A 133060-nucleotide genomic window follows, 5' to 3' on the forward strand; every position below is an offset into this window, starting at 1 on the left:
ACATGCCTGTCAATAATGCTAGCATATGAAAAAAAAAAATTGCAGTGATAGCTTCTTTGTTTCACATCTCTAATGCTCCATCAGTAAAAATTAAAGATAGATTTGTCTGAAATAAGTTACAATTTAGAATGCCTTTTCCTATTCTACATTAAGGGACTCATCTTCAAAGCAATTTGCACAAATCCCATTAACAGCAATAACAGAATTTGTGTGAGTAACTCCCCAAACGCCACTTTGAACATTAAGCCCTTTACTTAATTCAATATCAGATTAAAAACGATCTAAGAAAATGCAAAGACTTGATATTCTGCTTTGTGATTCACAATGGACTGGAGAATCTCACACAGAGACATGCACACACACATAGACACAGCAGCTTAACAATTGTAAATGGAAACAGAAAGATGTTTCTTATTAAAGAAATTAAAGCAAAGAAGAAGAAAATGGAAAGAAGATGAAGAAGAAGAAAAACAACAACAAAAACTTCCCCTAAACAATTCTAAGATGCCCATGCAATAACAACTCCATTCCCAGAAGAGACATAAAACTTTGAAACATGTTTCTAAACATGTTGTATTGGGTTTCAGAGGAATCACAGCAGAAAACAGCTTTCTCTAACATTGGGTGCTTCATTCAGCAGACTGCAGTTAAATTTCCAGCCTCTTCTCCCCTTTTTATGCCTTTCCTTTTTCTCTTATTTCATTTCTCCTGGTCTCCCTTTTCAGACACCAGGCAGCCAAGCTGGCTCCTTCTACAGTCAAAGGAAAGAGTGCTTTCTGTAAATGTGGACCAGATCCTTCCAGCACATTCACATCCCAGGGTTTGGTGATTGATGCATCTGCGCCCCTTGGAGAGGACCTTCTTTGAGACTTGTGATCTGTGGGCACAATCTTCCATCCTTCTCACTGCCAACAAATATTTGGGTCTGAGCCAATCCCTTTCTGGCCTGCCCTCCCACAGCCATGGTGACCTCTTAGATAAATTCAGATTTCACCTGGAAATGCCATGACCAAGGTACCATCCCATCTGCTCTCTTGGGGATACTGTTCCTAGACACCTGAAGGGGCAGGAGGGACTTCTATTGGCTTTTGAGGTGCATTGGAGACCCTTGAGCTAAGGGAATGAGGAAAAGCCTTCCTGTTTTTGCACTTCCCTGTTGTTTGATAGGCAGGAACATCCTTGGCTGCCTTAGTTATTAATCTGCTGAGAGAAAACAACAGGAATTTCAAATGGAAAAGGGCATACAAATGCATTTCAGGTGCTCTGCTGGAAGATAATGTCATTATTTTATTTATTACTTGTAATAACATAGGCTGACAAAATGAAGTTAGCTCTACAGCACTAGCTGTTGTAGATATTGGGCAAGCACAGAGCAAAATGAGGAATTCTCCCAAATAAAATGATAGCTTAGGACTAACTCAGCCTGCAGTAGGTCCTCTGATGGTGTCCAGATTCCCAACTCTTCTCTCCTTTTGTGCTTGTCTCTAATCTCATAACAGAGCGTGAAAACAAGGTGTAAAACATCTGGCACTCATGAACAAGGGGCATCGAGTGATAGTAGTTGTGGCAGTGCTGTGCTCAGACCCTCCTTGGCTAGGTAAATTCCAGCTGTGGAGGCTCTAAAAAAAAAAGCTGTGTTGGTAAAACACAACTACTGCCAGCAATATGTCCACCAGCTCTGCAGAGCTCACAGATTTCTTGTGAAAACTCAAGCTTAAAGATTAACAGTTCAGATATTCAAGGGTCATTCCAGATATGAACTAAAACGTAACTTTTGCATGCAACCTGTGAGTGATGATTGCATCTTGACGTGATCTCCCCTGGCACACTCTTCCCTAGAGATATCTGTGATCTCACCCTACACAGGTGAAAGCAAGATTCCTGACTTCTGCAAGGTCTCCAGGTCTCAGTGATAAATCGGTGAAAGTGGTAGCAACACTTTCAGCCCCCTGAGAAGGTCCTCACCTATTGCTAGGTCTCTTATGAGGGACTGCAAATCTCCTTGGCAGGGAACATCTCCTGAGTGCTCTGTGTGTGTGTTTGCAGGTGTCTGAGGGAGGTTTACGGAGACAGGCTGTGAGTTCTGTATATCCATCTGATACACTTGGAAAGATTCACATTGAAAGATACACATTGGGCTCTTGGACATGTGGACATATTTCACCCCTCCAATAGCAGCAGCAAACCTCAGACTAAGCACACATAACCACTGGTTGATCTGGTTTCACTTAGTTATGTCAATCAGCTGGAAAAATCCACAGAAATGGGGGGGGCTGTTGTGAGGGTAATGCCAGCAAGAGGACCAGAGTGTGGTCCTTCACTCTTGTTTCAGGGGAAGAGGAGTTGTACAAGAGAGCAATCTGCACGTAAACAACAGGGCTATAACTTCCTATCTACAATAGCCCCAATAAAATAGAGCTGTTATCACTTTGCATGTGAGCAAGAGCCATATGCCCACTGAGAGAGAAAAAAAATTAAATTGGGGAAAATCAATGGTGCCTACACATCCATACAAATCTATAGAAAGCTTCACCTCCTCATAGGAGTAAAGGTAGAAGAATCATTTGTGCCCTTATGTTTTGTAGTGAGTGGAGACAAGGTCCCTGGTGTTGGATTTGGACCTGCTTGCTTTCTTCATTTCTTCTACTTCTCTCTTTTTGCTGTGTGCAGACCCCACTTTTACATGAAAAACTTACAGTGATTTCTAAGCAGATTTTGGGGAGTTTATATACGGTAGTAAAAAGTTTCTATTAATTTACAAGCTTTGTTTGGTGTAGTACCAACAGAAACTAAAAGATTGCTGTCAATCTTTGGCTGAGTCAGGGGAGTGGTTGATGTCTTCTCCTGGGAATAAGGGGCCATTTCCTTGGTGATCCCACCTAGGATTATCAAGATCTATCAACTCTTTCAGAAACTAACAACCCTTTCTAGCACCCTAGCTACTGGGGACAGTCCACAGAATGAGTCTGTATTGTCATGACTGGCAGGAATGCACACTCAAGCATTCCCACCCCATGTCCATGACAGATATTGAAATCCCTAAAAGAGGCATAGCAGAGTGTCCAGTTGATTCAGAAGCACTTGAGACTAACAGCTGATCAAGTCCATCTACCTTTAGGCATGGCTGGGCGAACCCTTCTATATGAACCTGCCCTTGCAGCTTCACCTCTGATCTGCTTCAGCCAGCATGGCCATGAGCAGCAGGCCATTGAATTGGCTGGAGGAAAGATGGGAGCTCTACCTTACAATGCTTTATTTCAAGAGATGACTTGTCGAGACAAAAGCACAATGATGGCAGCAGTAAATATTACAGGAGAGTTGCCCTCACTACCATTTTCCATTGTAGTGTACATATGTGCTCTATTTCCGCAGCTAATAATTTAAGATGGAAATTGTTATTGCAGTTGCTTACTTTAAATTTAATCAGTCTTAACTGTGATTTTTCTGCTTTTACTTTTATTAATTGCTACATTAATCTCTAGTCTTATTCAGCTTTGGAGATGCTTAAAAAGACGATGGCCGTTCAATGGCAAGATCAGCACTGCAGTTGTGACTGGGAATATTGCACTTCATCATCCAAATGCCATCACTTTTGTGGTGTTCGTTTTTTTTATTATTATTATTTTATGTTGTAGAAGTGCTGGGGAATCTCATGTTGCTGGAGGTCATATTTTGACACCCATCCAGAGGTCAAGTTAAACAAATGCCAGATAGGAATAAGATTTGTCTAATTGGTCTTGCCTTGTGAAGGGGAAGCAGTCAAGCTGACACCTCAAGGTGTCTTGCAGCACTATTTCCTCTAGTTTTAAGATTTCATGACTTATTAGAGAAGACAGTGTAATTACATTTTCAGCTGAGATGCAGTTATAAAATCAACTTATGGTAATTGAGTACAGACACTGCAGCAAGAGGTGTATCACTCTTAGGTAAATATCATAGCAGTAGAAGGAGTGAGAATCATCATTAAATTTCACTGAAGGGTGTGAATCTTGAAATTAAAAATTATACCAATACTAACAACAGAAGCACTAAAAGCAACAATATGGTTAATAATAATTATTTGTCTTGAAAGCCTATCTAAACTCATAGGGATGAAAAGGAATTACATTTTCTTGTTGCTCTTTCACTTTAAAGAAAATAAATATGGTGTTTCCTCAGAGATGAAAATCCAACTTTTTATTTTTCTAGTTTCTTTTTTTTTTTTTTATGGGGGAGGTAACTACATGTGGATGTTTATACTGCTGCTTAAATGAGTTCTTGATTGTGCCCACCACAAATCAGACAAAGTATCTAGAAATCTTTCCCATATTAATCGTGTATGAAAAACTGCAACACTAAAAATGGAGGTTGGTCTTCAAAATCTTGGCCTGTGATGTCAGAAGCAAGGCTGGTAGATGTTTTTCCCCTGATGAAACCACACATGATAATGGTATTTCATGTGTTGGAAATTAGTTTCAAGGAACTCAGTTGGAATTTATTGCCAGTGTTTTACTAAAATCACTTTGCCTAACATTTTTCAAAAATTAGCTGTTTTGCAGAGCTCTGAGCATGTCTTCCCTAAGACAGGGCAGAAATTTAAAAACCAGCGTCTGACCCTTGCATTACTTTTAAATGACTATGTAACAAGCTGCAGGGAGATACATGGATTTATTTTCACCTCTGTAATCTGAAGAATATCATAAAACATTCAAGATTTTGCTCTTTTAGTTTTATGTCATCATCTGACTTAGCTCAGAATTATTTCCTTGGATAAATCCTTCCCATTCTCTACATCAACTTCCAGTGGTCTAGCAAGCTATATGTCTAAACTCATCACTGTCCACTGGACTGATACTTTATTTTTAAGGCTATTTGGACAGGTCACTTCTCTCTCTGCAGTGTTGTACTTCCCAAAGCATGGACTGTGACTGCAGCATCATAATGAGTTACACAAAAGAATTTTAATTTCAAGACTTTGTTGACATCATAAAAATATTTTTCACATGGTTTTACCACATGATGATTTTGTAAATCATCTGAAATTAGCTTGCCCATGGTGGTATTTTTGCCTGAAAAAGAATAGCTAGTCTTGATGAACTAAGAGAAACAGCAGACTATGCAAGGAGCAATTGTGTTTCTTCCCTTTTGCTGTATCCACGGGAGACATCTGAATGGGATTGTCTGAGCAAGAACAAAACGAGGGTTATGCAAGTCGTTAGCTATTTCTGCAGACTCCATGCACACAGCAATGTGAAATGGAAACCTGTGATACAAGACTTTCTCTTGCAAAGTATGCCACAATCTCTGCAGCCCACCCTTTTGATCCAACAAATATCTCTTTCCCACCACTGCAGAATGGCTGCTCCCACTTTTAATGACTCCTGTAGGGCTTGGGAACTTGTGTTTACTGCATTTCTGCCCCATGGGCTGTGGCCCTGCTGTAATTCTTGCCCCACCACCATCATTCCTTGCCTGTTGCTCAGTTTATTATGTTAATTCTTGTCTTCCACCCTTCTCCCTGTCCCTTGCCTAGAAGGTCCTCAGATAAAGGCTGCTCTTGTGTCACCTCACCAACTCACTACTTTCCTTGTTTCATGTTCTCCAACACTGCTACTGCGGAGAATTGCAGGTACATAAAGCCAGACTCTACAAACTGAGGCTTGGCAGCTGTGGAATGTTGAAATAGGGAGGATGCATTGGACCATTGTGTAAACCAGCTACTAGCTGAGTTCATCCTAAATGACGAGTCCACCTTTTCTAATGTCCTCCAAAGGCACTGACAAAAGACACCTCCTTAGGCAACTCTGCTTGGCCAACCTAAGCCTCACTGCAGGTGCTTCTCTCTAGAGACCAAAAAGGGAGCCTCTAGATCTGCCTCTGTGTCTAACACTGCAAGGAACAAATCCAGACTGTCCCATCCTGGAAGGTGCATGAAGTCACTCAAAACAGAGCTACGTTTGTGTTAGCAGCAAAGCCAAGAGATGGCTTTCTCACCTTACCCTCACAGGAGAAGCAAATATATCAAAGCACAACCCTTACTGTCCAGTCAAACAAAAAACTAGCACCCTGAAGAGAAATGTGATTTATTGTTACTTTATTAACAACATAGCTTACAATTGCTTCAAGTAAAAAGGGGATTTCATTTTTGAATAAAAATTAAAATATAACTCTGAATATAGATTTTCACTTATTTACATGAAAACATATATACAGAATAGAATCTTACAGCAAACTAACAACATGCCCTTTGCCCTGTGAACTTTAAAAAGTAAAAACACCAGCATTGATTGATTTATATGTATATATATACACATACATATATACACACATATATATACATATATATATACACACACACATATCTTTGTAACACACCAAAGGGATTATATACACAGTTTTGAATCAAATCTTCAGTACAAACTGGAATGCAAAACAATTCAAAGATTTCCAACGTGCATCACCACAAATGGACCATAACTGCTGGTTGTTGAGCTAATTTATGTTGTTCTGTAAGAGACAGGAGGGTCTGAGTGTTTGCCTTGTCTCACCCTGGCACATGAGAAGCCTTGAAAAAGAAGCCTTGACTCCTTTCAAAGTCTGCACTTGAGATCTTTCACCTCATTTGGACCATACCACAGCGGATGCTTGGCTGTACTTGATATCCCTGTCTGTGTCCATGGAATTGTCAGGACATAGTTTCACCAGGGGAATGTTTTCTAGCAAGCAGGCCCCTGAAGGTGAAGGCTGCTGAAGTAACTGCACATGGTGGCACACCCTGACCTGGTTTGGCTGAATGGGGACTGGGAAACATGGCGCACACACCTATAAGCAGACATAATGACCATAAAATCTAGTGACGCTAGAGCAGCAATAAGCAGGTTGGGTGACTTGGGAATGCTAATTTTTGTCCTGTCACATCATAACACACAACAGAGTGTTTTGTAGACCAACAACCTGAACTCAGGGCACTAACACCTATTTCTATGGAAGAAAGCCCAAGTTTTAGCCCCTGACATTTCATTTGGACATCTGAAAGGTGCAAGAGGAGGTTCTTTAGCCCCAAACCCAAGAAATGTACAGGAGCTAGGTACAAGGAAGAAAGAATGATCTTCCCTACTACCCAGCAAGGAGCCTAAACCACCTGGGCTAAATCCCAGCAAAACAAAATACAAACCTGCCAGCATACTAGCTGTGCATGCATTGCCAGCTTCTCTCCTTCATCTCACCTGGCCCCTGCAAAGGCTCAAAGAGTCTTTATTGTGAACAAGATAGAGAAGCCTTCAGGAATGATGCTGATGGACCATAGCTGCCCTTTCCTCCTTGGAGAGATCATTCTCCATATCCAAGATATTTCAAGCCCAGAACTCCAACCTTCCTCTTCTTTCCTGAAACCCTCCCCACTATCTTTGGTAGGTATTGAGGCCAGGAATATTTGTGGGTAGATTGTCACACAGCAATTGTCCTTCTTCATTAAGCAGGACACGCATCTCACTTGAACTAACTGCTAGTCCACAAATACTTCCCCACTCATACTAGATATAAATGTATTCTGCTGGCATGCTGTGCCATGGGCCATTACAGAGGTGGGAGTCTTAAATCAGCAACATGAAAGCTTTTTCAGGGTAAGAATTCACATGAAAGACTAAAATAATAAAAAGGGCATGCGTACTTAAAACTATGACCCAGTATGTTTTTGTGCAGTTCATATATATTCATATTCTCTCAGCAAGAGAATTCCAGTGCATGGCACCAAATCATTACAAAACCACTCTTCTCCTGCAGGACAGCTGACATTTAAAGGACTACTGGGCTGTAAAATTCTCATCTTTGATGACTGGCTCATATTCTAAATGCAGCCATTAAGATCATTTGCACTTGTTGCCGGAGTATCATACCAAATAATAGATGAGAACATTAAATGCTTCTGCTCCTTTCTTTGGAGTTCATGAGTACCTAAGGACATGAGCCTTCCCTCGTTAAGTCTGGCAGATTGCAGCTGAATATCCACCTGCTGGGAGAAGGAGGATTTTAAATTTTGTTTTAATTAACTGCACACTTTTTGACTTTTAAGTGAAAGAATTTGGTGAAGGCCTAGTCCCATAGCCCATGTGTGAGGGCCCTTTAACTAACCTCGGTCACTTCTGGATCAAATCCTGAGTAACAGATTCCCTTAATCATAGGTCAGCTGATACGACAAAAAGTATTATCAAGGGAAAAAAAATGCATGCAATCACGTTTTTAAAGAGCTTTTACATGTATGTACATATATATATACACTGTACTAAAGTTTTCCAAAACTCACATGACTGGGGGGAAGGGAATTTATTTGTTGAGTATATCTGAATTAAAGAAATGTGTAGTCACAAGAAAAAAAAAGAAAAGAATATAAAATCCTAATGTTTAATATGTTGCTGATTACAGAAATTATTTCTTGAAAAAGGGAATCAGCTTTGTAATTCCAAGCAATGGAAAGTACAGCATGACGTATCTTAGCACCAAAATGGAGCCCTTGAGACTATATTTATCCACATATAATAAAGCTGGTTTTAATGGTGTTCAGTTGCAGCATGTTCTTCTCTTTTGGCACTTGAATTTTGAAATGGGAGGAACAGTCTGAGCTGCATCAATTTTCCAGACACTCTATACCAGAAAAGCAAAAAGCATTTGAAATACCTTGAGTGTCTAAAACACTGCAGTTACACAGCAGCTCCATCACAATCAATTTTATGCCCTGAAAAGACCAGAGCAGGCTTTTCAGGTGACCAGTCATTGATTATGGTGGCCCAATGGTTCTGGCTGGCCTTCAAAGAGCTGAGACAGCGTTTGCTTCAGACAACACCTGTGGACTGCAGAAGATTGCAGTTTAAAGCCAAGGAATGGTGATGTTCCAGTTTAAGGCAAATTAGCTGCTTATCCAGAGTGAAATCTTAATGGGCTTTATGTATCCAACTTACCGAGAAACTCTGTAAATCCTACCCAACATTCAAATACCTCTGTCAGTATAGATGAGGCCATCTCAGCAAGGACATACATCTGCTAGATGCTTCACTAAGGACAGGGTGTGTAGGCATTGCCCTGATCTTAGTGGTTACCACAGTATTTCTAGGAGGTTTTCTGCACCTTGCAGGATCAAACTCTCAAGAGCTAGTGCATATGGTTAACACGGTGGAGCTGGAGACCCTGAAATCCTTCTCAGAGCTGAGGCCAACATGCCTCTGAGAGGTAGAAATAGCCAGGGTTCGGTCACCCTGGCATTGAGGAAAGAACAGGGAGTGTGTATGGGAGCTGTCTTTTTAATTTGGAAAGGGAAGAAGAACCAAAGAGAACATTTTTTTGGGGGGTGGGAGAGGTGCAGGAAGGAGGCAGGACAACCAGCTGGAAATCACGGGCATTTTCATTAAGCTACCCTTTTAATTCAATGTCAGAGACCAGTGCTTTGGGCCTGAAGACTAGGAGCTGGTTGAATTCTGTAAGGTAAGTGCTGATGGGGTTGGGAAGGGAGCAGGGACCTGCCCTGGGACCTGTTCAGCCTGATTCAGCTCAAGCTGAAAAGAAGCCAGGTGGAGATGGGCAGGTGCCATGTGCTCCGCAATCCCTTACTTGTGCTCCAGAGCACACAGCTCTAAAAATGTCCATCCTCAGTCCTATGTGCCTGAAGAGAGGCCAACAACAGGTGCCTGCACACCCTTTCTGTGCGAGAAAAGCAGTCTGTGTGAACGTGCTGAAGGTCAGCATCCAACAGCCCAAAAGCAACTGCATGGTTGCTCCTCAGCCCTTGGTAATGGTCTTGGATAATCACGAATTCAGCATTGTACAGTGGTGGCCTTTTTAAACTGCTAACGCAATAAACTTCTGCCCTGGGTACCGAATTCAGAACAGGGTGGGAGAAGACATGGCTTCACCAATGTTACTGGTGTACTTATGAAGTTTCACCAGCTCTGCATTTGACCCAGAACCTATGCAGGACCAAAAAAAACCTTCCAGTGGTTTATACTTCTACATAGCTTCTACACAGCAAGTAGAAGTATTATTTTAGCCTAATAAGAATGCATTTCAAACATCTTTTTTGAAGTACATTACTCCAAAGCCTTGCTAATTTTCAGGAATTGAAGCGCAGGCAAGAATAGGCAGTTCTCTCTGATCTCTTCAGAGATTAGAGTTTCAAGTGGCGATATGAGTGTACTGCCCAATTAAAGTATGCCAAGCCCATTTACCCCTCTAGTTTAAGAAATTGTCTAAGAGGTTCAGCTCCAGCTTCTCTAGAAGGCAATCAGTGCAACAGACAACAGTAACCCAATCCTCTTTTTCTTTTCATCTTGTAGACTAAAAAACAATAATAATAATATTAAACCATTCACCACACATTTGATGCAAGGTAATTTTAGGCTAATTTCAGGTTATCATCTTCTGCTAAAGAACAGAGAGAGATAAATGAGAGGACACTGGAGAACATTAAATTCAAAGACAAATAGTAAGGATAGAGAAACCTGAGGAAATAAAAGAGCCAGTGCGAGCTAAAAGTAAACTCTTTTTTTGTCTATTTGTTTAATAGGTGAGTTTTAAATATGGTTTAACTTCCCTGAACAATCAGTAAAGACTCCCATGTGGTGGGCTCAATGCTCCACCCATCCCCAGCTTGGCCAACACCCTGGCTGGGTGTTCCTAGAGTCTGTGGCTGTCTGCTCCCTGACCAAGCCTCTAGGAGTAGTTAGCTGCCATAGGAATATCTACAGTTACAGGGTTGATGGAGAAAGCACTGAACATTTTTTCAATGTATCCTAGCAAGTATTACATGTCTCTGACAAATCCCAGCAGCCAGAAACTCCAAGGAACATCAGAGTAGCAAAGGATGCTCAGAAGAAGGTGGATGTGCTAAGCAAAGGATCAGTGCAAGGATGCTGCTTAGTGAAGTCATTCTCCTTCCCTTCCTTGAAACGTCCTCGTACACTTGCTCTTCTGACAGCAGTCTTTTGGGAGCCATCCCCTGCAGGCAGATGTTGTACCAGCTGTGGGAGGGAGCTGGCTGAAGCAAGGTGGAGCTGGGAAAAGCACCCTCTCTTTTTGTTTTTCGTTGTTGTTGTTGTTTGTTTGTTTTTATTTTTCCCAGCTCTACTCTTTTTGCTGGGCAGAATCCCTTTCTTTTCAGAGATGAAATGAGGTGACATTTTTAGGGGATCTTTAGAGGAATCCAAAGTAGCAGGAAATCCAGTCTAAAGCCAAGTTTTTTAATGTCTGCAACAGTCCAGAATCCTATTCCTGGATTTCTGAGAAACAAAAGGAAACCATTTGGCACAGAGGTGACTACTTCTTTTCCCTTCATTTGGTTAAAACTTGAACAAGATCTTCAGTGCAAGACAACAGCTGACAGCAGGTCCAGTCCTGATGCCCCAAGTAAGAAAATCTTCGGTGATGCCCCAGGAGCTTGCAGAATCTGGCCCAGTCTGCAGTGGTTGCACCCATCACATTCTTCAGTGGCAAATCAGGAAACTCCCTGAAAAACGGACTAGAAAGTCTCCATGGATGCATGTCAAAGAGTCAATACTTGTTGCCTAATACATACTCCAGATCAGATTTGGATGTTGTCCAGAATGTTTATTTCCAAGGCTTTCCACCTTTAATCCAAAGAATCTAAGGTGGAAATTGATGAAGGAGAAGGCAGCTACGATAGCCTGGTGTTGGCCAGGAGGTTTTTCTGAGCACATGGTGGTCCGTAGGATTTTCTGATCCAAGTTTGTTGTCAACATATGGTAACTGCTGGAGGTGGGGGCCATAAGCACTGCTTTCAGATTTAGGGCTAGAAATGGCATTTCTTTTTGAAGAGGTCTTAGCAAAGTGTCTCTGGCATTACAGCATTGTCATATCACTATTAAATGTCAAGGGTGAGTTCACTGAGGCCAGGGAACTATGGTCTGTTTGTGATCTGTGAATAAGAGTCTGCTGAAATCAGTGGTTTCCTATGAAATCAGGCTAAAACTCAGCACAAACCATCCAATTCACTTTCTGATGGATGGATTCAATTTTATTGCACCTTAAAGTCAGATCAAAATTCAGACTTGGTCTGAAGAATCAGTTTGGCTCTTGCTTTTGGAAGAATTTTATGCCAATGTGATGCCACTGACCTCTTCTGAATTACAGAAAAATCAGGCTCAACATGTGGGACTCAGAGGGTCATATATCCCTGTAAAGTAAATTGAAAATACTTATCCTATATATATATACAACTAAGGCAAACCCTCTCTGGTGCACACCCTACTTGGCACAAAGCAAGCCCCCAGTTTCACTGGCCAGGGTGCCATTGGGACAATCTGGGGGCTGTCTACAGGCTGGTGACAGAGGGTGCAATGGGCCGGATCCTCAGCTGTTTTTTTACCTGAAAATACTGCAGCCTGAAAACACTGATGATTTTTATTCACACCTATCAACCAGATTCAGGAAAGTGCAAGTGAAATCAGCACTTTCTCAACAGTCTCACCATTAAATCAGAACCCCCCCTCTTTTTTATTCACACCATGGGCTCCAAAGCCAGGCCTTTGAAGTGACTTGAATTAAATCCAGTTAAAACTGGATGGGCTTGACTGTGAAGGGTATCATGCATGGTCCTTTACAAGAATGCAGTACTGTACAGATCCCATCACTGAGACTTTCAGCTTCTTGTACACAGCCAGCGTGGCTCAGAAAGCACTACTGTGCTTTAGGTCTTGGTGCAGCCCTGTCAATTCACTGCAGCTTTGTCTGATACCATACAGAAACCATGGGTTGAGTCCTTCTTTATAAATCGCTCCGGTATAACAAATAGTGTACGACTGGTAGAACACTTCATCCTTTTGTACGACTGGAGAGGGGGTCAAAAAAAGCCCAATGATCACTAAGATCAATTTGAAGTAAAGCCCAGGTCTTGTTACAGATGTTCACTTCCATTTCAATATGAAAGAAGTGTGTCAGAGTTGGAAAAAAGCATTGTTCATGTCCAGAAATTGATCTACACAAACCATCATCAGCTGAAAATGTCCAACCATTCTCCTTGGGAATGTGTCTGCCATCAGTAGGTTTGCTTTAAAGAATGACAAACAGTCTGATCCAAGCTGGCCTGGCACCACAGCGTAATGGATTGGCGAGGCTCACAAGGAGAGATGCCAGCAATCTTTCAGTGTGCTTTACTACAAGTACTGAAAAAATAGTTCAATTTGTTGCTAGTTTTTCGTTGTGTTATTTGTTCCCCCATAGATTAATTCCCAGTGCTTCCAATTCCATGTGTTTTTGGAAAAGAAAAGAGAGAGGGGATGAAAAACTTGAACAAGTCACAATGCTAAAAAAGAGAGGGAACAAGAAGGGGAGCAGAAAGAAATGGAGAAGTGCAGTCAGTTGGCATATTGTGCATAGAAAGCAACTTTTACTCGCTCAATCTGGTGACACAGTTTGATGGCTGGACCAAGCTTCAGCTCCATGCACTCTTGCACCGTGGGCAGTGTCAACAACAGGAGGGCTTGGCCATCGATGTCCTGGGGAGGAAAAACACAGTGATAACAGTTTTGTTTATAGATTCTTGAAGGCAGAAAGCAAGACCAGATATGGAGAAGCAAGAAGAGAAGTTTACCCCAAAAATTAAAGACAGTTTTGTCCTCTGCCCTTTTCTCCCACTTTGATGCAACCCATCTCCTTTTTCTGAGGTACCTGATGCTTTGTTTTGAAGTAGTGTATTCAGAGGTTCTCACCTCATCCACCTTTTGGGAAAAGCCTCCCAACTGTGAGAATGCTGGATCACCTTCTAAAGAGGGGACCACAGAGATCAGGTACGTCCCATTCCATGGCTAAGCAACTGAGGCAAGGAGAAGGCTGCAGAGAGTACACCAGGAAACACAGCAGGGAGCTGAATGGACGAACTGTAGTCAGTCCCAGTATCAAGCCAGACCTTTCTTTCCTCTTTTTTGGCACACAGTTTGCTTAGCACAGGTTTATGTCTGCCTTAGTCCATGTTGTGTCCCCTGGTGCACCCAAGATCTGCCTTGTTCTTCATCAGCTGCTGAACAACCAAGAAGAGCTCTTGCAGTCTCTGATATCACAAAATCACAGGGTGGTGAAGGGTCCTCCAGAGGTCACCTCCTTCCCTCAGATGTATTTATGCTCCAAACTCTCTGAACTAGCACCCCAGACGAAAGACATTTTATGAGGGATTTCTGTTGGCTTTATGATCCTCCTTTTAATTACGTGCTCAAGTCCTCTTTACTCTTTAATGGACTGAGAAGCAGACCAGTGGGCTACAAAACTGTTTTTTACCCCCTACGGAGGATCAGAATGTAAGTGCAGAAAAAGCACAGTAACTCCCAGGCAACATAAACTCCCCAGGACAGCCCTTATTAGGTAGTGTTAAACACAAGGAGGATTTGGACACCTTAAACACTGCTTTGATCAGGACTGTCCCGTTTTTCAGGTTCTTCCTACGGTGAAGCTTGATGCTATGGCTTGATGGTATGGCAAATAACAAGGCAAAGCTCCAGTCATCTGTGTTTGATTAAAGTTCCTATAAAATTCTCTTGCACAGGAGGGACAGGGTTGGCTTTCAAGCCCTGGAGTTATTCCAGGCTGATTAACAAATGGTTGGAGCAAGCTGCAGTGCAACGACTACAGCATTGTGCTATAGGAGTGTTTCAGCCTTGCTCTACACTCACACTTCAGTTTCCCCCAGCCAAAGCTGCTGTACTTTGGCACAGAGCTATTCACAGTGAAAAATCAGAGATAGTTCGACATGCAGTGGGCCATACCACTGGGTGCCATTGGCTATGGACTAATTAACTGCACTTGCTTCTTTCTAAATATGATTTCCTAGAGCTGCCCTTTACTTTCAGCAGTTGCTGTTACTCATTAGCCAAGGAATGGCTGTTTCTATATAAATTTTACATGTTCACACTAACTTGAGATGAAGGGCATTGGCTTCTACTCCTGTAAACTTACCTCCTTAACGGGAGGTGTTTGGCATCTCCTGGAATTGGGTCACCCAAGGGCCTGCTTGACTGCCAGATCTTCAAAAAGATGTAGATGGGAAGTTGGTGCCTACATACTTGGAGCACCTAGGGGTTTGTGCCAAAATCAGCTAATTTGGGGTTCAATTGTCAGTTTTCTGCTTCCCTGGCCAATATTTTAAGACAGGGAGCAACCATGTAGCCAAGAGAAACAGCTGTATATGTACCAAATAACTACTATCTGTTGATACTCTAAGGTGTCTGTGCTGTGCTGGGATTGTGCTGTTGACCTTGGCATGGACCACAGAACAACAAACAAGAAAGAACCAAACTTCTAGATTTTGCCAAGGTCTCAGTTTGGGGGCTTTCTGTTCCCTCTGAGTATCTGACAAGGCTCTGACTTGAATTTCCAAGGGTAGCCATGCCTCATCAGACACTTTGCTACAGCTTGGTCTCAGGGGATCTGAAGCCTACTCATACACTCTTCATGGAAGCCACAGGCCCAATATGTGCTGCCTTTTTTTTTTTTTTTTTTTTTTTTTTAATGTGAATAAACACCACAGTCACAAAGAGAAGAGTTACATGAAGACTTCTACCTGCTCCTGAAATATTTTGGCAAGGGGTGCACAGTCAGTCAGTTTAATAAACCTCACAACATCAGTCACAGTCCACTCCAATGGATTACTGTCCAGGACAAGCTTCTCTTCCTCTTCATGCTTAATTTCCTAAGAAAAAACAAAAGCTCTCATAAAGAAAACTACCTGGTGTGGAAAACCATGCTGCTGCTGAGTGGAGATGCCCTCCTCAGATGAGAAAGGCTTGGCACTGAAGGTCAATTTATAGAATCAAAGAATCATAGATTCATTAAGGTTAGAAAAGACCCCCAAGATCATCTCGTCTTTAGGGAAGACATTAGGGAAAACATTAAGGAAAACACGTCATTACTTGGGAGCTTGCAGGCACACTCACTTCCTTGACTTGCGTGCACTTCTCCGCCTCACCGAAGGAGAGGGGCTGGGGTTTGCGGCTCCGCCGAGCCCTCTCCGTAGGAGGAGGTCTGTCCGACTCGGTGCTGCTCCGCAAGGTAACCGCTCGCCGGGGCCTGGTGGAAGGCACCTCAGCGGAGGAGGTATCAGTCTGGTCATCACGGAGCTCGGAGCTCGTTTCCTCGCTCCCTGTCTCATCCTCCATTGCATCTGGCTCGTCATCTTCACTCTCCTGCACAAGGACCATCAGAGAAATGGTAGCAAGCCTCGGACACGAATACAGCAGCAGCTCAAAAGGCACCACATCAAACTGCACACCCATGTCCATGGCAGTCCACAGCAACATTTATTTTAACCAAATTATCTCATTTTCATTACAGTGCTACGTAGATTAACCCTCAATTTAGATTTGTCACAAAATGTAAAAAATACCCAGTGAACAAGTTCTTTTTTTTTGTATGTTTCTAACAAAAGGGCAATGGTAATAACCCATCTGGCATGAAACGTTCAGCAGATTCCTGGAAGTTTTGTCAGACAGAGCTTGCAGACACACACCAACTGATGGGAAGTGTGTATTTTGAATATTATATATACCTAAGTTGCCCAAATGACTTTGACAGCCGAGCTCTGATCATGCATCCAAGGCTTATGCACAGGTCTTAAGTGAAAGAAAATTTAGACCAAATTAGTTATATTGGTTGAAAGGCCAAAAAACTTGGGTAATGGTTGATTTCATCTTAAAATGGGTTTATTTCAATCTAAATTCCTTTGAAGCAGTATAATTTAAGGAAATGAGGCTGAACCACACCTAAATGAGGACTAAGTCATGAAGATGCAAGCAATCAAGTGATAGTGGATAAGAAGTTGCTCCCCTCCAGCTGAAGTGGAGGGAATTTAACTAAATTGGTGGAGGAAATTTAACTAAATGAATTTTCTTTTGGGTTGCATGAAGCAGCTGCAATTGATAGCAGAAATCTTCAAAATGTCCCAGTACAACCAGTCCAGTCTTAGAAGCAGAGAGTGGTAAAGAGGAATTCAAAATGGGAAACAGAAGTGGGGGGAGGTTGCTGATAAGTCCCTCAAAAATGAGATGCAAAAGTGCGTGGGGGGAGAGCAATGAGAGAAATTTGCTGATATATCCCAGTGCAATGCGTACCTCTCCAGAGCCTGCAGCATTCACATCAACAGCTGATGACCTCCTTTTCTTCTGCACAAAGATGGATTTCCGCCTTTTTCTGCGTCTGGCTGGCTTGACATGACCACTTTTCATGTTGTTATTTTCCCCAATTGGCGGCTTAATGATTTTTTTCCTCTTCCCATAATAATAAGCTGGAGAAATTAAAGCAAAATTCTCACTGAAAACTTTAAACCACCAAAAGAAGGGAACTTCAGCTTGCTTTTTGCTACTGATTTGGTATTACACTCTAGGTGCACTTTTATGAGGAACTTTAAAATGCCTTGATTTGGAAAAAAATCCAGTGTATACATAAGATGTCATTGTGGTCCAGCACAAAGTGTTACAGCTTTTATGTATGCACTTTTATTGGTGATGAGTTCAGAATTTAACCCCACGCTATGTACTTAGAGAAAGTTTCCACTAAGCTGAGCAGCAATTTTAAGCAAGTAAGCCAACATGTTTCATTCTTGATCTAATGCCCTTCTGCATGAGTTAACAGCCTTAGACACATTTTCAGCTGCTAATAGTTTCAGCAGAGGGTAGAGAGAGCCAGCTATCCTGAATTATGTATGTTGGTTCAATGCACAAAGGAATGTGTTTTGTTTCTGTTTTCTAACTCTGAGTATTTCTTGGCCCAAGCTGAAATTAAGGATGTGAAAATCCCCTGGCTTTACATCAGGGGCTTGGTTCATCTCCTTTTTTAGATGCCCTACATCATCCTCTGGGGCTGACAAGCAGGGTATCCTTGGACATGTAAAATGGTACTTGGCACCCACGTCAAAGTTTGTAACTGCACCGAGCTTTTCACAAGATCAATGGAATTTAGGGCACCATTCATCTGGCCAAATAGAAACATCAGCTCTAGGATAAGATAAGCACAGATGTAGATACCCCAGCTCTATCCCTCCAGCTCTCCATTCACTACCAATGGGAGCTAGGAGTCCATCAGGTGTAAAATTCTATAGAAACCCATACTCAGTGATATGAATCTCTCCGAGCCTGCTTCTTCTTCAACCCTGGCACTGAACAGAAGCAAATCAGTTCAAATCAATCATACTGGTTCATTGCAACTTCTGTGATAGAAGGACCCACTTCCACTTTCCTCACCTGTTTAAGACCCAGTTATATCAGTAACACCGACCAGTAATAACAGTAACACTGACAACAATGATGCAGCAGTTTAAATCTCAGCTGGCCACTGCAGGCTCCTTTTATGTGCTCCTTAAATTAACTTTGCATACAAAGAAAAGTCAATACTTCCAAGGAGCAGTGAGTTTCCAAGAGATATATTAGGATGGGGTGAGATGGACTGTTTTCTGGCAATGCCTGTTTCTCTGCACAGAATACTAAGGGAGCACATAGTGGTCAGGATTAAATAACTACTCAACCTACATGAGATGAATCCTACTCATTATTAATGCATTACCCAACTCACGTTCACTCATGTTCTAGCTCACACAGTACCCCACTGCTCTGATACCTGGCTAGCAACAAGTCCTGCAGCCAATACTCACTGTACTTGGTTTTAGTATGAATGGAGCAGTTCTCTGGGCAGACTTCAGCCACTAGCACAGGGCTGAATAAATTGGGGCAGCACTCCAACTTTGCACAGACTCTTCTGCAGAAATCCGCCACCTGATCCGACGTTCGCACAATCTTAACAGTCGCCCTGTACGTCTTCCCTCTGTATCTAGAAAAGAGTTCAAGATGACCCCGTGTTACCAATCAAGCTTTGATGCTACAGACCAGATGCTGCCCTCTTGTAGGGGGACACAGTCCTTAATGGTTTTTGGGAGAGTGTGTCTCTTGGGAGGGCAGGAATAAAAGGTCTGCTTGGTTAAGTGACTCCATTTCAGGCAGACTTGAAGGAAAGGTAGGGTGAAACGATCCTGGAAGCTGAGCTGTGGCATGGTTTTGGTCTAGAAAAGCATACAAGTACAAACTGGATATACCTGGACATACAGCAGAAGACAGAATAAGCTTCCAACCGACTTGGTGCAGATATTATACAGGATAATACACTAATACCATGAGCTGACACAAAGTTTTGGAGAGAGGGGTGTAGTCTCTTCTTATATATTGACCTGTGATGAAAATCCTACACACCTTGCAGAACTTTCTGGTCACCACCCTGTACTGGCAATGGGCTCTGTAAGCCCTCACTACACCTCTGGTCTCCTCCACTGCCTTCCTTGTTGAGGCAGCTCCCACATCACGTGCCAGCTCACAACATGTCCACCGTTTGATCACACAAACTAAGGTCACTTGCATTGTAGAAGTATTCGGGTGAATACTGGATTGTCTGCCATATGGAGACCAGATGACTTCACTGCTATGAGAACTGGGCAGTCCAAAGCCCAAGGAACTCATCGGGAGTCTCTGGAGTGGTTTAACGGGGTTCCAGGAACAGGCCCTTAAAACAGCGATTCCTACAGGGAATGCTTAGAGCAGAAATCCTCAATGAAAGGTTTGTCTTAAATTTGTTAACCATGTGCTACTAAAACATTTATTTCAGTGTTTTATATGAAGTGTTTCTGAGCGATAAGTGAAAGAAAGATACAGTTACATCCCTGCTGTAATACGTTGTAGACGTGAACTCTGAAAAACCAATTATCCTCATAATTTATTAAACAGCAGCACCAAGCTATTGTAAACAGTGAGATAAGGTTTTTAAAACATCTTTTACGCATCCTGAGGAATGCAACACAAGAGACAATCATGCAAGCGCCTGGTGCTAAGGCATTATAAATGTGCTTTAGAGGAGAGAAAAGTGACACACAAAAGAAAGGGAGGGTGAGACAGTGAAAGAGAGATTACTGGATTGGAAGCAAAGACGAAGATAGAGTCATCAGGAAAAATGAGACAAAGCATTTGTGAGTACATTACAACCCATAGGTCACTAGCAGGGAGGCAGCTCCTGATAGTCAGATATGGAAGAGGAAGAGAAACAAAGGAGACGTGGCTGGAGAGTTAAAATACACAGCACGCACCTAGACTCAATTCCCTCCCTCTGAAGATTTTACTGAATTTCACAAAACAACTGAGAAACCAACTCTTGCTGCTCTACCACCCAAAAGTTCTTTCTGGAAACACTGAGATATGGGAAGAGGGTTTCATCTCATGGTATGTGAAGTCCCATAGAGGGGATACCCAAATGAAACTCAGGTCTGAGAACATCCCAATCTGACCATTCTCATGTCACAAAAGACTTGATCCAAACTATCACCTCAACCCAAAACTCTTCCAGAACCTATAGGAGCAGCTCTGCAAGGCACCAGACTCCCAGACACTCTATTTGGTGTCCCCAAACTACCCCAGGTTATGGAGACAGTCCTGGAGCCATTCACTCTCCTTATTTAATTAGCCAACCCTTTGTGCACCCTGACAGACCTTGGCAGACATATGAGATAAACTGGAAAAAGTGCTTCTTCTAGACAGACAGCACTGTTATTCCGGCTCCCCTATGAAATAGCTGTGCAGGCTGGCTGGCTAAAAGGGGTTTGGCAAAACCTAATATGAAAAGAACAAATTCTACAGGCATTAAAATATATCTACTTATATATGTTTTATATTTCTTTTCAATGTGTTTGAAAAGACTCCTGCCCTTATTACTTCTCCAGAAGCCATTAAGTTTAATGACGGCCTAGATCGTTAGGTCAGTAAATCTGTGACAGGCTGAAGAATTTCATTGTGCTACCTTCACCTGAACCTCAACAACTTTGCTCGGACTAAAGCACCACTTCCAGAAAAGCACCAGACTCCCCTTTAAGGTCTTCATGCTGGAAGAAACCTGGCAGCAGGAAAACCTGTACCTATAAATCTATGCCTCGTTTTATTTATGGGTATGTGTGGATCTAACTTACATTTATTTGTCCTTGTTCTGACTTTCACCACAAGGATGAAAAGACTGCATCTGGTTTTGTTTCCCTGCAAAAGCATTGTAATCAGATTGCCTCTTGATCTTCTTTCTTACAAGCTAAGAAAGCTGCCTGATGGGTATTATTCAAGGATGGCTGACTTCTTCTAACTGCGTACTTCCTATTGTGTTTGGCTACCCAGAAAGGACCCATTGTACATTGTAAAGTGCCTGGTGAAAGAAAAAGATGAAATTATGAAAAGGAACAACTGACTGATTTCACAGTTCGGTCTGAATGCAACACACATAGCAATTAACAGACTGGATGGCAAAATGTAGATCAACACAACTGCACCAATGAGTCTCAACAACCCAAGGTGTTAGTACTGGCCACAGTATTATTTTTTACATGATTTTGGCCTTGGCAGCACCTCTTTCAACTATAAACCAGATTCTACTAATATTTTCCATATTTCTCACACTGCAGATTTCTAACACAAACACCACCAAATGTAATTTGAGCTTGTCTAGGACAGCCATGTGGAAATAACTCTTTTGGATATAATCAGAAAAACCTTTTCCATTAGCATCATTCAAAAACTTACCTACTACTGATATTCCTATTGATGCTTTCAAACAAGGACTCCTATCTTCTTAACCACTTTTAAGTAGTAAGTAACCTGCATGCATAGCATGGCAGCACTGGAGACAGCAAACAGCTGTGTCAAGCTTAATATTTTTAGTTTGCTTGGAAATAACTGTTACTTTAAAAATAATTTTTCAGCTCAAGTCAAAGTAATTTTACTTTACTCTCCCTTTCTTTCTGCCCTCAGATCCCAAAATGTGGAGAAACCCTTCTGGCTGAAACAACTTCCAGGAAAAAATATACTCAGGATCTTTGCTGATTCATGAGCAACAATATTGAGCTAATAGCACTTTGCTGGCAGTATCATTCTTCTTTTGGAACCAGACATTCATGAGAATAAAATGTCTTCTAGGAGCTCCAGCTGGGGTCCATTGTGCAATGGTGTGAAAAGGATTGTGATGAAGATACATCAAAGTGCAAGAGCTTTGAGATTACCCTCATTTTCAAAGGTTTTATCACAAGGATATAGCTAACAGTTCTGACAACCTTTGAGACTATTTTGAATAACTCAGTGTCTAAAAGTCTCCACCTCTTTTCGAGGATCAAAAATTCCTATCCGTTCTTTTGCAAGAAATTTCCAGTTTCTTTTCCAAGCTCAAAGTCCACCAAACATATGAAATCTCCTGCAAACACCTCCTGCAAACACCAGCCACCCACAGCAGACAGCCAAAGTCTCTCTGCATTGGCTTTACCAGAAGCAATTTACCAGTCCAGCAGTACAAAACACCCACTTTACTGTTTGATTCAAACCCTTCCTGTATGGGCCCTTGCAAGTGCCAAAAAAACAAACAAACAAGCAAACAAAAACACCTAAAAACCCTAAAGTTTTCATCAAAACCTTCATACCTTTAAAGCTACTCAGTCCACCATGAATACCAAGGATTTTGCAAATACTCTTAATCTGGGTAAAATCAACAAAATCATGGTAGTTTACAGTGGTAATTACACTAATTCACTCTTGCAGTGCCTCAAAAAATAGGTGGCAGAGCTGTTGCAGAAGATAAATCACATCACATGAGCTGTAGATTTGTACTGACATTCAAGGACTGCCATTAATAACTGTTTGCCACCTGGACTTGGCACCACTCCACAGCTTGACTCTAAATATATTATGGGAGACTGTGACGAAAGCCTTGTTAAAGTCAATACAAATAACTTCCACTGGTTTTCCCCCAGCCACCAAAGCAGTCATCTCATCACATCAGGCAGAATTTGTCCTTTGTAAGTCAAATGCTGAGTCCTCCCAGCCACCTTCTGGTCCTGCATGTTCTTGGAAATAGCCTTCAGGAGGCTTTGCCTAATAACCTTTCCAGAGACTGAGGTTATGCTGACCAGCCTGTCGTTACTTGGATTCTCCTTCTTGTCCTTCTTGAGGTGCCATCTGATGTTTGTCTTGATCAAGTGAACTTTCAAATATGACAGAGAGTGGCTTTGCAATGACATTAGCTTGTTCCCTCAAGCAGAGCTGGATGCATCCCATCTGTTTGCATGCACTTGCATACATCCACTTTGCTTATGTCATCTCTAAGTTCTCTTCCATCAACCATGGGCAATGCTTCACTTCCTCAAACAGGGCTAGGGACATGGAAGGCCTGAGAGCAACCCTTGCCAGCTGTTGAGGCAAAAAGCAAGCCAAAGAATACATCAAACACCTCAACACAATCTATCGCAAATGAAAGAAAGTCTTGTAAAGCAGCCACAGTGAAAAGACGGTGATTTGGGGTTAATATTCCTAGAATTCAGCTGCTGGATTTGCAGGTCTCAGAACTTCATTTTTCAAGCAGTCCAGGACTACACATCTTTCATATTTTGGTTAACCGGGCTTCCAACAAGACACCAGATAATGCTCTGCACGTAACGGTACTGTTAATGCACAAAGTCCTGCAAACATGGGTAAGTCCAATCAACCCCACTTATAGCTGTTAGAAATGAAAGCCTTTGTATGTAAGATTGGGAAGCCAAATCTAGATGTAGGCACTGAAATTAAAGCATCAAAATCAGAAGGGCTGAATGCCCACAGCTTTGTCTATTCCTCATAGGAATTCAGGGGATTGGGCCTGACATTTCTAACTCATCATCACCAATAAATCAGGTTTGACTATTTCCACAGAGAGCCAGCAGTGCTGTTGGGAAGTGAATGCCATCACGCACTGCAGACACATCTCTTTGGACAATCTAAATTGTTTAACTTCTTTGCAAAGCTAGCGTAATTGATTTTGCACTGGTCACTCTTGACAGCAGTGTAAACTAAACGCAGGTTGCCCAAAGACTGAGCTAATGCATTCATGGCAGTGAATGATTTGGCATTTGGGCCAGTGGGAAAAAAAAAGAAAAAAAAAAAAAAAAACACGCCACCTTCTCACCATCTTCCTCCCTCCCCTTTGCTCTACCCTACCACAACCATCACTGCAAACAAACAACAACATTGTCAAGATCTAAGGAGTTGTCAGCTCGCATCAGAAGGAAGGCGGTGACACAACATGTCACATTACAGCGCTGGCGCTCCAGCTGGCTGTGGAGCTGTCATCATTAGCAGCAAGATGCCACTGGGAGCTGGCATAGCTGGAACTCGATGTAGACAGGCGTTTGCTTGTTACAGGTCTCTGTTTAAGATTCCGGAGCACAACAGACTGTCATACCTGATGTAGCATGGCATGTGCTGTTTGCATGTCTCAGGGTAGCTGATTTCATAAGCATGTTTCTTTTTCTGCTTCTGCACAAGCAGATGTAATTAAAACCCCAGTAGGCTAGATGAAACAGCTCAAGTAAACCCAGGAAGGGAAAAAAAAAATCCTAGGGTAGTCAGATAGGGCACATCTACCCTTTGTCACCCACCAAGAAGTACTCAAGGTAGCTGCAGGCAAGCTGGTACGACCCGTCAGCACCACTCTATGCTCCAGCCCCAGAAACCAGACAGCTGCAGCCATGTGGTTCTCTCCAGCACCATTAGCTCCATCTCCTAAGGAGCCAGAGGACAACACCATACTGAATGAGAATATATTTCTATGCTTCGAGTCACTCCAAGACTTGCTGTCCTAGCTCTGAGACTGTAAAGATCCATCCTGTGGCTTGATAAAGTTGAAAGATGAAAATTGTTTGACTTGCTGAAGAGCTGAGCTTGCTGCTTCCTAGGGTAGCCATCATACAGGAACACACAGCCTGTGACTGTCTGGCCAACACTGCATATAAAACCTTGGCATACTTTTATCTGGCAGGCAATACAGATAAAAGATATATCCCAGCACCTGGCTGCCCTGCTAAATATGTAGGACAAGGAAAAAGACAAAAGCACAAATGGGTGGAAGTGCCACAGAAGAAAGTACAGGGGATGGAGGTGGTCCTTACAATACACCTAGTACATCAGGTAGCAGTGAGGGAGGGTAAGTGCAATAAGGATTGCAGCAGCCTTAAGAAGTACATACTACTGCTGTTGAACCAGACAGATATTCATACTCAAATGAGAATTCCCAACAAGCTTCTATTCTGAACACTGCTAATAGGAAAACTGCCCACAAGCTTGAGTCTTTGCAGGATCGAACAGAAAAACGGAGCATTACAACTTGATTTCACACTGCTAAGTACCTTTTAGAGTGCATTATCTGTCGTTTGCTAGTACAAGGTGTGGGAGCCCAGAATCAATGAAGTCATCGCCCATGACCTGGTTTTATTTTTAATGAAAATCTGCATGCACAAGGATGACTTTTGGATTCCCATCCACAAAATTTCATTTGATAAACACAAAAGCATGACTTTCCACATGGCTGAGAGAAGCAAATTAAAATAGGATTTTCTGGTAGCTTCTCAATTCTAATTGCAATCCTCCTTTCCAGTTTCAGATTGTGCGGGATAAAAGGTTCTCAATTCTCACCCTCAATCAGAGCACACAAGAGCTTTCTGCAGTATCGGCATGGCCAAAGATCAAATACAACAGCAATCAATAATTCCATATTTGACAGCAAATCATTGTAAATAACCAAAAGAAAACTGCTTTTATTTGAAAAGGAGTAACAGAGTTCAGCATAAAGGGTGAAATTCACTGCATTTAATGTCGGTACTCAAAAAGTCACAGCAATCAAGCTGGTCAGAAAGAGAGAGCTATCTACAAAGAACTATTTGTTGACCTTTGTCTTAAAATGGGAAGAATTGCTTTTTGGGAGGGATCTGGAGAGAGCATTGGTGATTGTCTCCTCTTTTAGAAGAATAATGGTTCTTGAGACACGTCGTAAGTACAGTGCCCATATATAAAGATATAAATGGTACATTTTAAAGATGGAAGGAAAAACAGAGTATTTTTTAGATACCAAGATTTCTTAAATATTGTTTAGATTTAGATAGAATTGATTCTAGAAAGGCATTAAAACATAATCTGAATCCCACATCTGCTAGTATTTTGTCCTAACCACCCTCCTATTTAAAAACATATCCCTGCTATATTGCTTACACTTTTTAGTGCCATTGATTCTTGCCAGGTTTTTCTGTATTAGAGTGACAGGCTCTATATTAAAATCAGCAATACTGCTACATTTAGAAAGCCAGGAATTGAATGAAATCAATAATAGCCAAGCTTATTGGAGCACCTTATCATAAAACTCAAGACTTCAGTGAATGAAGATGGCATATTTCTTCAAAATCTGGATAGCTGCTTGGAGAAAGACAATAGAAATGTACCATTCAGGTGAACATTTCACTTCTTAAGTTGCTACAGAACTAGGCAGGTAGCTCAGTGAAGCAAAATGATAATTAAAAAAGCAAAACTCTCACAATACAGAAAATCTCCTGCTCTTTTTTTTTTTCTTTTCCCCAAGCCAGTACAATTTCTGAAGCCTTCTATATAAGGGAGCACACACTGAAGACTTACTTTGCTTTGAGTGTTTCCTCTTGGAAATTCCACTGAGGGTCTTCCACTAGCTGCAGCTCTCGTAAAACACTCCCTGGCTTGTAAGCTGCATTGATCACCATGCTCAGAACCTATTGAGACATAAAACCAACAACACTGATGGATTTAAAAGCAATCCTTGACCACGCTCCCTGGTGCTATATAAGCAGGAGAAGCTTACAGATGCCAATTTATGTTCAAGGATGCACAAGATAAGTGTTAGATGCAATGAGAAGATGTCCCAGATTGAATCTATGTGCCAAGCACGTTGTGGATGACACTTCGGTATGGTACCATGATTGCATTAAATGCTGCTGGCCAACCCCAAAGATCTCCCATTAAATGAACGCCAGTGTTATTCCTTGAGACAGCCCCCCTCACCCAAAGCAGGTTCCATTTCCTGCATCCACAGTGGCTCAATTTATTAAAAAATGAAAACATCTCTGACGGCTCAGCCAGGGCCAAAGTCACGTGGGGGTTACACACCGAACACTAGATGGGAAACTCACGTACTTAAGGTTGGCAGTACACTTAAGCATCTGAGTGCTGCACGCCTTGACGGTATTAACGGAATATTAATGAAGTCTACACAAAAAGAGTTTGCAGGAGGAGTGCCTGAAACCCAGTATGTGTCCACTCTGTACAATAAAACGCATGTGCCAATCCATTTAATCCACAGTGTTTGAGAATAAAAATAATTCCTACTATTCACTCAGAGGATCCAAGCCTTAATAGCCTACACTTGGCCTAAGGAGATAAATACAAGAAAAACAAATCTCTTAATAGCACCAGATCATGTGTTTGAACACTCTGCATTGTATGCCCATGAATGACTCCACAATGAATCTGGATTGGTTTTGATATAAATTAGCTCTTTACCTAATGCCTGCTCTTAATTCTTCAGGGCTCTTAAATGATTTCAGTATGATAAGCATTAAGTTTCCCTAGCACCCATGAACATGCATCATATGGTTTTCATGAAAAACTGACCAGGTCATATTGCAAAGAGCAACGACTTTATGTTAACATTTTTTTCTTCTTTTCCTTTTGTATGCGTTTCTTTAATAAGCCAGCAATCTAATGATTTTCTGGCATTTGGAAAACCTTGAAGGGTGGATAATTTTCAGGCAAGGGCTTTAATTCATGTTGCATAGTACCGTGTAAAACAGAAGTGGTTTGAGTAGCCTGTCTAGATTATTCAATAGAAGCAAAATTTAATTTATCGTTGGTCCCCTGGATAAACAACCGGAACCAGTCTTCAAAAAGATGTAATTAGAGACACTTAAAGCAATGCCTACTAACAGGACCCAATGCCTTATGCAGCTCTGATCACCTGCACATCTCAAAGAGTGCTATGAGCACACTCATCTCACACAAGGGGAAACTAAAATACAGATTTACCCACAGTTCTCCATCTGGTTCCTAGCTTGTCACATAACCTGAGATTCCCAAGGCTTTGATTCCCAAGAAAACAAAAGAAAGCTTCTGAGCAACTCCATCTAGTTGCTCATTCACAACTTTTCTCATCTGCTACTCACCATACAGATGCAGCACTGGTATCTGAAACAGGGAGACCCAATGCAGGAAAGCCAAAACTGGGTTTTCAAATAAACACCAAGTATATGGGTGGCTCCCATGCTCATTCACAACTCATGTGTTCCCCTCCTGCAAATCCAGGGGGTTATTTACCACCTCATCAGGTGTCTGCTGGGGACGGTCTCCTTCAGCACGCTTTGACTCCCCTGTTTGCTGGTGAAAGAGCCAGGAGCAGAAAGCAGGGGGTTCTTCCACACCAATTCCCATAAACAGTGCTGCCTTGATCCTTTATCAGTGCAGTGGTGTTTGTATGAGTTGTCAAAACAGTTAGGAAGTGAGCAAGAAAAGAAAATCCCCCCCCTGCAAATAACTGTTTGGCACTGCCTGAGCATCACCCTGGACACCTAATCAACTCCAGCCCTGCAAAGAAACCACAATGCCAGTACTTCTCTCAAAGGTCACTTGTCATTCATCAGGACTCTTGCTAAACTTCTAAACACAGTTTTTAAATGAGTGTTTTGTAATAGGAGTCATTTCCCTTTAACAGAATATTTTTTTATTATTATTTTTTTAAAAAAGCATTAGCTGTTACTCTTCTTGTATCTCAAATTTAAGTCACTGGGTCTGGCATTTTACAGTGCAGCAGGAGTCCATTACCATGTTAAATATGTTACCTTCTAACAACACTCTCTCTTAATATTACACACTGCTAAACACTAGGAAAAAAAATATTACTTTTTTTCTTGCACAAAAATTAACTGGGATTAAAGGAAAAATGGTGAAGAAACCTATACCATTTTCCAGCTTTCTCTGGAGATGGAAAGTACCTTCACTCACGTCATCAGAGATCAGTGGGATTTGCAAATTTCACATCACTCGACCCCTCTTCATTGATGATCTCAATCCTGGATGAAGCTTTCTCAGGAAGTATCACTTAATGAGGTTATATCACAAAATAGCACTATGCCCCTTCTCTTCAAGAGCCCTACGACCAGCATCCTTCTGAGAAGAAATTCAACTTCCCTCCTCTAGTCCAGGGGGTAGCATTCAAGTGGTGACATGCTTACAACAGACTATGTCATTTCAAAAATACAGATGGCCAGATCCTAAGTTAGAGAATCTGCTATAGATGGGTTGAAATCCATGGAGCAGTCTTGAGGGCAACATAAGTGAACCCTCTTGTATAAATGCAGTTTGTATCTTTCTAGACTATAAAAGATTTTTGCTATCCCAACACAATGTCTTATAACTAACGATAACACCATCAACATGACTCAATCATACACCTAAGGCTCAGTACAAGCTATGTAATTTTCCGAGCACCATGATTTAATTATGCAAATTTCTCCTAAGAACTCATGCTGTGCTGAAAAAAAATAAATAAAAAAATCAAATTGCAGAATGTAATAGGATTCTTTCACAAATGCTGGCTCATTTTTCCAGTTTGCATCAGTGGCAAACACTAAGTCATGCTACCTTTAAGTCCATTTTCATCTAAATAGAAAAAGAGTAAAGTGTCTTAAAAATAGTAATAGCAGTAAGCAATGAGGCTAATTAATCTTTACAGCGTATTTCCTTAAGATATGGTGGGTTATAGATCATCCAGAGTCTTAAAAAAGACATTTCATTATGTTTTACAATGTTGCTGTGGTAAGTTGCTGGCACAGATAGAAGAACAGTTTGGTATTTTTAGATATTCTGCCCCAAGAACTGTATCTGTAGCTGACAGTGTGTTTATTTTAATTTAACTTAAAGTTTGTATTTATTACGTATCTTAGCTACTATACAGCCACTACTTCTCAGCCCAGATGCAGCTGTTGGATGGCAGCAGTTGATGCCTCCACTGTCTCTTGGCTCCAAGTCTCAACTTTTTTTCCAAACAAGAATCTCAGGAATGAGATAAACTTTGAAGCTGATGTTAAACAACAGGCACTAACACCCTCACTTGTCTCTTGGGGTGAAGGAAGCCACAATAAACCAAGGGCTTGTGCTGGCACCAGGACTAATGCACCACCAGGTTTTAAGAAGGATGAGGCATCATCCAGGCTTTGCATGGAAGCAAGGATACATACGCACTAACAAACACAGAATTAAAGACAGTATTTTTGATCATACTATCAAGTAAGTTGTAATTGCTCCCAGAATTTTAGATAAATCTTGCTGAAGGTGGGCCATTCTGGGAGGTACCTTAGCAGCTTCCTCATTGCAGAGCTCACAACCTTTGCATCCAACTCTGGGGCAAAGCAAGTGGGCAGAAATCAGGGGGATTCCTGATGTGCTGGAGAAGATGTGTTGCACAAAAGCAAACCTATCCATGCTGCTTCTGTCCCGATGACCCACATGAGAAAGGCCCAGATTATTCAGCTAGAAGGAGGAGGTCCTGCTCTACATTACAAGGATATATCCCAACCTTATTTAGACCAGAGCCAAGCAACCCACGGCTATCTCACTGTTGGTGTACAGCCTGGTAGCACCAATTTATTTGGAGCTGGATCCAGAATGATGTTTCATTGCATCGCTGATAGATGTAAAAAAGGGACATGAATTCAGGGGAAAAAATGTCTGAGGAGCATGAGCCACACTTGTAATTCTTTTCTTTTATTTTTTTTTAATATATATATATATCCCTCATGGTTGAGTGCAGAGGAAGGCAGGGGATGGTGAGCTACTTGCTCAGCACCCAGCCAGGAGCAAGGTCTCCCACCACCTGGTACTAACAGGGAGAGGACATCTGCTCTCTTCTTGTTTTAGGTAATCCAGGCCAGGGAATGGGGCAGGAGATGGTTATTCAGCTGTTTTCAGTCTGGGGTTTTCATCAGTGTCAAACACAACAGCATCTCTATCACAGAGACTGCTGCCCACTGTGAACTAGCTCATGTCTGGCACGGGTTCAAATTTTAACTAGAACATCTCTAAAGGCAGAGAGCTGTGGCTGGAGACCAGGGTGATTTAAAAGGCTCCCACCAGACTGCTGATATGTCTGTTCTTCCTTCATAGCTGTTGTTTGGGGTTGTCTTTCCCACACTCCCCTGTGTGTTGCCAGAGTAAAGCACATGTATAATTTATCTATTCCAGACAAGTTATGCTGATGCATAATTTACAATGGCCTGTAATTCTCCTATATAGTGAGACAGAGATAATTATAATGCATTTGCATTCTCTGGGCCATGTCATCAGTGGGTATAAAGCCAGACAAAGCCATCAAGCTTTGTATTGAGACTGGGCTTGGAGGGATGAGGACCTTCGCAGGCTCTGCAGCTCACGAAGCCTTGTGGCTGTGGGTTTGGGAGATGTCTCTTACACTGCTGTCAGCACTCAGCTCTGCAATCCTTTTGGGTGCTCTGGCAGCTGCTAAGATATTTAAGTTGTAGGTACATTTTCCTTGCTGCCTCTTGCCTCCTCCAGCTGCTTGGGTACACCCATGGTTCTCTGAGCTGCTGACACCTCTCTTGCCTTGGCTGATAGGAACCAGGTGTATTTCCCCAATAGCAACACCCTGAATGCCTCCTCTTCACCCATTCCAGAACCCAGACCTGGTCCCCATAGACTCAATGATCTTGGATTTATCTTCAAAATACCACTAAGAAACACTGGGACATTGCCATGGTCCTGCTCCTGAGGAATCATTTATGGCTCCAAAAGCAAGATACTCATGTCTTGTTGAGACTGCTATTTTCTCCTTCAACAAGGAATTCTTCAAGGAGTCAGAGCAGGGGGAAACTGGATTTCTGTAGGAAAATTAGTTTGGTTTCCACAGTCAATAATAAGTCCCTTTCTTGAGGAATTTGGAGAAGCTGGTATTAGTCTATGCAACAAAGCCATGAGACATGAGGGGAGGACCTGTCAGCAGCTTTGCACTACTTGTGTTTCCAAAATCCAAATTCCAGGAGGAGAGGGGGAAGAAACATTAGCATACCCATTAGCTGTGGATGCCTCATGTTTCCCCCATGTTGCTTTTTCATTGCCTGGTTTTCAAGCAGCAGCAGATTGCTAACACTCCCCATCAGCACGCCACCAAAGACTGGCTTTCAAATTTGGCAGCTGTCAACTTGTGCTCTGCAACCACTTTATCCTGCTTTCTGCTGAGGGCTATTTTTGATTTGCATTTTTTGCAGATCCAAGTGTCCCACCTGCATAAGCAGCTGGATTATTGGGCTCTCTTCATAGCCTTTTTTTAACCATGTGAGACAATTGGCAGTGCTGCTGTGTGTAAAGCAGTGTACAGATGCAATCAGGGAGTGGGGACACGAGAGTCACTCTACAGTACAGAAGAAGAATGTTTTCGAAATTGGTGGGTGATTTGGGAGGGATCTCTCATTTCAGGTGTTTATGCCAAGGGATGAAATCCATCTCACTTCAGACAACTTCAAACCTCCTCACCAAGCTGGGCACCAAGAGTCTGGCAAATACATCAGACCTAAAGGTTCCCCTGCCTTTCCTCTGCAAGCAGAGGGAGCTCAGATCCACGTCAAGTGGGGTTCATATAGGTACAGATAAGAAAGCTGGAAGACCTAGATTACTAAAAGACCCCAGTCAAGTTGAAATAGTGCCCACAGGACCAATGGCACCCTGCTTATCCAACAGGACCATCTTGTCCTCTCCCACTTGAAGTCATCCTGCCTTTCATCTGTACATGCACAGTATACCAGTGGAAGCTGGGCACACCACAGCTTCCACTCAGCACATCACACACCCCCATCGTTGGCTTTCTGTCCTGTTTCACGTTGAATCCCAATGATTTGAGTCCCATAGGACCACGGTCACACATACAAAGGTGTCCCCCATGCCAAATCTGCTGGCTCAACAGTAGTGCAGATGCTGCACTGCTTGTGCCAGGAGAAACAGGTTGATGGCTAAAACCACAGAGGTCCTCTTCACGGACAGCTCTGGCCAGAACAGTAATTCTCCTGCACAGCAGCAAAAGTTAGATGAAACTTGTTCCCAACCAAGAAAACTCCCCATGTTTCAGAAATGTCTCCTCTCATGTTAAAACCCCCAATGCATACACATACCCCAACTTCCCAACTTGTAGTTTCAACCTGTGGAAGCTGCCACAGGATTCCAGCACAATTTTAGGTACCTCCTTATTAAACTCTGGGCCCAGCAACCCACAATCCACGTTTTCCCCTGAAGTCCTCCCAAAAGATAGCTGAGCCATACCTCTTTAAGGACCAGCACGCACTTGCCAGGCCCGACAGACTGAGGTAGCTCTGCTATTCTGCCTTTGTTTAAATAAGGACCTGAGAAGCAGCGGTGGTTGATGTAGAGCTGAGGGCAGCAGTATCTCCCATTGATGGTGCCTGCAAGGAGAAAGTGGCGTTGATGTGCATTTACACTTTGGGACAATAAATCAAGGGTCCTTCTTCTTCCTCCATGATGGGGGAAGGAGGAGAAATTAAATGGGGGTCATAAAAAGTTTTCCCTAAGAATGAAGGTAGAGAAGCCTCTGCTACTTGAATTCACTCAACACAGGAAGATTAATTGCTTTTAATGGTAACTAATATGGCTGCACACCCTATAGAAGGGAGAATCAGGAAGGGATTTTGTTCATAACAGGACCCGAGGCTCTATCATAACTCACATTGCAGATGAACACGAGCAACTCAATTGCAACATGCTATGGAGGGAACACGTTAGTTGTTTCTGACCAGGCATGTAATCAGCTCAGGGAGAAAATTCAGGTGAAAGGCTCCACCATCCCTGTTCAGCTGCCCTCCAACCCAGTAAGAACTTGGATACTATTCCCCTGAAATGACATGGGTCTAACATGCAGTTTTGTGTATCTGGGCTAATAATCCTGGGCTCCTTTACAACCCATGGAGAGAAGCAGATACTTAAAGACACCATCCAAATGGCTGTCCACAATAGCTCAGATGATCATACCCAAAAAGAGCCCATTTGACTACATTTGATTATGAAAGAGCACTGGGCTGTTGGCTCAGATACTGATATGTGTCCTATAGATATATGAAATAAAGTGAATTAAATCCTGCCTTTCCTGCAGTGTCTCCACAATTATCTGGATGAATATTGTACTCTTGGTGCCTCTCACCATCACTAAATTGGAGGAAAATTTACCTTTAGCAGAAGTAGCAGCCATACCACATAGTCATGATGCTAACACTGGGACACATTAAGTCCTGGTGTAAGCAATTTAATAGATGACAATTAGAAAGCCACATCCATCTCCACCAGAGCTTCTGGCCCTAACATCAGCAGCTGAAATGGGCAAGTTGTATGGGAACCCCAATAAACCCAGCAAGACACAGTGTTCCCACACAGAGGACTGGACCCTCACATATAGTACATCTGAGACACCCTGCACTGCTTTGTAGGTCTGCACCCCCTGAGGATGTGACCCTATTTCCCCACCCGTATGACACATTCACTTCTTTTTTGGGGTTTTCCCCCTCCATAAAGGCAACGGACCCTTGATATCCCACTGGTGTCAAGCAGCCTTACCTGTTGTGTCTGGCTGAGGAACTGGGCAGAGGTCATGAGGTATTTTCTCAACAGGCACTGCGGATGGTAACCTGTTAAAGAGCAATTTGGAGTATTTACTAAGGTTAAATGGGGCAGAACCAGCCTTCAGGCTGGACTGTGACACACACCACCATCTGCCTTGAGTGAGGACTGAAGATGCAACAAACACAGCCCTGCTTCCACTCATTTTATCATAGCCCAGAACCTGCATATTGCAGAAGGTGCCAGACTGACCCCTCCTCCAAAAATGCACCCCAGTCCATGCGCTTTAGCTCTTTGGACTGCAAATATTCACATTCAAGTCCTTTAAATTCTAGTTTCTGGAAACTGGAAGGGTTAGACAGGGAAATGCTTTCCTGGTGCACACCTGTCCTTCCCAGGTATCCCTTACTGGCCTTCAGGCACTGGGTATGGCTGCACAGTCCCAGCTAGCAAAATTTTCTTTTACATAGACTTTCTAATATGTTCACAAATATTCTAGATTTAAAGGAATTCCATTGCAACTATGCTGTAGTATCTGGGTGGCAGTGAGCAAACTCGCTCAGGTGCTGTGTATCATTTCCCCTGGAAGACCTGATGAATTGCCATAAAAATATCACCTTAAAAAACAAAAACTTACTGCTTTTCTGGTTGCACAACTGCAATTCTTCTCTTCCTTCGCACTGCAAAAATGAAGCAAGAATTAGTTTTGTGCTCTTCTGTCCTATAAAATACACCCATAATGCATAAAAAGCCATATAAATGCACTGACTATAACACAATGAAATGGTACTTAATTACTATCGCCATCTTTTCCTGGTATTTTTAAGTAAGTCACTACATCATTAAAATCTGCTTTAAAGATGTAATAATACATTTAATCCTTCCTCTGGAATGCTAATATTGTGTTTTATGGGATCAATATAAAAAAAAATTAAATAAAAACACAAATATTTTTCCATACAGAAACACATATGGATAAGATTACATTTTACAAGCATGATTACCTCCAGCATAATTTATCCCTAGCTATAAATTGCGATAAGTCTGCATAATGTTGCCATAGCAGTATTCTCCCAAATTAGGCCCTGGCTGCCTGATTTTTAACTTAAGCATATTTAACTCTTCAAAAGGGCTGACACATTTTTAAATTTGCCTTTCAGATGTTAATTAATGTAAACAGCAAGGCTAATTTTTCATCTGGTGGCTTGAGATCAGGGTTGAGTAGTTTCTGCAAGGAATGGGAGAACAGCACCAAGCCACTAGGCACTTATGAACTGCCTGCAAATGTGAAGGGCAAGGGAAGAAATCAGTCTTAATATGCACTGGAGGTAAGACAAAACACTGTGGGCTTGATTGCACCAAGAGAGACTTAAGTTAAACACTTGGAAAATCCCTGGACTCATAAGGGCAGTGAAATAGCAGGATAGATACCCTGGGAAGGTGCAGAAGCTCCATGATAAGAGGCCAGTACACATTTCTCAATTTAGGTAAAGCTGTTTTGGAGAGGTTGTGCCAGAATGGCCTCTTTATGTCCCTTCAGGCCTATATTTTATGCTTTTGTGTGTGTGTGTTTTTTTCTTCTTTTTTTTTTTTTTTTTTTGTAATTTGAGGTCCCGTATCCCTAATTCACTCAGTTGCCTAACTCAACTCAGCTCAGCACAGCAAAACTTGGTTTCGTTCTGACCCTACTGCAAACCCACAAGCCACACTGTGCAATCCCAAACCACATAACGGCCTTTCCCAGTGCTAACCATCCCATTTTTAGAAAGACTGAGCACACAGACAAGTACAAATTATGTAATAGCAGTGCTGCAGCATCTGGTCACTAATTAGATTTATTACTGCTTATTACAGCATGCTTGCAGCCTGGTTACTAGTCCACTAGTCAGGTTGGTAGTTTCAAGAATTAGATTATGGGCTTAATCCAAACTCCCTGATAAAACTGTTGATACGGTATCTGTTCTGCTTGAGGTTTCTATATACTTACAAACAGCTTTGTGTGGTGGAGTTAGGTTATAAGCATTCGCTTCACACCAGCCAACTGGGAAAATGTCCATAGACTCTACATCAACTATATACTCTGGAGAGGGCATCTGTAAACCTATAAACACAAATTTATAATGAAATTTGGACATGAGCTCAGAGCCACTCAAGCATTCATCACAAACCAAGGGAAGCAAATGATGGAACACGTAAAAATAAATCTGCTTCCCTGCATCAAAATCAGGCATCATTTCATCTTCAATTTTGCAAAGACAGCAATGATAAGGCTGTTGCATTTACAGTGAATTGTGATACTGGAGAAAACCCACATTAAGAGCACACTAGGGGTGTGTAGTGAAGCAGCCAAAAGCTGAGGTTGAACACGTATGACTTTCCCCAACAAGACAGTGTGACTGACCCATTGGCTCTCTCGTAGAGTTGCATGAGCAAAGTAGAAGAAGGACAGTTGGGTGCTTACTCTTACTGGTAGGAGCATGTCCATGGGATATAACATAATGGCAGCAAACATGATAGGTCTTTATGCCTCAGTGCTCCCCTGAAGCTTTTCTGTGTAGTTCTGCCCTCGAGCCACTGTTTTTGAAGGTGGGAGATGGCCACTCATCTGCCTAGAGGTACTAGGAATTCTCCTAATGCTCCTTACAGCACATGAAACTTGAGCTGATCACCCAACAAGGCAACATAAAAGCCCTACATGGGATAGATGCACTAAGATCTCTGACATAGCACTGGCTCCAAATTCTCATGGGAAATTTCCACCTAAAGCCAATCTCTTCCAGCTTGGTTATTACGTCTCCTTCAGAAGACACTTGCCTGTCTTGGTTTATTTGGGTCTCACTCAAAGCCCACTGTCTTTGAGGTCTTTCAGAAACAACTCCGGGCCCTGAGTAAAGACACCATTTAACAACTCCAATTCAACTCCATCTGTGCTCGTACAGCCTCATCAGCAAGTTCCTGCCCCTCTGCCATTTCCACACTAGGACCAGCACCAGCATGAGGCAATCTACTAATAAAAGAGACCAAAAGATTAGCAGCTTCCCCTGCAGCATCCTCACTTCTGCATCTGTTACAGCATCTTTGCCTCCTGCTTAGTGCAGCAGTGTTTGGCTGTGCTCAGCTAGATGACTACGGGGAGCTTCCCACTAATGAATGTTCATCAAGAGCTTGCAGTGTAATTGAAACAGTAATTGAACTTTGTGATGGGAATGGCATCAAGACTGAGCTGCAGCACTTGGATTGGTCTTGTCTCTAGCAATAAACTTGCTGTGCTTTTGAGAGTGTGAGGTTGTACTGAAAACCAAAGTAAGCAGGAAATTGGTGCTAGTGTTTAGAATGCTGGAGGAAACATTAAAAATAAAAATTAAAAAAAAAAAAAAAGCAGTCACGTTGTCTGCATAGATTCATTGATGTCTTCGTGGTATTCTTCTGAGCCCTGCATCATGCTCATGCATCATACCTTGAAGATCTGGTCTCCTTCACCAGCATACAGGGAAGGGAAGAAGAAAAGAGCAAGCCATACAATGCAGGATGCAGCCTGGCATTCCCTGGACAACCATTTACCTCCACAAGGAAATACCAAATGGTCACAGCTCAGCTTGAACCTGACAGAAGATGCACTTTCCAGTATGTAAAACATTTTCACCTAATGCCACAAACCCAGCCAAGGATCAGATGTGAGAACTGCTGAAGTCAGAGGTGAGACATTCACAAGGTGAGCAAGCAATGGATCAAACCATAAATAGAGCAAGAGATCAGCACACTGAAATTTCAACAGATCTAGGAAAATCTACTGTTTTAATGACTGTAACTGTCCTATGGTGTTATTCTGACTCAATAAACAAATGATATGTACCTTCCTGCTCACAAACAATAAACGTGGCATGAAAACTGTTTTTACCAGCTGCAGCTGCCCTGATGAGCAAGAAAGAACCATAACGTCTGTTCTGCTGCAACACCACTATTCTTCTTGTAAGACATAATCACAGCTATTCTGGCCTTGCTTGCACTGCTTCTTCCCTTTGGCAATCAATAATCCTGCCTTCCACTTCCGACATCTCACTGCTTCATTTGGACTCACTCGTGTAAATGGAAACCAGCTTGTTTGGAACTCATTAGTTTCATCTGCTGCATTTTACGCTGCCATCTTGCTAGACCAAGAAATGTCCGTGAGACTTGAGAGATTAAATGGAAAAGTAGAGAGCAGGGAGACTGGAAATAGGGTGAGGAAAATTTCCATCTCCCATTATAAATCTTATAGGATGGGCAGAATAGCGCAGCAACTCTGGAAAACTGTCAGAGGGAAAATTATGGAACACCTCTCTGGAGAAGTGATTAACAGGAGAGTTTTCCTTAAATTCCTAGTCTGTGCAGAGAGGGTACATTATTACTTGTATAAATTCACACCAGAAAGTTTCAGCCTTAAAATCTAAAATGAACCCGTAAAAATTAACAATGCAGATGATGAGTAATAAAGTAGCAGCAAGTGATGGGATGTGCACAGCCTCGGATCAGCCCTGTACTTCTTTCCGTCCACAGGGGAACTATACTGCTGCTCATTAAATGCTTGCCCTGAAGTTTACAGAGTTTTGCTACTGTACAAAGCATGATTTATTAAGCAATGTTCCCTCATGTCTAACTCGACGCTGCTTAACTACTGCGTCCTGTTTTATGGCTGCAGTTTGGGCTGTCAAACAGCGAAACTGGGAGGGCAACAATGAAAGCTTCAGACGCGCCCATGATAAATGGTGGGACCCGAGGTCTTCAGCGATGGGCTCCCATGGCAGTTGGGAGTCTTGCTGCTACCAGAATATAAATAATCAGTTAGAAACAATAGTGTATTAATGGAGTTGAAAAAAAACCAACATGCCATAGTCCAAGCCACATTTATTTTACAACTCTGCAAGCAGTGTTCTGCATTGTGTTGTTTTTTTTAATGCCTAGTTTTAACCTAACAGTATGCATACTGCAGTCACGAATTTCAACAGCAGCAAAGCCTTTTTATTTTTGCAGCCTTTTGCATCTTTTCCTTTTACTACAGATCATTCTATTCCTGGTATTGAGATATAAAACAAGTGTAAAGCATTTATATATAAGAACTCAAAAGGCAAGGAGATACACACAGGATTTTTATGACAAGTTGTAAAAAAAACTTCCTTTAAGAAATTAAAAGAGTAAAAAGGCAGAGAGAAAGTAACAAGGGAAGGGAGCAATACATGTGGCTTTCTCTCTGCCTTTATTCAGGGCCTTGGAGGACTGGTTGATTTAAAGACCCAAGAAACAGCGTTCCTTGTTCACTGTAATGGGCAGTTTAGTGAACATAGTCCCTTTGAAAGTATTACAGATTAAGAAAAAAAAAGATTCTGAAAGATTCCCAGACCCCATCAAATCCATATAGAAGAGTGAAGGCACCTCCCAATATAAGAAGGGCATTTGTGAAAATGGGCCAGATTCTTTGACCACATGGGTGTAAATTCAACAATGGTATTAGTGAAAAGTGAATTTCAAGCAACCACTAATTCCAGTTCTTTCGTAAAAATATCTACAAGTGTCCAGAACAGGCTGCAGATGGGCTTTAGCTACCATGAGTCTGAAGGCAATTGTTTTTTACAGATGAAAAAAACAAAACCTGCCATTGCATGATGCTCTACCAAAAGCAGATGTACACAGTTGTACCTGCTCTATACACTGGAGACAAACACAGAGGGGCCAAAGCTACATGCTGGGGATAGAGAAGGAAGAAGATCTCCCCAGATTTTAGCCAGCCCAAGCTGCAGGGCTTAGCAGCAAAGACAAAACAAGCACGAAGGAGTTTGCCTGCCAAGCTTTAGATCAGACGGAATCTCTCTTTAGGCAGCAATTGAGTTATAAATCTCTGAGAAAGGGATTTATCGCGGAGGCACTGGGAGAACCTTGTCTACCATATAATGCTATTTCTGTAGAGCTAAATGCCACAGAACATCTGCCTTTGTTACATTTCAGAACAAGCTGCTAGCACAGATGAGGTACTTTGGGTTACATGTCAACGTTATTACTAACTTTAAGGGCTTTGATCTGAGACCTTTCCTCGTGTACAAACTGCACTGCACATTGTCAGGCGCTGAAATACTTCTTGGGTTATTACAATCAATGCACCATGGTGCTGAAGGGAAAAGTAGCTCCCCTGCACCAGGGGATGATGAAGCTGTTAGCATCAGTCTGGCTTTCAGTGTTCTCCCAGCCCCAGAAAACTGAGAGCTGAGTATCTTGCAGAGGAGAGAAGGTGACTTTTGTGCAGAACATGCATGAGACTTCATATCCCATGGGATCTCTGCAGAAACCCCTTGCCCTGACCCCTGTAGGTCTGTCCTTTCCTGATTATCACATGCCTGAGTATGGTTTGTACCCCATTAACATTTTCCTAGCTGTTCTACCCTGGAAGAGCCAAAAACACTTGCAATTATCTCTGAGAACAAGGCTCCATACTGCTTTCACAGAAACAATCCTGACAACTGTGTGGCTTTAATGCATTTCATCAGGATTACTGAGCCAGCATCCTGCCCCCATGGGCCATCACAGGAGAAATGCGCAACTCCTTTCCTTGCTCCCAACTCCCACTACAGGGCTCCCATTGAGCTTGCAGGTGTCACTGGCTTTAGCAAATGAAAGATGCTCTGTTTCCGTTTGATTTTGGTCTCTGCAGGGAAACTGTGTCTGTAACTGAGCAAAAACTTAATTTTTCCCCATCCCTTCCTCTTCTTTGGAGCCTGGGATACCAACAGCATGCACTACTCCTTTGGCTGCAGATAAGACCATGCCTTGCTTTCCTTTGAGATCACTGAGGAAAACAAAGTCACTGTGTTTCCTGGGCTTGTATGTAGCAAGTGTTTAAAAGAATGCTGCTCTTTCATCAGCCCCATCTCTCACAGATGCATTGAAACACCTAGTGGCATCTATCAGCTATGCATAAACAGAGCTACACAGTTTCTACCTATCAATACGTGGCAGCAAGCAAAGGAGTGAAGGCATTTTATCGTCACCCCTTCATCATGACAGCTTAACCAAAAGCACTTTATTTTCCAAATGGGAGGGTTACAGCAAACCATTCCATTTTGACTTTGTCGGGGCTGGCAGCACAAGGCAGACATGAGCATGTCTTCCCCATGCACTTATCCAGCAGCAGGAGCACGGATCATACAGAGCTTGGTGATGGGCAGGACTCCGGGCCACCTGATGTGCCTTTGATATTTTCGTGGCTCCCCAGAAGAAAGCAAAGAAACATATGGCATTTGTAGTTGATGCTGACCCAATTACCATTGATTTCAGAGAGAAAATGAAGCTCTTATATTGACTGTAGATGAAGTTAGCAGCCTCTAACGATAGTGTGTTAGTTTGATGGGTAAAAATTAAAATATGTTGTGACAAGGACACCACAGCTTTATGGTTTATCACAGTGCTCATCAAAACACTTAAATAACCATGGTTTTTTGCTGTCCTCTCAGTGATTTTACAAATAATGCTGTTTTTAAAGCAATAATAAGAAGAAACCCTCTGCTGTTCTAAATTACCCTAATTTCAGACATCCTTGCTCAGATGAATTGAGGTAAAAGAATTTCCAAGAGTAAAACCACCTCAAAAATGAGCTCATCTCTACCTCACTAAAGAAAAGGTAAAAATGGAGGGTTTGATACCAGATTATGCCCTACTACTTTTTCAGCATTCTCCTAATACTGCTTGTAAGGTCATTGTATTCTCCACAGGCTGACAGCTTTCTAAACCCTTTATTATAGTTACTGCCCACAAAAGCTCTCTTAGGTCAATGAAAGAAGTGAGACAATCACAGAGTGGAAGGATGTGAGCAGGCAATGGCCACAGTGAGGAACAGCACATGTTACAGTATGGATCTAGATGGAGAAAAAGCAGTGAAAAGAACAGAAAAGAAGGAAGAAAGGAGCTTGCAGGAGGACAGGCAATCCCACAAGAGCACGTTGGAAATATCAGTGGAAGTCTCAGCCATATCAACAAGGCAGACATCCCATCCATTCCTAGGTCAGAGATTTATCATGATGGCAGTGAGATTTATACAGTCAACAGAGATCACTGATAAAGTCCCTGTGGCTGGGAGGGTGGAAGGTCTTGTAGCTCCCTCCTGGAGAGAGCAGGGGAAGACAATTCTCAAAAACTTATATTACTGGTTAAAGTGTATAAAAAGGCAAGGCCGAAGAAAGCAATATTGGGCAGAGGATAAAGGACAAAACAGGGAGGGTTTGAGTGAGCCACACAAATACAAGAAGTCTTTACAGCACGTACCTTCAAGGTGAAGCCACATTAACCGTCCTTTAACTGAGGTGATCGAGGCAACGCATATCTCTGCAGGGTTCCTGGGGTTCACTGCCTCCAGCTTCATATTCTTTGTAAAACCACGACTGAAGGATGTCTGAAAGAGTCAAGGACCAACACTGGAACATGGCATTGCAGCACTGAATGACTTTAAATAGACAGTCTGCTGGGAAGCATAGCATTAGCACCTTCTGCTTTTTGCTCTAAGTGCAGGAGACACTGAAGAACCCAAAGGAATCAGGGTTTAAAATGGAGCTACCCTGGAAACGCCTATGAAAACGTCAATGATGGTGACAAATCAGGGAGCAATGCAATTCATGGTTTACACCAATCTCTAACTCTCTGAGACCGGAAGGAGGTTAATCCACACCAGCAAAGCCAGGCCAGAGGTGGCTGCAATGGTCCCCAAGTCAGTCAGAAGGAAAACACGGGGTCACAAGCTTGTGAGAATGCAACTCTGTCCCTTCCATGGTCCCCTCTCCCTTTGCTTAACTCAAGAGTTGCTTGGACTGTCCCAAGCCTTGCCCAGAGCACAGATCAGCCTCACGCCGCAAAAACCAGACCGGGCCAGGACTGCAGAAAAGCAGGGTGAGTTTGTTTAAATGCTCGTTATGTTGCCTAACAAGGAAACCTCATTTATCATCACACTGCCTCCTTTCACTGCAACTCAGTGCTGGAGGCTAATTTATACAGGATCAATGGCAAAACAGTTAGCTGGGAGTTTATTTTACTAAGCATTTGGTCATGTCAATCTATTTCATAACTGCCTCTCCTTGTTAAACATCCCCCCTGGGGAAACAGCTACAGCATACCCACTTCCAGCACCACGTCTGGCTGCACTAGGTGGGAGATGTGCCTGCAAAAAAGGCTTCTATCAAAGAGCTGCTCACAGACACGAAACAAATGGACCAACCTGGCAGGGAGGTAGCCCAAGCGACAACAGTAAGATTGCTTCTCTCTGCAGAGAACTTTGTTATCAAGAGTGAAAGAATAACAGACGTGTTCATCTGATTAATGTTTCTTTGAAAAAAAAAAAAAAGGAAAAAAAAAAATAAGGAGAAAAAATAGTGCTTAGTCCTGATTTAATCTTTGGAGAATATTACACAGAGGCTATTTTCAAGGCTGCTGGTGTTGAGAGCACAGATCTATTACTTGAGAAAAAGGAAGGAGATAAAAAGTAAAGGGAGAGTGCTTGCAGAAGTGAAGATTTTCCACTGTATCAGTGCGAAGCAGCGCTGCCCACCTTTCCTCTGCACTTTCAAAAATCTTCACTTGAAGTCCTCTGAGGCAGAGGGTTTTGCACAGGAAGGTACAATAAATGGGGCAAAGAAAACCTAACTCTGATTTTATTCCCAACTCAAACTCTGTTGGTGGCACAGGTCTTCTGAATTCCTCTATAAGACGTTTTCAAGTCATCAGTTCACCATCTAAGGTTTATTCCAGGCCAGGCTTGGGCCACTATGGATGAGGAAGGCCACTTCACAGCCCCCATGTGCCATGCAGTAACATGGGTGGTGTGATGTGGGACTGCCTCCGCTCTGCTTCTGGGAGAGATGAAGAGCAGGGAATCTCACTGAATCAGGTCAGGACAAGAGTAAAATCATTTTTTTCTCTGTTAGAGACAGACCTGAAACACTTTTCTGGCTTCCTTCCTATGACAGACTCTTGGGGAACCTCCCAGAGTCTTGCTGCAGTTTTCCCGTGGAAGCAATCATGTTTTATGTGGTTTGGCAGGAGCAACACAGAGGCAAAAAGAGAGCTTACGTTTCTGAAGCACTGGTGAGGCGCCGCCTCCGCTCCGCACTGCTTCTGGTAATCGGCCCAGTCAAAGTCCTGGCCAGAGTAACCTGCAGGACAACAAGACAGAAAAAAAGTGCTATCAGCCACCGCTTCATGTCAGAGGGAGAGCACAAACTGGATGCTGAGCAGACAACCTTTTGCATTTCAGCATCCCACCATGTCTCAGTGAAACGTGCAGGACCAGCAGAGCTCCCTGAATGCCCATTCATACATCCTGAGGGCAACGCCAGCACTCCTCCAGCACCCATTTCTGCATTTCCCTTTGAAAACTTCATGTCTTTATTAAAAAGCAATAAAACATATACACTTTCCTTATTTTCCCTTTCCAGTGACTATCTCTCAGGCTTTAATAAACCTGTAGCTACCAAGAAGTGCTACTGTCTCTGCTTTCCATGTGGGGCTAGCCATGGACCTCTTTCTCCTTCCTTTAGGTATCTGAAAGATGGAGCTGTGGAGAGAGACAACAAGGGTCCCTCAGCAGTCAACAAGAAGTGAGCCAGCAGAAACAGAAGCTGATCCATCCCATCTCATATCACGAGATAAACCCTCCTCTCTCTCCATTGGTATGGATGTACCCTACACGACTGACTTGCCAGCAGCTCAGCATACATGAGCTGAATCCCACTGCAGTCAGCATGTTACCCAAAGTCATACAAGAACCTGAAGAACAGCAGGAAAATGAACCCAGAATTCCCAATTCCTAAAGTCTCAGCAATCAGATGATCTTTCCAGCTTCTGGTTCTAGGGAAAAATGGAAGGGACAGGGATTTACAGAGGCAGCTCTCAAACAATCCCATCACGGAGAGACAAAATCTCTGCTCATCCATACTTCTTTGTGGCTGTTCAGGCAATAAATTCCTGGGAAAGAGAAGTCTTTTTTTTTTTTTTTTTGGTTGCTTTGTTTTGTTGTTTGCTTGATTAATTTTAATCTCTTTCTAAGCCTAAGTTTTTACGGTGTTTCTTATCACCAAGTGCTAACCCTGTCCAGGGCTCTGGGATGATGCTGTAATAACATTATTGCAGAACTACTCTCACTGGAAAGTTTCAGGAGTCATCTAAAGGCCAAATTCTCCCCTTAATCTCCCTGTCTGGCATTTCATCCTGGACTCAATCTTACAGAACATCCCTTAATGTCTTTTTCATTGACAGTCAAAAAGGGACACTCAAGATCAGATGGGAATGAATCATTTATGACAGTGAAAATTGTGATTTTTTTTGTAGGCAAGAAAGGACTGGAATACTGAGTTGTAGTCACTTATCCATCACCCAGATCCAAAAAAAGGATTTAAAAACTTTGAAAATGAAGTCCCAAGCATCCTGCTAAGATGCAAGTATCTGGGACAAGAGGAGCTTCTAAACTTAATGACTGCATTCCTAACAAACAAATTAATGAGATAAAGCCTGGAGCAGAAAGGGTCCTAAGATGCCTGTCTCAGTGGGACATGAACACGCAATAGTAAAACACAATAATGATAGGAAAGCTAGAAATAAACATGCACAGGGAAGTATAAAAGGGCCATCACTTACAGAGAATCTTCATTTTTTCCTATGAAAAAACTCCTTGTATTGTTTTCACATACATTTACAACCAATTCCTACAAGTGTTTTCTTACTGCTGCTTTTCCATCTCCTTTTTCCTCTCTAGTTATTTGCTTGCCAGATACTTTTCAGCTTCATAAAATGAAATGGGAAACAGGAGGAGAAGCACACATCCTATCAGAAAGGATTCATTTGATCACATACAGATGTTTGCAGAGCCAGTGCCTAGAGCTGTGTCTGTCATCCTGGGGCTCCTTGAAGAGTCGATGGAGAAGTAGGCAGATCTAGAGGTGATCTGTCTGTCCTCCCTCAGGAGGAGCAAAATCACTCTGCAAAAGTCCCTTTCACACTTCATTGACTCCAAAGGCAGTTATGATGATGGACTCGGATGGAGACAGCCACAGTGCAGTTATCCATACTAAGTAATACCAGGCTCACCCCATGATGCTCCCAGGGACCCAAAAACCTGCCCACACCCCGCATGTTCTCATGTCTCTGATTAAAACCCCTCATGAACAGCTTTTGACTCTTAATTTTGACAGAATGGATGGGAAAGGGTTTCGCACTGACACGCTGACAGGGTTTCAGCAGGGTATAAAAACCTTACAGTTGTCACACACAACCTGTTGGCTTGGTCATGCACTACGCAAATCTCTGCAAAACCCTTTGCTGGAGACTTCAGTTGGAACAAAACCCAGGAGGGCAGTTTGCTATAACTCACTTCAGCAGCCCAACGAGGACTGCTCCAAGAGGACCATACACAAGAATAACCTTCAACCAAACCTGGACCTCTTCACAGAGCCTCATGATGTAAGGTAAATGTGTGCCTGCCCTCATTAGCACATGGCATCCCCATACTGTTATCCTTTAAGGCTCAGCCCACATAATAACGTTCAAAGCTTGGCTTCAATGATTCACCTACTGCCCCCTAAACATGTACAACCTCATTGCGACTGCAATCTTGACTCTCAGCAGTTTAATCAGAAATAAATGTAACAATACAAACGTAATGGAGGTTTTGGAAATGGTATTTCCTTAGTAAGCCTCATAACTAAGAGTGCTACTGCAGTGTTTTTCCCCCTCTTAATAGCTCATAAAAAGGAACAATGGTTGCCACTCTAAAGGGAAGTGGTCTATAAATCCAGCTCCAATAAATATAAACAGTGCTTGTTCAATGTTTATACACCAGCAGTAAATGGGTATTCATTTTTGGCACTGTACAGGAAAATACTGCTCTCTGTTTCTAGTAGCAAATGTTTGCACCTCCTGTTCATGACTCATCTACTACATGTTTGGTTTCAACACAGGCCTGACAGGCAAAAAAGCAAAAGAACAGATATTAAAGAAATAAAGGACTCTGAACCCAAATATCCCAACCTGCCACACTGTTCTGATGAAGTTAAATCAGTTAATTTTAAAATCAGAGAACCTCCCTGTCAACCATAAATAAACCCAAATGAACAAGCCCAGAATACAGCAATGACACTTCCCACCAGGAGGAAAAAGACTTCTGTGGTTTTCCCTTGTCATCTGCTACTCCATGGGAATTTTTTATGCCTTTCAACAAGGAGAGCCACTTAGACTACACTAAATTTTCTCAACATTGCCAAGCAGAAGAACTGTCAAATCCGCATTAAAAAAAATAAAATAAAAAAAAAGGTAATTCTGGATGTCCCAGAGCAGGTAGAACCATTTAGTGGTTTGAGTAGAAATGGTGGGATTCCCTCCTCCTTCTACAGACCAACTCAAGAGCAGTGTTGCAGCCCTCTCATATCAGCCCTGATTACTTCTTTATCCAAAGCTGATATTTTTTTTTCTCAGAGAAGACCTCAAACTTTCCATCTGCATTTTTTTTTTGTTCTTTGGTTGTCTTTTTCAGAAAGCACTCCAATGCCTGCTCAGATTTTAGTAACTTGAAGTGTGTGTTTGCTAATGGAAGAGTTTTTTGACACTGTAAGTCCCAAGATGTATTTTGGGCATGCAGTCCCCATTCACACTAGAAGAAAACACATATTTAGTGCATCTATATACCACTTGCTGTGTACTTCTTTTAATAGCTTCTCTCCATGATGTCTGATCTGACAACAGAAAAGAAGGACTTTCTACACTTTCTCATCCCAGATAGACCCTAATCACCGGACATCACACCAAATGCTTCCCTTTCTGCTTAGACTTTACTGACCAAGTTGAGAAATATGTTAGGACAGGTAGAAAGATGCTACAGACACTTCTAAATACATTGGTGTCTAAAAGAGAGTGCACGTACACCTGACCCATAATACACCACCTCAGACAGGCTTTGTACCAGCATGGACTGGAAATTATTAGGCCATGACCTTTTAAAGAGAAATGTCTGGCCTATGGTTTACTTAAGTTAATTAGCTGGCCTGGGGGAAGCTGCATGTGAATTTGTGATGGAAAAAAAATAATCAAATCCATACAAAACAAAACAAGAAAACACCGAATTTACTTCCATTTTTAGCAACTTTTCTGGCCAGGGAGCACTTACACAGGTATTGTCATTACACTGAAATTTAAGCAGGAGGGAGATAAAGCATCCACAGAGTACATTTATTTCAGTAAAAGCAACAAATTAATCATAGATACACCATATACAGCTGCACGCACAGGGCTCCAGGATTTTGGTGAGAATTTCAAGTTACGATCTATGTAAGAGGACTCTGAATCTGACAGGGAATAACCCTTCACTTGCTTGGGATTAGCAGAAGCATATTTGTATGTGTGTATATATATGTATACACACATAATTTCCCCAAATGAAGACAAATATACATGTACACTACTTCATAGGATTTTTTTTTTGAAGCATTTCTTCTTCTCCCAAGCAATGCCATTTTTTGGCAAAAGTTCAACACCCTGACCAGCTTCAAAAATCCAAAATTCCAGAGAGCCAATGCATTTTGCAAGTGAATAAATATTGCCAAAGCACTGCAGGTGGTTGTCTGAAATTGGAAGTAATTAACTGCACTGCTACAAAGTTGGGAAATAGCACAGTTGGAGGCTGTTTCTCCTAGCTCTGACCTGAGGACTGCGCTGAATCTGTGCTCACCTGGATTTTTTTGAGACAGCTAAAGAAATGTCTACACACTCCTGGCAGGCAGTTATGAGCTTACTGGTGAGGCACAAGGTGATTTCAATACAGGAGATATTTAGATTTAGGAGCTTTGCTTCATCTCAGCATTGCACCTAGGGGGATACTGTAGTGGAGCTGCCTGGTTTGTCTCTAACATAATACGGCTTTTAATGCTCCTCTTGCGCTCTGCACACACAAAGCAGCAGCACGATGCATTTTACAGGAATTTCCTAGGCTTCAGTGCAGCTTGCTTCAGAATTCAAAGCACATGGACATCAATCTATCAACAAGACACGTTTGCAGAGATGTTCATAGGCTGTTATAAGCCAGAACGGCCCCAGTGACTCAACAGAGATGCTCTGGCTGGAGATGCTTAACATGATGCTGTTTTAAAAGGCAGTAAGAGGAGGCTAGCTTCCTTAAGAGGAAAGCTGCAAATCATCAAGAAGGAATACAAACCCTTGGGAGGTGTGAGATTGACTCCGTTTTTAAGGCACCACTGTATTGGCAAGATCCCTAAAGAATCTGCATGGCAAAGCATTGAGATTTTGCTGGGTTCAGGTCTCAGGTCATCAATGGTCACTTGTAAATAATGATTGTTAAAAACCTAAGGGAAGAAAAAGAAGGAAACAAAATCAGATGTTAAATTTGCTGCAATACTAGCAAACACTGAAACAAACTGGAATCAAACTGCTCCTGAAAATAACCCCCAGTCACCTAACACTTGTTACAAAAGTGTTTCTGCCAAAGAGATCAAGGTTTGAGTTTTACAGATAGGTAAACTGAGGCAAAGGACAGCTCCCTCATCCAAGGTCATTCTGTGTGCCCATAGCTAAGCAGGGAATGGAGGCAACCCTGGAGACTCCATGGCCTTCCCCTCTCTTGCTTTGAGAGCGTGAATTAAATACCCGGATACCCTGACTGTTCAGCTGTTTTATTTCAAAGGATTTCCCAGATGTGCAGGGAAAATATGCATGCATGGAGAGAAGACAGGGATAAAAGAGAGATTCCCTATTTCTGCATGAAAGCGGTAGATGGACATCTTCATCCCAATCAGATCTAAGTGTATATATAGTCACCTAGTGATGCTGGTGCAACTGAAACAATTCATGAAGAAGGAAAATATTCAGATGACTTTTAAACATGCTTCTTAACGTGTTCTTCAGGAAATCAAAATAAATAAATAAATAAATAAATTCCTGATTTTTTCTAAATATGGTGGAAATCAGTAAGAATGTTCACAACCAGGCTCTTCCCAGCCATCCTGGCCAGGAGCTCACCTTGGTCACTGATGCAGGACAGATATGAAATGGCTCCCTCATATTCACCGCCTCCAGCTTCATCCCCACGGTGAAGAAGTGGCTTCGCAAATCAGCATGGTCCTGGGGAAAGAACAGCGAGGAGGAACAGGCAGTGTGTCAGCACCATCCACCAAAGAGGGGCCAATACTTTTGGAAATCTATTTGAAATGTCTCTGTGTGGGTTTTGTTACTCAGCTGATTACCAGATTACCTGCCCCCCAAATCCAGCTGGGTGCTTCTGGTCGACCTATGGGTGGAAGCAGCCCAAGATGGCCCTAATTCACCCTGGGGGATGCCTGGCTCCTGCAGGGCACCAAATACAGACCTGTGCTGGTTTCCATGTACCATAAGAGGAAAGGTCATTTCTCCAACCAGACCCAAGGCAGAAAAGTGCAGACACTGAGCTTGGACCCAAAAGTTGGGCAATGAGAGAACACGGTGGTGGGAAAACACAGAGCTATGCTCAGGTACATGCCCATAAGAACACCTTCATCTGGGATCAAACCTGCCTGTGCCCCAAAGGCTGCACACAACAGCTTTGGGGCATCAGCAGGATGCAGTCCCAAAGCCCAGGAACAACCCAGGTTCGACTCCCTGATTTGCCACCGGTTTAGTGTTACATCTATCAAATTACTCAATCACTCATGACCTTTGTCTAATAGGCATATACACTGGCATCCTAATATCAAAGTAATGATCACATTTTGTGTTCATTTAACAAAAGTGTCCTACAGTATTTCTTAACAATCTGTGTTTCAGCCAAAACATGCATAAAAGGCAAAGCTGTTACATTTAAAACATGCACACACACACGCTGAACTCAAAAATACATGCAGAAAGCTACCTAATAAAGTGCTTAGCAGTGTCATTCCCACCTACATTCATTGCTACATGTACTCTTGTTCTAAAATGATTTTTTATTGATCTGGAGTTGTATGTCGTTGATCTTTCCTTCCCAAGAACTGTACTCGTTTGCAGACTTAACAACCTCTATTTTGGGATTGTACATTCCTGGTGCCATTAGAGATAAGGGGTTTTACAAGATCCTACTAAGGCTAAAGGAATAGTTGTTTTTATCCCACCTAGCTTTGCAATGTTATGGTGCCTTTTATGTGAGAACCAAAAAGCAGTCCAAAAAAAAGTATCTCAATGACTTTAGCTTCACAGCAGGGGAAGTATGTACTTACAGGGAAACTGAGGAAGATTTAGCAATAATGGTCCAAAGCACCAAGATGGAATAATGGCTGAGAAAGGAGCAGACATTTAGGAGTTCGAGTGTCCTGCAGCACAGCATCAGCTGTACTTGCAATTGCTGGCAGTTACTTCTGCATCACTGGAGTCCCAGCAAGCCAGGAGACCCATTTCTGGCAGTTTTACAATGTGACCGTTTCACTGAATAAAAGGCTGATTCAGGGAAGAGAATTTGGTTCCTTGTACATAGATGTTGCACAGTTTGAGGGATGCATTAGTCGGATGGGTTATCGAAATTGCCATTTTTACTACCAAAAATACTTCAGCTGGGAAAAGATGATGGCTGCAAAAATCAGACCTCACTGGCAGTGAACTTCAGATCTCCAAAGGCAGAAAGCACTTGGACTGGAGGGATGACTCCTTCCCTACATGAGGATCCACACCCTTAATCCTTGGGGTGAGGGTTGTAAAGAAAAGGCAACTGCACAAAACGTGCATCTGGAAGCAAGCTTACACTGCAGCATCTTCCCATCAAAAGATACAGGATTCAATTCACGCTCGCATCTGGCTTCACTACATAATAAGCCCAGATCCACCAAACTACTTAATCATGTTTATCTTTAAACATGCAAGTAGTTTCATCAACTTTGTAAGTGATTTGTTGATTGAGACCAAAATACTTAAAACCATATTGCTTCTCATTTTTATTTGAATCAGTTTCTTTGGTTCTGCTCCTTCTTTTTTACTCTGGCCTTTTTCGAAGGGGAAAAATAATTAAGTAGGAAAAATCATGAAGTTAATAACATTTAAAGCTATTTGTTTTACTTTTAAAGCACATCCCCTTTTGTCCATGTGCTATGTATCTTAGAATCAAATCTCCCTTCTCATTCAGTGGGGCATGTAAACATCTTTCCCATTAAATTAATAGCAAGAATAAACCCAAAGGGAAATCGTGGGATCTTAGGTATGTCTCCTTTTTAAGGCAGAAAATTCTCTTTGAAGCAGGAATGTACATTTGTTTCGAGAAGGGCTGTGGAAGCAAAAAGCTTCTCTGTGTTAAATGTCATTTTTGAGATGGAAAAGCTTTCATGGAGAAAAAAACCTTTGTATTGTACCTCTCTGGTCAGGGTCTGGATATTTGATCTCTTTCACATATTTGTTAAAGGGAAGCATCAAAATTTACCGAAAGAGCCTTAGATTTTTGCTGCCACAAAAAGAAAAAAGATCCCAATGCCGTTTTCTGGTTCCAGTGCTGGAGTTGTCTCAGCCAGCAGGGAATTACTTAGGATTTGGCATATGCTCCTCTTCAAAACTCCAATTAATTTACATAATTTCTAAGAATAGGTTTTACAGAAGTGAAGGCAAAGCTTTTAATTAGTATTAGACTCAAAGTGATACAGTGGATAATGAACTGCGCTCTCTTCCCATTATTCACACTGACAGGGAAGACGCCCGTTAAATAAAAGCAGCTGCAAGAAGAGAACCAAAGAGGTGAGACCTTCCCCTGGCTCGTCCCCAGACCCTGCAGCAGAGCAAAAGCAGTGCCTGAAATGTTTCTGGGTGGCAGAAACCAACCCTTTACAACTGTCCATGGCATTCAAAAACTGCCTATGAGGATGTCACCAGACATTAATTTCTAGCAACTACTTCAAGCAAGTTTCAATTTGCTTTGCAATGGAGTCGAATAAGCCAGCTGGACCATTTTATAGCCCCGTGCATGGTGAACCTCTACTCCTGCTGGGAGGCAATGCTTCCCAGAAACAACCCCACTGACCACACAGATTTACACAAGCAGCTAACCTGTCTAAGGGGCAATCAATAGAAGTAACCTCCCAGCCCTCACTGCTGGTAAGCAGTCAAGAAAGCTAGCCCGACAAGCCACACTAACGCTGAGAAATCCCCTACAGCAAAGCAAAAATCACACCAAGGAAAGTACAATGAATTAACGTGGAACGAGCACCAGAGTTGCTCATTCAAAGGGTCACCATCTCTAACATGATGGATTACAGCCCACAATGGCACTTACAAGCAATGAATGGAAAATTGCAGAACCTTCCATTGAACAAACGTCCATCACTTACAGCCCAAACCCATCGACAAAGCCAGGGTTGTCACAGCTCTCACTGCAAAGCCCAGGAAGCAATTCAATTCAGCCCCACTCTTGCCATTTGAGAACAGTGTGAGCTTGCAAAATTTGCAGTGGGCATGAGCTGCAACCTTCCAGGCTACCTGAAAGTCAGCTTTACTTCAACACTCATTTGCATCATTATCTGCATCTTCTTAAAATACATTTTACTGCAACCTTTCCACAAAAACATCTTTGCGAAAGCTCAGTGCAACAAGCACTGCTTCCCGTCATCCATCTGCAAGGCTGAATGCTGGAACAGCTGAAGGTCAAACAAGAAGTCAGCAATTGGGCTGGGAGAAGAACCAGGCTCCTAATTCCCAATCCTCTTCTTGAGGTGCTGAGAGAACTGCCTGACTTTCTCCTTCATAGCTAATGAGAGACAGGCAGTGCAGGTTTCAAAAACGTGAGGGTGACTTGGGAGCCTAAACGTCATTCCAAAAGAAGCCCCCAAACAGATTTACAAAAGTATTCAGACTCGAGGATATGGACAGGCTTTAGAGATGTACCTGTGTGGGTGATGTGCTTAATCCTAAAGAATACTCACTGACTTCCACTAAGCATTGGTCTTGAACTCAGAAATACATACTGCAAAATCACCATAGCTATTTGCCCTTTCTGGTGCCAACATACCTTGCTAAATCTGGCTTCTGAGTATTTCTACTATACAAACATCATTTAAGTGTAAGTAAACTCAAGTTTCTCCACATCACAGCAGTATTCTGGCTATAAAAGACTGGGGCTCAGGTCTTTTTACACTCCACTGGGCAAAGCAGAGAGCAGTGGGCCTTGGCTAAGCTGCTTTTGCCTGTGACATTTAGGGAAGCCATGCTATGGGCTGGTTCTGCTAGCTGTGTCCACAAACCCAAAGAAAGGTGTCTCCTTCTGGTTCTGAAATGCTCCTTCTTAGTCCATCCTCCTCACCATAAAACACTGGACTCATCTCGTTTTAAACCCAACAGCTTACACAGTATACAGATAAGGGGAAAAGGCTCATTTTCAAATACCTCCAAATGCAGGGTTCTTTTAGTCCAGGATAGTCACATTCACACCAATTATGAGAACTCAGAACTAAGCCTGAACGTTGAAAAGCTGCAAAGTTGAGAGGCTGAAACAGCAAACAATTAACGTATGATTGACCTGAGCCTCCTTTCATCCTCACCAGATGCAACAGTGTGAAACGGTATTCCCTTCAATCACCTCTCTCTTGCTTTCCCCTACTAAGGGCATAGAAGAAGCAGGCTCCATCTGGTACGACTGGAAACATATTATTTATTTCAGCTTTTGTTTTGAAAGAAATTGCTTCCCCCAGTGTTTTCCCTAATTCTCCACGATACTGGCTGCTTCTAATGGCCTAATTTTAATCACAAAGCTCATGTGTGGTAACCAGTCACACGCACAGCAATAGCAGTGGTTAAACTGCCTCTACGGGAATCTGGCATTTGTTTTTTAATTGAGAAAAAAAAAATAATATAAAGAAAGAAACCCTCCCAACTGCAACCCTTTGCATTATTTGCAGATGAATCAGTCTTGTTTGCGATTCATCAACTTCCTTTGCTGAACACGGAGCAATTTTCCCTGAAGATACGCTCTCTGCAGGGACACAGAGATCCCCCAGTAACACACAACAGGAGCAAATCGTCCCTCGTTTGGATGAGTGTGGTGGTGGGAAGACCAGCCTGGAGAGACGTCGGGTAGGATGAAGAAGAAAGGGTGATGAGAAGGAGGATTTGGAGGCTCTGTGACCCTGAGTGTGGCAGCCGCTACCCCCCTCACCTACCAAAGAGCCCCTTAAAAACCACAGATGCTTCTGCCTAGGACTGAATTTAGCCCTACAGATTTTAAGCTTCTCTTTTTGAATAAAAATAGTTACCATAGAAACAGCAACGTTGCAGAGTAGCCAGGCTAAATCCAAATACACCTTCTCCGTATGGCTCGGCCTGCTGCAGATGGCATTAGGGCAAAGATCCCCTCCTACACAGTGCATGCTTTGATTTGCCTGGGCGGTGGAAGCACGGGTGGCAGAGGTAAAAGAGACAGATAGGCATCCACTTTTTTCATTTTTTCAAATGTCTTACAGCAGAATTAATGCATTCAGCATCACCACACCATTTCTGGTGCTTGCTAGCAAATCTTTGTGTCATATGCATGGTTCCCATGTCACAGGTGGGAACGCTCACCTGCATGCTCAAAATGGAACCATCACTGGCTCTTTTCACACCTCTAAGTAAGAGGGGCAGAGTCCTCACAGGCACTTGCTTGGATGGAGTCTACCCTCAGTAATATAGCAGTAATTGCTATTGAGAAATCAGTGGGAATTTGTCGGAAAAGAGAGGATCAGAACAAGTTCAATGCACACTGTGGGTTGCATCCTTCTCACAAAACAGCTTTGGGACAGAGCTGACTTTTATTTTTTCTGGGAAAAATCATCCATCTGAAGACGGATGGTACACCCATCCCCTGCATGAGAACAGACTGGTTGCAGGTGCACATTGGGTCTTCTCAGTGGCAAACACTGCCATGGCCAAGGACATGGGAGGTGGAGGTCAGGTCTTCATGAACGAACTCCTCCACACTGAACTTGGATGCAGTAAGTAAAACAGATCAGGCCTTTTACTAACTTCTCACAGTCCCAAGAGACCTCTGGTATGTAATGGAGAAAGAAAACCATGTGTGCTAAACGTGCAGCTAGGAGGACAAAGAAGGCAGCAGGTTGAGGGACCTGGTTCCTACTCAACCCATCTGCTTTGCTTGAACTCCCTCCAGCACTTCTTTTCCTATCCTGACTTTCACACGGTACTGCCAAATAGACCCTTGGGGCTTCTCTGAAGGCAGGGCCTGGCATCTCAGACAGGGTTTGTCTTCATTCACCTCCTTGGAATGCTCTCCCTACCTGCTTCCTTGCACAGCCCACCATCAGGATGGATCTGCAAAGAAGTTAAAACTTTTTTTCCCCATCAAGTCTTTCCACCAGACTCCATCTCACCTGAGTGGCATCTTTGGTATTAGAGACATCCTTGCTCCCAAGGGCCAGGAAAGCAGTTTGTAAGGACCTTTGGGGGATACTCTTAATGATGGTCATTAGGTCTTACAAAGATAAATGGATTTAATGAGCTGAGACAGGAGTGGGTCAAAAGATGGAGGCACATCCAAGGGGATGGGAGGCCATGCATGTCGCCCAGACAGGCAAAATGCAGCCAGGGAGAAGGGCTGACGAGTGCTATGGATGGGGAAGAACAGATGGAGTATAAATAATTTGGCAGTCTGCAAACTACACGGCAACTTGTGGGTTATTAAAGCACAGCATGCACCATGAAGGCCAGCCAAGCCATCGGTGCATGAAGGAGCTGGGGATTGCTAATGCTTGAATTTGGCTTCCACATGAAACCAAAAGCACGGCTGCTTTAACCTGCTGCATCAGCATGTGCCCACCCATTATGGGGGCTGAAGACAGAAAAACCCAGCTGGACTTCAAGTCCATTCATCCACTCAAGTCAGGATTGTCTGGGACAGATAGTCAAGGGCAGGAAAGTAGCCCTTGAGCCCTGAGTATCTCTTCCTTGCACTGAAACTTCTCTGTAAGACCAAAAAATAGAATAAAACACCATAAAACAGACAAATAAATTATTACTTTTTGAGAGATGTTGTTCTTAAAAAAAAAAAGTCATAATCTTGAAAAAAATGTGCAATTCAGATTATGGAAAACAAACAAACAGATGTATTTGGGAGGGGGAAAATAAGTTCTGTTTAATATTTCTCATTTTAGTTTTCAATACAAAGAAGAGCCACCCAGTCTGGTGATGGTTGTTCCCTTCATCATCCTCCGTAAGAGAGAACTGTCCCAGATGATTCCTTCCATCCCATTATTTTTTTTTTTAATTTTTATTTTATATTTTTTTATTTTTATTTTATTTTTATTTTATTTTTATTTTACTTTTAGTATCAATTAATACCATTAATGATCAATTAATCATTAATTGATAATTAATAATTAATGCTGGGCTGGGGATAGTGTAGAGTAACAGGGTAACAGGTGTTGCTTGCCAGAGATAATCATTTCAAGTGGTTAAAACAAACAAACAAACAAAACAAACAAACAAAACAAAACAAAAGAAACACCAGAACAATTTTGGGTGGAGACAAGAGGAATGGGACCAAAAGCTATAAACCAGGAATCGGCCCTTGATAATCCCTCTCTCTCCTGAGCATCTGTGCTCTTCAAGCAGTTGAGCACAGCACAGGTTAGGGATGCGGCTCCATCCAACCTAGCCAACAGGAACCACTTTATGACGGGGAATTGTGAATAGGATGCCCATATGCAATATCCACAGAGAAGTGACAGGTAGCCCAATTCCTGGGCAGGATTTAGCTGCCCAAACAGAGGTGTTTGGGTGAGCTGAGAGACACCCAGGGATCCAAACCTGCACAGGGCCCACCGATATGGCACAGGAGGCCAGGGAGCACTTATTGGGGTGTCAGAGAAGATCCCCAGGACACTAATCCACCTCTGCCTGTGAAACCGAATCCCATGATCTATATCCAGCCTTAATCTTAACCAAAGTACAGGGATTTAAGTCTAAAAAGCACTTTTATTCGTAAATATTAGGATTTAAAGGCGCTGTTGTTGCAGTCTGGCTTACTGCTGCAAGGCCTCTCCTTAGAAAGCACCAACATGGCATCACTGAAGCAAACTCTGGTGTCACACAGCTTTAAAACTGGCCTCAGTGACAGTCCATTCACCTTTATTCACACCCAAAGCCTTGGCCATTTTCTCAGCTCTGAAGCCCGACCCATTTGTGACTGGCATTCAGCCAAGCATGGGGATCCCTACAGCACCCTGAAACCAGAGCAGGAACAGCAAAGGACACATTTCCCTAGGTTGCAGATTTTTGGAAGGATTTCTGATCCTAAACTATGCAAACACCCTTGAAGATCCAGTCTGTATTTAGTTTTCTTTAAGAATCAACATGTTTTCTAAGAAGCACAGAATGACAAAACAGCGGATGTGTTGCACAAAGCTTTTGTGAAGAAAAAACTTACTCCAGGAGGTGCAGTTTGCAAAACACTATGTTTAGTAGCTATATAATAGTGACATTTTCTGGCAGTTGAACATTGCGTTCCTTCTCAAAGGATCCTAAAGCGTTTTACAAATGCTTTCAACATATGGCCAAGTGTAAAACAGCACCAAAAAGAACTAAGATCCTGCTTGCAACCAGCTCGTAAGGTCTGGTGCCCTCTGCTTGGATGCTAGGAGGGGACTGGGCCTGCACTTTTACAAGGGATTTTCAGACCTGCTGAAGACCACCACACACAAGTCCAGCTCTGCCGTGCTGCTCAGCATTGATAATTCAGCCTCAAATCAATGGCATACAAGGTCTCAATCAGAATCCAACCCCATGGCACCAAAACCAAACTGCTTTTCCCCTGATAAACCCCTAAGAGGAGCCACTTTTCCCACCACAAATGCAGACCTGCTTTTCTGGCACCACCACCTGGGCCCAGTTTGACCGTGCACTAGTGACACTGCCCACAACCAAGCACAGCTCAAATAACAACAGGAATTTAAGTTGCAATCCAGTCAAAAAAGATGTGCACATGCTCTCCCTAGGGCTCGCTCATGTCCGTACAGCAAGCACACACTTACGCTCTCCTCACTGATGGATTTCTGTAGGGAAACGTGGAATATAATTGCTCAGTGGGCAGTTTACCATGTCTGCCAAAGTAAACATTTCCAGCTTTCCAGAAGACCAAGATCTTTAACAGTTGCCAGCTGTCAAACTCTGTGTTTTATATCTCATCTAACACATGACAGTTGTAGTAGCACGGTGTCCCCTGGCACTATGTACAGACATTATTTCTGTGCTGGTTTGGGGAAGAAAAAAAAGCAGGGGGTGACGACTTTGGATTCAACATATTTTGCTGGGATCTTCTGGGATTCTTTTTGAAGGTCCCCTGCAAATTTTGGCTCATCTTATATAATTAGAAAATGGTACTGTCATTTGGGCTAATAAGGCCTTTCCTTAACTCATGTTTAAGTCATAACTAGAGGAAGACGCGCTCACAGGCATGGACATCTCTCATATTTTAATCCATAGTCAACAGGCACAAGATGGGGTTGACTCCCCCTAAAAGAGGAGGACACACTGATGCCCACAGGCAAACCATTTATTCAGCCTCCTGCCTCCCCAGCACCAGAATCAGATTTAGGTAACACCAGACACTGAATTCAGCTCTCCTTTTACTCAGCTTTCACAGTACAATTAAAGAAGCTGAATTGCCTTATTCCTGCTTTTTTGTCATGCGTAGTTCTAGATTCTCTCTCCACTTGGGCTATTCAAGAATTGCAAGGCACTGCATTGTCTAAGAGGAACATCCTTGTAAGCTCCAACCACACCGCTTATTCGCTGGAATTCGCTGAATTTAAATTTATGACCCTCATGCAATAATTAAAATAAGTGAATATAAGTCTAGCATGCTGAGAAGAGGCAGCAAAACAGCTGTTAGTTATAAACCAGAAAAAAAAAAAGAAAAAAAGAAAAGAAAAAAAAAAAAAAAAGATGCTTTATAAGCCTCATCAGAAACATTCTTCACTCTCTCATATAGACAGGGATAAAATTTACACATTAGGCATTCCCTATTGTGATTTAATCCCTGCCCCACACAACGCGTGTTTGATCTTGCAACTTCAAGCTTTAGTAGTTTGTGGGTTCAAGCACTGTATGAAATAAGCAGCAGAGAACCAAAACTCTGCACGCCATTCCCGTAACAACACGGGACTTCTCAAACCCACATCTGTTCTGAAAGCCCACAAACCCTTCCCACTTCTCCCAGTCCCACAGAGCTTTCCCATAGTGAGCAAATAAGCCACTGCCTCAGACATTAGCAAAGAGTTCCATAATTAATGTTGCTATCTCAAGGGTTTCTCAGCTGGACGAGGAGCATGAAATCCTCAAGGGATGCTGCCAGCAAGATCCTGCAGAATGGGCAAAGGCAGCACCGGGTTTTGTGATGCACCAGGGGGATGGAGCATCACAGTAGCTCCATCGCACCACAGCAAGGCTGCACCCATTAAAAAGCAGCTAGAAATCAGGATTATCTGGAGCAGTCGTGATTAATAGCAGTGCGGATTTGGACGGGATATTAAAGCTGGTGCCTCGGGGCTGAAGTACATCTCTAACTATTAAAAACCAGACTGAGAAAAAAAAATGACATGGGAGGAAAATTATCTCCTACTTCCACTACAGGTCCCTGAAGGAGGTTTCTCTGCATCATGGCTTGCAATCAGATGAAAATCTGGGTGCAAGGCTCAGAGAAAGCTGGCTAGTTTATGCCCACTTTCAAAATCATAGCCCTGTGCTATCATGGGCTGTGAAAACTTAGGTCTGCAAAAAAAAAAAAAGATGTTGGAGAAATAGGGATGTTGGAGAAATCCTTGCTGATCACCCCCCTCCCCAGCATCTATTAAACTTTGATGGCAAGAAATCAGGTGTCAGGGCAGAGAGTCCACACAGGAGCAGAATTTCATTTTATACAAACATCTCACTTGTGACCTTTTGTATTAGAGCAACAGCATTTCCTGCACAAGCTTAACATAAACTGCTAAACACCACATGTTATTTATTCACCATGTAACTGAAGAAAAATGTGCATCTTTTACCTTGAATACTTCCATTGGAAGAGGAAAATTTGCTGCATCAGTAAGGGATTTTTCCAGAGCACATTTCCACTCAGATACAGTCTTCAGAGAATAGATATCTAAAGCAATGATAACAACAAAAACAAACAAACAAACAAAAAAACACAAGACCAAGAGGTGACTGTTTGGGAATCAAACATTTTTGAAAGACTTCAGTTCCCATGCCATAAGAATGGATAGTCCAAGTGAAATGAGCAGTGTGTATATCCCAAGCTGTACAGCATGGATAAATTGAACGCAAAAGCAACTAGCAGGGGCACATCTGAGGAAGACTGTGTTTTATATCCTGGAGTAAAACCCAGGAAAATGCACATCCTTTATTTTCTGTTGAGGAAACATGAACCATACTGTCTCATTACTTGAAAATAACAAAAAACTCCTTTGATTTTCAATTCTCGAAATACCTGATGTTTTCCAGTTTGAGGACCCTCAGGTTTTCAGCCAATATTAATTATATTTGAACAAAACCAGAAATATCTTTAACAATGCTTCTGTTCATTGGAAAAGTCATTTTTTAAGTGCAGGTTTGTTTTTGTTTTGTTTTGTTTTTCTTGTGTTTGGTTTTTTTTGGAGGGGGAGGAACATTTCAGCTAGATCACTACACTGACATATTTCTTGGTGCCACACTGAAAGCAGAGCACCGCACCAACTCAAAGACATACACTTATGAATTCTAATCATTACACTTTTAGGCAGCGTCTTTGTGCAAATTCACATTGCCTTCAGTGAGTTTCCTTAAATAGGTTTAATATTATTAAATCATTGTATTAGCAAGCCCTTTATGGTTCAGTGCAGTGAAATGCCTATGAATCATCAAAGGAAACAATGTAGGAAACAATACTATGATGAAGAACATTATATTGGATTTACTTCTGCCCTAGAAAACATATTGTTATCCCGCACATAACAAGTTATTGCAGAACATTCATATCAAGGTCTTAAAGAGACAAGATAGGTAGACAGATTGCAGCAATTATTAAAATGGAAATGAACATTTACTTATTAATAACTTGAACCTTGATACAGAGTGAATAGGGTGAAGCTTTGCTTTTGTCAGTTTGGCTTCACACACAACACAGTTCAGTTTGGTCCAATTTGCATTTAAATTCTGTACATCTAGTAACCATATATATTTGCTGGCTAGCAAAGATTTACTGTTGTATTTTACAATTCTGAAGGAGGAAATAAAAGATATATATATATATATAAAGGAACTGGCAAGCACTGTTTCCACCTAGCACTGTCAGTAGAAGAGAATTTTATGCTCTGATCTCAATAGATTTAAGACCTTATCAAAACAGGATTTGCAGAATCACTCACTGAAAGTGGATGTATTTATTCTTCCACTATATCAAACCTTGCTACTTCAGACAGACATCAAGGATATGCATATGAATTTAAATACGCTTAAAAGGAAATGTTAACCTTTCATGGCTGTACTTTAAATTTCTCAACTGTTTGGTTGTTAATGGGAATATACTTTTCAAGTCTTTGTTTACAGCACATGCAGCCATCACAAGTATTAAGAAATGTGCTCTTTATCTAATTGTTCATTACTTTATAGTCCTGTTTCACCAGTTCTCCCTTACTTGTAGGGGACTTGATTGGGCTGACATGCTGGGAGGGAAATGACCCACCTTGTTTCTCCCTTTTTAGCTTAAATGATGCCAAATAGGGAAATATTAAGTCACAATTTTGCCTCAACTTGTAGCTTCAACCAACAAAAAGTCCAAGTTCTGGAAAACCCAGCTGGATGTTTGCCAGACAGAGCCAGCTGATAACAGACCTTCATTTTTCACCGTGGGGGCAGTGAAGCATGGGAGAAAAGAAGAAAGTGGCATTTTGGGCGACTCTCTCATGCGCAACCATCAGAGAAAAGAGGCAGCAACTTCTTTGGTGTCAACAGGCTTTGAAAGATTAAGACAACCTCAATCGTTTCAATAACCAGCAAGCAGCATCATGTGCACGTTTCATTAGACAGTGGCAGTTAGCTTATGCTGGCAAGTTTATGGACACTAAATCGCACGGTTAAAGGAGCATAAAGCATTTTGTTTAAGTGATAGTGTTGCAGGTAATTGAGCAGAGTGTACTGTGTCAATTTGTATTTAGGTTAACAAGGAGAAAGCAATTAAAATGACTGCCAATTTGTCTTTAAATAGGAAGCAACATAAAATGAGACGATCTCTTCCTGCACAAACAGTTCGGGCTAGACCATCGGTGGCTCTGTGTCAAGTGGTCTCTGCCAAATTGAGCTAGCAAGGAGGCTTGTCTTGGATTCAAATTTACATCTGAAGGAAAAAATATGGTAGGATCCCTTTGCCACAGTCAAAAAGGGCTTTCAGGATATATAAAGCCACCGCAAGTTCCCATTTGGGGGATGCAGCAATGTTGCTATTTCCTAAGGACTCTCTTGCACGTTTTTGTACAATGAGTGTACAATCTTTGTCAAAGATTGTATGGTCTCAGAAAAGAGACCTCTCCACACAGAATGGTGTAGACATTTGGATCCATGGGAATTCTTTTATAGAAGGATGCCCTGCATCTTGAAAATCTGGCCTCAGACTGCTGAGCAAAATGAAATTCAACTTGTCAGGCACCGGCAGTGGATCAACACAGCAAAACCACAGCCCAGACAGATTGGGAAATAAAGCTAATGGTGCATACACAGCATCCAAGTCAGGGGTGGGTAAGGCACTATAACAACCTGCAGAGCTGATCTGCAGCTGAACAGCCTCACTTGATAGCAACTGAGCTCTCAGCTTGATTTGGGAGGAGTCGTATGCCCTCAGCATCTCTTCGTAGGAGATGCATAGTGGCTTTTATACACTCTAAAGCTGTTCCAGTTTTCCATCCAGCAGACATCTCAACTGGCGTCAGAGGTTCAAAAGGTAGACAATGAGCTTTGTGCTCTTTCCTTTTCACCCTGTGAGTGGAAACATAGGCTTATGAAGATGTTATTTGTTCTGATCTGTGCCAGGCCTGTCTTAGGCACTCCCTTTCTCTCCACTGATCATAACGAGAAAGCAATAGCTCACAGTGAAGCATCATTTCAAGGCCTACATGATGGTAAGCAAATCTACTAAGTAAAGGTAAGTAAGATAAGTAGAAAGACCAAAATATTAACCACAGATTATTTTCCTAAGAAGTTCCATAATGGTGATGCCAAAGGTCTTTGTAGTCCAAACACTGTTTACTACAGAAGTCAGGAAGGAGGTAAGCAGACAGGGACATGTCCCTGGCACAATGTCCTGGTCTGGCATCCTTATGAAATCACATCCTGTGACAAGACTGTGGTTTAGTAGCTTCGTTCCTGAGTTTCTTCAGTGTTTTCTGCTGCCCAGCACCTTACCCTGACAATTCACTACTGCTCACCTATCTCCTTTCTATAACGGATAAGCTTTAGTCATCTTTTACACTTTATGAACACATTGATGTTATGTGGACTTCAAATGGCCAATATTGTCCACTATGTCAGAAGTGGAACAGCCAGCATTCCGGCCTCCAGAGCTCCACTGGATTCCCATTTCTGACTGGTTACTCCTTGGAGTGCAGAGCCTGACAACTGTGTAGCCCAGAGGGGCAGGGGTAGGTCAAAAAAGATCCTTGGGGGAAGTCTTCAGGAGGACAGGACTCATAAGAAAATTGAAAGGTTTAAATCCAAAGGGTTTCATCTCAGCAAACACCAGTGAGACACTCCCTAGATATGTATTTACCTATTTAAGTAAATGGAAGGTAGGAAGAAGATTTGGACTGTTGAATTCAGTAATAATAATGCTCACTAAAAGGTGAATGGCTAGAGAAATGCCAAGGAGAAGAAAAAGATGCTAGATGAAAACATGAAATACATTTAAAAAGCAGTTAAATCAAGGAGAGGGAAGAGAAAACATAAACAATTTCATCAAATAAAGAGACCAATAACAGGTTTAGAGATAACACAACTGGGAAGACAGGAAAAAAAAAAAAAAAAGGAAATAAGTAGAGAAGGAAACAATTGGATAAAAGGAAGAGTAAAAGGGGAATGGAATCGACAAAGAGGAAACACATATATAGTTGTGGCTATTTCTATATTGATTCATCAAACCTACACAGGCTAAGAGAGTTCAGAGACAATCAATGAAAAGGTGTTTCTCTGTAACACAAATTCTCTGTGAAATAACAGAGTGAATGATATTCATGCTTTCCAACATTCACATCTGATTTAGAAGTGATGGGGACCATTGGTTCCCACCTATCTTTGAAGAAAAACACACACACTTCCAAAAGCATTCAAGATCCCAAATTAGACCCAAGACCCATGGAAATTTGTAAGCAGCACAATTGCACGTATCAGGGTAACCACTCTGAATCAGGTGCAATGGAGAAAAGCCACATCAGAAATATCTGTCCAAAGAAAAGCTACCTTTCTTCCATCATTAGACACCCACAGGAAAGCTTTGCGTAAGGCAAAAGCAAATTGAAGCACAGACCTGGCCAACTTGCCCAACTACACAGGAAAACGTGGAGGTCTGCTATGCCAAAAGCTATGCATTAACCAAGACAGTACTTCATCTATCAGAGTCCAACTCAGTGGTGCAGACAGCTAGCAAATGTAGGCCATGCTCCACAAGACTTGGCAAACAGCTTTGGGGCCCCGAGTATAAGCTACAGCCCTATGAAAAATACATCGGCTGCACATTTTGTGCCCCAAAGCAGACCACACATTCAGCAGGCAAGACTGCCACGTTTAACCAGATCACTAACTCCACGAGAACTCTCGTCAAGCATCTTAACTTGACCAACTCAACCAACTCAAGCTACACCAACTGAGTCACACACCCTGTGTAGAGAGAAACCTAATTTCCCAGAAGCTTTCACAAAGTTTTGACCAATACTGTTAGTGTAATGCAAAAAATCCACCATTCCAGTCTTCTGACACAGTAATGTGGTACAACCTGCATGGAATCACATCTCCATACCCAGCTCCAGACCGTGACAGTAAGCACCTCTGAAATAATTTCTCCAGGAGGCCACAGCCTCTGCTGTGGTCCCAAGGCCTTAACTGACTTGTTAAACATTAGTGATCCTTAGTTTTTCCCTACACCCAGAGCCTTGCACTCCTTGCCCCACCAGGTTGATCCTGCTCCCTTTGCTCAACCCAGTCCCAGTATTTCAAGTCTGATTCCAGCTGACCCCAAGGCCTACTCTTGGCCAGCCTCCTGGCTTAGCCTTCATGTGCCCGACTCTGTCCTATGAACTTGTCCTTGGATTTGTGACTTCTGACCCCACGCTCACTTAACTGTAATCCCTATCTCCCTCCTTCCAACCTGCTTTGGATTAAACTCAGCTCCGAAGACCTTCTTCTCCAAGTTGCAGTCTCCTGATATTCAGTCTGGTCCACCACACTTGCAAAGACTTTGCTCCCTTGGAGAAAATTCAAGACAAAACCTGTGGTCTTGTAAACATTAAAGATGCCATCTACCACTTACTTAAAGGAGTAATACCTTACTTTCTAGCAACACACACCCCATAACTCCTTGATGGGTAGATTAACATAGACAGGCAGACAAACCCAGCCCCATTCCACTGCACTTTCTGAGCTGGTTACACACAAGGCAGGTCTCACTTGGCAGCTGTACAGCCATGTCACAGCAGAATATGAAAGACGTGCTTTAAAGGGACCATATAGATCTCAAAGCATTTTCTCCGGCCCCAAGAAATTCCATGGAAATCCACTGCTAACCAAGAGAAACGTGCATGACCATAGAAAGAACGATTGGCAAGAGGTCTCTGGGTGAAGGGAAAGCAAATGCTGAGAGATGTCATCTAGAACTTGATTTGGCAAGTAGAAGACTTCTTCTAGAAGCTGGATCCGATGATCCATGTGGGTCCATTTCAGCTCAGCATATTCTGATTCTATAAATCCTAGCATCCTCCTCTAGGATCACCAAAACACTACTGAAAAGAGGTGCGCAAACAGACACAACCTTGGACCATCTCTATCAGCTCTGCCTCTTGGTGCACAAAGCTACTCTTACTGCACACTGCTTCCTTTCAGGAGTGAACTACACTAAACAGAGTTTATTAAATATATTTAATACAGCGTACGTGACCCACTTTAAACCCAAATCAGATGGCTCTCACATATAATCCGTATTCCAGTTTAAAACTACCATCAAAGCAACATGAATGCTGGAGAAAAGGAAATGGGTTGCACAAGTATCTTAAAGCATCACTAAATAACTCAAAATAAGACAGTATTTTGCAAAGGCTTTTTACCTGCAGGTGGGTCCATTCTGTATTTATTCTCTTGACACCAACCGACTGGTCGAAGTCTGCAATCCAAGTAAAACAACCACTGGTCATAGGATTCAGTCTCCTCCAATCCCACATAGCGAAGGCGTAATCTTCCTCCAACATTTTCAACCACACTAACTATCCAGTACTGAAAGGGATTCTGGGAATCCTGCAGCTCTATTAAGGAATCAACTGTAATGAGGTCTACAGGGTTTTTTCCTCGCAGAGGCTGTTTGAATAGAAGCAAAACTCCTTATTTTAAACTTTATTTGAAGACTTCTCAAGGAAACAGATGACAGCAGAAGATTATTTTTGTTTTTCACACCATCATCCAAGCGATCAGCAAACAGTCTGTTCTTCTTCTATTTTACCCAATGTCTTCCAAGTGCAAATTCAGAAGTAAAACAGAAAACAACAGTTGTGCTAATTTCTCAACCGACATCATCAACAACAACAAAAAAAGAATAATAAAAGGTGGAACAGCTCATAAGGCACATCCACTTAGGATGTTCCTGAACAACTCAAAGCCCAGTTATACTGGAGGATTTCAAACCAAATTCTCATCAGTTGCAGCTGGTAAGAACCAGTCACCAGATTGGACACCAGTGTTTACCTAAAAGGCAACTACTTTGGGCAGGACACTGAAATTCCCTTCTGTACACTGATCTTTCCCACTAAAAAATAAAAATTAAAGTATCTTGCTCCTACTGACATGTAGAGCAAATTATTCCCACTGTGATAGATGCAAGAGTCTACGGTGGTTACTCCAAAGCTCATGAAAGCCAATAGCAGTCTCCCACCACATCAGTTGGCCTTGGGATCACAGCCCAGCCACACAGCATTTCATGGGTCAAGCCAATGAATGAGGTCATTTGCTCACACACAGTATTTCCTGTGATCCCAGTCTTTCAACCATTTACACGTGTGCTTAATGTTACACCTGCAAAGCTGCCAACCACAGCCATTAAAAAAGTGTAAGACATTTTCCGGAATAATACCTTTGGGATTCACTGATTTGTGACTGTGAGCATCTCTGTGTTGTCAAGCTTTTCACCACTAATGTATGCGTTAGAGCTCTTTTTTTTTTTTTTTTATCTGTTTTCTTTTCTTTTTCTTTTCTTTTTTTTAATGCAAGTTCTAATTTTTATTTGATTTCTCACTTCTAGGGTTTTAAGAACAGCACTAAAAATCACTCTAAGAATTGGAAATATTGCTCCTCAAAGGAGATGCTAAGCATAGGCACAATATATGAAAAAATGGGGCAATCTTTTTGCTTCTGTATGCATTTCTTCCACTTCTACTTAATTAAATAATATGTACTTTGACAGTTGTTTTTTAAATATTAATTCTGTAAATCAGAGTCAGCCCAAAACAGTACCTTATAGGGGTGCCTAGAAAAAAAGGAGGAGAAAGCCTTATTTTTTCAAAAAGCTCTCTCACAGAATTTTTAAAACATTCAGAAGTTTGAAATGCAACCAAATTTGGCTACATCTCTCTTAAGCCAAAATGCAAGCAAGAGAACAAGAATTTGGTTAAAAAAAAAAAATAGTAAAATTAACTAAAACTTTATCACGTGTACAGTTTTAACCAGACCTGTGATTAATAGATATTTCTCAAAACAATATATCTACCATTATAAGCAACTCCTCTACTGTATAAGCTACAGGCTCCTACACAATCTCTACAAATATTATTTCATAGCACAATGCAGTCTCAAAAATTAATAATATAATAGAAATGGCTTTAATGTTATTTTTTTCTCTTCAACTACTTCGTTGCAATAAAAGATGCTTTAATATCAAACAATGGTATAATGATTTAGCTTATTATTATAAATCCCTAGCCACTAAAAAGCATCTATTGCTTCTCTGATTTGTGTGCTAGATTCTAAGCCAGTGGGTTGTCACTTACCCCTGAGAACACAATGGCTAAAATTAATAATTGGTTTGCTTGAAATATTAACATTTACCACAATGCAAGAACTCTAAATGCATAGCTAGCATGTTAAAAATAATAAATAAATTTTAAAAAGTATCACTGCATATTGATTTAACAGTACAAGAACAATCTGCAGCACTCACAAACAGCAAATCTGTCAACAGGGGGTTACATACATTGCACGACACAGACAGCACCAAGCATGTACATGTATATTGCATGAAACACCAGGAAAGGATTAGATACTGTTTCAAACCAAAGCACTGTTTTCTCTCTCTGCACTTCTACCTTGGGCTGCCTATTTTCTCTGCCCGAAGAAAGGGAATGGAGAGGTTTGCACTGGTGTTGTCCCATATGCCAGGGATGGGTGCAGACCACCACTGACTTTTCATATATGCTGCCTGGGAATGGTCCAGAAACAGGGATGCAGCAGCCCTGAGAATGTACGTTATTTTTGCAAGGGCTGTCAGGCTCACAGATTTGGAAGGAAGGGGGGAGGAAATCCCTGACAATACACTATTTATTCTCCCTGCCAGGGACCTTGTACTGCATGGGTGGATGGAAATAGGATACAGCTGTGGCTAGTGGCAGTGACCAGGGACAAAATTATTAAAAATGGTGCCTGGAGGCACTCTTGCTTCCAAAAAGCCAACATGAGTGTTTACACAAAGCTAAACAACTTGTTTACTTTCACTCCCAGCCTAAACTCAGAGGGGCAGAGAGAATCATCCCCTGCTGGACAGGCTGCCTGCTCTCCAAACGTCCATGCAGCATCCAAACAAGAGCAAGGCACGCCCCAGTGGAAAAGGTGCCTCGCTCCCATAGTTTCAAGCTAAAGCTATGAGATATTTGTCAAGTATTGCAAGGCAAACTGAAGCTCCCTGCAAATGCCCTGGACAGGCTGGGTTCCTGGCCTCTGGGTGCATCCAAAAGAACAGACAATTCTTCTCTCCCATCTACCAGTGACCAAGGTCATCTCACCCAACTTCCCTGCTAAATCTGACTGCTGCTTTTAGATGGATGGAATGTCCTTGAGGGAGCTATTTCCACACACCTATAATTCTGGCAGTGCTTTCCATCAACCTACTGACCCCCCCCCTCCAACCTGAGTCCTGGTGCAGTTTGCTGGAGCTGATGGGGCACTGAAGTCCTCCTTCCTACAGACACCCTCAATGTTCTCCTTCACAACCCAGACTTCTATGAGTACCCAGATTTCTAAGACCAACCCTCCAGCCTGAAGGCCAATAAACTACCACATGACTCAGTCAGAAGCAGAGCCAGCAGAATCAAGGCAACATCACCCTGGACTTTTGGCCAGCACCGGATGAGGCCCGCTGCCAGCACACAGACGCTGCAAGCACACAGCCCTACACATGGTGAGCACAAACACTGCTGAGCATGCACATCGCGAGACAGTATCAGATAGAAACTGCAATCTAATACATACGCCTTCCAGTAAATTCGCAGGTGCAGTCCTGGCGCCGGTCAAATCGTGTATAAGAAACTCCGTCCAGTCCACGTATTTCTCTTTGATTGCTGCAGAGGGTGAGGGAAGAAAAGAAATGCTTAGCACTGCAGGCTGCAATGGATTTCCCACGTGTATTTCAGAGAGAGCTCCCCAGGACTTAACAGCTTTGAAGTTTCAGGTATGATTGCAGTCCAGACCAGGAGAAAAGCTGATACATTGCCTAGTTGCTTGGGCAACACACACACATCATGTGATTACATCTCCAAAATAAGGGAAGGGGCTGTTCGGCTGCACCCACTGACATGATTTACAACAGCGTGGCTTATCATCTCCATCTTTCCCATTCAAAATTGGCCACTGCTTGGGTAACCACTTGTTTGCTGCTTACCAGGTAGGCTCAGATATCATTCATAACATCTCTTTGTATCTTTACTACTGACCACAGAGACAAAATGTGCTAACTTTTAAGTTCCTTGACTTAAAACAAGGTCAACAGAAACTACAGATGCTTTCCCCCAAAAAACAGAAAACACAACCCTGGGATTATTCTATGTCAGCTACTGAATCAATACATTTGCAAGAAGACTTAATTTATCAGGAATTTTTATTCATTAATCATGAATTTTTATTTCATTATTAAAAAAAAAAAAAAAGATATTTTGAACTGTACACTGTATGCCTGTGTTACTTTTGGGATCTGTATCAACCGTTTCATAAGATTTAAACTAAAACATATAAATATACATATACAATGTGTAAGTATATGTATAAAATGTATAAAATATATAATTTTATTCATAAGAATTTAACTAAAATGTATAAATGCTGCCTCTGGGATTCAAACTTTGGTTCAATTCTTGTTGAAATTAGTGCAAGTTAGGCACCAAATGTATATTCAGCAAATCTCAACTCCAGAGATTCAGAGGCCTCTTTGAATTAATTGTGCATCTGCAGTTGGAAACCCAGAAGCCAGACTTTAATTTCACCTGCCTCTAAATGGGAATTAGATTACATCAGAAACATTTTTATCTCCCCAAAAAATCTTACTTACATGTTAGACAACCCACAGTGATATAGTTTTGTTGTTAATCATACCAACACCTATAGAAGGGAAAAATCATAAGCATTTGAAAATTAAACCTTTTCTTCTGAACAAACTGCACACACAGTTTAAAGATCATTAATCCATTGGGGAGTCCAGAAAGGGCTGTAAGTAACCAGCAAAGGTCCTAAATAATTACATTATAGCAACCCTTCTGTTTTGCTCAGAAGAAGCCAAGTCCTTTGCTTCACACTTCAGGGAAATACAATGTTAGTCAACCAAGACTGAAACATTTCATGCTTTCTGAGAAGGTGTAGTTGCAGTGTTTAGAGCAGGAGGGTTTCAGATTAGAAACACGACCAGCAGAGGCGGTGAACTGTGGGCACAAATCTTGCCACTATTACCTGCAGACAAGGAGGCCAAACCTGAGCCTTCTCAAAATGCATTAAGTGTCCTGCTGCCGAACAACGAATAAAGAAGTACAAATTGGTTTGAACCTCTTCAAGACCAAGCACCTTTCAAACCATAGCCACGCAATTCCTGATAGAACAGCATAGCAGGGCCTTAAATAAGGCAAAAGTAAACTTGGCACCATGAGTTAATATTGCTCTATATGATCCCCATTCTTCGTCCTCACTGCATGACGTGAATGGCAGCAAGGAAGGACCAAAGCTGGAATACATAGAGTTATTTTTTGCAGGCCTCCCAGTTGCTTGTAGAAATGGGTAAAGGCAGCAAAGACCTGTAACAGCTCTGTTTGATGGGAAGGGCTACAAGGACCCCAGGATGGTTTCAGAGGAGGAGAGAAAAGTGGCCTGTAGACGTCATGATGGAGCTTTTTACATGGGTGTGTCTCCCATGCCAGTGATACCGCTTCAGCTCTTCTTTTTAAAAGGAAAATAAACACCAACCTGGTGTCAAATGGATACGGGAAACCAGAGACCCTACCTGAAGCATGGGTAGAAGTAAAAGTGTTTCAAACAACTCCCCTCCACAGGAAGCCCCAGTATTCCATCAAAAATTGTTCCTTTAGACCCATCTCCTGGTGAGCAGCTTAGCTCAAGGTAGCTCATTCTCTTCTACTGACTATTTCAAAGAAAAAGGTAATTTACTCTCTTCTTTGAAGACATGCAACTCATTTCCTTTAGTTACAGGCATGTACCTGGTGGGGGGGTGGAATAAGGAGACGTGTTTCTCCTCTTGTTCAAAGACAGAAGGTAGATGACAGCCTGGGCATGAAGCCCAGGAAGGATAAGATGGACAGGCTAAAATGGATGGATGGAGAAATGGGCTAATGCTCCTGAAACTCCATGAATGGGGCCACACCAAGTACATGCTCTGAGGTATTTATGAATCTACACAGCCCACAGTGAGGAATAGTTTTTATTCCCTCTGTGCTACAAAGGGGTACACAGGTTGAACAGAGGTTTGGTATCAAGCTGATGAAATGCTCTGTATTTGTGCACCCAGCACAGGGGTGTTCATCAGAGGTACTCAAAGCTTCAGTGCCTAGCAAATATTCATTGCCTTTGGGGGAGAAAAAAAAGATAATACCAAGCTGCCTGGCAGCAAATATTCCAAACCAGCAGCTATTTCCTTCAAGAAGCTCAGTCGAGAGAGCCTGAAATTAGCAAGAGCTTCATCTCAAGAAATCAAAGCACGGCAGAATTCAGAACTGGCAATACTCACACCGACCTTTGCATAGCTCCTACAAATCCCACCTCCCTTTCCAGACCGTGGGACCAGTGTTTTTGTCTGATAATTACATGATATTGGCAAAAAAATGGGAAAAACATACTCATGCTTGGGCTTACTTCCAGTTTGGGCACTTGGCACACTTGGACTTTGGCCCAAACTCAATTTATACCCTAAATACTTTATGCAATCCATACAGATGGCCATGGAAAAAGGTAGAATCCATGCTCAGCAGACTTTACATTAGATCCCATTTCTGAGTTGTGCTCTTTCCTCTAAAGTCAGTTCTCCCAATGTCACTCGAAACATATGTTCAGTTTATAGACCTAAACAACCTTGCAAGTGCACTTAAATGTATTTAAAATCAGCAAACTTTAAAATGCTGGTCTCAAGCTTCTATAAAATAACACTTAAGGTAGCCTGGAATTGCTCTAAGTCTTAGGCAGCACCGATTTTGCATGATTTCCGGGAGATTTATCACCTTTGAATTATTTAAGAGGAAGGAATAGCCTGCAAATAAATGGTTTATACAAGGTGCTTTCTCTCTCAATACTCCTGTTTCACACACCTCATCAGTTCCTGTCCACCTACACTGAGATAATAAACAAGCTTAATCCTGGCATCAGTGAGAAGATAGTAATTGCTGTAATGAATGAGAGCCCTTCTAATTCAGACTTCTGCCTCTCACTGCAAACAATGCTGGGTGCATCGGGGAAGGGTGCAAACTGAACTTCATGTTGGCTCATACCCACAAAGTTGTCAGCCAATTTTGTAATGCCAGAGCTCCGTTACTAAGGAATGACAAATGTGATAAAAAGAACACGGTTCAAACTTTCAAAACTGGCAGGAGGAAAGAAAAATAGTCAGGATTTTCAAAGTTGACAACAGATTTCATAAGCCTCCATTTCCAGATGCCCAATTTCAGATGTCTTAACGGTGCCGGATTCACAGATCTTGCTGTCTGTCAGTCAGACCCCTTTTCAATGCCTCTCAAAAAAAATACTTTGTTCTGCCTAAACAACTTGAACCTCAAAGCTTTTGGACACCTAAATAAAATGGGGCCTCTGTCAACATTTAAATCTGGATTAGGGGCTTCCAAAGTCCAAAAGTGACAAGCTGATCTTTGCTTTCAGACTGAATGGCCTCAGCTGAAAAAACATATTGCTCCCAGTTTCTAAGCGGTTTCAGAATCATCCTTCCCAAACAAATCCAGCATGTTTTGCTTCATTTTAATCTTCTTTTGCAGTGCAGATAAAGGGACTCTGGAAACCTCTGGGAGAGAAGAGATTGCACTGGAAGTTTTAGGAACAGGGATTTGCACTCTTTTCCATGCCCGTGGAGCATGATCAGGATTCTCAGTACTGCAGTGCAAATAATTACAGTGCAAATACTAATTTTTAGTAGTAATGAAGTGAATCTGAATCATCACAAGATCTGCAAAAAGCCTTTGAGGACCAAGCAAAATGTTAAACAAGAATATTCGAACAAAGGAAAATCCGCTGGGTAAACGAGAATAGCTGGCAGCATAATGCATGGGTGCCCATGCATCCATCCTGAGCATCTATCAGGAAATGCTGGTGCTTCTCTGGTGTATCTGACCCAGCACCTGTGAACCAAAGTGCCGATTTTACATCACTAATTCACATTTTGGCTTATTAGCTAGAGGAAGAACACCCAACTGAACCTCTCCTATTTTAGACGTGCGGTAATAATTCTGTTTTTAGAGGCCACCTGCAAAAGGCTCGCCATTTGGTGGGACAGGAAGGTGGAGAGAACATAGGACCCTTTTCACAGGGACCTGAGCTCCTGTAGTACTGCTACTTTCAAAACAATTTTTCTGTCCTTAGATAACTATGGTGAGTCAGGAGCTGGGTGCATAGGGTTCAGATAGCTGTGGCTTCTCTCCCTTTCAATGGCTCCATCATGACCTCTGTGGGACTGTCACCCATACCACAACAGGGCTCCAAATAGGCCCAATGACAAGAAAATATTTGAAATATCCTAATTACGTCGGGACTACTTTGAAAATGACCCTGGGGGCCAACCACCATCAAATGTATCACAGGGAAATGATTCAGAAGAAGTGGAAATGTGGCAGCAGAAAAAAGACTAAGTGCCCCCAGTGATGCAAAGGCTCCAGTGTGAGCTGAACTGAACGATTAGACACTAAATAATCCAGAAAGGAGCCAGGCATTAGCATTGCTCTCAGCATGGGAAAAGTGATGTTCTGAAAATGCCAGCACCTCCTAACCACTTTTCTTTCCAGGTTCAGCAGGCAACACCACAACTTGTTGGGAGCCACAGCTTGGGTACGCAGATGTGCTGATTTCCTTTGGACTGGGTCCCCTCCACCTTGAAGCCAGCACTGGTGGTGGTTTTCACACTTCTGCAGCTCCAAGGCCAAAGGTTTTAAGGCATCTTGCTGCAATAAAAATGTTACAAACCACCTGCCTTAGAGCAAGGGCAGCCCAAAACCAAGGCCAGATCTGCATGCTGCTGGGCCAAGGTGTACCCACAGCAGTTAGAAGCAGCCAGAAGCTCTGCTCCAAATTCCATTCTTGAAGGACTAAATGCACAGAGAGTAAGATCCAGTTGGATTTAGACCACTACAAAAGGACCTGAGGAAGATCCCTGATTTCTTACAGCTGTCCCCAGTTCACAAGAAGCAGTTATTTGTATAGGTGCACCGATCCCCAGACAGAGACAGTGTCCAGCATTGGTCTGGTTGAAGCCAAGACAAGGCATTGTCTCTTCCTAACAGACTTCCATCAAGTTATCCATACCTGCAAAAGTAAAAACCAAGCATCCCTGCTCTGCTGCAGTCCCTGTAGCATGTTACCATGGAGAAAAATGCAAAGCCCTCTTGCCTTTCTCAGTGAAAAATACTTATTCCAAAGAGCAGTTTCTAGTTTGGCCAATATTACAGCAGATTTTTAAGTTAGAAAGAAAAAGCACCTTTCCATGTTAAGACTATTTATTGCCTCAGAATTGACAGTATGGGCTATAAAACTGAGCTCCTCTTCCACAGCGTTGAACTCGATCAAAAAGGGGTTGCACCCAATATCCTTCAGATAGTAGTAATTATTCCCACTTCTTTCTCTATTTGATTCATCCTGCCCCAAAGCTCTGCTCGTACGTCCTTTCCTCTCCCTCCCCCCTTTCAACTCCCTGCCATTTTCTCACTTTTACTCATTCATTTTCCTGATGAATCTGGGCTGCCAAACCCAGCAGCTCTCAACCTGGGCACCACGGGGGCAGCTGAGGACCCAGCGCTGCTGCAACCCGGGTCAGTAGTTGATGTGCAAAGCACCTTCAGCATCACTTACCATGCACCTGATTTCCCGTTTTTCACTGTTAACAGCTCAAAAGTGGCCCTTTCCCCTTGCATTGTGCATACTGACTACAAAAGCCATGCAAACAGAGGTCGAAAAAGCACAGAGAGCTGCAAACCCTGCATCACTGCACTCCCTGTAATCATGCTAATCACATGCCTGAGAACCAAAGCGGCTGCTTCGTTCCCGGTGCTGCCACCCTGTGCTCCTGCAACCTTATAATCTCTGTGCCCTGCTTCAGCCAGAGTGTATAATGGGTTCAGATTTATCTGCCTCTCTAGAGAAATAAGAGATTAAAAGAACATTTACAGTCCCGTGAAAGCACTGAGTCATAGGCGCTCCATTCAATGAGTATGAGATACTATTATCACATTACCAACTCTTGGGATTTTATCTAGTCTTTAGCAGTTGCTGTTTCTCTTAAAGCCATTTCTCCTAAGGTCATGGGATCATATGAAAATCCTCATTTTCTTCATTTTTTTTCCTTCAAGAACAGTGCACTGCAAACTACAGGAAAAAGCCTTGTAATCTATAGGACAGTGGAGACAATGGTAAGAACATACACTTTTTTTTCCTTCTTGGGACATTTTTTTCCTCAGAAAAACCACGCCCTCAGTTGGCAGGAGCAAGACTCAGGAATTTGAACTGAGGCATTCAGTAAAGGGAACAAATTGCTGCATAAATACCTCACTGGGTTACAGCACCTAGGTAAGCTACTCCTCCACCTTTATGCATCCCATGGATATTCTTACCCTTCTCAGCTCCCAGGAAGGCGTAAGAAGCACAAACAGAGGTAGAATGGGCCAAGACTATGCTTCCACCAACCAGGAATCATCAAACATAAATTATTTCAAAATAATTCATGGCATTCAACCACACACCTGCACCTTGACCTGTCTTGCAAACACAGCGGCCAGTCAAGGATCCATGCCACTGGGCAAAAAGCATGAATAAGGGGCAGCTTTTGTCAGAGTCTTTGATATCATCAATATTATATATTAAAGAACAAGATAATGACCTATGCCCATCCTTCTCCATATCTTCTGAACACATGTTGAGTAGGTATGCAGACAACCTAACACCAGCCTATTCAAGTAGACCTGTACTTCTGCCACCAGTAACGCTGTACAAGACAAGTAAAAACATCAAATTATGCTAATTTTTGTCCTTACTTAAAAAAAAAAAAATGCTGGTTGTGATTTATTTATTTTTAATTACCCAGGATCACAAGCAGCCTGCCAACATCTCCACTGGAGAATCCCCACTGGTCCCAATTAACCTCTAAACATCCGAGTTTCAATTTTTTCATACCTGAAGCAAGGAGCAGAGTCTTTGTAAAATGGTTTTAAATCTTTGGAATAAATCTATTAAGCGACAACTCTCTCACTGTGGTAACTACTATTATTAAAGATTTAAGTTCTTACTGGGACTGGAATGAACAAAACTGGTTAACAAAAGGAACTATAACTGGCCAGGACCTGGGAAATTCTTATCACTCCATTACAAAACAAGCTAAAACATCAGCACTTCATGAAAAGGAATAATACATTTCTCAAATAAGTATTTCAGGATGCTCAAAATTTTATAGACAAATAATACTGACTTGCAGTTTTTGAAAAGGTAAATAGCATACTGCAAAAATACAGAAATGTATCATCATGATACTTTTTAAACTGTCATACATTTGATGCAGTATTTATATGTTATAAAGGTCTAAACATATAAATATATGTTGGAACTAAGTTACAAAGGTCTAAATGATAGAGTCAAAATGAGATGTCTTCATATCAAAACAACATAGAATGCTGAAACAATTTGTTTAGACTTCACCCATCAAAACAATTTGTCAAAACTGACATGTTCCTGCAAAATATTTCCATTTTGATAAAAGATCATTTTGACAGAAAACGGTTGAAGCTAAACATTTTCAGTCAGCTTGCTGAACTATACATCCTTGTGAACCAGACTGGAGGTAGAAATGGGATGGAGATGTGGGTGCTGCCCCTGCTCAAGGATCCCCCGTGCCCCTAAGCAAAAGGCTCAGGCTGTGTCTGCACTGTTTCTGAACTACCCCCAATTCCTTCAGGGAAGGGAACAACCTCTGCTGTGGACCCTACAAAGCCTAGTAAAAGATCCCCTATTAGGCATTTCCAAAATAAAATAAAATAAAATTTAAAAAGCTACTTAGTGGCATTTTTTAATGAAAATGACTGTTTATTTTTGATTCTTTCATGGGCTCCCTGAAAAAAGCCAAATGTGGCTGGAGACACCTTCAAACAACTTTCTTATTTAAAACTTCAAACAATCTTCTTTTCTCACACCAGCAGAGTTCTGTGGTTTGAATCAGATCACAAAATGAAAATACAGTGCCAAGAAAAAAAAAAAGCATCAAAAGCTGTTGATCTCATTTCCTAATGATGCAGCCATAAATTCCAAGGGATATAAACTTCAGAGCTCAGACATCACCTTCTATATACCTACCTGTCTTAAAAATGGAAAGCCTTCAAAGAAAATATTATATAGGGGATTTTCATGGAAAACTGAAGTTATAAACAACTTTCTATCAAAGAATACACCCATGTTCAAAATATATTCCTGGAGTCAGCAGTACATCGTGATGCCATTCACATGCATTTATAACAGGCTAGTGTATGAAAGGGTGATAACTGTAATGGAATGAGCTGCTCTTGTACGCTGTTGGAGGATGTTGGTTTAAGCTACGGATTGATCTACTAGCTCTTAGAGCCGTTAATTATCTAATTACTTTCTATAAATAAAATTTTGAAAATGTGTAAACATCAAATTAATCTTCTTTGTTTAGACCTCATGAGCTACTTCATATAATAATAATTTTTAGTTGTCTTCAAAATCCTTCGCATGCTCCATTTTTCAGGCTACTCCAAACAACCCAGTGCCATTTCTAAGAAACTACCCATGCAGCACTTTTTACGATCTTGATCTAAGAAAGGGCCAATGCACAGATTTTAATCCTTGTATACCCAATTTAACATGCACCCTTTGATTAGAAAAAGTTATGTTCTCACCTTAAAAAATTCCCTTATTGTGCAATTATACTGAATTTCAGTAGACTGCAACTGTTATTCTTCCTTTTGCCATTCAAGGTGTCCAGAAATAATCCACTTACACTCTTAGCTAAAACAAGTAAAATCACATGGAAAAAATTGTCTCATTGTCCACATAAGACTTTACTTCCTAATATCCTTTTAGTCCTTCACAGACACACTATTCCCCTCGGGCTTCTCTAGTCCTTAATTAACTGTTACTTTTTTAACAATAAAAAAGCAGCAGGTGGGTTGGGAGTTGCTTTTCATTTCTTGCAGCTTGCTTTGGTCTGTGCTTTGTGTCCAATAGGTGGAAGAAGAAAAGGATGTGGATGCTGTGGGAGAAAACCGTGCGTGCATGCAGCCAGGGTGAGTGGATGCTATTACATTAAAGGTGTTTTGTTGTTGTTGTTTTTGAATGATGCCAAGGTCTTTCAGTAATTAACTTACTGCAGCTTCAAGGAAGGAGCTGCTCAGCATGTTGAACTTCACCCAGCACAAAGCAGCTGGCAGGAGGGTCACCACCAGCGACCGCTGAGGCATTTCCACGTGGCTTGTTCGGCTGCCTTAGCCACAAACACGTTATGGAAACAAGCATACTCTTCTTCAGAGCCCACTGTTACGGCTTTCCGCTTACAAGTTAAATTGTCCTAGATCAGAAGAGAAATTTGCCTAATAAATCCCAACAGCACGGTGACCCCTGTGCCATTAGCCCGTGCAGCCTGTCTTGATTGACTGAGTACAATGGTCTCAGCTCCCCATCCTGCATGCAAGCCGCAGTAAATGATCTACTCATAAGTACTGTGATTAATTACTCCCTTTCAGTTAAAGTCAATACCCTCCTTGCACTGGATTGCTTACAATAAAAAAATAAATAAATAAGGAAAAGTGTGTTGATAATGAGAAGCGGCTCTGCTCTATCTAGGTGGCATTATATATCAATCGCAATCAGATTAAGCAGATAAAGAACACAAGTAAATTCAGCAGCTCTATTTGCACTTGTCACAGCCCTTCGCTTCGTGTGAGCAGCCCTGTGCAGCCAAGGACCACCGAGACACAGCACTGCTCTCCCTTGGGAAAATGGGAACTGGGGAAGAGGGAGAGTCAGAGACAGCGAGAGGGGATGGAAACTGATTTCTTCCCATCTTCCAGCGTTGCAGGAATGCAACCAATTAATTCACCTGGTCCTCAAAGTACCTAAAAGTCACCTATGGCCATCTAGTCTCCGTGGGATGGTATTTAAGGGTAGGGCAGTCAACTTTTTAGAGCATTTGCCATGAGTAACCCTATTTTTTAAGTGCTTTTACAATAATTTCACCTGGAACACAATTTTGAAACCTTGTTATCTAGGTTAGGTACCAAACAAGAGGAAAAAGCTACATTACACTACCACAAATTGGGGAAAGCAGTTGCCTGGCAATTCACTTAGGAACATAAAAGCTCCCCCAGACATGAACAATTTTACTTGGGCCAGTTATCTGTCCTCTTGCATCTGCAGGCACAAATGAAGGCTGATTATTCTGATTTTGCTATAACATATAACATGGTAAAAGAGGGATGGTTTATTTTTAGGTACCTATGTAAAAAATTAGGAGGAAATCTGCTGTATAACTACAAAGGTGAAGAGAACACTTCACTCAAAGCAAGTAATTTCTACTTCTCAATATTTTCTTACCTTTGCCCTTATCTAAACAGAGATTTTACATTTTCATGCATAATAATAACACTCTGCCCAACTCAATTCCAGGTACAAGGTAACTAAATTTCCTTGGTATCAACAACAATATTAGAAGTAAAGCAGGAATGGCTCACTTGAATGGCCTCACACCTGTACACACACAGATAGAGCTGCTGAAGATATTTTTGAAAGCCAGGCAAAGCCCAGCATTTGAAAATTCTGAACAAACCATATAACCATGGGGGTTCCTGCATCATTAGTATCAGTGTCCATTAGGGTGACGGCTCACTGTGAAAATAAGCATCCAAACTCCACGACTCTCGCTGCTTAACCTCAAGCCTCCATGCACGTTCCTTGATTACTTTTTTCCTCCACTTGCATTAAGTGCTATGCTCAATGCACAGAAGAGATGTATCACGTGAGATGAGAGCTCAAACTCCCAGTCTTCAGACCCAGGAGTCTTAATGAACGCCTTGTCAAATCAGGAGTTTGGGAGCATTCAGGGAGGTGGGGAACCTGGTATTTTGATTGTAATTTTGAAATCCATTTTTATCCCATTAAAAAAAAACAAACAAACAAAAAACACATAAAAATCGATTTGTAACCTTATAAAAAATAGTAACAATAATTATAAGAGCTCTGTTTTCCAGCCAAAATCAGCACCTTAAGAAGGTGTTCAGAAAGGCCCAGGTCACAGACCTCAGAGTGAGATGACAGGAGATGGGTTATGTGTGTACCTACATGAGACACAGGTAAGTGCACCAAATATCCAGCACAAAATGACACTTAGTAGGCAGATTCTCAGATTTTATTTTTTTTCTAAGCTGTAACCCCTCGGTAAAAACACAGATGGCATTTGGTCATCCTTACAAAGAGATGTGCTGTTGCAGGTAGACAGAGATACACAGACACTTTGTAAAATCTGTTTAAAAAAGTTTGAGCAACTACTGGGGAGGATGAATGCCCGTTGTTGGCCCATCAACACCCTGATAAAGCCAACAAACATCACTTCATATGCTTCCTGTACATTAGTTCCAGACGAGAAATAAAGAAAGTGAAGAAATGCACATCCACTAAGCAAAATGCAGCAATTCTGGAATCCGTCCCTATCCAAGTTAGCTCCAGAACCAACAGCAATACAGCCATCAGCTTGCTTAACACCCTGAATTAGCACCTCTGCCCAGCACCAAGCACGCATTGAACCATGCCAGTCATTGTTATGGGTTAGCATGGGGGTGTCTCACATAATGCTGCATTGCACCAGTTCTCTCTGATGCTAGGAAGTGGAGCTGGTGAAGGAAAAGAGGTCTGGAGCCACCTGATCCTGGCCCAGATGCCAAACGCTATCCCCTTGGCTCACCTTTGCAAGTGGTCACAAGAAGCACTTTTATGTCCTGTCCCTTTGGGATCTCAAACACCAGTCCCAAAGTAGTTCTGCACCATTACAACATCTAAAAGTCACGGGCCACTCTGTAAGGAGATGTCATTGCAATATAAATACCGTGCCCAAGTCTCTGACCTCACACCTTCACGCTCTGTCCAATTATCTCACACACTAAGTGCCTTTTCTCACTTCCAAATCCCGCAGCCACTTTCTGAAGGCTATTCTTTGGAGACATCCCTGTAAAATGCAACAACTTTACAGCAGCACAATGTTCTTACATAAAGAACAAACCAGCTCACTGCACAATTACCTCTTTTTCTCTGGCAGTGCCAACAGTCTACAGCAAATATCCACTGTTAATGAAGGTATCAAAACACAGAAGCACATACAGAGAGAGACCTGATGTCTAAGAAATCCATTCTGCTTTTTTTTTTTTTTTTTTTTTTTTTTTTTTTTACATTTCCCATCTGCTACAGAAAGATGAGAATTAGTGGAGATGATGTTTGCAGTTTATTATATGCATTGCATTGTTTAAAACACAACAGAAGAGTAATTTAGACGTCTCTTTTTTCAGCTCTGGTGGGAAACATCAATAAAAAAAATCAGGTTGCAAGTTTTATTTCCTGGTTACAGCACTAGACTACAAAGAGACTGTTTTTTCTTCTCTATTAGCAAATTCATGGGATATACGAGTCCAAGAAAACAGACAAAAGCTCATTTTTGACTTCATTTTTAGTTCTCTGCAAATCTCACCACTCATGGTCAGAGCATGGGCCACAACTGAAATCCAACCTTCCCCACAGCCCGAAAGTTAGCCAGCACACTCCCAAATTACCAAAGAAATAGCTGACAAACCTCATTCACCATGATTTCACCTTCTGACACCCTATGAGGTATAAATGTGTTAAAAAATTGAATTTCGCATTTGCAGCTCATTCTGAAATTAATTGGAATTGTATTGCCTGCTTCTAATGATCAAATCCCATTTAATCACTTTGGAGCCCCTCAGCTGCATGACGTAAGCACCACAGATCAGACCCTGGAGGTCCTTATGAACATTCATCATGCATCCTTCCTGAAACTAATGGTACGGTCTGAGCTCAGCCAGGCCCCGTGAGGTGCTTAACATCCTATGCACAAGATGTAAATTCACAATCATCATGGCAACACCAAAGAAATACACCATCAAGACTCATTTTGTGCTTGCTAAACATGTGTTTTCCTCACCTGAATCTAGAAAAGGGTTTGAACTGTAAATCCCAGGATCAAAAAAAATCCCCCAAACTTTAAAGAGTTTAGATCTGAACTGGAGATCAACATAGAATATTTCTCAAGGTATCATCTGAAATGCAATTAACTGCATGTTGCAGGATTTGAAATGGAAGCAGCTTCTCTACAATGCTCCAAAACTCTCTGAATTTTAGCTCTTTAGCATCTCCATCATTATGGGAAGACTGGATGTGACAGTGCTCTGATGGCTTCCCCACTACACCAGAGGCTCCTAAATCTCCGTGTGGAGCTGTGGCTCACTAAACTCATTTGTGAGCTCTTAATCTTAATCAGCATACAAGGTTTCCTCAAAGTATTTTTGCCTTCTTTGTTCCTGAACAAATATTGTAGATGCTTTATGGGGGAAAAAGGCTTCTAAACAGAGCTAACTGCTGATGTCAAGGCTGCCAAGTTCAAGGGCAACAGCGAACAGCTCAAAGAAAAGCTCTATGGAAGCTCAAAGCTCTACGGAAGAGGCATTTTCACTGCCCAAATGCCCAGGGCACGGATCTGTCACACTTCCAGGAACTGCTTGGTCACCTTGCCGGGACTGCAAAGCATGGGAGAATTGCAGGATTTTCTTCTTGCCTCTTCAGACTCCAGGTTCATCACAGCAGAGCCTCTTTATTAAAGCTCATACAGAATATAGCAGAATGTTTTCCTGAGTTTGGCAAAATTTTCTCTGGATACACCTTCTGTATTAACTCCAGCAGGTTGAGGAGCAGCTGCATTTTTATGTCACAGGCATAAAAAGCTGAACTTCCCACATTTCTTTATCCATTCCCAACAATGACAGTATGGGAAAAAGTGCTTTTACACTACAAACACAGGAGGTGGATGCTCTGCCTCAAATCACAAAATAAACTATCAATCAGGAAGTGTTGTAGAGCATCCTTAAGCCAATTTGCTTTTTTTGTGTGTGTGTGTGTCTGTGTTCTTGTTTATGTTTGTTTTTTTCCCCCTATTATGATCAAAATCAAACAGGAACAAAAACACACAGGTGCATGAAATAACTGGGAATTCAGAAAGAAAAAAACTTTCCAATTTCATACAACAGAGCCAGACTTGTCCTGGAATTTGGATTCTGAGTTGGAAGAACTGCTTTTCAATTCTCACCAGGAAAATGCTTTTTAGGGCCATCACTTCATCTCTGCACTGCCTAACAGCTACCTGCACGGGCTCCAGGAGCATATGGTCTGCTTCGGGAAGCAAGCCCCTTCCATCATGACTAGGAGCCCACATTACCATGTGTAATGAAAGAAAAATCAAGAGGAAGTCACAGCTGGCTTGGGATCACGCTGCTGCTTGCATCTGCTCCTAGTAGCCTCCCAGGCTTGCTTTATGCAGGCACCTCATGAGCGACCTTGGATATGCCACTAGCCGAGTGTAGGAAGGGATGCTCTGCTGAAGACATGACACTGGACATGTTGGTTTGTCCTTGCCCTAAATGAGCCCAGAAAATCCCCTGAAGTCCACTCAGCTACAACAGACATTATTTAATCTTCAAGCTGATCAAAAAAAAGGTTCACTGAAGGAATGTGTATGCTGACTGCTGTGTGCTCCGGATCAAGTCCCTTGTGCTATTTACCCTTCCCAGCTCCTACAGAAAGTCACCTCCTTCCCTGATACAAAGGCTAAAAACCGTGCCATGCTTACACTATAAATGATAGCTTGGTTGTGTTTTTTTTTTTGCCTGCTTGTTTGCTTACTTTTAAGTCCCTACAGATGTCTCCACTTGCAATTAAAATCTGTTGATGATTACATCGCCACATTAACTACCTAAGCCTAGTCTTCCAGTTGAGGTGGCATTTTCACTCCAAAATTGCTCTGGGGGAAGTTATGGGAGACTGGGGAAGGGAAATTAGAAGCAATTACCAAAATAGCCATTTAGACTCTCTCAATTCTTATTTTTAAAGAACATTTTATAAAATCCCATTCATCTGAACATTAATTAGGTTGACCATGCCAAAGAGTGCTTTGTTAAGCATGTTATGCTTTCGGTGTCAATTTTTGCACTTTTCTAGGATTTCAGGGCTTCTAGCTCAACAGCTTCAGAGTTCATATACCAGGATGTGTGTGACATTAACACACTGCTGGATGTTAAAAGTTGTGGACTATACAGTCACGAATGAGGTACACAACTTAGGGGCCTCTGCTTGAATAAGGACGTTTCAATCTCTTCAATGACAACTCAACACATCTACAAAAAGAGCTGTTTGGCAGTGAAAATATTCTCATTCATCCTACATTTTCTTCTATATTCATATGGTTTGCAGCAAATAGTGGGGTGATGTCAAATGGTGGCTCAACATAAAAGCCCAGTACTTCTAAAACTGACTGTCTCCTCAACCAAACTTGTATTTAGGAGCCCCATCGGGACCTTAATTGTAAAATAATTTACATGCTTCCATCCCTTGAAACTTAAGTGTCTTGGGGGGAGGATTTTGCTGTTTTATGCAATGAACTGAATGGTTGTTATTTTTGCAACAATCAAAGGGATATTTTAGCTGACATGGCCTCAAAAGTATCTTCCAAAAATCCATCCCATTTTACTTGTTGCTAAAAAAAAAAAAAAAAAAAAAAAAAAAAAAAACAAGACCACTCAGGAAATCTCTGCTCACAGAGAAGCCGCCTGATGTCTGCTCACAACCTTTTCCTCCAATATATTTCCTTGGAAATACAGTTTCTCATTCAGAGTCGTGCTGCAATTACTCTTCTCCCCCCATATCTTTGTTCCTCCAGCACAAACTCACACGAAATGTCAGGTCCAGAACCAATGGTTTAGTCACAGCAGTGGCTGCAGCGTTATCCCACAGACTGTGACCAGAATTGTGAGCAGCAGAAGGCAAAGCCACAGGATCCCAACTACTTATCTTAAGCCCTCTGAGTATCCTGAATGGCACTCAAGTCCCATCCAAACATGCTTTCCTTGCAGGAAGTCGGGAGCCACAGCAGAATTTGGTGCTGCCAACACTTCCAGATAGATCAGTCAACTATTGAAATATTCAGTCAACTATCTGCCAACTGCCTCAGTGCCACTACAGGAAGCCATCAGTCTTATCAAAAGATGCAACTTTTTGCTGTGTTTTGATCTAGATAAACACAATAACAATTTCCCTAAATAATATTAAAAATAAAAATAATAGTACAGGTCTACATGGGTTTGGACAATCAGAGCTTCCTCCAAAGTTTCTAACACAACCCCTTTTTTTGCCACAATCCAGAGTTTGGCACACGCTTCATGGGAATCTACTCCATCTAGCCCCAAGGGAAAATTCCAGTTCTCAAGGCTGCCCACTAAAAAAAAATTAAAAAAAAATAAATTGATTCCAGATCAGTGGCTGTGAACAACAACAGTAAAAAAAAGCACTTTCTTGTGAGAAAAGCTGAGAAGTGTCCCATTCCATGCACCTGCATTAGGCAAAACGAAAAACCCCAGCACCTCACATGAAGGTTCATGACAGTGTCCAAGTTTGAGCAGATCCTCAGCTCACTGAGCAGCTCTGTCCACAGATGTCTTCCCAAAGTCAGCTCTACTCTTCTTAGCACCCTTGCTTTTGCCTCCCTACCATGCCTTGTTTGCTGTTTATTTGCATGGTCCAGCTGTGAAAGAATCAATTAGCTGCTGTCCTGCTCTTTTCAAAGGAAAAAGAGCTCTCTATAAACCTTATTTTATTTTTTAAAGTATTTCAAAGACGTGGAACACAGTGCTAATATATAACCTTTTCTCCTCCTGGCCACTTGTTGTGACAGTCACCCAATAAAGCAACAGCACTAGCATGCCTGAGACCCAGCTTTGCCAATAGCCTGAGCTACAAAAGCATTTCAATCTCTGCATAAATCTGTGCAGCAATAAACCCAATGCAGATGCATGCAAGCCTTGCTGCCCACATGAAGCCAGTCCCCAGAGCACGCATGGCTAACTCTGGCTCTTTGAGCACCAAACTGGATGATAAGGGCTCCCAAAACCCAAACAATGGCCACCTGCTTGCATTCAGAAACAAGCACTGTGCTCAAGCGACCTCCCTGCTGGAAAATGAAAACTTCACCAGGGGGACCTCTAACCCTGACAGCCACGGTTGTGGAGGACGGCTGATTCCTCAAGCTGCAGGACAGGGAGAAAGTCAGCCTGTGCTCTCTGCCTTGAAAACCCAGATGCACACCACAGTGGCGGGATGAAAGGCGTCATTCTTTGATATTCAAACACCTTCCTGACAGGAAAACAGGTTACAGGAGAAAACAAGCAGATCCAAGTACAGTGCTGTGTACAGAAATGAACTAATATCAAGCTTGACTGAAAAAGTTGATTAAATTAGTTTAATTTGGAAGCCCAAACAAACCCTGAAGGAGGTTCTTTGTTTATTGCTTTTTACCGGCAGCGTGCGTTACTGAAGAAGCACCATGTGGGCATGAAATATTTATTCATTAAATCTTTCATAAAGCTCCACGCTATCAGTTTCACTCAGGATATATTTATAACTTGTCAAAGTCCACAAAAAACACTGCTTTTCTTTCCCCCCCCTACTCAACATCCATCCCCCTCCAGACTGTTTATGAAAGGATCGGGTTTTCAGTTTTCATTGCAGTAAGCGCACTCCTCAGCTCCACTGTTGCTTGTACACAAGGCACTGTTTCTTGAATTGTAACTGGATAGCTGCAGTTAAAATAATTCAGCCTTCCCTGTGCCACCCAAAAGGGACTGCTACATGCTGCAAAGCACCCTGCTGATTTATTGCACCCGTAGCAATAGACGGAAATAGAAGTCAGGCCAGCTAAGAGACACATGCTCAGAGATTCCCCTTCCAGGAGATGCATGCACAGTTTTAGATGCAAGGAGGGGTGAAGCCTGCCCAGCTCAGCATCAGGCAGGTGACAGGTTGAACAGGAAATTGCTGAGGAAGGGCACAAAGCTATGTAGGGATTGCCTGACAAACCCACTCACTGGTCAGGCAGAAAGCACCTGTAAAAAAACGTTTATTTTGCGTCAAGAATGAGGACACTGCAAAGAGTATTTTCCTTTTCCCTCTCCAAGACCCTGACTGTCCTGGGACAGAAAGTCCACCCAAACAAGAGAAAAGGAGTCAGAAACTGCATTCATTTCAGCATTGGCGTGTCTGAGTCATTTGTTATCAAATCTCACTCCATCAGTGGATCCCCTGCTCGAACCCTTCCTTGGCTGCCAGCCAACCTGCAGATTAAACCCATGCTCCGAGTTGGGCTAATAACACACAAGGATAAACAGTGCCATAGGATCCTCAATGTTAGCTGTAAAGCGATGTAATATCATTTTACTGTATTTTTACTGACTACACATCTCAGTGCAGCACAGAAATGAGGATAGGCTACATTTAGAAATCCAAGTAAGTGTACTTTACATCTGTAAGTGTGCAAAAATCCAGGATCTGCATTAGGACTGTGCAGGGATAATTGCATTAACAAAACTCATCTCTAAGAAATTGTACCGATAGTTAGTCTGGATGTAGGCCAGGCCTACTTTTCCCATAAAATCCTAAACAATAAAAAAGCACCCCAAAGTGGATGCAGAGCAGGGTGCACTGCAGGGTCCTGTGCAGGTCTAGTGGCCACAGTCACTGTGCACATCCCTGCCTTGTTGGACCATGGGCTGCCTGGTCAGGCCTGCTCCCATTTCTCTTACTCCATTTATTTGTGAGAATAAATAAATATAAATACACCATAAGCACACATCATTGTCCCTGGAAACTAGGCCTGCTGGAAGTGTTTCTGCTGAAACAGCTTCTTGCTGGAAAATTAGGTTTTGATTAAAGCGTGTTCTTTTCTCGCCTTTAATAACCAGAGCCTCCTTCATGTACCATCTTCGGCTTTTTTTAATTTTTGCTGGAAACCTGAACCAACTCCTGTGACTTGGGTTTTCAAGTGCCTGGTCCTCAGCAGGGCCTGGGTTCCCCAAACACAACTATATCTCATGGGGCAGGAGGAGGATTCATCTCAGTATGCCTCCACAAGGAGAGGCCTAGCTAGAGTCTAGCCAAGGCAAAAGGACAAGGAGGGACCATCCCCCACGTCCAAACCCCATAAGGCACTGCTGCAATTCAAAACAACATTTGGGGCATTTAATCCCAGAAACAGCTGTTCTGATATTTTGGGAGGAGCGGGAAACAGTGACTTCTTCCAAAGGAAAATACTGAGGAGAAGAAAGCAAAGGCTTTGTAAAGGAGGAAAACCCACCTTTTCTAAGTCAGTGGGACCAAAAATTCAATAGAGAAGTACAAAGATTGACCTCAGCTGATGGGGTTTCACCCTAGGAGAAATATTCCTCTCTGCAGAGAGCCTGACAGCACCCCACCCTAAAACCCACACACCTTAACTACAGGGACACTGCAGAGCCAAGGCTGGGAGCCTCACAGGAGGTGTCTTCCCTAAGGACCACCTTCACCACACTCCTGAAAAACTTCAAAAAAAATAATATATGTTTAATCAAGTATTTATTTTTCCCCCTCGATAGCCTGCATCACCACAGCCCAAAGCTAAGGCCAGAGCAGCACAGACCTCATTTCTCACTCGGTGTTTCTTTGTCCAAGTCTCACAGCAGAAATACCAGGAGAAATCATTTACTCCCAAGCCCACCTTACAAACCAGCCTGCACTTCATCCCTACAAGGTTCTCTGCAACTCTGCCTCTAGACCTGAAAAATCATATTAAAAAGAAAATCAAATAATAATAAAAAGGTTGACTTCAAATAATCAAATAAAAAAAAAAAAAGTTGACTCCAGCCCCGCAGATCTGGAGATGCTCAGAAACTCTACATTTAATGAAATCAACAACTCAAATGTTTTGCAAGGCCTGTCCCACTGGCCATGCTGTGCCACATTTGCACAGTAGCTCAATGATTACTTACGTTCCCGTAAGACACACGGGGACCTATTATGCTTGGTTTACCCCAGAAGGGCCTCATTTGGCAATATGAAGTCTCCCGAAAGTAACTAAAGCCAACACCACGTGCAAAAGATTTGCAGCTCCACACAGTAGCAAAAAGACTATTTTTGTGATCAAGACAACATTATCCTGACACTGCACGAGAAATGGGCTAACTCTTGAATTTTCACACCCCAGACTGAGCCATCTGACTCTTGTCAAGGAAGGGAAGGAAAAACTCCCGTGGGTGCTGTAATGAAAATATTTTCTTCTCAGGAGCCAGAATGCAAGGGGCTGCGTGGGGCCGGCGGGGAGATGCTGAGCCAGGATGCGCTCCAGTGATCTCCAGCTGCTGCAAGCTCCCAAGAGGCAATGGAGGCAACTGACACCCTTCCACTAGGGCAAATTTCAGCCCAAACACCATCAGCTCTTCAGCCAAGGCTAGCATTATATTTACCTCCCTTTCTCTTCTCCCTTCTGCCATCATTAGGAGAGCAAAGAAAAAAAAATGTTATTTTTTTTACATGCTCATTAAGTATGATCTGCTAAATGTTCTATGCCAATGCATAAAGCTGCCTACTATGCTAATAGAATATTTAATTGACATTTATTTGCTGACTAGTTATTTATGCTAACGTCACCCCTGCATAATTAATACTCTGCTAAAGTTGACTTGAAAAGCACACATAAAACACTGCACTAAGAGTCATTTGCAGTGTTTAAAATAAAGAAATCCTACAATCTATTTACATTAGGTTAGTCTAAATTTGGTTTTGATGGAATAAGAGGATAAAGACTAAGCAAGTTGGTTTTGTTTTTTTTTTTTTTTTTTTTTAAATCTATACACTACTTTAGAAATATCCACAGTCTTTCACAGTACAACCTGCCAAAGAAGATTTCCGAGTTTCATTTCACTTGGCTCGAGGGCCCGGTTCTTAGCGGATGTAAAACAGCATAAGCTCAGTGAATGCCTACTGATTTTCTCCAGCCTCGAGCTCTTAGGAAGTAATATTTCAGGTGAGCCTTCAATGAAAGAGGTAAAGCAGAGCCAGATCTGCTCTCAATTATACCAGTTGAAAAGCAAACTCATCTCAGATAAGTCAGAGGAGGCGAGCCAACTCCTCAGAAAGATAAAGGAAGTCCGCCCTGCCCATCTGATCCCTCTACTTGCACTATAATCACTGAGCTGCAGGCACAGTCTAAGTTTTATTTCCTCTGGGATGAGATTACCATTACAGTTGGCTTCAGCTGTAAAAAAACATCCATGATCGCCTTTTCTGAGAGCAGTTCTGAAGGCCTGTACCTATTTGCAGAAATGTTACCTCTGTCACCCTGAAGAACCCTGTGGACAAGCTTTCTGAACACAAGTGACGTCCAAAAATGGGGTTGAAAGGCAAGTGGCAGGGCCACGTCTCCACCACCACCCACCAGCCTCAAAGTGTCCTACAGAAAAGCATTCAGTGCCCATAGGGCTTCTTGCATGACACCAAATCCACACATTGAACACTAACTGACTACTCAAAACTTGCTTTTCTCTTTTTTTTTTTCTGCCTCGCCATCACCCTTTGCTGTTCTTTCCATGCCCTGTGCCCTATTTTGTCTCAATTCCATTATTTTCCATTGTATCCCAAACCTGGTGTCTGTTCTAACCATTACACCCATTGATTATTTCACTTGAACTCTAACAAAATGGGAAAAATGGCCCAGACGTAATTTATTTCTTTAATCTATGTATTCATCTAGCCCACATGTTGCACACAAATGGGCTGTGGAATACCACAGATCACCTTCTGACTGTGTAGAAACCAGTGAGCCATCATGCCATGAGTACTACCATTGCCAAACAGATCCACTTCTCCCCTTGCTCACACCTAAGATCTCAAAGAGCAGGACTTAGCTTTTTGATAGACTCGTATAATGACTAAAAAAAGAAAAGGCTATTAAGATTCCCATCTGAAACCTGGAATCTGTAATTAGACCTCTCTATCAGTCCACAGCAGGACTGAGGTAGGCTACTTGTCACAGTACGAAATGTCAACCTAAATGGGAATACAGTTGTCATTTGAAGGCAACCCAGTTTTGTGTGTCACAAAAGTTTTATCTAATTTTTAATCCGTACCCTGCCCACAATGCAACCCAGCACTTGAAGTCTGAGTGAAATTCTCCTCCTTTTGCCTCAATTTAATATAAAAGTTAACCTGACCTGAGCAGCGTACAAACACCTATTTCAAAATGACCAAATGGTGATATTTGCCTTCACAGAGTAAAGTGTTCAGCACTCTCTGGCATATTTTCCCTGGTGGAGCTCAGCACCATGCAAGAAGGATTCATTACATCCTAGGATCAGGCCTTTGAGTTTTTATTCTTCTTATATTGGTGTAACGGAAAAGTAGAGGCTGCTTTCCTACACAGTACAATTGATCATTGTGATCACCGTATCCATGGCTAGATGGTGTTCTGAGGTTTTCCCATCTGCACCAGTTCATTGTAAAACCAGCATATAGACCTGGTTCTCTCGCTGTTGTATTCCTTTACATCTCCAGCCTCCTCTGCCTCCTGGTTTACACTGCAAGCAGACGAGATCACCGTGAGGATCCACACTCCAAAATGCCCTATTTGAATTTCCATCTGTCAATAACGCTAAAGCAAAACCACTGCAGCAATTACATGTGTACACAATAATCTTGTCGTCCAGTGTTTTTAGCGCATCCCAGAATGCATTAAGATAGTGCCAGGAGAGATTCAGCTCTGTTGGCTCAGCTGTAAACCTGCAATCTGTACAAAAACACCCAAGTGTCAATCAAAAGACGTTCCTGCTCTCTGCATGTTTCACAATGCATAATTTAGCTACTACGCTTGTCAGGTTCTCCACGCTGCTCTTCTACCCGATGGTAAATGTGTTCATGAACCCAACTGTCATCAACAAAGGAAAACAGCACATGGAAATAACAGGCTAAAGGAGGTGAGAGACCTCTTTTTCTTTCTCTGTTGAGGGAATTACGAGTAAGGGAAAGTTTAGATAGACTTAAATTTTTAATGCTCAGTGAGTAAGAGATCCCAAGGGATGAAGGATATGAAACAACAACCGCATCGGCTCTGTGCTGAGGAGGAGGATGGAGCTTGGTAAAACATATGAAGCAACGAAGGAGCTGTCTCTGATTCCATACAGGTCACTATAATGGGGCAATTTTAACTAACCAATGGAAGGTCTACTTTACATCCCACACCTACAGTGCAGAAGCCAAATCCCACCTTCCCACCACACTCCTGCCACTGTCAACAAACTCTGAAGCACGTCACTCTTCCTCAAATGAATTATAGTTATCGAAGGGCCCTGACAGAAAGGATGAAAATTTCAGACTCAACTACATCAGGCAGTACCTACCCCACTGGTTTACCCCACGGTTAATACACAATAAAAAAGAAATCTCTGTCCCAGGACGTGACTTTAGAGCTGATCAGTGCCAAAGCTACAGACCATAAGGACAGCTTCACACTTGCCTCAGCTAGTTCATGAATAAACATCCAATTCATTCAAATGAGTTCTATATTAACTAATTTAAATAATTTTCATTTTGCTTTGAATGGTAAACAGATCTATTCTGCCAGGATAGTTGAGTTTGCAATTCAAATTACACACCGATTTGTAATGAGAAAAATATAATTAATGGCAAAGCTTGAAGTAACTACAATTTTACTCCTTTGATTTCCTGCAGGGAAGGGGGATGGAGGGTGAAGCTTGCAGGCACATGCACACTCACACTGTCCTTTGATATGCCAATACATTTTATTACAAACTGAAGCATTTGGGCCTCAGCCCTATTTTAGTGCATTATACCATAATGTCAGGGGAGGACATAACATGACTTGACATTATCCTTGCAGGCACCATGATGCAAAACTAACGTCATCCAATAAATAATAATGCAACAGTCTGTAAATTAAATGACTTCCTTCTATCGGGATCATAAACAATAATTATTTGGCAGCTGCCCCTTAAAAGCTCTGTATGCGCTGAACATTAAATCAAGCTCTATTGATTTGGTAAACTGAACCAGACTGTTTTTTTTTTTCCATCTCTCTTCCATCTATTGAAATTCTCCATCCTCTCACTTGTACCAGTGTTGTCTGGCATCGCATTTACAAGACTCACACTGATCAGTCCTATCTGCTTCCTAAGCAGAAACAAAGTATTGTACCAGTGATAGTATTTTGCCCACTAAGCAACTCCTTCTTGGCAGATATGCCTTTGGCTCCTGATTAAAAACAAATTGTAACAACAGGTAACTGGCCCTGCCCATTCTGTTTGTATGGTCTTGCCAACAGATAGCCTCATTGTGATCAATATGTGCAGAACTGGGCCCCTAGGAAACAAGACCACATAATTCAGAGCTGCCTTTTATTTCTTCTGAAGGTTTGACAACAAAGTAGTGTGCAATGCTAAACTGGCAGAAAACCTCAGTGGAGTTTATTGGGAATGACAGTTTCTTTTTTATCAAGGCAAGGTCTGATCTTTCAGGTTTTACCAGGTAAAACTCTCGGGACTGTAGTGAAGTTCAGTTCATTAAGATACAGTCATTGATCAGCAAAACAATTAAGCACAGGATGAACTTCAGACATCTGCATAGAATGAAGTCCAGTACTCATAAGCTACTTTCCAAAGCTGGCCAGAGCTCAGCTCTCCCTACAGCAGACAAGAGGCACTCCTGAACATCCAGCCTCCTCCTTGTACTGCCCCCATGGGAGCTACAATCTTTTCAAAGCCCACCTTTGACCACAGGCCAAATCCCTTGAGCAAACACACAGAGGAGCTCTGTGATTTATGAATGCATTTAGGACCTCCCTCTTTTCCAACTGATGGAAGTCCTGAAGGCTCAGATGTTCTGGGGTGTTTTAGATGTCTCATTCCAAAACACAGCTCAAGCTCTTAAATGCTTACATCTTATGGTGAGGGAAAAACAAAACAAAACAAACAAACAACAAAACAGAAAACACACACCCAAAAAGCAGGAAAGTTTCCCAGATTTAATACTCTGGCATACAGTTACATCACCTGGACAGAAGAGAAAGGAGCCATCACACACTCCACATTTGCGGTCACTCAAGCAAAACAGTTTACATGAAGTAGCCACAGCCCAAAGAGCAGACTAACATTTTCATGAAAAGCAGTATGCCTCCAGTTATGAAACAATCATTATTTTCTATTACAACAGTCGATAAAATCTTTTACCCCTCGACCCTGGCATTTTGAGATTTAGTTTATGGCATTGTACACCCTTATGGTAACATTGATTATAATCCACATAATAAAAGGCAGTTTAAGACACTAATAAAATTAAAAAATTAACCCCTCTTACATCATTTGACTTATTCCTAAACCAACAGATTTCTCTGACATATTTTTTTGTTGTTGTTGCTGTTGTTTTTTAAGCAATCAATTTTCTGTTTATTCAAAAGGCAGTCAGATCCGAACAAAAAGATAACAGTTCAGCTCAGAGTTCAGCATATGCAAGGCAGGAATGAGCCTGTTTCTGCTCTAATCCATAGACTACAGCTCACTTCCAGAGGAATTAAGGCAACAGCTACACCAGAAGTCAAGCGTGACACACAAATGGTACATATACTTTTTCAACGGTCGTGTGAACAGCAAGTAGAAGAATGACTTCGGCAGGCAGAATTCTTAAACGAGACTTTTCTCAAACACATTCACAAGCCAGAGGCTAAACATTCATCTCTTCTTCCCCCAGCCCAGAATAAACTGGATGTACAGAGGGAATACATATGAGCAACGGTGACAAGAATACCTCTGCTTGGAGCTACGTAGTGGTAAGAATGCACAGCTGTTCTGTTGCTGTCCACAGCAAAAATGAACAAACAAATAAACCCACCACATTATTTTTCTTAAACATTGAGGATTAAACGTATTATTAAAAAACTGTTCCACATGGAATTTACAGCTCTTGTATTCAGCTTTTGTGCACCAAAAAGCAGAGAATCAGGACACACCCTCACTTATGCTGACCGAATTTTGCTATCTTTATTGATGTGTATCTACCATTGGAATTAAAGAATCTGGCAAAAGAAGGCTTTAAACTTCCAGGGCAAAATATTTGAATGCACAGCCAACTTCTGAATTTGGTTACACCCAAATATCTTGTTAATTCTAGTTTGTCCTCACCCGGAATTTAGTCCTTCCTTTTTGCAAGTACAGGACAATTTTCTGCTCTCACTGAAAGTCATGGCTTGGCAATTTAGTAATGCATTTCATTGTTAAGATAACCTCATCCAGAAGCTTCTTCTCTTCTTAACAGCATGGCAAAAACTTCTCCCCTGGAGGCTGACTGGAAAATTGAATTACCCACTGACCTATGGAGACATGGCCATGAACTGCCATACAATTTCAGTGGAATTCCATCACCCAACACCAGTTGTTGGTGTTGCATCATTCAACACCACCCCAACACCACCCAACAAGCACCTGAAGCACTTGTTCCACATTGACTGGAAGTCTGGAGACTAACCATCAGTATGGCTCTAGCAAAACACACAGAACTCACCATCCGGAGGCATCAGGACCTTATTATTCTGCGTACACCAGCCAACGGGGTGAAGGTCTGCTGTCATTACGTCACACCAGAAATCCGCCCTGCGGTCATCTCCATAGCCGCAGTAACGAAGCAACAAGAGCTGTCCACATGTTGTAATGATCGTAGCCACCCAGTATGTGTCCGGATTGCTCTTGTTGGCCACTTCTAATTTCATCCCTGGTTGGAAACTGCTTTGAAGGCTGATTTCAACCTTACAGAATGAGAAAGGCATGGTGTTACTTTTTCTTCTTTGCAGGAAGACTCCCTGTCTGACTAAGCAAGCCAACACTGCCACTAAAGAACAGGTCTGGGATAGGACATGAGTTGATTGGGCTCCTTAATACAACTACCTCCTTCCCAGTCTGCCCAGGATCATGCCTACTTCACTAGTACATACCCCATCATGAAAGGTCCCATGTACTCCAAATGGGCTCACCATCAGTGTCAAAGTCAGGTGCATCACTTTTAGGAGAGGGCTGGTAGCTGCCTTAGCATCATCAATCTTTACATAATGCTTGGGAGAAAGGTGGGTCACCCTACTGAGGTTACATTTCCCACCCCACAGCTCCGTCAGGCAAATGACAGGATGCGTGCAAGGTAGAACAGGCAGGCACTGAGCACCTCTGGGAGTTAGGTCCAGCTATAATAATTAGTCATATAACAACACTGAGGCACCTCTTGATGTATGACAAGCATCACAGGCTGAATGCTGTGCCAAGCAGACCGAGGAGAGCATTTCCACTAAATCCATGCCCAGCAGCTCAAAGCACAGCCAATTCACTCTCCCAGCACCTTGGTAAAGAAGGCAGGATCCACGGCTGAAAGAAGCAACTGGCTTGGGATCACTGTCCTGCCCTTTGATGGACAGGTCACTTCCATTCATCTCAGCAGTGACAGGTCACAAATAATTCGCCCATGGACACTGGAGGCACCAGTGCATCTCTTAGAGTGTATCTCTCAGTCCCTGCAGGGACTGCTATGGGCACATCGAAATCGATCTTCCAAGGGCCAGTGGGGTGTCTCGAGCTGCTGTTGGTACAGAAGAGGTAGATACTGGTCCACTGTTTGCAATGCCAGCTTTGTCTTCAGAAGTCCATCCAAAATTGAGCCTGTGACTCCCTATGAGATGCTAAAGGATGGATTCTTAAACATTTCTAAGTACATTATCTCCTACAGAGAGATTTTACAATCTGGTTTAAGCCTGTCTCTGATTTAGTTCTCATTTACATGACAGGTTAAAATGCCTCTTCTGCTCATAGAGATAAATGTATTACAGTCTACATAGCCACCTGCAGATTCATACTTCAGGTTGCCAAGCTGAAGAAAAGAAAAAGAAAAAAGAAAACTGAGCTCCTCTGGAATATCTAGCACTGCCTCACCCACCCCACTCCAGTTTATGACATGAGTGGTGGCCAGCCAAAGCCATATATTATTTGCAGATTATAACACTACACATGCTTTTAGTTATGTAGACACTTTCATCAGCATCAATGCCTGAGTCAGAACAGCTGAGGTTGGAAGGGACCTCTGGAGATCATCTAAGATTGAGAAAAATCCATGACATTTACTAGTTTAGTCATAAGACAGGATTTAGCTCTTGTGATGCTCAGGGTCCTCAAGAATAATCCAGGATACATGGCCACTTGTGGTGTCTCTCCTTGCTCTCACCAAGAGTAAGGACCAAAGCAGTATTCTAGAGGCAAGAGACTTGTGACTGGAAATCACACAAACTGGGGACAAAACAATCGAATTTCTTTGAGGGCCTTCCAGTTCCTGGACAACCAATTTTTTGGAGGATGAAGTTCCAGACTGTGAAGCATAGACACCAAGGATAATTCCCAGCATAAACTTACATCACATCAACTGTCCCAGGTGTGGAATACCACAATCAGCAGGCTGCAACAAGCATCTTCATGCACCTAAAGAAATCCATAAGGACTTCACGAAGCACAGAACTTCCACCTGGCTCCAGTATTTGGGTAAGGGCTCAGAGCAGAACCCTGGGACAAGATGCTCTTTCCAGACATCCACTGAACCAAAGATAAACTAAAATAAAACTTCACCACTGTCCTGTAATTCTCCAGTACAGAAAATTACGGTCCTTCATCCTGCAATATACCAGTGTTGTTAAAATGAAAGCAAAATAAATAATGGAGGATTGTATGACTTATTTTTTTCTTTTCAGATGTTGATAGGAGAGAGAGGCTTTTCACCACTGCTGCTCCTCACTTCCTCAAAAAAAAAAAAAAAAAATCAAGAAGGCACCTGAAGACAAAGGTAACTTAATAACATGAAGGCAGTCATCAAAATGGAAACTAATCCTAAAGTAGCAACAGATTCTTTGAGGAACTTCCTTCTCACATGCTCCACAACTACACAGCTCTCAAAAAATGTCTCTGCCAGTAACCAGACTCAGTTTAAGGGAGCTGAGAGCATCACAGCTAAAAGCCCTCTCTTTCCTGCTTAAGATGCCTACATCCTCCAGAACATTCATGCATGCCTTCAACTATGATGAACCTGTGCATCAATTTCAGTTCTGTCCATGTCCTTGTGTAAAGGCAGGCTATGAACAGCACACAGGTGGGCTGAGCAGAAGAGGTTAGACAACTGGATGTAGATGGAGAAACTGGTCCCATACAATGAGATCTTTGAATGCAATGGGCTCTGCTTGAAGACTCCTTCTTCAAAGTGTGCTCCAATCTTCTCCATCAGTCAAAATTTCAGAAACTGTGGATACTACTTCTGCTAACATGGACCGGAGGAACAGACCTTGCTGTAACTACCAGGGCATATCCAGGACTCCTTCATGTCTGCACAAGCCACATTCACCCAGGAGGGTCATCTGCCCAAGCGTTTGGCTCCCACACTACTGAGGCAGCATCTCCAGGAAGGAGGCTGCAAGATTGTTATTCTATTCAGTGGCTTCCTGTGGGCCATGCTGGACTCTAGTGCTGAGTGAGCCTGCTAGTCAGTAAATCACACATTGAGAGGACACCTTCAGATAAATCAAGCAGTCTTCTGAGATCAAGCTCTATGAGTTGTGATGGATAGCAATAAAACAAAAAGGAAAAGGAGAAACAGTGGAATAAAAAAAAAAAAAAAAAAACATACGTACATTATAAACATTATAAAAATATGAGTATTATAAAGCGACATAAACCTTGATCAATGACCAATCTGAACCCAGGGCAGATGACAGAGTGTCCTGAGTTGTGACTGCAGTCAGTGCGTGCAAACTGATGTCACCTAACACAAGCTAGAGTGCCAGGAGCTGCACCAGGCAGCACTCAGCTTTGTTCCCATGCAGGCTGTCACATCCTCAGAGAGCCAAATCCTACACCAAATGGTCAGATCCCACTTCAGTTGGGCAGGAATCCCCTGAAAACCAGAAGAGGGAGCATGCTCAATGCTTGCGAGGCACAGCCAAAGCACATACGTGTTTGAAGGAGGTGTGGGGAGCGGCACTGGCTCCTGTTTCTTCCAGGAACTCATCCCAGTTGAAGTCTGCATCCTCAATGCTGGAGCCCTCATCTGCTCAAAAGAAAAATAAAAATAATAAAAAGGAAAAAAAAAAAAAAAAAGAAAAAATAGAAAGAAAGGAAAGCAGCCTACAACACAGCCAAAGAAGGCAAAAGCTATGTCAGAGAGTTTGGGGGTGAGAATAGCAACCGATATAAACATCAACACAAGGAAACACAGAAAGCTTGTTTAAAGATCTGTGCTTAGCCAGTCTGACCAGCTCTTACTGCACTTTCAGCAGATTTGGGGACTTCAGCAGCCACCACTGTGAGACCAGAAGTCACTCTGCTTTCACAGCAGCAGCGGAACAACCTCACCATAGTGCAATAGGGACTTGTGCCTTTGCCACAGGGGCACTTGCTGCCTATCCACTATCTCTGGGGTGTAATGGCCCAGCCTTGGGATCCTCAGGACTGTTAATTACAGCAGCTTCCTGGTGATAATACTAGGAGTTGCTTCTGTTGGCCGAGCAGCCCGCAGAGCAAATACCCCAACCCTTGTGACTGTGGAGCCCCAGTTTCAGTGCTGCCACCCTATCTGTCCCTGCTCAGCCTCCCTCTGTCCCAGTACATCAGCCAAGACCTCCATGGGACCATTCCCCCAGGGCTACAGCTGCTTTCCCCTTAAACCTCCTGTACCACTCACAAAACTGCTCCCTGCATTTCTTCTTGTCCCATTTCAGATTTGGGGTTCTGTATCATTCCTCCCCCATCCACACCATTGGCCCACACACGATCCTTCCCCATGGCAAAGGAGCTGATTTTACTCCTCTTTCTTTTTCTGCATCCACGCCAAGCAGAGCAGAGCTGAGGCCTCAAACCATCACCAAAACACACACAGCAATAATTAAAAATAAATCTTCCTTCACTTACAGAAAAATCAGCCAAATCTGATTGTTTTCATTTTGTTCCCAGGCAATCTCGCAAACCCAGTTTCATCCCCAGAGCAAAAATATTTACAGTCTAGCAATGAGCCCTTCGCAATAAGCATTTATCAGGCAAACTCTGCGAGACCCTTACCTGCCCAAACATTCATCAGCATGGTCATGATGTAATTAAAGTGACTCATGACAAACTGAATTAAGAAACCTCCCCAGACAGTTTTATGAAGAAAACAGCAGGATTAATTTATTGCAATTATTGCTACAGGTCTCCAGTTTTCAGGACTAGAAAATTATATTGTGCAATAGGAATCTCTCTTCATTAAAAGGGGAAGAAATAGGTTTTATTTGCTGCCCATGGAGCCAGACATATATATGCAATGGGAAAAAAATGTATTGGAGGAGGGGTTTTGAGTCAGAGCTGGCAGAGGGTAAAAGATTTGTCTGGGAGTTCAAAGAGGAGTGCTGAGCCATCATCACCCTTAAACACTGCACTCTGCTGCATCAAGCCTAAGGTCTGACTCTTTACTGCAAACTCAATTAACCTGCTTAAGTATGAAGATGTAAATCAACATTTACTCCCATGATAAGATGGCTACCAGATGAGTTTTCAACTCAGCTGGACAAGAAATAGCCCAACCCCATGATAAAGATCTGGAAGCAGACAAATTCAATGTAGAATAAGGGATGGGCTTTGTTTCGTGTAGTGCAATCGTTGCAAAAACCTCCAGGCAGAGAAACTGTCCCTGGTTGAGATACTGGACCTAAAATGAGGGCCCTGTTCATTCTTGGCTGACAGACAAGTCATAGCTTAGCCACGAGGTAGGAACTTGGTGCAAAAAATTGCTAAGACTTTCTCTCATCTATAACATGCAGGCGGGCAACTTTGCTGATCAGGGAAATCCTTCAACCTTAAAGTCTGCAACCCTGTGGAGTTAATGTTTTAGAGGAGAGCCAGGTCCAAAGATTTCAAAGATTTTAGGACTCTACAAAACAGTATCAGAGTCTGTAAGTAGATGGTTAGCAGATATGGTTGTCCATCAAAGCCTTAAAATTACTTCTATGTTTAAGCAACTTTCTACCCTGAGCACCACCAATCCCAGTCCCACTAAGTCTATTACTTACTACTTATAATCTATTACTGTATTACTATATCTGATGTGAAAAAGCGAAGGCAAAAAGTTAAAAGCCCATCTACTAAAAGCACATCCCCTCTGCCTGGTTGCTCCCTGCTTTTGTGGCCATCTGAGCCTGTGGTACTCGGATGGGCTGCTCAACAACTGCAAGGACATCTCCTGAGGACATCTCTAAGTCAGTCCAGGGCTCTCTCCTGCTCAGCTATTTCTTGTTCAAAGCATGAGACATTTCTCTCAGCCTATGATGCTCTCTGTATGTTCCCAGTTTTCATTCCTTCTTTTTGTTCTAACTTTCTGAGGGAGTCCATGCAAGTTTCTGTTTTTCTCCATCCTTACTAAATATTCTTATGGAAGAAATAATTACCACAAAGCAGAATTTTCAAGCAGTTCAGTATATACATCTTCAGCCCATTCAGGGAGCGATGTCTCCAGGGCGACAAAATCTTCTCCAGAATTTGGCAACAGTAAGTTAATTATGTTAGCGTTACAGATGCTAGTTATGGATGCAACAAGTCCTTTACAATCTTATCACCCATGACCTACTCTGCCACGTGCCAACACGGAGCATCACTCGCCCTGCTGCTCCCACAGCCTCACCAGCAGGTTCATTCACATGCAGTCCAGCAAAACTCCCAACAGCATCTGTTTTCAAAATCAGCCAGATCTCTCCTTCCTAAACCCAAACAGAGAGGCGCAAGCCCTGGCAGTGCTATTCCCCCAGTGATGAGAGCTGCAGCCTTCCCTCTCCGTCAATCCATTTCTCTCCAGTCTGACTCCTCTACAGTGTTTTATCTGCAGACTTTATCAGGAAATTACTTTTACAAGGTCTGTAAAAATAATGACAGAGAATTCATTTATCATGGCATCAGTGTTTTATTTTCACTCATTTTACCACACAGGATTGTGAAGGGACTGTAAGCTTCCTTTTTTATATTTTCTATTTTATTTGTTTAATAGCTTCTGTTCCCTTTTAGAAATCTGGCAGAGGGTCGTTCAGAGCAGACACAGCATAGCCCTGTGGTCAGAGCAGCCAAAGGAATGGGGTTACACCCCTAATCCCATCCACGTGTGTATTAATGGGACTGTACACAACTCTCCTCGTCCATCACAACACCCCTACCAATGAGGAGCACAAGACAGCCTTCGTCAACCTCTCTCATGTTTCTGGAGATCCCTGATTAAAAGGCAGACATGGAAAGGCAAAGTCCTTCCTAAAAATTACAATGACAACAGTGCCCACTCAAGAAGTGATTATCCAAAGCGATTATTTGTTCGTCCCTTCCCAAGTCACAGGCTCCAACAACGAAAGTCCTGGCTCTGCTGCAGAGATCCCCACAAGATGACAAAGTTGGCATTAGGCTTATTTTACATATCAACTCCCTTTCCAATTATTGGTGCTTAGGCCCAGTGCTCTTTTTTAATGAGAGAGTCAAGGCTGGCTAGCCTACAATATGGTGATGTACAAACAAGCCTAGGATGGCAAATAAAATCAACCGGTCATTATCTCTGAGCCTCTCAATGGCTTTAAAGTGCTCTGCAGTCCTCCATGCATTGACATGATAAAAATGCAACTATTCCAGCTGTTATCAGCCTCCCAGGACGTCTGGCTACAGGAAATAAAGGGAATAAAAGACCCCAAACCTGTGGCTCCAGAAACACAGATTTTTACCTGAAGGAGAACAATTTTGGAAATGTAAAAGGTTTGTGGCAAAATTGTTAAGCCATCTTATTTACAGGCACATAGATGCATTTGTGTAGAGCTTAGGGATATGGTTTAGTGGGGACTGCTAGCGTTAGGTCAGAGGTTGGACTCGATGATCTTGAGGTCTCTTCCAACCTAGAAAATTCTGTGATTCTGTGATTTGTGACGTTGGTCACTCACAAAGAACTGAAAGGCAAAATGATTCAGCAATTAGGTGAGGGCTTGGGGCCAGTGGGGAAATCCTGATCAACAACAAACCTCCTAAATGGTCATGGGAGTGTCACCAAGATCCTTAACCTCAAAGACATCCAGGAACCACAGGTCATTCCAAAACTGATGTCTACAGTTGGCCAACTGCATCTCACCCTAGAGGATCCCACCTCTTTCCCATGGATATAAATGGATCCAGTGGTGATAAAAAGCTGCAGGTGTCCACTCTGGAAATGTCTGAATTAGGGCACATCCATCACACCTTGAGATGGGGATCCACCTCACACAGGCAACTAGGATCAAGATGTTCCTGTATGCTCCAACCAGGGTTACTTTTATTTATGCTCGCTGGGGAAAAAGCAGGCAGCTCCATATGGTGACTCAACCCAAAGGCAACCCAGCTCTAATGTTAAAACAGGATGAATTGCTTTTTGGGACTACATCTCCCTCTTTGCTGGTGATGACTAAATTTTTTATTTATTTTTTAAAGTGTCTTAAGGCATCTCAGCTCCAGATTCAGCTGTTAAAGCTTAGGTGATGCTCAGCAGTCATCTCTACATGTCATCCTAGGGAAGTAGGGCTCTCTTTCATGTCTATAGAGAACCCAAGGCAGTACTTGGGTTCTTACCTAAACTAACATAAGTGTCCTGTTTCTTTCAGGTGGGATGGATCTTAACACGCTCCCCCAAATTTCTGGGGTGCTAAGGGACAAACAGTGAGAAATGGACCTAAGGCAGAGCTTTGGAGCTTGACTTGAGCACAGGGCTACCAACAGAGCACAAGACAGCACCACCTGAGAGAACAGATGCAAAAGGCACTGAAGGGAAAGCATGCAGAGTTTGAAAGCTTTCACCCCACCACTGCTACCACTGCATGTGAGGAGTGTTGGATCAATGATTCACCACTGGTGAGAGCACCTATTTGTATGTAAGGACAGGAAAGACACAATACGGTGTCCTGGGAAAGGTTTTCCACTGCTTTTTATTTAAAATTGGAGTAACTGATATGCACTGTAGAAAAGATCCAGTAGAAAAAAAGCTGAAATCTCCCACCCCATCAGCCAGGGATCCACTTTAGCACTCCACAATATGGGACACACAGTTTTGTCCAACCCACAAATCTCAAAAAAGGCCATCAAGCCATACAACCACCCCTAATGGTCCCCTGGTAACAGGACTGCCCTCACCCCTACTGGTGGTCAGCTGGAGGGCTGTGACCATGTAGGTAGCCCGTGATGGTAAAGGAAAGCTCACCTGAATCAAACTGCTCCTGATCGCCGTTGGCTGGGCTCTGACCCTTCTCTGGGGAGAGATTCTGGGTCTCTTGCATGGTGGCGATGAAGGACGCCCTTGTGTCCATGGTTCAGAGGAAGAGTCCTTCCCTTCCTAATTCATCCTGCAGCAGGGAGTTCCTAGAGCACAAACTAAATAAAAAAGAAACAATGGGTGATTTGTTCTGCCTACACCAACTCTCAGCCTTTCCTAAGGAGTTTCAAGTTATTTTGTGTTGATCGTAACCCTTCAATCCTGCTTCCTCATCCAAGATAAAGCTATTGTTGAATGAGGAGCCACAGCAGAGGACACTTCCCTTAGTGACAATAATCACTGCAATAACAGAGATGACAGTGTGGTAATAAGCAACATCCACAATATTCAACACAAAGGATTCACCTCCCAAAGTTCAGTCCAGCTCCCTGTGTTGCCAACTGAGAGATAAGGACATGCCCATAACGTGGCACAATCCTTGCCCAAAAAGGCACCTGAGCAAGGCCAGCTCAGCTCAGCCCTCCTCCAACAAGTTGAGCCCATGGCTTCCAATTTCTTTTGATGGCTAACACTGTGTGAGCTATATCTCATTTAATAAACACTCATATTTCTGAAGGGGGAGATTTACAGAAAAGAAGCAGAGGAAACAATGAAGGGACAATAATTGGGAGAGACTGGAAAAAACTCTAGAAAATAAAGTTCAACATGTCTAATGGAGATACCAGAATGAAATAGTGGGCCGCTCCTTGATAGAGAAGGTCTCCTCACAGACGATGACGTAGGCAAAGCAGAGACGCTTAACGCCTTCTTTGCCTCTGTCTTCAATGCCGATGATGGGCTTCAGGACCCAGGGTGCCCTGAGCTGGAGGACTGGGACGGTGGGGATGACAAACTCCCAACTGACCCTGAACGTGTGCGGGATTTGCTACTCCACCTGGATCCCTACAAGTCCATGGGTCCGGATGGGATTCATCCCCGGGTGCTGAAAGAGCTGGCGGATGTCATCGCGGAACCTCTATCAATTATTTTTCAACGATCCTGGGAATTTGGAGAGGTCCCGGTAGACTGGAAGCTGGCAAATGTTGTGCCGATTTTCAAGAAGGGTCAGAAAGAAGACCCTAGCAATTACAGGCCTGTCAGTCTCACGTCAGTGCCTGGTAAAATCATGGAGAAGTTGGTTCTCGGACTTATTGAGGCGCACCTGGGGGACAAAGCAGTCATTGGTCCCAGCCAGCATGGGTTTGTGAAGGGTAGGTCCTGCCTAACTAACCTGATTTCCTTTTATGATAAGATCACCCGTATGGTGGACCAAGGGAAACCAGCTGATGTGATTTTTTTGGACTTCAGCAAGGCTTTTGACACAGTTTCCCATAGGATCCTACTGGACAAAATGTCCACCATACAGCTAAATAAAAACATCATATGATGGGTGAGCAATTGGCTAACAGGCAGGGCCCAAAGGGTTATGGTAAATGGGGCTGCGTCAGGCTGGCGGGCGGTCACCAGTGGGGTCCCTCAAGGCTCCATTTTAGGGCCGGTACTTTTCAATATTTTTATAAACGATCTGGATGTAGGAATAGAGGGTATTTTGAGCAAGTTTGCTGATGACACCAAACTTGGAGGAGTTGTGGACTCAAATGAGGGCGTAAAGGCCTTGCAGAGGGATCTGGACAGGTTGGAGAGCTGGGCGATCACCAACCGCATGAAGTTCAATAAGAGCAAGTGCCGGGTCCTGCACCTGGGACGGGGAAACCCTGGCTGCATGTACAGACTGGGCGATGAGACGCTGGAGAGCAGCCTAGAAGAGAGGGATCTGGGGGTCGTGGTAGACAGCAAGTTGAATATGAGCCAGCAGTGTGCCCTGGCAGCCAGGAGGGCCAATCGTATCCTGGGGTGCATCAAGCACGGCATCGCTAGTAGGTCAAGGGAGGTGATTGTCCCGCTCTACTCTGCGCTGGTGCGGCCTCACCTCGAGTACTGTGTGCAGTTCTGGGCACCACAGTATAAAAAGGACATGAAACTGTTGGAAAGTGTCCAGAGGAGGGCTACGAAGATGGTGAAAGGCCTGGAGGGGAAGACGTACGAGGAACGGCTGAGGTCACTGGGCCTGTTCAGCCTGGAGAAGAGGAGGCTAAGGGGAGACCTCATCACAGTCTACAACTTCCTCGTAAGGGGTTGTCAAGAGGCAGGAGACCTTTTCTCCATTAACACTAGTGACAGGACCCGCGGGAACGGGGTTAAGCTGAGGCAGGGGAAATTTAGGCTGGACGTCAGGAGGGGGTTCTTCACAGAGAGGGTGGTTGCACACTGGAACAGGCTCCCCAGGGAAGTGGTCACTGCACCGAGCCTGTCTGAATTTAAGAAGAGATTGGACTGTGAACTTAGGCACATGGTCTGAACTTTTGGGTAGACCTGTGCGGTGTCAAAGAGTTGGACTTGATGATCCTTAAGGGTCCCTTCCAACTCAGGATATTCTATGATTCTATGATTCTATGAAATAGTACTAGCCACAACTGGTTTTTAATGAAGGCTGATCTAAGGGAACTGCAGCAGTTAGTACCCCCCAAGGTAGCAAATATTAACTCAGGTGTAGTTTGGGTCATGTTGGCAGAAGGGATTCTTCTTGAAGAAATTAACATAGTAAAAATAGAATAAAAACACAGAGATGAAAAATGATATGAGAAAGGAAATACAGACTGACTAGATCTTGAATCAGATACCAGACTAAATGAGAACTGTATTTCCAGCAAGAGCAAGCCACCAGACAAGCAATACCCAGAGAAACACCTTTAGGAGTAGATAAAAAAAAAAAAGAACTCCAAAGTGAGCTTTTCAGTAAAACTCACCAAGATGGTGATGAATTACAAGGTGTCAAAGGAGGGCTGAAAAAGAGAAACCAAGAGCGTGGGTTATGGGCACAGAGGGAACCAGCTATTCACACAGATACGCTAAAGTGAAGACAGATGGTAAGGAAGGTGTGTGTCCAGAATATAGGATGTGGTGGACGGGTCCTGCTTATTAGTGAATGCCTCCAATACCTGCATGAAAGCGAGGACTATGCTGGCAGCACCAACACCAAATGTCTGCAAGAGGCATGACTAAAAGTAAGAAAATAGTTTATTGCCAGAGGCCAGGCAAAGCACGAGGTAATAAGAGTGTAAAAATATTATGGGATTTTTTTCCAACTTTTACTGCTCAGGAAGCATATTCAGGAAGACCAGATACAGTGGTTATAAAATAGAAAGAATGAGAGTGGATTGTTGTAGGTTTTTCATTCCTGGTTTTTAAGGCTACTCCAATGAAAAATGTGAGGGGAAAAATGACATGTATGAGCAGTTACAGCAGGAACTGACAAGGATGAGGAGCATGTAAAATGTAAGTGTAACACCTGTTAACTGCTGGTTGGAGTGGTCACAATGGCAACTAAACCACACTAAAGCCACATGTGCTTCAGAAAGCATCACTGATAGATGCAGATTACCAAGGAAGGTGGTTTGACCAAAGTTAGATTTCCATCAGTGATTTGTGTGCCTCAACCTAAAGGAACCTACTAATGAATAAATAAATAAATAAATAAATAAATAAATAAGGAGATTATAAACCTATTCAGTGCAATATATTTGCTGGTCTCTTTGCAAAGTGCTTAGTATACTTGGAGCACACCATAAATAATAATGATCACTTCCCCATTGCGATGGCCACTACAGCACTTTATCTTTATTCTTTGTTGACATGAGACTTGCTAATGAATTAAGTGTTTTATATACTATGAGTATTTTGAGTGCAGCTATCCTCAGAACATATATATCACTCATCCCCAGTGTATATTAACTTTCAATTAACCATGAAACAAGAAGCAATCAGTCTACTGAAAGTCAAAAATCACTTCTCCTTCAGTAGAGAATACTTCCGTAAATATCATTAATAATAAATTGGTTAAGTATCAGGATTTTACATCAAGCTTGTTAAATACGAGAGGAGGGGAACTGTCAGCAGAAATGAAACCTTGGGCGGATTAGGCAGTTTTCATTTTTGCCTAGGACCAGGCAGTGATGGAAGGTAATCTGGGTCTATTAGAAAAAAGTAAAATAAAATAAAGGACAGAGAGAGATCAATCTAAACACAACAGATCAATCATCTTAAACAGAACTCAAGGGTACCAGTACAAATACCCAGAAGAAAGATAAACCGTTTGATAGCATAGTTAAACCTTGTAACGTTCCCATGACGCTGATAGGGCAAAGTTATGAACTTAAAGAAAGCTGAAGGTGTCCATTCAGACAATGCCCCAGATCCATGAGAAGGGACTACTCCTCTGCCTGGGAATTTCTCCATCAGAAGTGGGAAATGGATGGGAAAAGCAGCAGGAAGCTGCCCGAGTAGCTGCAGCACGGCTGGGATTGATCCTCAGCAGCCACGTCTGAGCTTAATTAAATGGGAGCAATGCAGAATCTCAACCAAATTCAGCAATGTCATCGACATTTTTGTTGGTTTAATTCTACTTTAACATTTTTTTTTCTTTAAGCTATGGATAACTTTCTGGTTTTGAGATGTCTCATTGAGAGTATCCATGTTCCAAGAGAACTGGATCTGCCTGAGGCTATGGTTTATCTTCTTATTTTGGGAATAACTAGTTCATAGTTCATGGTAGGAGTGTGCTTGAGTGTCCTCCCAACACCATAAAACAAGACCAAACTCCTGTGCAAACACAAACTCCAAGATAGCCCTGAGCCTGAGTTGATACAACTAACTAGCAAAGAAAGCTGACATAGGGTATTAATTTTTCTCTTCTTATTAATTGCTGCTAATTAACACTTCAAACGGAGTCCCCAGCCATACTGTTAACAGCAGCATGCTGACCTGCCTGCCACCACCACCACCAAACAAGCACCGCATGCTGCCCTTCGCTGATTTCCATGCATCCAAAGAAACACGTGTCCTGAATTAAGGACCACAAGTTAACCAGGGGATGCGAAACTACAGCAAAAGATGCTCAAGGTGACACTACATCAGGCAGGAACAGAAGGAAAGGGATTACGAAATGCAACTGAAAGAGGAAGGAGGGAAAAAAGCCCCTGGTTGCAGATCCCTTGTTCACTGTGTTTGCACAGTGGTGGTTCGAACCGATCCGATGCTTCCCCCACGCAGCTCCCATTCCCCTGGTATTTAATTCACATCCAGACTTTTAATTCACAGGCAGGAAGAGCCAGCCAATATAAAAAAGAATCTCTTTTATTTGCTTCTTCCCACGGCTGTCAGTCTTAGCCGCATCATTATCTCAAACATGCTGCCTTGTCATCTCTATCAATATTGGCTCTTTGAATAAGTGCTGGCGTTGGCTTTCTCACACCATTTTACATTTCTTGTCCCGTGTGCTCTATCCTGTTTTTCCTTCCTTTGGAATAAGACCCTGTAGGGAGAGGTCCGCGCACACACACACACACACAAATCCAGCACCTTTGGGTTCTCCCTTGGAATTACTCCTGAAAAACTCACCTTCCCCCTCCAACACATGCTTGGTTAATAGGGCCTGACATAAAAATGGTAGGCTGCTGGAACAGAGGATGCAAAAGAGATCCTACATCCTTGGAACTTCCTATCTGGGTAATTTATGTCCATCACTTTACGCCAACGTACTGCTGAGTCCTGAATGGAGAAGAAGCACCAACCCCACTGCTTTCCAAAGGATCTGGCCCCTGCCCCAGTATTCAGTAACACTCAGTGAAGGTGATGAGCACCACAGCCTTGCTGCATCTGCTGTGGGGCTGCCAGTGTGGCCCCATGCCCTTGGCAAAGAGCCCCTAACAGGGATATGGTTGGGTGTTCCTGAGCTCACTGCATTTCCAGAGCTCGACCCTAGATATGCTGGTGGGATTTCTTTTACCTAGATGCTCCTTTACAGCTAACCAAGAGAAACCTGCTCAGGGCAACTTGCGGGGCTGAAGCGAGACAACCTAAGCTTGCCCCATAACACCAGCCCTGGGGAGGGTCCCTGTGCTGGCACAGGGCCTGCTAAGATTTTAGATATTTATATTTGCCAGCAAGCAAACTGAAGGAACCAAACAACACAAGCTCTGCACTCAGGGTGAACTCAGCCGTGTGTGATTAGGTCTAGGATGCAGGCAAGTTGATCACCTCAGGATTGATCTTGAATCAGGCTCTCCCCCCTCCATCATCCTTAGGTGACCACAAAGGCACCTTGTGACCCATGGGACACAGTATGAGACCAGTCATCACCCAGCAGTCAGGGCAAACAGGAATCAAGTCAATCCCCAGCCCACCCTAAAGCATTTGCCTCCACAGCATCCCTTTTGAGGGACTCACCCTTCATTGGGTGTCTGACCCAGCACTGAGCTCCCTTCCCTGCTAGCCTGGAGATACACATGTCCCAGTGGCTCCCAGCCCCAGTAAGTGCTGGGCTCAGTCTCCCCAGTAGCCATCCTGCAGATCTCAACACACAACCTCTACTTTTTACAGCTCAGGTCAAGTCAGCAATGCTTTCTGCCAGGTCTAAAAGTCTGGATGTGCAGTCTTTGCCTTAAACAACGCAGGTGACCTTTTTCAAAGCTCAGAGACCACCTCCAAAAGCACGCAGGGCGATCAATGCGGTCTCCAGCTTCCCCCAAAAAGCCATCTCACAGGCAATGCTGCAAATCTCCCGTTTCATTTAACACGACGATGCCCACAACTAAAGCTGTGCCTGAGAAGAAAGCCTGCTCCTCCAGGCAGAGGTCCCTAAATAAAACCATACTTCATGCAGGATTGCTAGTGGCAGCCTGCCACAATATTTACACCCCCCGAGCATCGGCACAATGCGAACGGAGGCTCGTTCAGAAGGGCTATTGAACACATCAAGGAGCAGCTTTCACCTCCCAGAGAAAGAGCCTGTCTCTCTTCCCAGACAAAGTACCAGTTGGAATCCTTTTAAGGATCACTTCTTCCAAATTCCTGTCCTTTCATTTATTTATTTATTAATTCGAGCGCTCCCCTCGCCCAATGTTTTCATTTATATCAAGTGACAATTTCTCCTTCACGTTGAATACCCCACAGGACTTGATTAGGGGCACATCACTGCTTTGAACAGCGCTGTGTTGGTGTAAATATATTCTAAGGTGGAAGAAACAAATTTCACCTAATCCAGAGAACCCGAAATGTTCAAAAAATACAAATATGTAACAAGCCACTGACCAGAGGAAGAGAATAATCTGCTTTCCATGTTCTTGGTGAATAGAACAGGAAGGTTTGGGTTTAAACTACAGGAGGAGGCATTTGGTATGGGCACAAGAAAGAAAATCATTAATAATGAACTTGGTGAGGAAGTGGAATAGACTGTGGGAAGGACACAGGGCTCCCCTGATCTTTCTAGAGGCAGGTCTTGGAACAGCTATTCCTGCGCTAGGGTTAGAGATGGTCTGCACAAGCCCTGGAGGTCCCTCCAGCCCTCCTACCCCAGCCACTCAATAAGGCTGATCTTTCTGCTCTATCAAGCAGGGTGTTGGTTTTTTTTTGTTTTGTGGTTTTTTTTTGTTTTGTTTTGTTTGTTTGCTTTTGTTTTGTTTTGTTTTTTGCACCTGTATCATTTGTGCGCTAGCAAAGAAAATAGAACGGTTAACCCTGGAGGGAAAAAATGCAAAAATGGGAAAACAGAAGAACGATCAGAGCAGGGAAGGTCCAGATTTGGCATCCTAAAAGGGAAGAAGGGTGGGAATCAAACTCTCTGCAGACACGTGCTCAAAAAGGGATTATGTGGGGTGGTGACAGGCCTCTGTAAGTGAGCAGGTCCTTGCACTCCTCTGTCCTTGCCCTGGTGCCAAATGCCTCACACTTTCAGGCTGATGGAGACAGACCTGTTTCACTAGGTGATTTTCTCCTCCTCCTCACCCGGCACACCATGGACTCCAGAATATGCATGGAGATAAATAGCAGCAAGATAAGATGACAGAAAGTAAAATAAACCTAATTAGAGCAACTAACTTGTTTACAGTGAAAGCCCTGCAGTATTAGGATTAAAAAAAAAAAAAAGACAGATGAGAGGCAAGCACACAGATGTCTGGCTGAGGTACTCATCCCACTCTTAGCTGCCCTGTGCATAAATGCAGCCTAAGGACTCAGAGATAGACTTAAAGCAAAAACCTACCATGGACTTCAATGAGAATTAGATCAAACCTCTAAAATTAAAAGCACTTTTTCCTTAAAATTCCCTTCTTCCACATGAGCTGGAAGGTTTATAACCAAGCACAGCACCGCTGCCACACCTGTAGCCCTGCCTGCTAACCCTGGACATCCCCACCTCGAGCATCCCATGGGACACATGTGCAGGGCACGATCCTGTGCTCAGCACCCACACCAGACACCTGGGGGAAGCCTGCCAGATTTGGGTGCTGATGGCAGGATCTGGCCCCAAGCCACTTTTTTGTGCTGCCCCAAACAGCGGGGCAAGCCAAGGGGGCACCTCTCCCCTGTGCTGCACTTGAATTATTTATGCTCATCCCAAGCAGCTGTAAAAATCCCCTCCTGCCACAGCACAGCTATTTTACATCCTCTTTGCAGAGAGCTAAATGCCAGCAGAAGGTGCCAGGACAGGGAGAGGGAGGTCGCCACGTGCTAACCTTTCTCACTTCAAGTTGCTCCATCACCTGCTAGGTGGCTGTCACCTTCTCCATGATTCAACAGGCAGTCCCCATGATTCAGCCCCGCCTTGGCATGTGCTTCCACACTTGCTCAGCACTCACTGAACACCAGCTGCTTTGGGAATACGGCATATTTAAGATTAAGCATCTTTTAAAGCGCCTGGCTGAATTATGGCCATGGAGCAGACTGAACTGATATCCCCAATGCTGCCCTTTAAAACAGGAAAAAAAAAAAAAAAAAAAAAAAAAAAAAAAAAAAAAAAAAAAAAAAACCTGCAGGGAAGAAGCAGAGCAGCAACATCAACCATCTGCAGTGTCCCTTCTTCTGCCACCCCTGGGTCGGAAACAAGGGAGCCTTTTAGTGGGGTAACGAACGCGCACAGCTGCTTATCATCCCAAAACATCTCATTTAGCACCAGCCACGTGGACCGAAAAATAAAAGAAAAATCAGCCAGACCCCCACAAAGGGACCAATCAGCCAAGTCACCAGAGGGAGACACAAAACACTGTTTTCACAGACTTCATTTAGGGCCCAATTCAGAAGCCTCTCACCAGCCAGAACTCCAATTGCCCGGGGCAATGAGCGCTGCCTTTTACATTCTCTCTGACTCCTGCAGGGCACCACATTCTCAATAAATAAATAAATAAATAAAAATACGCAAACTGGAAAAAAAAATTAAACATCTGCCATCTGATTTCAATGCTTTTTAGGAAAAATGACATTTTAGGTTCCTGGCGCCGTTTGGTTCGTTTACACAGCACAGCTGATTAGCACTTGGGCTTAGTCCTGTGTGTGTTCACACCCCTCCCAGTGCTTTACATCCAGATAAGCTCCATGAGGTGGGAGGATCTGCAAAACCAAATTGCAGCCCTCATGGACATCTCCTGCCACTCCTACCCTTCCCCTGGGACAAGTAGAGAGCAGCCAGCAGCCCCTGCCAAGGTCTGACCAGGACCAAATTCCACAAGACATTTTAATTCAGAGATCTGCAAGTCACATTTAGGGGGCTAATTACACCCCTTTGCTCCAAGACAAGACTGATTGGATTCCCTTTCATCCCACAAGTGGCCTCTGAGAGATGCCATGGCGAACACATGAGCTGCCCCAGGTCATCCATAATGAATTCCCCACACAGCAGAGGATCCCAACGTCTGGCCTTGCACCTTCCCAATAACTTATATTCAAACTGGAGCTCAGGACTTTGTCCAAGCAATTAGGGCTCCCTTGCACAAGCCACCTGGTGATGTTTGGAGCATTAATCACGAAAGCAAGAATCACGAGCAGGAGAAAAAAATAGCCTAGATTCCGCACATACCTTTTTTTAAGCTTCACACCTACTCAGAAATGATCTTTCGGTCAGCTGTCAAGATCTGCCTGGTTTGGGGGATTTTATGGCTTTTTATTACTATTTAATTTTAGAACAAACGTTTCTGATTCATGAAAGTGGAGTAACTGTGATCACACTTTCTAAAGCAGCCCTCTCAAAACCGCTTTGTTTAGGCCTTGCAAAAAGGCAGATCTCAAAATAAACTTTTTCAGGAGCTGTTAAATGTCAGTGACAAAGCCTTTTGCTCATACTCCTGCATTCCCTCTGCTCTGCAACCCAAACACTTTGACTCACCATAGGAGTGCCACCTAAGACACAGAAAACAAAGCTAATATAAATCTTCTGGCTGAAAACCCAAAGGGTGGATTTGACTGGCTTCCTCAGAGATGACTACTGTAAAAAGATCAACAGATAGTTTGAAACGATGAGACTTAAACGTTGGCAAGGTACCACCAGCCACTCTAAAATAATTGCTCCTGAGGATGACATTGCAGGGATAGAACAAATTCAGTATTTGCAAGGAGCATCACTATTACCAAGAGCATCTCATTTTCTGCACTGAGGGCCCAGCTGCACCACTCAATCCATGGCACACGTCAATACACAGTAATAAAGGACTTGGGACTCTTCTATCACCTTCAGGTCATCTGAAAAGTGGCCACCCCATTAATTTTCCCTGGGCACCTTCAGAAACGTGCCTCTGGATCCTCCTTCTCTGTTTCGTCTCCACAGCCTGATTCTTGGAGCTTCCACAACTCCTTGATTTTGTCACTTGGACATGAGCAGGGAGTAGCCACCTTCCTCAACCACCACCCCTGGGACCCCCCAAACTCCCCCATCCTACACCAATGTGAATTTAGCCAGCAAAAAGTCCGTGAAGAAACAACACAGCACCTTCTCTCCCACGGCCTGTCCCACAACAAGATATTTTTCACATCCCTTTGCTGATGCTCACATATTGTGGCCATATCCCTGCAAAAAGGTCTGAAAAAGCAACTTGAAATACATACAAGTATTTATTTTATTTATTTTATTTATTTTATTAATTTAAAGGGTCAGCAGCCCACCCTGCACAGCACAAGCCATGGGGGGAAAAAAAAAAAAAAGTATCCCTAGACTAAAGAGCTGACAGTTGCAGTATTGATTCTATTTCTGGCAACACCGCCATAAAGTTTTAATAAATGTTTCATTAAAACATCAGCTGTCTGTCCAGCCAGTCAATTATCACTCATAATCACAGCCACACAACTACATACTGCCTTCTACAGATGTTCTTACAGCTGCGCCACACACTCTCCACCACTGCAGCACCCTGGAAACATCTGTTGAATATCTGTAAAAGTTTTCTCAATATATAAATGAAATGATACTGGCTGCCTACTATCCTGTTATGCTGTCCAACCCAAAAAATCAGTAAAAAGGTACTATTTCCTTTTTGTTTGCAGTGTGCTAGTCGCCCAGCATCTCTTTGCTGTATCTATTTAAATGGCTTTTACATTTTCACTTAGTAACACATTACACTGAGCCTCCATCTTATCAGAGGAGTTATTAGGATCTAATCCTTTATAAACACTGAAGTTATTAGACTTGTGAGACTATTTTCTTCCTTTCCATAAATAATCTGCTGGAAAAAAATGGGGAAAAAAGAAAAAAACCAAACCACTTATGTCCTTGTTCCCCTGGGCTACAATCACAAACTCTGAGAGCAAACCTGTCTTGCCCACGCCCCCCAACTCCTGCAGAGTCTACCAGCAAATAATCCCCTTGCCCCCCAGCAAAGGAAATCAAAAGTGCCTGCGAAGAATCCTCTCCCTTTGTGGGAAACAGGAGCAAAGATTTGGGGGGTGCAAAACCGTCCCATAAACACAGCTCCTCAGGGTGATGGGGTGTCCCCTGCCCTGGCGGGTCTGGGGGTTGCACCCCATGTTGGGTGGGGGTCTGGATGCAGAGCCTGAAATGGGCAACACTAGTGCAAAGTGAGGTGTTCCCATCAGAAAGCGCAGTTTGCAAGTACCATTTTAGGCTGCTTTTTCTATTTTGAAGCAAATTCCTTTAATGCAAAGGAAAGAAGAAGAAGAAGAAAAAAAAAAATATATATATATATATATATATACCCCCAGGAAAAGGGATCTGCAGAGACCTCTGCATTCCCTCCGTGCCCCCATCCACAGCAGGACCCTACCAAGTTGCTTTTGTGCTCAGCCTCCAGCTCCTTCTGCTACAACACTTCCTGCCCCAGTGCCCAGGGGCACAAAGTGCCTTCAAAAGCCCCTCTGCCAAGGGGCAACACACATGGAGAGGGGCAGATGCAGGGCAGGGACAGGGGAGTTTTTTCCCCATTTTGCAATGGCTCCATCCCTTCCCACCCCACAGAAGATCCCACAGGCTGACTCCACTCCACTTGGATTTTGCAAGCTCAGTCCTGCTGCTGTTTGACAGCTGCCCCCCAAGCAGCTTAAAATTAATGCTCTGCTTATAATTAATGCTATTTTCTAATAACAGGTCAGAATCCTTCCCCCTCCCTCGTTCCCCCGGTCCCCACCCCTGCGAGATCAGTTTGCTGGCTCCCTGAGTGGCAAAACTTGGTCCTGAGTGGGAATGGAGGCTGGACAGAGGGCAAAAATGGAGTGGGAGGATGGAAAAGAGCCCCGTTGGAAGGCAAAACCATGCTGCGATGGGCGAACTGCATCTCCAACCCCTCCTGCTAAATAAAAGCATGGTGGGTTTCTGGAGAGCATCTCCAAGAGGCTCAAGGAAATCTTCCCCCAAGGATCCTCCCCGGATCCTCTATCCCTGCGATGCTAGAGCTTCCCATCGCCTCCCAGGGCTGCAAAATACGGATGTTCCCAAGTTAACACCCTGCCACCACGGCGAAACGATCCCCGGGACAGCAGCACCAGAGCACTCCCGGCACTGGAACAAGGAAGTTTCTCCTGCCTCAGCGCCAGCCTCGCTCCTTCACTCCCCCGAAAAATGCATTTGCAAACGGCAGCCGGGGAGAGCACAAACAACTCCCGGCAAACTCCTCGCAAACTCTCATTTGCTTGCTCTGCAAAAGCTGCGAGTCGCCTCCGCCGTCGTGGGCTTTTTAGGGTCCCTCCGCGCAAGAGATGCTCGTTGCGCCACTTGTTTGGCAGCCCCGATTTTCCGTGCACGGCAATTTCTGAGCATTTTTGTTAAACAACAGGGGGGGGGGGGGGGAATAAAAAGCACATCCCCGGTTGACTGCGCCGAGCGGGGAAGGCTTGACAGCTCCAACAGGACATCTCATCCCACGACATGTCTACTCTTAATGCAAAATAAATCATCGCCGCGTCTCTCGGCATTTTTTTTTTAGCTCTCTCTCGTGGCACGCCTGCGATTTTGGCATTCAAAGGCAAATCGGCCGGGCTCCGAAGTCTGCGTGCCCCTTCTCGTGGTTCCTTCCCAGCACACACAAATCCCTTGTACTTTTCCCACCAGTGAGTCCTGCAGGGGGGGACCCGGAGGACCGATCCCACCCCCACCTCTCTGCGTTTAATTCACCGGCGCACCTCTCCCGAGCAACAAAAGAGAGTTGAGCCAACGTATGACACCTTGGCTTCTCTCTTTTTCTCCCCTCAAAATGTTTATTTTCAGTTTTAAAGACACCTTAACCCGCCATGTTGAACTGACAAGCTTTATAAATATTCATTTACCGCAGTTCGGGAGCGCTACGGGGGAAAATATGTAGAGAGATCAGGGCTGCACGTTTTGGCACAGCTGATTGCTTTCTTTTCTTTTCTTTTTCTTCCCCGCTATTTGCGGCGGCTTTTTTTTCACCCTTGCAGATTCGGAATAAAAAAAAAAAAAAAAAAAAAAACACACCCAAAATAACTCTTTCCGAGACACGCAGCAATTTGAAAGGGGGGTTGCATGCGAAGGATGCCCCCGAAGGATGCCAGGGAAGACCCCAAAAAGATAGATTACTTTAAAGAGAAAAAAAAAAAAAAAAAAAAAAAAAAAAGAAAGAAAGAAAGAAAGAAAGAAAGGAAGAAGAAGAGAGGGAGAAATGAGGGCATGCAGAGTATGCCAGGAAAAGAACCCGCTGACAGCCGGCGGGGAATTGCGGCCGCAGTGCCCGGGGAGGGTGCGCGGGGAGCGGCAGCCGCAAAGCCGAGCGCAGGTACCGGCTCCAGCCGGGGCTGTGCCCCAGCAGCTCCGCAAGCCTCCCGCAAACACTTCCCAACAACTCCACCTCTTCGCACAATACACCCACAGCAACCTTCCATCCCTCGGCTTCCCTTTAAAATAAGAGAAAAAAATCCACCCGACTCTCTCCACCCAAGCGCTGCGAAAAAAAAATAAAAAATTAATAAATAAAGAGAAATGCCAGCAAGGAGAGTCCCGGGGGGTGCTGCTGGATGCGGTGCCTTACCTGAGGAAGTTTGGGGGGTTAATATTTTTTTTTTATTATTTTTTTTTTTTTCCGCGCCTCAGCAGCGGGAGCCCGCGGTGCGCGGCGCTGCGCGGAGCCGTCCCTGCGCCCGCACCCGCGGCAGCCTCATTCCAATATGGCATCCGCGCAGTGCGCATGCCTGCCGCTCTTTTTAGGGCTTTTTTTTTTTTTTTTTTTTTTTTTTTTTATTTAGCAGCCAACTCCTTCAGTGACCTTTTTCAGCAGTTTAAAAAAAAAAAAAAAAAAAAAAAAAAAGAAAAAGAAAAAAAAAGAAAATCCCCCGCATCTCTCCCCCCCCTCCTTCCTTGCACCAGCCGGCATCACCGGGGAGCGGCGCAGGGAAGCGCGCAGCGGGGTCTCGCCTTGCGCGCAATTTTTGTGACACAAAATGCCCCAAAGCCAGCAGTGCTGCTAGCCGAGTGGGACATCTCCCTCCCATTTTTCCCTTCCCACCGTTCCCCGCAAGCTTCTTTTTCGGGTTCTTGCCCGATTTTGTGTCGCAAAGAAACTTCCAGGGAGGATGAGGAAGCAGGGAAAGGAAAAAAAATGCACCGCGTCCCCTCTGCTCCGACTGCCTGGACTTTCCCCTGATCCTCTATTACCTATTCTTTCCCTGTTGCAAAATATAAAAAATAAAAATAAAAACAAGAGCAGGCGAGGCACAAGGCAAGATGCAAAATCAGCCGGGGCACTCCCCTCCCAGCGCGCAGGCACACACACAACTTTCTGGATGTCGTTTGCGCGTTGGGTTTTTTTTTTTTTCCCTTATTTTTTTTCTTCCCTCCCTCCCCCCCTTCTTTGTTTTTTTCCTTTTGTTTATTCTTTCTTTTATTTTTCCTTGTAGTGGCTGCAGGGGATCCGCGGCAGAATCGCACCGAACGTCGCCGTGCGGGTGTGCTTGTGCGGGGGTGTCTGCACGTTCAGCCACACTGCGGGATTTTTCTGTTTTATTTTTTATTTCTCTTTCAAGATCCTGAAATCGGCCCCGATGTAGGGCTGGAAACCGCCCCATGCCCCCCGCCCTGACTGCTCCAGCACCCCGGAGGGGCGCAAGAATTCCCGGGGGCGATGAGGGCAATAAAAGCCCCCTTTGAAGCCATTTTTTGGGAGGATGCCCCGACTCAGCCATCTCCACGGCTTTCCCTACCCGGCTTTGCTCAGCAGCGGGGCGGTGGAGGATTTTGCAGAGATTCCTCTGCCTGCCTTGCAGCCCTGCCCAGAGGCTGCACAATGCTCCTCGCTGTCGATTTTGGGATTTTTTTCATATCCCTCCTCCTTGCAGTATCCCTGATAGGTGTGAAGATGCAGACAGATACCTTTGGAGCATCCTCCGGGACTAGGGCTGGTGCAGCACATGCATATTCAACAGGTCCAGAGGGGAGCAGAGGGAAGGGGCTTCCTCACCACAGGGCTTTGTTCTTTCCACCCATGAAATTCACCCCAAACACCGGTGTATTTGCCCTCATGCCAAGACTGTAAAGTTTACATCTCCCCCCACAGGCTCAGACACAATCTCTATCTTGGTTGACTTTTTCTGGTCATTTCTGAGTGTAATAGAGAAGAAGAAAAGTGTGCTTTTTTTTTTTTTTTTTTTTTTTTTTTTCTTCCCCTGGGATTTGTTCATGGAGGAGTTACTGAATACTGGAGAAAACAGCAAACTCTACAGACATTGCATTTCTTTCCCGCAAACCACCTTCTTGCCATTTGTGGTCCATCTCCAAAAGGCCATGGAGAAGGATTCAGCCCCTCTGGTTCCAGTAGAGTTGCTGTAAAACACATAAATCGGGCAGTTCGTATTTTTTCTGGCTTACAGGATGGATGGGATTTCAAAACAGCAAGGGAACACTGTCCAAACTTCAAAATAACACCCAAAATCTAAAAGATGCCAGGAAAGTGGCTGACATTTTTAGCTGGGAGGCATTTCAGATTTTCAACGTACTTTTGAAAAAAAAATAAAAATTCTGCAAGCACAATATCTGTGTGCTTGCTCCTTTTCACCTTCTCCAGATTAGGTCACACCGAAGTTCCCCTCACTGTAACACATCTGTAGGTGCTGCTACCAGGCTCTGACACTACCACCATTCAACCTAGGGTAGCAGAAACAGCTCTCACATCACTGCAGATGTTTCTTCATCTCCTTTCTATTACCACCAGCTGCCTTTGTCCTCTGTTCCCATTCACACTTAAGGGCTCTTTGCTTTGGTTCCACTGACCTGGACCTCTTCTCTCTTGGCCCTCTCTTATTTCTATTTACAGACTAATTGTGAAGAGCTGAGAGCATGTTTGGCCATGTTCATAGAGATGTAGAAGAAAGCATTATCCTTGTCCAAAGAGTTTATCATCTAAATTAGCTCCATGGAAGGTGTCCAAAAAGGTGGATTAAAAAAAATAATAATTAAAAAAAAAAAAAAAAATTGAGGCTGAGGAAGGAAATCCCTCCAGATTTTTTTTCTAAATGGCTGCTACCGTAAGACTTTCAGATATGAATGAAAAGGTGCAGATTTATAGCAGGCCTGATCTGAACATGACTGTATCAGCTCCTGTTGGCAGCAAAGACTTTGGATCTTGTTCAGAGCTGAGAATACAAATTGGTTTGGTGGACATAAATTGCAGCAATATCTGAGCAATTTCATTTTAGTACTACCTTTCAGAGTATCCTTGGGAAAAAGGAAACACTGAGAAATGCTGAATTGTCCCAGCTGAGCATCCCAAGATATAAAATGGATTTAATCCATCAGTGAAAAACCACACCAACATTAGCACAGGTTTTAGTCTCAGTGGCCCTGTGTTCCCAGGGATATGTCTCCAACGTTACACTAATTTTGCTGCTATTGATGTTGCTGAGTGTCAGACCTGTTGTCAGCCACCTAACGCCCATACTTGTATTTGGAGTAAGGAATAGAAATTTCTCAACTGATATTTTTTGGTTGTTTTCAAGAAAAACACTTTTATGCAAATAGCACTGATAAAAGAATAAATTGACCTGAGTATTAAATACCCAAGTTATGATGATTGTCCATCTGCCTTGCCTGTGATATTCACCTCCAAAGGATGTTCACACCCTATAGTTTTCATAGCTGAACAAGAGGAACATTTCCAACCCAGTGAAATTTCAACTCCAATTACTTTAGATAAGGTACTGGTGGTTTCTGACCTCCAGGATAGAGGAGATGTGGGGATATAAAAAGCCCCCCCTACACAAAGAGATGCAATAACATGCACATACAAACCATATGACATTAACACTCCCAACTTCTATCTTTTTTCCAGGCTTGGGAAGATAAATGCCCTGGGGGAGAGCATTTGGTAGGATTTATGGATTGGTGTGCATCTTCACATCCTTTTCTGGCCCCAATTTAGCCAGGAGCCTCAAGGACTCAGAGTGTCCCACGAGCTTAACACAGGGCTGAGGTGATCCTGTGCAATGTGCTCTAGGTGATCCTGTTCGTCAGGGGGGTTGGACTGGATGATCTTCAGGGGTCCCTTCCAACCCAACCATTCTGTGATTCTCTATTTGCACACAGTATATGGACTTCTCATAAACCTAAATAAATGGCGTCAGTCCTGCAGGTGGTGCAAATAGTGGAGCTTGATACCACGTAAAAAAGGTAAAACTCTCCTGGAAGCTGACACAGGGATGCTCTAAGCCTAGTTTCACAGTGCCATCTTCTGGAGAAGAACATCAAATTTACAAAGCGTTTTGCAGACGCTTTTTTTTTCTCCCGATTTACCGTTGAGCGTAGGGTGCTTTGAAGGCAGGTGTTTAAGGCATGATCTAAAGCAGAGATTAGCATAAGTGAAGTTAATCCAAAATTTAAACTCTCTCGCTACGCTCCATAGTAAAAGTCCTGCTTGTTAAGCACTGCGAGCAGCAGTGAGATTACTGGTTTGGGAATTGTATTTGTAAAACCTTCCCTTTGGAAAGGGAAGGAACCTGGTTAGCATCTCCCACCACTTCGAACCCTTTCATTTACAGCACCAGCCCTGCATGGTGGTAAAAATCCAGTTTCTAGCTCTACCCTTTCTCCTGCAACAACTCAAGGAAACTGGTTTTAACATTAACTCAAAAATCTGAGCCAGTGCATCATGTCTGCAGCTCAAGAACGCTATGAAAATGTGCTGAACAGCAGCTCTTCCACCTTAATAGTAAATAAAAAGGAAGCACGTGTTATATCCAATAAATCACAGCACAGAGGTTCAATACTGAGGCTCGTAGCTGAGAGTCTTATTGATCACGCTTGCACTACAGAAGAGATCCACTCCCATGGCAAGGACTTGCTCATTTGTAGCATTTATTAACAGCTTCCTTATTTACTTTGATTATTTACACACCTTTACCCAGCAGGAAAACACCTCCTGGTGTGCTTAGCCTCTAGGAGCTGGGGTTGGGAAGGGAGGCTGGGGAAACCGAGGCCAAATTCTCTGACCGACAAGCAGGAGCAGGAGCTCATGTCTTATAAACAAAAGCTGAATTCTGCCTCACATCTGCATTTCTCGTCATCACTGATGTGTCCCAGTAGAGAAACAGAGCTTCTGCTGCAAGCTGAGAGCATTTTCTATCACAATACACAAAACACTGAGTTGTCCTAGCCCTCTGTGCACTCTTCTTGCACAATGGACTCAAAAACCAGCACAGGCACCACCACAGTTTTGGTACTGAATCACATTTATGAGATCATAGAATCATAGAATATCCCAAGTTGGAAGGGAACTATAAGGATCATTAAGTCCAACTCCTGAGGGTCAGTTGCAGGCTTTAATCTCCTGGCACATTCCCATAAAAGCTCAAAAGCCTGTCCACAACATGCTTTGTGCTGAAGTTTCTCCTGTGAACATCTCCCTTTGGCAATTTCCAATGAGATGGACAAAACCTAGAAGGGATGCAATATGCAAAAAGTACCAGGAAAAATTACTCTCAGGTTACAAAAACAAAAACAAACAAACAAAAAAACTCATCTTGCAACTGTATACTTGGCCTTTTCCTCCCTCTTTCCAGCCCCCATTCACTGCTACCCCCAAAATAACAGCAAAGAATTAAAGGGGCACGTAAGTAATGTTTTTGACCTACAAAGATAAGATGAAAATGATACATTTGGAAGTACCTCTCCAAAGCTGACTGTGAAGCAGGCACGTGGATGGCTTTTACTGTTTTAATGGCCCCTTCTGTATTAAGGAGAAAGATTAAGAATAAAATGCCACTAATTGCACATAAAGGCTTCGGTTTCCACAGTAGTGTAAATGTACATTGCATTCAGCTTAATCTCCATCTGCCCCTTAGAGCATAATTGATTTTTTATTTTAATTTGAAGGAGCTGACACTTCTATTTTTTCACTGCCAGGTTGCTAAACGCATTTAATAAGAATGCATATGAGTGCAGGAGTCTGCAATATGCTATTAAAGGTAATAGGTAACATATTTAAGGTCATAATGAGCTCGGGACTAAGTATCTCAGTCCAGGGATCAGGAGCGAAGGTATATAAATACTTTACTTACTAGGATTCTGTCAAGCAAGACGTGGCTGTGGGTTAATAAATAAAGAAGGAATTTCTTGTGAAAGCTTTCAGAAAAGGAACTTTTTCTTACAAAGGGAATTTTCTGGTCTCATTTGAGGCCACGTCCCTTTGGCAGTTCATGTCCTACCTACTGCCAACTCTAGACTCTCATTGCAGACCCCAGCTCACCTCTGACAAGAGATGGTTTCCATGCCTCAGTTTCCCCATCTTTAAAATGGAGAGAGAAATACGGTGCTGGCTTTATAAATTGCTTGGAGATTCACTGCTGAAAACTGTCAGTCACTTGTGTCTTGTATTTGAGCCTTGTCGTCTTAGTGAGCCCTTTAAAGCAAATCCTGTTACATCCCTCTTCTCCATTCACCAGAGCTTCATCTATGTCAGGCCCACTCCCTCCTGAGATAATGAAGTATTCCTAAAACTACGTCTTAAAAAGAAATAAATAAAAAGTAATGTGCTTGTGGGTCTTAGCTGTACCTCCAATAACCCACAAGCCTTAAATATAGAGTTCCTGGAAAAGAAAGAGTTGAAAAACTAAAATTCCTGGCCAATTTGTGTGCACAGATTATCCTCAGCTGCAGCACAGTGATTTCTGTTCTCAAGTTTTTCTCTTCCCTGGTCTTGGAGAAGGTTTCCTACTGGGCAGCTTTTGGAAGTGTGTACGGCTGGGAGGGTGGTAAGGATGAGGAAGGCAGCAGTGTTGGGGCACAGGACCAGGGTGAGCTCTTACTGAGCCCACATCTGCATTAGATGGATTTTCTTAACAGACAATAAAGCACACCCCTGTTAAACGAGATGAAGCTAGAAGACAGCAGAATGGGTGGCATCCAGCCCTAGATCCCTAGGGCTCCTTTACAGGTTCCTACTTCCCTTTCATGGTGTTCCGAGCTCTCTGTGGACTGTTGGGGAATCAAGCCACATAAATAGAGTTTTGACGACAAGTACAGTAAAGGTTATTTGTAGCAAAAGCCTGATTCTTCTCTGGTACTGCTTGGACTCAGGGAAAATAGTCCTTGCTTCTTCCACATCCTTGCCTTATCCATTTAGATTCAGAAAAGAAGCATTGTGCAGGTGGGAGGCTAAAATGTAAGGGAATTAAAAGCCAGGTCCATAGAGGTACTTAAGAATTTAAGTCTTTGTTCGTCACTTATACTTTGTTTGCAAACAATTGATTTTAAGAATATAAAAATGTTTTTAAGAACCCCAAAAGGCTGGACCCCCAGGGAAGACACCCCCAGGGAAGGCACCCCCAGGGAAGAGGCAGGGAGATAAGGTTGGATTTTGGCTGTGAGCAGACATCCCCACTCAGAGCTGGCTTCAACCATATACCCATTTGATTTTCATTAACTGGTTCCACTGGAGGCCAGGACTCTGTCCAGGTTTTTTCCAGCTGTCCAGTGTGGACATCTGACCATCTCCTAAATCCTGCCTGGAAGCCAAGGAGCAGTATAGGAACAGGTTCTGACATCCATGCTAGCCATACTTTTCAGTGTTTTCAGCTGCATTGTGAAGTATCCTACTTTCATGGCACATTCTTGTTGCTTTTGTATCAGCTGTGGGACATAAATATTATTTATCTCCCAGGTTTTCTTTTGGATTGAACAAACGAGTTCCCTTTGAGGTGAACCCTGGGTGTATTCAGGGGTTGTTTGAAGGATTTCCCTTTGTAGGCAGTATGACCCATGCTAAATTTGCCTCCTTCTGTCCTACCCAATCCTCCAATACTATCTGAGTAAGCCTCAAATCCTCAAGTACCCCTAGGACACTCTGCCAGGATCCCAATGGAGGGATGTAGTACAGAAATGCCACTCCATTGGGATGCATTTTGCCCTAAAAATTAACTCTGATCTTAGGACCAGAGAGATGTCATGTGAATCCAGGAGGAGCCCATGGCCAAGCACCAATGTATGTGGACACAGCTGGTGGCCCTGGAGGAGGCCAGCCATGAGTTGAATGGCCACGACTTGGCCTGGAGGCTGGACATCTCCCCTTGCAGCAAACAACATGAGAATGGTAAATACAAGAAGAATTCACCAGCATTGGATGGGTCTACTGACCACCTTTCACTATAGTTGTGGTGGCATCACCATCCCTGGGAGTGTTCAAGGAAAGGTTGGTTGTGGTGCTTAGGGACATGGTTTAGTGGGTGACATTGGTGGTAGGGGGATGGTTGGACCAGATGATCTTGGAGGGCTTTTCCAACCTTAATGATTCTATGATTCTATATAAATGTAAAAGTTCTTTCAAGAAAAGAATAGGTTTAATTACTCTGAAAATGTTTTAATATGCCTCTTTACACAGGCAGGAATAATGTTTTTATTTTCTCAACACAAACAACTTCTGTTTTCACGTTCACTTCTATAATTTCATGTTGTAAAAACAAGAGAAGGTTTTACCCTGACAAATCAGCTTAGTGCTTGTCTCACTGTTCTTTAATTTGCCTCCTTACAAACAAAAAGATATTGTCCTGTCCTGTCAAGTGGAAGTGCCTGCTGAAAAGCACTGGGTTTAAAGTAGTGTTTGGGTAAACAAATCATGCTCATAGTCTAGTATTAATTAATTTTGTTACTGTCTATGAAATATCCTGTTTCTCCAGGATTCACAAGAGGCAGTTCAATACATTAGCATGAACAAAGAGTGCAAAGCAAGAGCTATGGCAAAGGGGGATGCTGGAGGAGATGCTGACAAGACAGGGCCAGGGCAAACATCTTCTGTTTAAAAAGCAAGAAGTTAGAAATGCCAGGGATGGAAGATCATGTAACATGTCCTTCTTAAACTGCCAGGTGTAATGTCACTGCCACGTAACTGGGATGTGCTGATTCCTAGCATTTGAAAGGTTTATTTGGGCGTGTTGCATCTCCCTCCGTCATCGGGATGCAGGCTTCACTGATATCGCTCTTGACTCCCATTTGGCTTTACAAGAAGCATACCTACAAAATTAGGTTGTTGGGATGCAGCTCCAGATTAGCACACTTAAATCTAGGCACCACCAATGCAGGCATCTCCATGTAGGTCAGGAGATGAATTCAAGTACCCAAATGGAGATGTTCAGTGCCCCGTGATTTGTCTTAGTGTGTCCCCTTTGGTCTCCAACTACCACATTAAAAGGATTGGGTCTCAAACATGTCTTCTGATGCATCTGGTAGAAGATTTTCTGCTTTAGGTAACCAAAGCCTATACCACCAGGTGTCCAAGCTCAATGTCAATAGAGATCCAGCAGCCAGATTATCAGTAGGGTCTGGAGAACAAGACAGCTGAGTAAATGCTGGTACCCAAGGTAGGGGTGAGTTGAATTGCTTTGTAGAGTTGACTGACTGCTCTGACCAGATACCCACCAAGTTCAGGCATGCAGGCCATATGAAGACACCTGAATTTGAACCTTCAGATTAATCTCACCTCATACATACTTCAATAATGCCCTTGAGAGCTTCTGGGTACCCAAGAAAGCAGCCCAGAACCAGGAATTGTGATTCTGTTCCAGAAAAATGTCAGTACATAATTGTGGTAATTTATTATGAGCACTGTGGAAAATCAGGAAACTGAAGTCTGTGAGGCCTTTGGTATGACTCTTATGTTCTTATAAGATAACTTGTGCCTGGCCCAGCAGTAGGATGGAACTGGTGAGCTAGATACATGGAGGCATATCCCAGTTTCATTGCTATGACAGCACAGGGAAGAGAGGTAGAGGAGGAACTTTCAGTCATGCCAAGCCTTAAAATGGACTTGATTTTCAGCACAAATATTAAATAATAATAATAATAATAATAATAATAATAATAATAATAATAATAATAATAATAATAATAATAAATCCACTATAAATACATTCCTGGTACAGTTGGGACCCCACCTCCTGTCAGAATAGGCTCCAAAGACATTTGTCCAGCAATTTCAGCACACTCTGCTACAGCAAAAAAGACAGAAAATTCAACAAAGATGGAAGATATACAAAGTAATTCAAAGGTGTTTGTTCAGCAGAGGCATAATTTTCAAAGGAGGCAGAGCAAATTCAGATCCAGTGGGAAAAGGCACAAAATTTCCTTTGGACTGCTTGGAAAATCCTCACTCAGTGTGCTGAGAAAGAGGGCCCTTGTGAGGGCAAACCATGCATTTACAGAACAATTTCCAAAAAGGATTAGCATCAGCACTTGCCCGTTTGAGGCACAGAAAGGTGACTTTGCCACGTCACTGGTCACAGCCCAATGATCCATCATTAGGCCATTCTGCCTCTCCATTTTTCATCTCACCAGGTAGTTTTAATGCTAATCTTCTTAAATGCCTTTTTATAGCTGGTAGCTGGAGGCTAGTTGAGTTTTAAAACCTTTACAGTTGTACAGTCGTTTACAGGGCTGCTTTAAGACATGACATATATTATGTATGAAGCTTTAGAACAACCAGCCGTATCAGGGCTGATGGAGAACATGAAAGCAATACAGCAATGCTCCTTCCTATAGCACTTTGTTACAGGTGACAAGAGATAGGAGATCCAAACCTGAGTAAAAATGGCAGCAGGAAATTATTTTCCTAAGAGACTCCTAAAGAATTTAATGGCAAATAAGGTTTTTAAAGTTATTAAGAAAGAAAGGGCTCCTTTAATTAAAAAGAAATCAGATTCTGTAAAATGCTTAAGGTTATATCCATCTGCCTGAATAAGGACATATTTCGACATCTACATTTAAAATATTAACTCCCTCTCTAACTTATGGGGAAATCACTGTAGGTACTGGGCTTGGAAAATCATATCACTATAGGGTAACTAGCAAATAGTATACCTATGCTTGAGGCTTCCTAGTTCCCATTTTTGAGTATGATGAGAAGATGAGAAGAGTCCTAAATCCAACCAAGAGATAACAAGTCATGGTCCCATGGGAGCAGAGATTTCTCATAGGGCCGTGACTCATATGACAAAATTATGCCCGTATGTAAAAGTTTTCTGTACTGGATCTACACTGTTTTCAGTCTCTTTAAATTAAGCCCTCAATGAGCATCCATGGGGACTTCTTCTCCCAGAAGACAAACTGGAATCTGCAAAACTACCTTAAATTCACTGTGGTTGTAATCCTTCCCAGTCCATAAAGAAGTTTGAACCATTCTCCCTCCTACCCCAAAACAAAGTCAGCAACTCCTGTCTCCTCCCTGGGACATTTTCCAAGGCTGATTGGAAACAGAAAGTCTTTGTTCTCCTGGAGTTTAAACAGCTTTGGTTTTATGCCAAAGAGGAGCACAGAAGTTGAGTTTCACTCTCAGTGGTTTCAGACTTCTTTCTGGAGAGCTCAAGAGCCAGCTCCTGTGAGTAAAACAGTTTCACAACACTAAAAGCTTCTCATTGACACCCACAGAGCACTTGAGATGTCTTTTCCAAGAAGTATATTTGTGTTCTCACTCCTTACCATGGTGGTCTACCTCCAGGTAAAGCAAACCTGTCCAAACACATTATAAGAAGTTCATGAGAAAGACGCATGGTCTATTGAAAGCCTGGAGGGAAAGCATTCTCTCCTAGGAGTATTATCACATTAGTGGCACATAGTGGTTATCAAGAGCTTATGTCCCCTTTAAGTGGTATCAAGAGCTGGAGCAATTGAAAGATAATAAGAAGAAAATGAGTAATGAATCAATTTTATTGGGTGCCATTAAACAGACCTCACTGGAAGAATATGTGTTGATACTTCCCAATAAAAGGGATGGATGGGAACAGACAGCATCAGGGGCTAGCACTCCCACACTTTCTGTAGAAATAAATTATTTTTTGAATGAATTTTGCTTTAGCCATAGGCATCTGCTGAAAAAAAATATTTTATTGTGCCATTCAGTATAAGTGGAGCAAGTGGACAACTTACTCTTTGTTTACAGAGAGAAAATAGGAACTCGTTGGAGATAAAAACCCACTTTGCACACAGAAAAGCTGACATTTGTGCCACTCAGACATCCCTGTGGGTTTCTGCTTTGCTGTCACATCTCTTCCCTTTTTTCATGCCCTACATCCCTCAGCCACCATTCTCTGTTACACCTCTTCGGTTTGGAAGAGGTTCTCAACTCATGTTTGTGTCAATGCTGCAGCACACATATCTATCATATATATATATATATAGCCATGTGGCTGCTATATATATGTTCCCTGCTGAAAACAGAGTAAAATGAGCCTGTGTGGGCATTTCTTCCTACTACAGCAAGACCAGTTCCTGTAAACTAGCTTGGTTATCTTCCCTCCACACTGAATTGTGGAGATATATGTAGAGCATGCTGTCTTCAGAGACAACGCTCTCTGATGCAAAGACTCCTGATTAATTAGGGCCATTTCAC

The 133060-nt window shown here is 42.8% G+C and overlaps 1 protein-coding gene across 1 annotated transcript; it reads right to left on the reverse strand.

The window, feature by feature from the left end:
* Positions 1-8392: 8392 nt before the first annotated feature.
* SFMBT2 (Scm like with four mbt domains 2) lies at positions 8393-121248 on the reverse strand. The gene is made up of 21 exons (XM_032203692.1): positions 121229-121248; positions 106863-107032; positions 101599-101693; positions 98133-98373; positions 71199-71287; positions 67796-68042; positions 61502-61599; positions 50508-50609; positions 49687-49834; positions 44559-44641; positions 42765-42891; positions 36466-36579; positions 35116-35158; positions 34476-34546; positions 33174-33313; positions 26460-26569; positions 18614-18789; positions 17079-17251; positions 15906-16154; positions 15533-15661; positions 8393-13478 (listed from the first exon to the last, which is right to left on the reverse strand). The coding sequence occupies exons 2-21, from the start codon at positions 106966-106968 to the stop codon at positions 13338-13340; spliced, it is 2682 nt and encodes an 893-aa protein (XP_032059583.1). The 5' UTR covers positions 106969-107032; positions 121229-121248; the 3' UTR covers positions 8393-13337.
* Between the last annotated feature and the right edge of the window lie 11812 nt (positions 121249-133060).

The sequence above is a fragment of the Aythya fuligula genome, chromosome 1 (assembly GCF_009819795.1).
Source record: "Aythya fuligula isolate bAytFul2 chromosome 1, bAytFul2.pri, whole genome shotgun sequence".
In the NCBI taxonomy this organism is placed as follows: domain Eukaryota; kingdom Metazoa; phylum Chordata; class Aves; order Anseriformes; family Anatidae; genus Aythya; species Aythya fuligula.

Bases quoted from the DNA above. Each gene is read 5' to 3' on its own strand.
- SFMBT2 (XM_032203692.1), bottom strand. From the start codon at position 106,968: ATGGACACAAGGGCGTCCTTCATCGCCACCATGCAAGAGACCCAGAAT. The intron at 49,835-50,507 runs GTGAGCTCCTGG...TTCTTCCCTTAG, and splicing joins GTCCTGCATCAGTGACCAAG to GTTTTTAACAATCATTATTT. The intron at 18,790-26,459 runs GTAAGTCTTCAG...ACTCTTTTCTAG, and splicing joins GAGGAAACACTCAAAGCAAA to ATACAGAGGGAAGACGTACA.